At 40.3% G+C, this 144,179-nt stretch overlaps 1 protein-coding gene and 2 long non-coding RNA genes across 5 annotated transcripts in view; 2 read left to right on the forward strand and 1 right to left on the reverse strand.

Moving 5' to 3' along the window:
* Positions 1–12,699: 12,699 nt before the first annotated feature.
* On the reverse strand, positions 12,700–72,936 carry LOC140602465 (uncharacterized). Of its 2 annotated transcripts, XR_012005411.1 has the most exons (5): positions 72,488–72,936; positions 49,259–49,320; positions 47,196–47,388; positions 15,970–16,015; positions 12,700–14,108 (listed from the first exon to the last, which is right to left on the reverse strand). It is a non-coding gene; the product is annotated as an uncharacterized lncRNA (long non-coding RNA). The 2 variants fall into 2 exon arrangements; XR_012005410.1 differs by lacking the exon at positions 47,196–47,388 and having other exon boundaries at positions 72,488–72,898.
* Positions 71,175–112,546, forward strand: LOC140602466 (uncharacterized). Its single transcript, XR_012005413.1, has 3 exons — positions 71,175–71,870; positions 108,389–108,795; positions 112,434–112,546. It is a non-coding gene; the product is annotated as an uncharacterized lncRNA (long non-coding RNA).
* A 15,404-nt stretch (positions 112,547–127,950) lies between these two features.
* Positions 127,951–144,179, forward strand: part of SFPQ (splicing factor proline and glutamine rich) — a 16,307-nt gene continuing 78 nt past the window's right edge. Inside the window, exons 1-13 of one of the 2 annotated variants that reach the window (XM_072771992.1) lie at positions 127,951–128,859; positions 129,388–129,576; positions 130,518–130,819; positions 130,916–131,011; positions 131,896–132,092; positions 132,193–132,277; positions 132,627–132,744; positions 133,076–133,124; positions 133,204–133,325; positions 135,783–138,965; positions 142,142–142,185; positions 143,227–143,313; positions 144,169–144,179. The exon at positions 144,169–144,179 is cut by the window's right edge and continues 78 nt beyond it. In XM_072771992.1, the coding sequence (XP_072628093.1) occupies positions 128,053–128,859; positions 129,388–129,576; positions 130,518–130,819; positions 130,916–131,011; positions 131,896–132,092; positions 132,193–132,277; positions 132,627–132,744; positions 133,076–133,124; positions 133,204–133,325; positions 135,783–135,920 (2,103 nt within the window). In that variant the 5' untranslated portion in view covers positions 127,951–128,052 and the 3' untranslated portion in view covers positions 135,921–138,965; positions 142,142–142,185; positions 143,227–143,313; positions 144,169–144,179. The remainder of the gene's footprint in view (positions 128,860–129,387; positions 129,577–130,517; positions 130,820–130,915; positions 131,012–131,895; positions 132,093–132,192; positions 132,278–132,626; positions 132,745–133,075; positions 133,125–133,203; positions 133,326–135,782; positions 138,966–142,141; positions 142,186–143,226; positions 143,314–144,168) is intronic. The other variant, XM_072771993.1, reaches the window with a different exon arrangement.

Consider the following 144,179-nt stretch of genomic DNA (forward strand, 5'->3'; position numbering starts at 1 on the left):
TGAATGAGTGAAAGGAAGAGTGCTAAAAAATGAGAAGAGAGAAAATGCCAGAGGACAGGTCTATTATTAATTTGCAGACCATAGGAAAAAATGCAATATATTCAAGTATGAAAGGAAGTAATTAAAAGCTCATGGAGAGGGATTAACATGATTTATATTTTACAAGGATCACCTTAGCTTCTGTATTTCTTTAAGGCTGTTAAATATTATAGAGAAAAAAGAATGGAATTAAGAACAGTTAGGAGACTACTGCAATAATCCAAGGAAAAACTGGAGGCTAAGACCACGATAATAATGAATGTGGGGAGAAACAATCACATTTGGGTATGTTTTAAAAGTTAGTGGCATCGCCCGATATATCAGAAATTGGGTATGAAAGAAGCAAAGGATAACACACAGGGTATCATATCTTGAGATGGGAACTCTAAGGGAGGAACACACAGGAAAGGGGTAACTAGGCTCTGAGCCTGTTAATTTTGAGAACCTTATTAAATCTTCAACTGGAGATACATTAAAGAAGAATTAGAAAGCAAAATCTTGCCAAGCAATGACATATATATTTGGGGATCAATGAAGAGATGGTACTTAAAATTTTTTTTTAATATTTTATTTATTTATTCATGAGAGACGGGGGGGGGGGGGGGCAAAGACACAGGCAGAGGGAGAAGCAGGCTCCATGCAGGGAGCCCAACGTGGGACTTGATCCTGGGTCTCCAGGATCACACCCTGGGCTGCAGGCGTCGCTAAACCACTGCGCCACCGGGGCTGCCTGAGATGGCACTTAAAATTTATGGAACTAGATGAGATCACCTAGCCAATTTATTTACCACGGATGGAAGAAAGCTAAATAGTCCTCTTCAACATGTGGAAATCTGGTAGAAAGGAAAGAATCAGGAAAAGGAAGTAAGATGCAACAGCCAATGAGGCAGGAGGAAAACTAGGTGACTGATATCAAATAAGCTAAGTGAAGGAAGTTTTGTTTGGATTTTTTTTTTTTAAGATTTTATTTATTTGAGAGAGAGACAGAGACAGCAAGAGAGAACACAAGCTGGAAGGAGAAGGAGAAGCAGGCTTCCCACTGAGCCAGGGAGCCTGATGCAATGCCCAGCTAGTTCCTAGGACATCAGGATCCTGACCTGAGCCAAAGGCAGATCTTAAACAACTGAGCCAGCCAGGCTACCCAAGCAAGTATTTGAATAAGGAAGGACTGCGGAGTGAAGTAAGTCAGTCAGAGAAGGACAAACATTATATGTTCTCATTCATTTGGGGAATATAAATAATAGTGAAAGGGAATATAAGGGAAGGGAGAAGAAATGTGTGGGAAATATCAGAAAGGGAGACAGAACGTAAAGACTGCTAACTCTGGGAAACGAACTAGGGGTGGTAGAAGGGGAGGAGGGTGGGGGGTGGGAGTGAATGGGTGACAGGCACTGGGGGTTATTCTGTATGTTGGTAAATTGAACACCAATAAAAATAAATAAAATAAAATAAATAAAATAAAACAAAATAAAAATTTTAAAAAATGAATAAGGAAGGACTGATCAACCATAGCAACTGCTGCTCAGATAACACATAAAATGAAGGTTAAGAATGGTATCAATATTGGCAAAGCTGAAATGAACTTCTAACTTGACAAGAGCTTTATCAGTGGAAAGATGAGTGTACAAGCTGGAGTGGGATGATCCGAACAGAGACGGAAAAGACAGAAAGAGGGAACCTTAAGTACTCACAACTCTCTACAAGAACTGTGCCCAAATTAAAGAAAATAAGCAGAAACTGGATTAAAATCTGTAGAAAAAGTTTTTCTATGAATTTATGTTCTGTTTTCCTTGTTACTTTTTTAACTTCCTTGTGAGTTGTTGGTTTTGTTGTTGTTTTTTTAAAATGGAGACTATTACAGCTTGTAGTATGCACACGGGAATGATCCAATAAAGAAGGAACAACTAATGAGATCAGAAGAAAAATCTATGTGCAATAGGGGATGTGATCTGTACATAAACTTCCATTGTAAAAGAATGAAAGGAACACGTGTTAAATGCAAGTAAGTTGTAAGACTTTGTGAAAGTAGAATGGAAGTTATTTTAAGCAATTTAAGGACACTGTGTTTTATAATGAAAGTAAATGTCATGATGCCAAGTCAGCTTTTATTTCTGGTCTTCATGCTTAGACTTTGCTTTAAGAAGCATACTGATATTTCTACACTATACCTAAGAACCATTTCATGTTAAGGTACAAACACCAACTAAGAAATCCAATAAACACATAAATGAACACTGCAAAAGGGCTGTTACTTTCATTGCCAATATATTACTTGATTCCTTCACACATTTTTGCTTTTAATCAAAGCATAATTTTCAGAAATAAATATTATAATTTTAACTTTAAAAATCATGGTTTTCTAACAATTCTGAAGCTGCTTTTCTCTTATATTTAAAAAAAACAATCAAAAGAAAACAAACTGAAGAATGTAAAACAAGTAACAATAAGCAAAAAATGAGGTAATCTTGGTTCATTTTAATTAAAAGGTAAAATTAGTATTTTGTGAGAGACATTTCTAAGAGATGATTTATTGTTACTCAATAAAATAAAATTTCCTTAATAATGAAAGCCTCACTGGAGGGAGAAGATCAGGAATGTAGTTTAATAGTTAAAAATCCAATAAAATCAGGAATCATTAAAAAAATGAAACATTTGCTTTTATTTGGAATATAGAAAGGCACACTGGCCAGTCATTGGATGATCAACCAAGACTTGCAAAAGGTGCATGCTAATCTGAGTTCTTTTTTGAACAAGTCAAACCTATAATGCAAAGTTCATGATTGCAATTTTCATTTCTTTAAAGCAGAATGACAAAATAAAGACACTTGCATCTCCATGTTTTTACTGACTTACTAAGTTTTTCCAAAGCATTCAAATTATTCACAGAAACACCTCACTTTCCAGAGGATATTTCATTAGTGTAAAAATAATTAAAATCACACAATTACATTGACAAGTACTACTAAAAGAAATGGGTTTGGAAACAATGGACATTTGGTAAACATGCAATTCATCAACAGCTGAATTTACATGGCTTTGTCTGAAAGTACTAGCTGCTTTTCGACAGTCATTCCAGCTTCTGCTCTTATTGACAGACCCTGATTCTCATTAGGGCACACTTAGAATAATAGAAAGAATAGTAATTCATATATATGATCCTAAGATGAAAAACAATCCTGGCTACTAATAGGCCAGTAACCAAGAGATAAGTTTTCATGTTTTCTATTTTTTTAAAGATTTTATTTATTCATGAGAGACAGAGAGAGAGAGAGAGGCGCAGAGACACAGGCAGGGGGAGAAGCAGGGTCCATACAGGGAGCCCAATGTGGGACTTGATTCCGGGACTCCAGGATCACACCCCAAGCCGAAGGCAGGCACTAAACCGTTGAGCCACCCAGGGATCCCCAAAATTTTTCACGTTAACAGGATAATAATTAGAATACAACAATCCAGTGTTATTTCAAACTGCAAGTATCACCCATTAATTAGTAAGCAAGGGCCAGGAAAATTGTCTTTTAATAGGCTATAAGAGACACCTGGCTGGATCAGCAAGCACAGAAATATGACTCTTCATTTCAGGGTTGTGAGTTCAAGCCCCATGTTGGGTGTGGAGTTAGGAAAAAAAAAAAGGCTAGAACAGAAAACAAAGTATACCATTCAGAGTGTCAGTAGTACTATGAAAAATGCTTGTACACACATAGGTCTCCAGGTAAAATAAATTTCTAACAGTGTTCCAAAATTAAAATAAGTAACTGGCAATGGATGTTAACTAAACTTATTGTGGTAATCATTTTATAATACATACGTAAAGCAAAGCAATATGTTGTACACATAAAACTAATCCAATGCTACATGTAAATTTCATCTCACTTTAAAATATCTAAAAACAAGCACCCCTGGGATGCCTGGGTGACTCAGCGGCTAAGCGTCTGCCTTTGGCACAGGTCATGATCCTGGGATCGAGTCCCACATCGGGCTCCCTGCATGGAGCCTGCTTTTCCCTCTACCTGTGTCTCTGCCTCTCTCTGTGTCTCTCATGAATAAATAAATAAAATCTTAAAAAAAAAAGCACTCCTAAATAATTTTACTTCTAATGCACAGTAATACTTGAATATCATTGAGTGAAAAGCAATGCTTTCTGAGTGATTACTCTCCATCATAATCTCTTCGTGAACTTGCCAGAAATAGATACCTGAGTTCTACATCATCGCCCAAAGATTCTGGTTCTGTAGGTCAAGGATGAGAGCCAGAATTTGAGCTCTAACATACTCCCAGATGATGCTAATACTACTGATCCACAGACTACACTTTGAGTAGCAGGCTCTAGTTTTTTATGAACCAGTCACAAATAAACTATGCAGATAATAGATCACTGCACCCCGCGGTTGAAAGCAATCTTCAGATGATTAACCAAGTCTAACTTCTTAGCTGGTCCAATTTCTTCCGCAAAGCCCCACCTGAATCTTCTACCAACAAAGATGAACCAATGAATGCCCCACCACACCAGAGATGAACCATTTACTTCAGTCAGATCAATCACTAACAATCTATGTCAAGTCCTAATGAAGATGAATGAGTTTCCTCAGGAAGTCCCAACTAAAGATTACAGCTCTCTTGTCTTCTTTTCATTTGATTATGTGTTATTGTGGAACTATTCAAGTATGCCAATATAACCTCTACACATTCAATAAGGAGAGATGAAACTCACAGGTAAGATTCACAGAACTTACTTTCAATAATTTTTGCTTTTATCTGTTCCCACAAGGGGAAAACACAGTTTGAAACCAGTGGAATATTCAGAACAATTCGATTTTAAAACTCAAAGATTTTATTACTACAAGGTGACCAACAAATGCTGACACTTCAAATACTTCCGACAGAAATTTGTTAAATGCTATCAATTTCAAAAGTCTACTTTGTACACTATTAAAGTAAAAAAAATGATTTTAAAGCACATTCTAAAACACCTTATAAAACAGATAACCATCTGTTCTTCACTGAGGAAAACTAAAGCAATAGACTACTTTTTTGAATGTTCACTGGCATTTATAGTTCTCTAAAAGGAATGATCAAGAAGACAGCAATATCTACTAATTGACACATTCAAGGGCGCCTGGGTGGCTTAGTCCATTGAACAACTGAGTCTTGATTGATTTCAGCTCAGGCCATGATCTCAGGTTAGTGAGACTGAGACCCAAATCAGGCTACCACCACTCAGCAGAGTCTGTTTAAGATTCTTTCTCTCCTTCTGCCCCTCCCCTCCCTTGCACCAAAAAAAAAAAGATTGTGTCATACATTTTAATGAAGTAAAACATTTACAAGTTTTTATATTTCACAACATATTATTTTGTAAGCAGGGTAAATTGAAATATTAACAAAATAAAAGTAATTTATACCATTAATTCCAGAAGAAAAATGCCACAGAGGTATGAGGAAACAGGTCCAACTGTTTCCCAAACTATAGTTACACATTCCTGATATTCCTCCTTCTAATTCCAAAATTTCTAAAACATGGTTATATTATTTTTAAAATGAAACTTTTCATTTTCATCTTCTCTCCCTTCTTGCCACACCAGAATCAGCTGATATCCCTTTCTATACAGATAAACAAGGATCTGTTCAGGCCCTGAACCTAAGCTTTTATCCTACCCCTTATAACCAGAAAATATTGCAATGTTAAAATCATTTTAAGAACTATAAAACTGTACAGAGTAACTTGTAATTTTTACCCTCAATGACATCAGTAAAATAATAATAATTTCACTTTGTTACTCTTAGGAGTTCATTAAACACAAGACACACCAATTCTACTAATTGCAAAGAAAGGAAATTCTGGAACAGGCTACAATATAGATGAACTTTGAGGATGTTAAGTGAAATAAGCCAGTCATAAAAAGTAAACATATTATGATTCCACTTATATGAAGTCCCCGGAGTGGTCAAATTCATAGAAAATAGAAGGGTGGGTGACACAGCTAGAGGAAGGAGGAATAGAGACTTATTATTTAACAGGTATCGTTATAGTTTTATAAGATGGAAAAGTATTATGGAGATTGGTTCTATAACAATGCCAACGTACTTAACATTATGAATTGTAAACTTAAAAGAGCTAAGATGGTAGGAGTGCCTAGGTGGCTCAGTCAGTTAAGCATCCAACTCTTAATTTCGGCTCAGGTGATGATCTCAGGGTTGTGAGATGAGCCCCATGTCGGGCTCACATGCTGGGTGTGGAGCCTACTTAAGATTCTCTCTCTCCTCTCTCTGCCTCTCTCTATTAAAAAAAAAAAAAAAAAAGGCTGAGACCGTGAATTTTAGTTTATGTATTTCACAAGTAAATATTTTAATAAAAATATTAATATAATGAAAGTGAGAAAGAACATAAAATTACTAGTATCAGGAATGAAAGGTACAGTAGTAAAGATTCCATAGAGGCTAAAAATAAAGAAAATATAAACACTCAATTAAGAATAAATTTTAAAATTCTATGAATAGTTTGATGACAACGCATTTTAAAATTTAGAACTTTATGGAAATAGGGGATCCCTGGGTGGCTCAGCGGTTTAGCGCCTGCCTTTGGCCCAGGGCGCGATCCTGGAGTCTCGGGATCGAGTCCCGCGTCGGGCTCCCGCATGGAGCCTGCGTCTCCCTCCTCCTGTGTCTCTGCCTCTCTCTCTCTCTATGTCTATCATAAATAAATAAATAAATCTTAAAAAAAAAAAAAGAACTTTATGGAATTTGACAGTTTAGATCTTCACTGTCCAATACACAAAACCAAAAGCCACCTATAGCTATTTAAAATAAATAAACTTGTAACTTCAGTTCTGCACTAATGACATTTCAAATATTCAACTGACACAAATAGCTAGTGGCTACCATACATTAACAATGTACATACAGAACATTTCCATCATCATGCAAAGTTCTATTCAACTATGCTGACTTAAAGGAAATGCCTTGAACGGTGTGAATTGCCAAATAAGACCAGAAAGAAAAAGAAAATCTGAACAGTACGAGGCCCAAAGACTTTACTAATAAACTAAATAAAACATTTAAAGAAATGTAATACTCATCTTACATGAATTCTTTCAGTAAATATAAGAGAAAGGAATACTTCTAATATTTTTTAAGAATTTATTCATTCATGAGAGACACAGAAAGAGAGGCAGAGACACAGGCAGAGGGAGAAGCAGGCTCCCCATGGGGAGCACAATGTGGACCTCAATCCTAAAACTCTGGGATCACGACCTGAGCTGTAGACAGACACTCAAACAATGAGCAACCCAGGCATCCCTTCCTAATTTTATAAAGCCAGTATTACTCTGCAACCAGAACCAGAGAAACACATTACAAAAGAGAACTTGCAGTGCCTGGTAGCTCAGTCAGTTGAAGATCTGACTCTTGATTTCAGCTCAGGTCATGATTTCAGGGTTGTGGGATCAAGCCCTGGATGGGGCTCTATACTCTATACTCAGGAGTATGTTTGTCCTTCTCCCTCTGCTCCTCCCCAGCTTTGATCTCTCTTTTTCTCTCTCAAATAAATAAATAAAATAATAAAAATTTAAAATAATAAATAATAAAATCTTTGAAACAAAAAACTTTACATCAATATCCTTCATAAACACAGGTGCTTAAAATATTGGCACACTTAAAATATTAGCAAATTGAATGTAAATATATAAAACAAATAATACATCATCACAAAGTAGGATTTATCCCATGAATGCAAAGTGGGTTTAGTATTGAAAAATCAGGGATGCTTGGGTGGCTCAGAGGTTGAGCATTTGCCTTTGGCTTAGGGCATGATCCCGGAACTTTGGGATCTTGTCTCTCATGAATAAATAAATAAAATCTTAAAAAAAAAGTATTGAAAAATCAATTACCACATAATACGATAAAGGAAAAAAACATTAACCATCTCAGTAAAGAGAAATCATGACAAAATTTAATATGCATTCATGAAAAATAATCTTTCAGCAAACAATAAAGACAAAGTCCTCAACCTGAGGGAGGATATCTACAAAGATAATAAAGGTCATTTGGAAACGAGAAAAAAATACTTTTTTCAATCATTACACTGTAATGAAAAATAGGAATACTACATTTCAAGTAAGCAAAGAAAGGATGATTATTCACTTACTTAGGAAGGAATAACTGGCTATCTCTGTGGGGGAAAGCTGTCCATCAATTTATCCACAAATAAAAAATCCAGACGAAATATTGGACAAAAAACAGAGATACTTAGATTTTATAAAATACATACAAAATCTATAGAAGTATAAGATTACTTAAAAACTTAATAATCTAAAAATTATTTAGACATTTAGAGAAAACCTAAATAAGAAAATCCCATATATTTAATATGTCATTTCTCCCCCCAAATTAATCTACAGATATTGCAATTCCAATCAAAGTCCCAGTAGCTTATTTGTATAAATTTATATGGAAATTCTAAAATATATATGTAAATGCAAAGGACTACAGATAAAACATTTAACAATAGAAGTGGAGGGCAGCCCTGGTGGTTTAGCGCTGCCTGCAGCCCGGGGTGTGATCCTGGAGACCCAGGATAGAGTCCCATGTCGGGCTCCCTGCATGGAGCCTGCTTCTCCCTCTGCCTGTGTCTCTGCCTCTCTTTGTCTCTCATGAATAAATAAATAAAATCTAAAAACAAAAAAACAAAAAAACAACAGAGGTGGAATGGGGCACCTGGGTGGCTCAATCAGCCTTCAGCTCAGGTCCTGAGGTCAAGCCCTGCCTCAAGCTCCCTCCTCAAAGGGAGCCTGCTTCTCTCCCTCCTTCTGCCCCTCTCCCTGCTCATGCTCTCTCTCATATAAATAAATAAAATCTTAAAAAACAAAATAATAGAGTTGGAAGACCACATGAACTCATTTTAGAAATCTATAATCATTTCAAAGTGCAAAGTTCAATTAAAAATAATCTTAAAATATGGTAAATTTTTATCTGTACATTGTACCTGAATAATAAATTTAACTTTTCATTATCTCACAATAGCACAAGAAATTAAAAATGTATAGAGATAACAAAATATGTAAAAGACCTGTACACTGAAAACTATAATATATTGCTGGGAGAAATTTAAGAAGTACCTAAATAAATTGAAAGGTATATAATATTCATGAATTGGAAAACATTATTATTTAGATATCAGTTCTCCCCAAACTGATCTACAGACCCAACATAATACCAGTCAAACCCCAATAAGTTTTTTCATAGAAATTGACAAGCTGCTTCTGCAAAATTGCATGAAAATGCAAAATATCTAGAATAGTAAAACAAATTTGATATGTGATTTAGTATAAAATTAATCAAGACAGTGTGGTATCAGCATAAGAATAGACATATAGATCCAAAGAACCTCATGGGACCAAGAAATCGACCCAACATGCAGATGAACTGATTTTCAACAAAAGTACCAAGGTAAATCAATCAGAAAGAATAATTTTTTCCATAAATGGTGCTGACTCAACTAGATATCCACACATAAAAATTATATATTTGACTCCTATATTACACTATATACAAAAACTAACTTGAAGTGGATGATGAACCTAATTATAAAAGCTAAAACTAAAACCATCAAGTGATCCTGGGCCAAAGGCAGACACTCAACCACTGAGCCACCCAAGGGGTCCCTGGGAATATATTTTTTAAATGTAATAAAGCCTAAGCCTATGTGACAGAAACTAACAATAATTAGCCCTAAATAACAAAATATGAGAACTAATTAACTGGACTCATAAATTAATCAAAGATGACAAGTACCTTGATTATCATTTAATTTAATCCTACAGATTTTAACAAAAATAATAAATTATGTAATTTGAGTTGTCACTGGGGAAAAGAAATGAAACATTTTTAGTTGATATGGTCGCATGTATGGATAACCAAAGACTGAAATTTTAAAAGAATAATAGATTTAGGGGAGCCTCGGTGGCACAGCTGGCCAAGTGTTCTGTTCGACTCTTGGTTTCAGCTCAGGTTGTGATCTCAGAGTCATGAGATCAAGCCCCAGTTTGGGATCCGTGATAGACACAGAGCTTGCTTGAGTTTGTCTCTCCCTCTTCCTCTAATACCTCTTTAAAAAATTAAAATAAGAAAAAAAATTAAAATAAGAAAAGATAAGGCGCCTGGGTGGCTGTTGGTTAAGTGTCCCACTCTTAGTCTCAGCTAAGATCTTGATCTCAGGGTCATGAGTTCAGGCTCCACACTGGGCGTGGAGCCTACATTAAAAAAATAATAAAATAACAAGATAAAAGGTAAAGGCTTGGGATCCCTGGGTGGCGCAGCGGTTTGGCGCCTGCCTTTGGCCCAGGGCGCGATCCTGGAGACCCGGGATCGAATCCCACATCGGGCTCCTGGTGCATGGAGCCTGCTTCTCCCTCTGACTGTGTCTCTGCCTCTCTCTCTCTCTCTCTGTGAGACTATCATAAATAAATAAAAATAAAAAAAAAAAAAAAAGGTAAAGGCTTAACATAGCAGATAAATATCAATACCCAAAAGCCAATACATACATAGTAATAACATAATGATAATAAATATTTCTTATAATAGTACAAATAAAACCAATGATACTGGTATAGAAATAAATATTTGGTATTAATATATTTTATAAATATATAAAAATTAACAGAATTTTGTAAATTTTCCAAAAAGAGATTCCCACATATATAGAACTTAAATACATCTCAGTGCCAATTCAGTTCAGTGGCAAAAACATTAACTATTTAGATGAAAAGATGAATTATTTAACATGCAGTAGCACAGTAAGCTACTTATGTGGAAAAAAGAAAGTGAACTCTAATCTTATCCTATCCTACATCTAAAAATAAGTAAGATATAAATGCTAAAACAAAAAAATAATAATAATAAATGCTAAAACAAAAAAAAAGGTTGCAAGGTAATCCTTTATAGATCATAAAAATTTATTGGAAAGCATTAAAGTTTTAAATAAATGGAAAAAGATACCAAGTTCACAGATAGAAGATTCAATACTACATACATACAAATTCTCTCTGTTGATCTACAGACTCAGGAAAATTCCAATCAATTCCCAATAAGATTTTTTTTGTTGTTGTTATCTGATTTTGCTTTGTTAGGAACTCGGCAAAATATTTCTAAAATGAACACTGGCAAGAATAGGCAATTTCTGGGATGTTAAATATCAGATTATCAAGACTTTATTATATATCAAATTAATTAAAACATGGTACTGGCCTAGGAATAAACAAATAGCCTAACTGAAAATGTGGAAAAAAGCCCAGATACACATTATAGAGTAGTTTTCCAGACCACCAGAAAAAGGAAACAGTACTTGATAAATGGTGGTGAGACAATTTGTTAGCATTATGATAAAAACAAAAAAAGTTCCCTAGCCCAAGATATATAAACAATTAAATCTAAGATAAATCAAGACCTACATGTGAGAGAGAAAAACAATGAATATTTCAGGAAATAATATACAAGATCTTCTTGATCTCAGCCTGGTAAGATTTTCATAAAGAAAACATTTTTTTAAGCAAACATAAAGGATAAAACTCACACATTTACTATGATTCAACCACATTAAAATTAACTTTTGCTTATGCAAAAACTTTAAAAAGTCATGGATTTGGAGAAGTTATTTGCAATAGCTATAAGCCACGAAATTTTCTCCAGGTATTTACTGAGCTCCACAATTCAGTTAAGAAAAGACCAACAAGGGATCCCTGGGTGGCGCAGCGGTTTGGCGCCTGCCTTTGGCCCAGGGCGCGATCCTGAAGACCTGGGATCGAATCCCACATCGGGCTCCCAGTGCATGGAGCCTGCTTCTCCCTCTGCCTGTGTCTCTGCCTCTCTCTCTTTCTCTCTCTGTGACTATCATAAATAAATAAAAATTAAAAAAAAAAAAAAAGAAAGAAAAGAAAAGACCAACAACCCAATAGCAACTGGGCAAGAGATTTAATTGAACAGGCATTTTGCCAAAGGAATAAGAAATGGATAATAAACATGAAAAAATTCAACTAAATTATTAATGAAGGAAATGCAAATTTTTAAAAAATATTGATTCCATGTTATATCCACCATACAGACAAAATTTTAAAGTCTGATAATATCAGTGTTTGCCAGATACACAGCAAACAAAACTAACCACAATGGTCTAAGTGTAAATAGATAAAACTACTCAGGAAAATAAATTTTGCATTTCAGGTAAAGTTGAGAATATACATAGCTTAGGCCTCAGCAATCATCTTCCCATATATACACTCTAGACCAAGAGTAGGTAAACTATGCCTACATACCAAATCCAGAAGCCAACTGTTTTTTGGCAGGGAGTTTTTTGGTACAACCTATGAGCTAAGAATGGTTTTCACATTTTTCAAATGGTTGGAGAAAAAAAAAAAAAAACATCAAAGGAAAAGCATTTCCTGACAATGAAAAAATTATGTGAAATTCAAAATTCAGTGTCCAGGGCAGCCCTGGTGGCACAGCGGTTTGGCGCCACCTGCAGCCTGGGGTGTGGTCCTGGAGACCCAGGATCGAGTCCCACATCGGGTTCCCTGCATGGAGCCTGCTTCTCCCTCTGCCTGTGTCTCTGCCTCTCTCTGTGAGTCTATGAATAAATAAATAAAATCTTTAAAAAAAAAACACACACACACAAAATTCAGTGTCCAAAGTTTTACTGGAAACACATTATTCCTTTACAAATACATCCACAAATGTAAAGTTGAATTGCTGCAATACAAACAGTATGACGTATGGCTACACTGAGACAGTTTATTGCAGTGGTGACAATGAGACCTGTAACATTTTCTGCTAGGCTCATGGAGCAGAATGAAAATATTCACGAGAGACACAGAAAGAGATGCAGAGACATAGGCAGAGGGAGAAGCAGGCTCCCTGAATCACGCCCTGAATCCAAGGCAGATGCTCAACCCCTGAGCCACCCAGGCGTCCCAAGACCTTTCAATATTAGAAACAATAGGGGATCCCTGGGTGGCTCAGCGGTTTAGCGCTGCCTTTGGCCCAGGGGAAGATCCTGGAGACCTGGGATCGATTCCCATATCAGGTTCTGGGCATGGAGCCTGCTTCTCCCTCTGCCTGTGTCTCTCTGCCTCTGTCTCTGTCTTTCATGAATGAATAAATAAATAAAACCTTAAAAAAAAAAAGAAAAGAAATAATAGCAATCAATGTACTTCCTACAATCTGACTTCTAGGGGCCCCAAAAAAGAAATTAGATCCCAAAGATTACAGATGGGGAATCTCTGAAGTATGTTCACGTTTGAGTGGAGGTCAAAGAAGCCCAACCAAAAGAACTAGACTGACGTGACAAATGTGGTTTGAACAAAAGTTCTTTTTTAAAAGGACTATTTTGGGACACCTGGGTGGCTCAAGTCAGTTAAGCATCTGCCTTTCAGCTCGGCTCATGATCTCGGGGTCCTGGGATGAAGCCCTGAGCAGGGAGCCTGTTTCTCCCTCGCCCTCTACCCTTCCCCCACTCATGTGTACTCTCTTGCTCTAATAATTAAATAAAATCTTTCAAAAAAAATTCTTTAAAAAGGCTATTTTAAAGGCAACTGGGTGGGGATGCCTGGGTGGCTCAATCAGTTAAGTGTCTCCCTTTGGCTCAGGGGTCAGGAGTCCCTTCATGATCCTCGGGTCCTAGGATCAAGCCCTGCATCAGGCTCAGTGCTGGGCTGGGAGCCTGCTTCTTCCTCTTCCTCTGCTACTCACCCTGCTTGTGCTCTTTCCTTCTCTCTCTCTCAAATAAATGAATAAAAATCTTTAAAATATATATATATTTCTTTCCTTAAAAAAAATAAAAGACAATAAATAAAGGCACCTGGGTGGCTCAGTCTTAAAACACTGAGATTAAAATAATCTTAAAATAATTAAGATGGGGGGCACAGGGATGGCTCAGTCAGTGAATCACCCAATTCTTGGTTTCTGCTGAGTTCATGATCTCTGGGTCCTGGGACTGAGCCCCATCTCGGGTCCTGCTTGAGGCTGCTGTCTTTCCCTCTCTCTCTGTTCCGCCCCCTGCTCACACAGGATCTCTTTCTCTCTCCCCCCTAAAATGCATAAATAAATTTTTAAAGATAGTAATTAAGATGCTAAATTTTAGGATATGTGTTTTGTACCAATTTAAAAAAAAAATAAAAACTATAAAGTATTTAATACATACATATCAGTGATAAATGGACAAGAGCTACATGCAACAGTACAAATCTCAGAAATATATAATTTTTACAAAGTAGCAACGTATACAGTATAATTCAAAAACAACACAAAGTCCATAAACAAAACTAAACAACATCTTGATTAATAATGTAAAGGAAATAAGCAAAATCCAGGATAATAGCTATTTGGAGAGAAGAACAAAATGGCATGATAATGTACATTCTTAAAAAGCTGGGTGATGAAGCCAAGGGTTTTTATTTTTAATATAGCTCACATGTCATAAATATTTATGTTTATTTAATATTTTACAAAAATATTTTCTAAGTACTACAAGAAACTAGGATAGCAAATATTCAAAAGATAAGGAAAACATTTTTAACCAACACTAAAAATCGTGATGGTAAAAAGATGACAATTTTTAATTTTTTTTTTAATTTATTTATGATAGTCACACAGAGAGAGAGAGAGAGAGAGAGAGAGAGAGAGAGAGGCAGAGACACAGGCAGAGGGAGAAGCAGGCTCCATGCACCGGGAGCCCGATGTGGGACTCGATCCCGGTTCTCCAGGATCGCGCCCTGGGCCAAAGGCAGGCGCCAAACCGCTGCACCACCCAGGGATCCCCTCAAAAAATATTAATAAACTAATTCCAAAAAAAAAAATAAATAAAAATAATAAATAAATAAATAAATAAAAATAAAAAACTAAAAAAAATTAAAAATAAAAAAATAAAAGTAATAAAAAATAAAAAAACTAAATTCCAAAGAGAAAAAAACAGCAGTCATAGATCCTAATGGAAGTTACCTTAAAGAAAAAAAAAAAAGAAATGTATATTCTCTTTGACTCTGTAACTCTAGATAACAAAATCCATCCTTCATAAGCACACAAACATCCTTTGATGATTCATCAGTTCTATTCTTAGACTTTATTCTAGAGAAAAGGATATACTCCCTCTGTCTACTTCAACAAGTAGACAAAAATGTATATAGGAATACATACTCAATATTGTTTGTAAATAATGAAAAACTGAAGATAAATACATATATAAAACAGGAAGTTGGTTAAATTATAATACAGCCATATAATAAAATACCAAGTAGCCATCAGAAAGGACGTAATAATTCAAAATCCATTGACACAGAAAGATGTATAAGCAGCTGAACGAAAAATGCAAGAACAGTACCCACATGATCCCTACAGACATACATCCCCATTCACCATATATAGATCTAGAATATTCACAGAAAAAAAGTCTGGAAAGATATATATTTAACTTTTAAAACTGGTATCTTCAGAGAACAGTAAAGACAAAGACTTTCATTTTCTGCTTTTTTCATTTTTGTATCGTAAAATTGAATGTATTACTTTTATAATCCTAAGAAACAAAGCTGGATTTTTTTTAGGAGAATTATGTAACACTGAAAGAATATACACAGAAAACTAAGAGACCCTTAAACAAAGTAGAAAGCTTTACCAAATGGTATGTCTAAACTTCTATATGATTCATACATAAAGTGTGGCAATATTTCAACATTAATAACTGAAAATAAAATATTTACTAAAAAAAACTAAAACTCTTACAAAATTAAGATTAACTTGCTAAAAATACCAACAGGGTGATGAGATCTAAACTGAATCAAATTGTACCATCACGTTAGTAAGCCCTAACCAAAAGCTGTTACAGATAAATGGAGACTCAATTATTATCTATCTAAAGACATGACTGGTTTTTTTTTTTTCTAAAGTGGTACTTACAGTTCTCTACAATTTCATCAAAAACTGCACCAGTTTTCTGCTCAAACTGAAAAAGCAAAAAAGGAAAAAGAAAAGTAACATTATTGTCAGATTCTATCATACCTTCTGGCATCTTTCCTCACTCCCCAAAAGCTGTAATTTTCAACCCAAAGCATACAAATTCACAACATAAAACACGGCCAAATAGAGTAAAATATAATTTAGAAAAAACAAAAGAAATCCTTATGTGAAAAATCCCAAACCAAAAACAAATACATGCCCTCATATAGTTTTTTTCATATAGCTTATTTTTAAATCACTTTTACGTCACAAGATAGATAGTTGTGTATATTTGTAACAGCCAACATTTATTGAGAACTTACTGATAACTATATAAAACTTCTAATAAAAATTAGATCAGCATCAAATAGGGTTTGCTCTTAGCCAGAAATCTGCTGTTCTAATGAAAGTTGGCATGCTATAGGGATAGTTCCTATTTCAATATGTTAGGGCCTAAGACAGAAGCAGGGCCAAGTCTGAGGTGATTTTGGATCTTTAAAACAGAGATGGAGGGGGTGGGGCTCAATCAATGGTGGAGCATGCAACTTGGATCTGTGGGTTGTGAGTTTGAGTCCCATGCTGGGTGTAGAGGATTTTTAAGACAGAATTTGATAATTAATTAATTAATTAAAATAAATAAGTAAATGAATAAATAAATAAATAAATAAATAAATAAATAAATAAATAAATAAATAAATAAATAAATAAAAAAAATAAAAAAAAAACAGAGACTGGAGGGCCGGGGGGCGGGGAGGAGTGGAAGAGGGGAGAAGTAGAGCCAAGGCAACTCTACCCAGGAGCTAAAGACACTCACATGCTCCACTTTAGTCTATAAAAGTCTCATGTTGGCAAGTGTGAGCATTCCAGCCTCTTACTTTCCTACCGACTACTCATCAATGAGGCAAGAACATAAGGCTGCTTCTTGATACGTCTTGCCCACTAAAACCCAGAGTGTCTCCCCATTCAAGGCAGAAACTTAAAAGGAAAAAAGAACTACCCAGATATCTATGTAACTACAGAGGAAACACCATCGCTGGCTGTAGTAAATTAATAGTATCTGATATATATAAATGTAAAGAAACAATCAATGATCCCAGGTTTCTGAAATAAAATAACTACATGAAGGAGAAGGCTCAAGGTGAATAAACAGAATACTCCAGAAGAAAAAAAAAAAAACAAAAAACAAATACTCCAGAAGGAAGCAATTAATTTACAGCAAGGAAACTTATAAAAAGTATTTTAAGTGGTATCTGAAATATCTAAGAGGCTACAGATACAAAAAACTAAAAACAACTGTGGAAAGGAGATGAGAGAATATTTGGAAATAGGAAAATGACTGCAAAATTTAAAATTTTATTGGAAATCCCAGTGATAAAGTTCTGTTTAAAAAAAAAAAAAAAAACAAACAAAAACAGGGCAGCCTGGGTGGCTCAGCAGTTTAGCGCCACGTTCAGCCCCAGGGCCTGATCCCGGAGACCCGGGATCGAGTCCCACGTCAGGCTCCCTGCGTGCAGCCTGCTTCTCCCTCTGCCTGTGTCTTCTGCCTCTCTCTTTCTGTGTCTTTCATGAATAAATAAATAAAATCTCTAAAAAAAAAAAAAAAACATAAAACAAAGTAAAAGAGCTAGAAAAGATAGCCTATATGAAGACATGGAAAGACTGAAGCAGTAGGTTTAAGAACAATCTCAAAGTCTTCCCCAAAGGAGAGAACAATGGAAAACTGAAATAAAAAAAGAAAATTTTCCTAAACAAAAAATACAAATATTTGAGAGTGAATGAGCCCACCAAATACCGAAAAGGAGAAGAAAAAAAGACACATCTTGGTGAAATTTCAGAATTCCAAAAGAAAACAAAGGACAAATAAAAAGAATCATAGTGTAGATGATTTATAAACCACATTCAACATAACTGAACTCAACTATATAAACATGAAAAAGAAATAATAAAGGCCACTCCATTTATCAACCACCCAATAAGTTATGCTCCAGAATAAAAGAGAAATGGAACATGTGACTGCAAGCCAAAAAATGAATACTTGTCTGCACTGAGGGGGATCTAAGTGTTTAAATGTAAGGTACATTTTGTACAATACTGCGTCTGTACACTGCCTGTACAACCAAAGAGACTACAATCTTGCTCAATGATATAAGAAAAGATAAAACACAGTAGTGACATTTCCAATGGTGGCATGTCTATACTTTATGGGTAAGTTAAAGGGATTTTCTAAGGTAATTTGGATTATATACCATTTCATATTGTGAGCTGATTATAAAACCTAAGGGAGAATATATTGTGATTTAGTCTCCCAACTAAGACTGTTCTATAAGAAACAAGAATCAGGCTGATATCAGACTTGTCTGCAAGCTGGAACACAAAAGATCAATGATTTTCATGTTCTAAAAGGGGGAAAAAAAAAACTTAGAATTTAGACCACACCAATTTTATTATTATGAAAAGTATTTAACAAAATGGAAAGGAGATATATTAATTAAAGTTATAAAATAAAAAAATTATACTGGACACGAGAAATAGTAGCAACTATGACTTAGATTAAATGAAAAAACCTAGACGGGAGGAACATCAGAAGACACCTGTTTGAATGGCAAAAATTCTATGATTCAATTTTCTAATCTCTGGCTCAAAACAAAACCTTTGTTTTCTTACTTCCCCTTCTCTCCCTCCCAAACAGAAAACAAAAACAAAGACTAAAAATACAGCCACTGGGCAGACGGGGTGGCTCAGCGCTTTGCCTTCAGCCCAGGGCCTGATCCTGGAGACCAGGGATCAAGTCCCTCGTCAGGCTCCCTGCATGGAGCCTGATTCTCCCTCTGCCTATGTCTCTGTCTCTGCCTCTGTCTCTCTCTCTCTCTCTCTCTCTGTCTCTCATGAATAAATAAATAAAATCTTAAAAAAAAAAAAAATACTGCCACTGATGCCAAACAATTAACAAGTTTATTTACAATATCATCCACCAAGTTCCTTTTTTTTGACACTGGTAAACATTTCAAAACCATAATATGAACAAAATGGATTAGTGCCTGCTTAAAGCCGAAGGGAGGGGATCCCTGGGTGGCTTGGGGATCCCTGGGTGGCTCAGTGGTTTGGCGCCTGCCTTTGGCCCAGGGCGCGATCCTGGAGTCCCGGGATCGAGTCCCACGTCGGGCTCCCGGCATGGAGCCTGCTGCTTCTCTCTCTGCCTCTCTCTCTCTCTCTCTCTCTCTCTGTCTATGTCTATCATAAATGAATAAATAAAAAATCTTTAAAGCCGAAGGGAAAGACAAGAGGACTGCTGATAAGTAAGAATGTTTGTTTTCTTTTTTTTCTTTTTAATTGAAGTAGAGTTGACACACATTGTTATATTAATTTCAGGTATACAACATGATGATTCAACAACTTTATATGTTATACATTATGCTATACTCACCAGAATTGTAGTTACCACGTATCACTAATATGACACTATTACACTACTATTCACTATATTCCCTATGCTATACCTTTCATCCCCATGACTTACTCATTTCATTACTGAAATTCTGCACCTCTCATTCCCCTTGACTACTTTTTGCTAACCACCACCCCCTCTGACAACCACCAGTTTTTTCTTTGTATTTATGGGTCTGGTTCTCCTTTTTTGTTTGTTCATTTGTTTTAGGAGATTCCAAATACAAGTGAAATCATATGGTTTCTTTCTTTCTCTGACTTATGTCATTTAGCATAATACTCTCTAGGTCCAACCATGTTGTCACAAAGGGCAAGATCTCATTCTTTTCTATGGCTGAATAATATTCCACTGTGTATATATACCTTTTTTTTTTTCTCTTTCCTTTTTACACTACATTTTATTTCTCCATTCACCTATCGTTGGGACATTAAGGTTGATCCATATTGGCTAGTGTAAATAATGCTGCAATAAACAAGGGTGCATATTATATCTTCTCAAATTACGGTTTCAGAATTTAAATTTAAAAAAATAATTAAGTAGAGAAGATATAAAAAAATTAATGTTTTCATTTTCCCTGGGTAAAGACTAAGTAGTGGAATTACTGGATCACATGGTATTTCTGTATTTAATTTTTTGAGGTACCTCTACACTGCTTTCCCATGGCTGTATCAATTTACATTCCCAATAGTGCACAAGGGTTCCTTTTTTTCCACATGCTCACCAGTGCTTATTTATTGTGCTCTTTACTTCAGCCATTCGGACAGATGTAAGGTGATATCTCATTGTGATCCTGATTTCTATTTCCCTGATGATTAGTGATGTGGTGATCTTTCATTGGTCTGGTTAGCCAAGTTTGTATGTTTTCTTTTTCTTTTCTTTTTTTTTCTTTTTTTTTTTATTTATGATAGTCACAGAGAGAGAAAGAGAGGCAGAGACACAGGCAGAGGGAGAAGCAGGCTCCATGCACCGGGAGCCCGACGTGGGATTCGATCCCGGGTCTCCAGGATCGTGCCCTGGGCCAAAGGCAGGCGCCAAACCGCTGCGCCACCCAGGGATCCCCAAGTTTGTATGTTTTCTTTGGAAAAATGTATGTTCAGGTCCTCCATTTTTTCATCAAATTATTTGGTTCTTTTTCATGTTGTTGTATAAGTTCATTATATATTTGAGATACTAACCATTTATCAGGTTTATCATTTGCAAATATGTTCTCCCATTCACTAGGTTGCCTTCTCATTTTATTGGTTTGTGCAAAAAGCTTTTTAGTTTGGTGTATTTTATTTTGCTTTTGTTTCCCTTGCCTGAAGAGACACATCTAGAAAAAATGCTAAGGATGAAGTTGAAGAAATTACGGTTTATATTTTCTTCTAGGAGTTTTATGATTTCAGGTCTCACATTTAGGTCTTTAATGTGTTTTGAGTTTATTTTTGTGTATGGTATAAGAAAGTAGGGCAGCTCCAGTGGCGCAGTGGTTTAGCGCTGCCTGCAGCCTGGGGCGTGATCCTGGAGACCCAGGATCGAGTCCCGAGTCCCGAGTCCCGAGTCCCGCGTCGGGCTCTCTGCATGGGGCCTGCTTGTGTCTCTGCCTCTCTCTCTCTCTCTCTCTCTCTCTGTCTCTATGAATAAATAAATAATCTTTAAAAAAAAAAAAAAAAAAGAAAGAAAGTAGCCCAGTTTCATTTTTATGCATGTAGCTATCCACTTTTCTTTTCTTTTTTTTTAATTTTTATTTATTCATGATAGGGACACAGTGATAGAGAGAGAGGCAGAGACACAGGCAGAGGGAAAAGCAGGCTCCACGCACTGGGAGCCCGACGTGGGATTCGATCCCGGATCTCCAGGATCGCGCCCTGGGCCAAAGGCAGGCGCCAAACTGCTGCGCCACCCAGGGATCCCAGCTATCCACTTTTCCTACCACTTACTGAATAGATTGTTTTTCCCCATTCTTACGTCCTTTGTCATATATTAACTGACCATATAACCATGGGCTTATTTCTGGGCTCTCTATTCTGCTCCACTGATCTACGTGTCTATTTCTGTACCAGCACTGTACTTTCTTATTATGGCTTTGTAGTAGATCTGGGTACAGGGCTCCTTTCTCGGTTGATAAAAATGTTCTAAAATGGATTATCATTGCACAACTCAGAAAATATTAAAAACTACTGAATTGTATGACTGTTCAACAATGTGCAAGCAGGTAACACTAACAATGCTCTCAGTTAAATGACAAGTAAGACTCCAGAACACCTGTTTGGTCTATAATCCCACCAACTGAGTGACAAAAATTTATAAGTAACACTCAGTTTTGTGATAATATAATGTTTTACTAAACATGTTTTGAATTTGTCCAACCTGTACATTTATAATTAAGAAATTAGATAAGCAGTTATAAATTTAGCTTTAAAATTAATGTCCAGTAGTCACCCCTCAAGTTTAACTGAATTTAAAAGCCAACCCACTTCAATTTTTAAGAGTCTGTAATAACTATTGTGTATATGCAAGGATTTTCTCAATACTATGAAACCAAAAGTAAAAATTTTGAAAAATAAACAAGTATGGATGCTGATTTAAGACAAAACATACCATTCATTTTTAGTTGTCAAAATAGTCTCCTGGGTTCTACCCATGAACTTCAAAACATGTAACTGTTACATATATAAACTTATAAATGTTTTAACTTTAAGAAATATGACAGCACATTAGTTAAAAGCATGGGCTCCAGTCTCAAATCACCTGAGTTTGAATCAAACTCTCGTCACTTAACAGCTATGCAACTTTTAGCCTTAAGTTTCCTCATCCATAACATATAGAAATAATGATACCAACTTCTCAGAATTATTAGATGATAAATGAAAAGCACTAAGCACGGTGCTTAGCAAACTATAAATCCACAATAAATGCAAGCTATTATTATCACACTACTAAAAGATATCTTCCCCTGCTTTAAAAATCAGGGTTCACTACAACATTTGTAAAAACTTATCCACTGCTTAAAATAAAAGGAAGCTCCAGGGAAATGACTCAGACCCCTATATTCCAAAAATTAAGTACTGGGGATAAAGTACATTTTTAGTTATTAAACAAAATATTCATGTTTCCTAACCCTGGAAGGAGGGAAAAAAATCCAAATATACTGTGAGTTGGTAAGCATTACCACCCACACCAACCTGAAAAGAAAAAAAAAAAATCACAATTAGAAATTTATTGGATCATGGATCAATATTATTTTTTGAATGGTTTATTTATTTGAGAACGAAAATGCGCACACGAGTGTGCATTTAGTGGGGAAGGGGTAGAGGGAGAGGAAGAAAGAAACCCAAGCGGACACCATGCTGAAAACAGGGACTAACATGGGGCTTGATTTCAGGATCCAAAGGTCACGACTTGAGTTGAAACCGATATTCAGATGCTTAACTGACTGCTCCACTTTTAAAGTTATTTTCTTCTATCCTTCATACAAACATAATTGATAGAACGACTGATACCATAAACATTATTCTCAAACTTATTTTAATATTTGTAACATTTTGAGAGTTTATATAAACTTATTCAGTGACATCTAAAGAATAGACCAATACTCTAAAATTGTTTGGGGAACTGAAGTGGGGTTTTTCAATAATTAAGTAGATGCTGTAAACTGTCAAATGTGCTTCATTTTCGTCCTCTTTAAAACTTAATCTTTTCACAAGTGGTCCCTTTTTCATTTTAGTAGCAGCCAACACACAGAAGTCAAACAAGAACTCTCAAAATTAGGAGTTCTCCCCATTCCCTTCAACTGATCAACAGTAAGAACCTTCATTTTTATTTCTAAAACATCTTAAGGGTTTCATATAAATCTCTACCAGGATGAGCTATAACCTATACAAGAGGTCAGGAATTGTTTCTTAATTTAAAATCTGAAAAAAATTAAATTAAATTAAAATTAAATTAAATTAAATCTGAAGGATGACAAAGAATTAAAACAGGTGAAAAAGTGGAAGAAAAGATTCAAGGGAACAAACAACAAATATAAAGGTTCTTAGCAGAAGCAAGAATAGAAAATTCAAGAAACAGAAAGGCTAGGTGAACTAGAATTCTGAGAGTAAAGCAGGCCTGACTGTAAGATAAAGCTAATGATAACTCAAGGGCCAAACCCACAAGACCTTCTTCACAGGTGGGGTGACCACATATTCCAGTTAGCTGAAAACACATCTGTTTATACCTATCATACCCATGTGATTGTTAACGTGTTCCCTTTCACTCAAAACTGTTTCTCAGTCTGGCCACCCTATTAGTCATGTTTAGAGAACGGACTTTACCCTAAGAAAAAACACTGAAAGAGATGTCACAAACCATTCGCCTGGCTGTGGAGTAAAAGTCATTTCTCACTCCTACCTGGAGTTGTAATCATACCATTCTCCTATTGAGTTCTCCCTACAGTAACAATGACACTTCTTCAAAGTGAAGCTCTTCAGGAAGGCCTTGCCTGATAATCCATTTAAAATGCGTGACTCCAAAAAAAAATAAAATAAAATAAAATGCGTGACTCCTTCTCTATAGCACTTACATTTAATTTCATTTATAGTCACTTGTGGCACATTTAATTTATGCATATGTCAGTAGTACTTTCCAGATAAATCGTTTTTCATCCTGGGATACCAAGAGGCCCTAACGTATTGTATTGTGTTGTTGTAATGCGTTAGCTCTATTAACGAAATACTGTAATTTTGCGTTTCTCAATATTCGTTATGCAAAATCTGCAAGATACATTCAGAAAGACTTCTGTGATCAAATAAATAAGGGAAATACAAATCTCCTTTTTCAGTGATTACCATCAGCATCAGAGGTTTGTATGTTTCTACACATTTTAACACAGGGTCATTTTTAAATTGACAAATATACTCCAAAATAATTACTTAGGTTTTATGTAATCTTGCCATTTGGGTGCCTGGGTGTCTCAGTCAGTTAAGCATCTGACTCCTAATTTCAACTCCTAATCTGACTCCTGATTTCAACTCAGGTCATGATCTCAAGGTCAAAAGATCGAGCCCCATGTCCGGCTCTGCACTGGGTAGGGAGCCTGCTTAAGATTCTCTCCTCTTGGGATGCCTGGGTGGCTCAGCAGTTGAGCGTCTGCTTTCAGTTCAGGGCATGATCTCGAGGTCCCGGGATCGAGTCCCACATCAGGCTTCCCGCAGGGAGCCTGTTTATATCCTTCTGCCGATGTCTCTCTCTCTCTGTGTCTCTTACGAATAAATAAAGAAAATCTTTAAAAAAGAAAAAAAGAAAAGAAAGAAAAGAAAAGAAAAGGAACGGAAAGGAAAGAAAAGAAAGAAAAACTTCCTGGAGTCATAAAAAAAGAGAAAAAAGATTCTCTTCTCTCTCTCTCTCCCTTTACCCCTTCCTGGTTCTCTCTCAAGTAAACAAATCTTTAAAAAAATAATAATAATAATCTTGCAATTTGACCATCTGTGTTTTCACACCTATTGTATAAGTAAGGACTTTTCCACTTGATAGTTTAACAAATACATAAAAACAATTTAATTATTTAACATGCTGAAGAAGAGTATTTCTCTCAAATTATCAGCTGAATTTATTTTTAAAGATTTTATTTATTTATTCATGAGAGACACACACACACACAGAGAGGCAGAGACACAGGCAGAGGGAGAAGCAGGCTCCATGCAGGGAGCCTGACGTGGGACTCGATCCCAGGTCTCCAGGATCACACCCTGGACTGAAGGCGGCGCTAAACCACTGAACCACCGGGGCTTCCCATCAGCTGAATTTAATAAGGAAATACTAAAGATAGTAAATACTTGTTTCCTAATACTCCCTTCTAAACCTCTTCTTTCACTAGTGAGCCATAGAGCAATCTTCCCATAAAATATAAATGTTATGAGAATTGTTCTCAACTCAAATTTCAGGTGTCCATTAATAGTCAATTGAAATTGGGAAGGCGGGGATCCCTGGGTGGCGCAGCAGTTTAGCGCCTGCCTTTGGCCCAGGGCGCGATCCTGGAGACCCGGGATCAAATCCCACGTCGGGCTCCCAGTGCATGGAGCCTGCTTCTCCCTCTGCCTGGGTCTCTGCCTCTCTCTCTCTCTCTGTGTGACTATCATAAATAAATAAATAATTTAAAAAAAAAAAAAGAAATTGGGAAGGCAAGATCAAGTATTTACCATTTAATTACCATTCGAGTGATGATGTTATCACTATTATACCTTGTTCTGAAAGCACTAAGTCAATGCAGTATGAAAAAAGAAATATAAAATGTAAAACATTAAAAAGCAAAGTTATTCTTTACAGCTAATATGTCTGTCTACTTGAAAAGCATAACATTGTAAACAAAGTTTTAGGAATTAGAATATAATAAAATAGCTTTTTTTAGAGATTTATGTATTTGAGAGAGAAAGCACATGCACACACAAACACACAAGTAGGAGGAGGGCAGAGGGAGAAAGAGAATCCATAAACAGACTCTCCACTGAGCACGGAGCCCGATGCAGGGTTTCATACCAGGATCCTGAGATCATGACCTGTGCCAAAACCAAGAGTCAGTTGCTAACTGAGCCACCCAGGTGCTTCTCAACACAGTAACTCTTTACAAAACTTAGCATTCAAGAAATCAGTAACATTCCTATGAAACAAATAACTAGTTAAAATATAATGGGGGGGATCCCTGGGTGGCGCAGCGGTTTGGCGCCTGCCTTTGGCCCAGGGCGCGATCCTGGAGACCCGGGATCGAATCCCACATCAGGCTCCCGGTGCATGGAGCCTGCTTCTCCCTCTGCCTATGTCTCTGCCTCTCTCTCTCTCTCTGTGACTATCATAAATAAATAAAAATTAAAAAAAAAAAAAAATTAAAACAAATAAATAAATAAATAAATAAATAATCTTTAAAAAAAAAAAAAAATATAATGGGGAAAAAAAGGATCCAATTTACAATAACAACTACATATAAAATATTCTGAAAATAAAATTAAAAAACTAAAATTAAGAAATATATAAAATAAGAACTTATAAAATTTTTCAAAAAAAATAAATAAAAATTTTCAGACAAAAAAAAATAAAATTTTTCAGACAGTAAACAGGTGATATACCATTTTTACAAAAGAAAAAATATGATGAAAAATATAATTTCCTTACAAAAGAGGGAAGGTGGAGTGAGAGGTAACTAGACAAAAACAATTACAAAGGACATCTAGAAAAATAAAGGTAAAAAAGAGTATCAAATATTGAATTATAATATTATGAGAAAAATATGCCCTACCAAATATCAGAAGTACAATAACTAAAGTTATGTGCTACTGGTATGACAATATACAGATTAATGAAACAATAGAAAACACAAGAGTCCAACATATACTTAAGAACTATAATATGACTAGCAACCACTTAAGATGAGAAAATTTGGATCATCTCACACTTTACACGGAAACAAATTCCAAATAGAGTAAAAACAAATTGAAAAAACAAAAACACTAGAAGATAGGAAAGTCTTCCCACCTCAGGCTCCCTGCAGGGAGCCTGCTTCTCCCTCTGCCTGTGTCTCTGCCTCTCTGTCTCTCATGAATAAATAAAATAAAATCTTAAAAAAAAAAAAAAGCTTAATGAACTTGATCACATTAAAAGCAGAAACTGAACAACCTAGGGTAAAAGTAATCTATTAATAACAGTAAATGTCAATATCCTACTTATAAGGCAGTCTTAGAATCCATTAAAGAGAAGAAAGAAAAAAAAAAAGAATCCATTAAAGAGTAGCAACGCAGCTCTTTCCACCATCTTCCCATGACGCCATAATGCTACACATGAATGTCCTGGCAGATGATCTCAAGTGAATTAACAACAATGGTGAAAAAAGAAGCACCTGTGTGGCTCAGCTGGTTAAGCGTCTGACTCCTGATTTCAGCTCAGGTCATGATCTCAGGGTCGTAATATCAAGCATCCTGTCAGGCTCCACACAGGCCAAGGGACCTGCTCAAGATTCTTTTCCTCTACCCACCCTACCCCCACTTGGGCACATATGTGTGATCTTTCTCTTAAAACAATAAAACACACACACACACACACAAAGCAATGCTGAAAAAAAGAGACAAACACCAGGTTCTTATTAGGCCATACTCTAAAGTCCTCAACTGGTTTATAACTATGAGGATGAAGCTGGTTACACTGGCAAATCTGAAATAACTGATGATCACAGAGCTGGGAAAATTGTTGTGAATCTCAGGTTTAAAAAGGTATAGAGTGGGATCCCTGGGTGGCGCAGCGGTTTGGCGCCTGCCTTTGGCCCAGGGCGCGATCCTGGAGACCCAGGATCGAATCCCACGTCGGGCTCCCGGTGCGTGGAGCCTGCTTCTCCCTCTGCCTGTGTCTCTGCCTCTCTCTCTTTCTCTCTGTGTGACTATCATAAATAAATAAAAATAAAAAAAAAAGGTATAGAGTGATCAGCCCCAGATATGATGTGTAACTCAAAGATCTAGAAAAATAGAATAATCTGCTCCTGTCCCATCAGTTTGGTTTCATTCTACTGACACTTCAGACAGCATCATGGACCAAAGAGAAGATGAAAATACACAGGAGGGAAATCCTGGGATTCTTTTTCTTGGAATATAATGCATGCCTGTAAATAAAATGCCTCGATGAAAAAAAATAGCATCCCAGTAAAAAATGACTGAAGAGAAGAAATAAGCACAAAACATTCAATCTCACCTTAAGTCAAAATTAAAATGAGATACTATTTTCTCTCAGACTAGCAAAAATACAAAGTATAGACAGAGATAAAAATTCTCTGGGCAGCCCAATAAGCTAAGCTAAGCGCTAAGCTCAGCAATTTAGCGCCACCTTCAGCCCAGGGAGTGATCCTGGAGACGGGATGGAGTCCCATGTCGGGCTCTCTGCATGGAGCCTGCTTCTCCCTCTGCTGTGTCTCTACCTCTCTCTCTCTCTCATGAATAAACAAATAAAACTTAAAAAAAATTCCCCTCTTAACTTTTTTTAAACCTAAATACATTTAGAAAATTCCTCATTAAAAAAAAAAAAAAAAGAAAGAAAATTCCTCATTAAACAGAGGTCTAATTCACTCTTTTTAGGTGGCCACATAATCTTTTATTGTATTATACTAATGGACATTTAGGTTGCTTCCAGCCTGTTTTTCAATGCAGTATTATTTATTTACAGTTGTCATACTTGTACATATAAACTGGCTTTACATATGTTAATGTATATATGTTTGTGTGTGTGTGTGTGTGATTTTGACATAAAATCAATTCCTAGAAGTGGAATCATGAGGTTAAAGGGCATAGGCAAGGAAGCTGTTTCCTACCATAGGTCCTATTCCCATGCTTTAATAGAAACACCTTTTTGCACAGAAAAAAAAGAAGGGGGGCACAGGTGAATATAAATTTTTGAAAGATGTTACTAAATTACCCATCAAAGCCTTCCACCAAGAAATATAGATACTGGGGCGGGGGGGGGGGGGGGGGGCTCTGTTTCTTAAGTCCTTCTCCACAACTTGGCAAGTTGTTTTTTTCATCTTCCTCAATTTGGTAGGAAAAAATGTTGCCTCATTGCCTAAACTTGCATTTTGTTATTTTCCATTTAATTATTTCCATTTTCAGGGATCCCTGGGTGGCGCAGCGGTTTGGCGCCTGCCTTTGGCCCAGGGCGCGATCCTGGAGACCCGGGATCGAATCCCACATCAGGCTCCCAGTGCGTGGAGCCTGCTTCTCCCTCTGTTTCTCTGCCTCTCTCTCTCTGTGACTATCATAAATAAATAAAAAAAAAAATTAAAAAAAAAAATTATTTCCATTTTCATTTTTTAAATTTTGAATAAGAATCTTTCTGAATAGTTATTAACCATCTGTGGTTCTTCTTTCTATCCACTGCCTGATTATAGAATTTTTTTTTTAGATCTCAAGATAGAGGTTCCCAAACCATTATAACTAATGGTTAACACTTAGCAGGAACCTCATTCTGTGCCTGGCACTTTTTTCCAAGCAGTTTACATGATTTAATTCAATTTAGCCTCCCCAAAATCTCATCAAGTACTGCTAGCATCTCTATTTTATAGATGAACAAATGCAGTTCTAAGAGTTTAAGGGAACATACAAACATACATACACAAAGAGCTCTGAAAAAGGCCTCCAGAAGAAAGTCCAAACATCTGACTCTCTAAAATCTGGCCCTAACTTCTGCTCTTGCTTTGTGTTTTCCTGCCTTCATATTTCCATTGCATCCCCATCCCCAAAGCAAATGCTCTAGTTATTACAAATGACCAGTAGATTACCCAATCTTTCACGCCTCTGAATCATTATGCACAGTGCTTCAGCTTTTCCAGTCATATTTCAATAGTAAGCACCTATTCAGTTTTCATAACTGAAGTTACAACTCTTAAATGATGCCATAATCTCACACAATGCACATATACTCACTTTCTGAACAAGATAGAGTTCACAACTCTCTTTCCTAGCACTACTACAGCAGATCTGCCTGTGACACCAACTATAAAAAATTTACTCTAGTTGGGGATGCTATAACCAATCAAGTACCCATACACATTTTGAAGCTGTATCATGAAGTGTCCCATCCTTGTTGTAGATCAATCTGCTGACAAATAACAAACCGAGAGTTTTAACTCCATTGAGGAGACTATCTAAAATAGAACACATTTTCAAAAATACTATTTTAATACAAAAGCCTGTAGAATTATACAAAAATTATAAATAATGTACTTTCCTTTAACCTAAATTAAATCAAGATTCTATACAGAATTAGATTCCACATTTCTCAAAGAAGGAAGCAGGTTAAAGTATATCCCAGTCTAGAGAGATTTTTTTTGTTTGATAGTATCAGCCTTGCACCTACAACAATGCCTGGTGTAAAACAAAACCTCAATAAACATTTGCTGAATAAAAGAATTATTTTTATCAGTTAATAAGTAATTTAAAGTTATTTTATAATAAACACTTAAACATCCAAAGAGTACTTTAAAAATTACAAGAATGGGGCGCCTTGGTGGCTCAGCCAGTTGAACAGCCAACTCTCGGTTTCAGCTCAGGTCGTGATCTCAGTCCTTGGATCTAGCCCACATCAGGCTCTGCTCACAGCACAGAGTCAGCTTGTCCCTCTCCCTCCCCCTGTGTGCACACACACAGTCACTCTCTCTCGCAATAAGATGTTCAAAAAAATAAACATTACAAGAAACTCAGAAATTAGGCAGAAGCTTCAAATGCTTAATCATGCCTGCAACAGATCACTCAAAGTTAAATGTCCAATTTCCTTCCTTCAACCCCAAATGGTAATGCTGGTCTTTCCTATTGTATTCCAATTCAAATATCCCTTACTTATGCTTTGAAATTTGTTCATATCAATGAACTTTATAATCATTTTATCAAGTTAGAAAATGTAACAAATTTGTTACGGGAAAAAAGCATTACTTAAAAGCAGTACTCACTTTGAAAGACCTTGCAGGCTGAAAGTGAGCAATCTTATTAATCAAAGGGAAAAAAAGTCACAATTGTTCTGTGAACTTTAAAATTTGTCATGACCTTTTAAAACATTTAAGACTTATACTGATTATAAATACACAGGGAAGTACTGTGTGGCTGATATTTACTATTTTATAACTTAAAACAGAAGAAACATTGAAAATCAGTGTTCTTTTTCTTTCTAAAAATTCGTACCATGAGTAGGCAGTTCTTGCCTTCTCATTTTCCTAATGTAACTTATGACACAGAATAATCCTATTTTCTATGCTTTGGCAAACTGCCTTTAATCTGTTCGAAGTTTGGTTCAGCTTCCAACACTTTACCCTTTGTCCTTTCAATGCTGTCAAATATTTCCAAGAGTTTCTTTAATATGGAATTTTTGCTGGAGTCACTTCCTCTGGGATACCTTCATCCTTTCTATTACAATGACTTTCCTCATTGATGTTGATAAATTAACCTTTACTAAGTTCCTCAGGCTTCATATGTATACTGTTCCCTAATTCTGTAAAATGAAGCAACTGAATTAATTTCAAGTTCAGAAATATATTGAACTCGGTCATTAGAAATCTATTAGATTATATTATTATTATTATTATTATTATTCTTGATTTCAGCTCAGGTCATGATCTCAGGATTGTGAGATCAAGCCCCAACATGGGTTCCATGCTGGGTATGGAGCCTGCTTAGGATTCCCTCTCTCCCTCTGACCCTCCACACCTCTCTTTAAAAAGAAAAAAAGAAAGCATTAATTAGGAGTGCCTGGCTCCGACAGTCAGTAGAGCATGCAACTCCTAATCTCAGGGTCGTGACTTCAAGCCCCATGCTGAGTGCAGAACTTACTTTTAAAAAATCAAAATTAAATTGAAAATAAGTAAAATAGCTTAAAAAAAAAAAAAAAGACATGTGGGCAGCCCAGGTGGCCCAGCAGTTTAGCACCACCTTCAGCCCAGGGCGTGATCCTGGAGACCTGGGGTCGAGTCCTGCATCCAGCTCGCTGCATGGAACCTGCTTCTCCCTCTACCTGTGTCTCTGCCTCTGTGTGTGTGTGTCTCTCATGAATAAATAAAATCTTTACCAATAAATTTTTTTTTATTTTTATTTATTTATGATAGTCACACAGAGAGAGAGAGAGGCAGAGACATAGGCAGAGGGAGAAGCAGGCTCCATGCACCGGGAGCCCGACGTGGGATTCGATCCCAGGTCTCCAGGATGGCGCCCGGGGCCAAAGGCAGGCGCCAAACCGCTGCGCCACCCAGGGATCCCCCAATAAAAGGTATTATAAAAGATTCGCACTTATCAATAAATGGTGGTGGGAAAAATGGACAACTACATGCAAAAGAATTAAACTGGATCACTATTTTATAACCATAAAGAAAAAAAATTCAAAATGCATTAAAGACTTGAATGGAAGACCTAAAACCATGAAACTACTAGAAGAAAAATAGTAAGCTCTTTGACATCAGTCTCAGTAATATTTTTTTTCGGATCAGTTTCCTTAGGCAGAGGCAACAAAAGCTAAAATAAATGGATACACATCACACTAAAACACTTTTGCAAAGCAAAGGAAACCAACAAAATGAAAAGGCAACCTAACAACAAATGGGAGAAGATGTTTGCAAATCCTACATCTGATAAAGGGTTATTATCTAAAATATATATAGGTCTGGGCACCCGGGTGGCTCAGTTAAGCATATGCCTTTGGCTCAGGTCATGATCTCGGGGACCAGGAATCAACCCCACATCAGGCTTTCTGCTTACCAGGGGAGTCTGCTTCTCCCTCTGCACCTCCTCCCACTTATGCCCCCCCCAAAATAAATGAATAAAATCCTTAAAAATAAATATATGTCTTACATAACCTAATATGACAAAAGAAAAAATCAAATTAAAAAATTGGCAGAAGACACGGATAGACATTTTTTGAAAAAACACAGCTGGCCAATAGGCACATGAAAACATGATCAATACCACCAATCATCAAGGAAAGGCAAATCCAAACCACAATATATCATCTCATATCTGTTAGATTTGTTATTATCAAAAATACAGAAAATAACAAGTGTTGGCAAGGACACAGAGAAAAAGTAACCATTGTATGTTTTGTTTTATTTTTTTTACAATTGTACATTTTAAGTAGAAATTTAAATTGGAGGGGAAAAAAGAAACATAAATTGAAAAAAAAACGTTATGGGATCCCTGGGTGGCGCAGCGGTTTGGCGCCTGCCTTTGGCCCAGGGCTAGATCCTGGAGACCCAGGATCGAATCCCACGTCAGGCTCCCGGTGCATGGAGCCTGCTTCTCCCTCTGCCTATGTCTCTGCCTCTCTCTCTCCCTGTGTGACTATCATAAATAAATAAAAATTAAAAAAAAAAAAAAAAAGAAAAGAAAAAAAACGTTATGAAAAAAAAGTACTGGGGCTCTTACAAAAACACAAATTCAAAAGGATACATACACCCCTATGTTTACTGCAGCATTATTTACAATAACCAAATTATGGAGGCAACTTAAGCATCCATCAATAGATGAATAAATAAGATGTGGTATATATATCAATGAAATATTATCCAGCCATAAAAAAGAATGAAATCTTGCCATTTGCAACAACATAAATGGGTCTAGAGAGTATAATGCTAAGCAAAATAAGCTAGTCAGAGAAAGACAAATAGACAAATACTAAATATTTCACTGGTAAGTGGAATTTAAGAAACAAAACATTTTTAAAAAGGGGGGTGAGAGAAGCCAAAAAACAGACTTTAGCTACAGAGAACAAATAGATGGTTACCAGAGGGGAAGTGGGTGGAGGAGGAGTGAAATACGAAAACAGGATTAAGAGTACACTTAATTTGATAAGCACTAACATATGGAATCGTTGAATCACTATATTGTATTTCTGAAATGAACATAACACTGTATGTTAACTACACTGTAATTAAATTTTAAATAAAGTATGGAGGTTCCTCAAAAAATTCAAAGTAGAAATACCATATCATCCAGCAATTCTGAGTATTTACGCAAAAAAAACAAGAATACAACTCCAAAGAAATAATATGCATGCCTATGTTCATTGCAGCATTATTTACAATAGCCAAGACATGGAAGCAACCTAAATGTCCTTCAACAGATGAATGGGTAAAGAAGTTTGTATGTGGGATCCCTGGGTGGCACAGCGGTTTGGCACCTGCCTTTGGCCCAGGGCGCGATCCTGGAGACCCTGGATCGAATCCCACATCGGGCTCCCGGTGCATGGAGCCTGCTTCTCCCTCTGCCTGTGTCTCTGCCTCTCTCTCTCTCTCTGTGTGTGACTATCATAAATAAATAAAAATTAAAAAAAAAAAAAAGTTTGTGTGTGTATGAATACATTATACCATTATACACACACACATATATTCACTGTAGTATTACCCAGTCATAAAAAGAATGAAATTTTGGGGTGCCTGCATGGCTCAATCAGCTAAGAGTCCAGTCCAACTCTTGATTTCAGCTGAGGTCATGATCCCAGGATCAGAAGACAGAGCCTTATACTGGGCTCCCTCAGCACTCAGGGTGGCGTCTACTTGAGATTCTTTCCCCCTTCCTCTCTCTCCCCACTTTCAGGCTCACTCTCTCTCCCTAAAATAAACCGATCGATCGATCGATGATCAATCTTTAACAAAAAAAAAAAAAAAAGAATGAAATCTTGCCATTTGTCATAACATGGATGGACCTAGAGGGTATCACACTAAGTGAATTAAGTCAGACAGAAAAAGACAAATACTTCGTGATATGGAATATAAAAGTCAAGACAAAACAGAAACAACCTCACAGATATAGGAAACTGTTGGTTACTGGAGGGGGTAGGGGCCTGAAGGTAGGCAAAATACCTGAAGAAGATTAAAAGGTACAAACTTCTGTGGAAAAAAAATAAATAAAAGAGAAAATTCAAAGACTGAATCACTTGAGTGTCAAATTTACATTATATATTTTAATAGAATTTATTTGGATAGCTATAAAAACCTAATAAAAATAAAAGACAAGGGATAAATAAATAAATAAATAAATAAATAAATAAATAAATAAATAAATAAATAACAAGGGATGCCTGAGTGGCTCAGTGACTGAGTGTCTGCCTTTGGCTCAGGACGTGATCCCAGGCCCAGGATCAAGTCCCACGTCAGGCTCCCTGTGAGGAGCCTGCTTCTCCCTCTGCCTGTGTCTCTGTCTCTCTCTCTGTGTCTGTCATGAATAAATAAATAAAATCTTTAAAAAAAAATAAAATAGAATAAAAGAATAAAAGTCAAAACTTATCACCAAATACAGAGTATAGATTTTTAGTCACTGCTGTGAAATTTCAAACAAAATCAAATTCAAAGGTGAAAAGCTATCACCTTAAAATGATTTCTTTCATGACTTCTTTTCAGAACAGCTAAGAAGAAAATTAAGCTAACTAGACTTAAAATGGTAAAAGTCATTTGTAATAAGTAGATAATGTCTCCCATTCAATGTAAATATACAGAATGCTGTATTTACCCTTAAACATAAATTGACAAAGGTAGAAAATAAGTGTTCCCATGATTCTTTATAATAAATTTGGAACAAACTACATTTTTTCACAAGTTTAATACTCCAACAAAATGTATAATAAGTTTGGAAAACCAGAAACATTTATAATAAAATTATTTTAAAATAATGAAAAAATAAAAATTTTAAAAATCTATAGCAAATACGAACTTACAAATTACCAAAATCACAAGTTTCTTCAATTGTTTAAGGTAAAAATAAAAACCTCATAACCCTGAGCTTAATCAAATGGCAAACTGCCATAAACCAAAAATCAATCCAAAGAAATCCCCGAAATCATATATTGACAAAAAACTGAAGAGCTAACTGATACCTAACTTCAAAAGATCTATGAAATAAAGACAAAGAGCAAGGATTACTCAACCTGTATATATCTGCAACCATACAAGGAACATTTAAAAAAAGAAGAAAACCCTAGAAATATTCCCTAGGGGTCCCCCAAAGTCAAAACAATTTTCACCCTAATACTAAGACGTTATTTGTATTTTTACTGTGTTGAAATTTGCACTAAGGGCACGAAATCAATTGTGGCCCCTTAGGCAGTAGCACCAAACTATAATAGTCACTGCATCACTGCCCAATGACTGTTGTGAATATATATCGAGAGAAAATATAATTAAAATATTTAAATTTCTTAAAAGAGTGTATCTTGCAGAAGTAACCAGAAATCAAAAAGGATTTTAAATGCAAGCCCAGTCAGTTCAGTCTTAACTGTAATTAAAATATTTATTCTCTTAAAGATACCCCATTAACTTTTTTGATCATGGAAGACAATACCAATATCTAAATTCTGTGGATTTTTTCCCCAAACTACAATTATTGTATAGTAACAATACTGTATGTAACTATATTTTAGTATAACATTTAATACATTAAATAAAATAATACAGGTAGAGACCAGAAAGATCAAACTTAAATTGTCACTAAAAATCAAGAACACCTGGGGGCACCTGGGTGGCTCAGATGGTTAAGTATCCTATTCTTCATTTCAGATTAAGCCATGATCTCAGGGGTATGAAATTGAGCCCCATGTCTGTCACTGTGCTGTGTGGAGCCTGCTTAGATTTCTCTCTCTCCCACTCCCTCTGTCCTCCCTTCTCTCTCCTTAATAAAAATAAAATAAACTTTAAAAAAATAGGGGGAATACACACACAAAAAAAGGGACACTTGGCTGACTCGTCAGTAGAGCATGCCGGAACTCAGGGTTGTTTCAAATCCCACACTGGTTGTAGAGGTTACTTGAAAAAAAATTAAACCTTAGAAAAAGTTGTCGGGGATCCCTGGGTGGCGCAGCGGTTTAGCGCCTGCCTTTGGCCCAGGGCGCGATCCTGAAGACCCGGGATCGAATCCCACGTCGGGCTCCTTGCATTGAGCCTGCTTCTCCCTCTGCCTGTGTCTCTGCCTCTCTCTCTCTCTCTCTCTGTGTGACGATCATAAATAAATAAAAATTTTTTAAAAAGTTGTCACTAAAAAATAATTTCTAACTAAATTTCATTGTTTTTAGTTTTCAACCTAATATATAATGTCATCTTACATTAATCCCAAATAATCTAACAGACCAACAACTAGGAAACCAATAAAAAAAAAATCCAACAAACATGAAAACTTAGTATTCCTGAATCCATCACTTTATACAAAACAAGAGTTATCCATCTTTTTGAATGAACACTTTACTAAATACATACATGCTACCTCTTTCTAAAGGACAAGAAAAGGCATAATACATATAAAATTAGTTATCAGCAATCTAGTAAAGTGCTTTCCTAGCTACAGAAACTGGGTACTCTCAAATATGTATCTCTAAACTCTTAATTGATGAAATGTCTACAAATGCTATTTTAGAATTAAAGATTAGGTGCTCATTTTTGAAAGGATCCACATAGACCTGAAACATATCTCTTGAAACCAAAAATAGATGTGTGTGTGTGTGTATATATATATATTTATATTAATATAAAAATATAAATTGCATATGTATACACGTAAGAACTGATATATACATTTTTCAATCAGTTCTATAAAATTCAAATTTTTAAATAATCATATATCACTTTGATAAGCAGGAAATAAAATTTTAAGCCTTGGTAAGTTATATATATATTTAATATATAATATACATTTTTACTTAAACTTTTTAAAAAGGAAATGGCACTAAGTGAAAATATAGGAAAGGTTTTTTATCTTAGCACACATACACACACATCTTCTTTACAAATCTCCTAATCTCTAAAATTGTTCCTGTGCCTTAAACATAGGATGGGGCATCAAGGTGGCTCAGTCAGTTAAGCATCTGCTTTCAGCTCAGGTCATGACCCGAGCATCCTGGGATTGACTCCCACATCAGGCTCCCTGCTCAATGGGGAGGCTGCTCGTCCCTCTCCTTCTATCCCTCCCCCCTGCTTGTGTGCTCTCCCTCTCACCCTCACTCTGTCACATAAATAAAATCTTTAAATAATAAAAATTTTTTAAAAAACATAGGATGGACATCTGTTGCCACATTATTCTCAACAATGAAATATTAGAAAAAAGTCCCTCTAGAAAGACATGATTAAATAATTTATTAATACACAGTATACTACGGAATTCTACGTAGACTTTACAAAGAATAAAATAGAAAGTTCTGGAGATAGTGGTGATGTTTGTACAATATGAATATACTTAATGCCTCTAAACTATAAACCTAAAAAATTATTAAAATGGCAGATGTTGGGGTGCCTGGGTGGCTCAGTTAAGCATTCAACTCTAGATTTTGGCTCAGGTCATGATCTCAGGGCTGTGAGACTAAGCCCACATGGGGCTCCACGTTCAGCACAGAGTCTGCTTGAGATTTTCTCTCTTCCTCTGCTCCTCCCAATCATGCTCTCTCTCTCAAATAAATAAGTCTTTAAAAAAAAAAAAAAACTAATAGACATTCTCAACAAAGGAATGGAATAAAGAACCAGACTGAAATTTTAGAACTGAAAAATTAAAACACCAAAAAAAGGGGCGGGGAGGCCCTGAGGGCAAGGGATATTGAATAGTTACTTAATAGGTACATACTTCAGTCTGGATGATGAAGTAGTTTTTTGTTTTTTGTTTTAATTTGAGAGAGAGCAAGAGAAAACATACTCAGTCGGGGTCGGGGTGTGGAGGAGCAGATGGAGAAACAGACTCCCCGCTAAGCAGCAGGGAGCCCAATGCAGGGCTTGATACCAGGACCCTGGGATCATGAGCTGAGCCAAAAGCAGACAGTTAACCAATTGACTCACCCAGGTGCCCCTGAAAATAGTCTTTGGATGGACAGTGGCTCAGTAACCATGTGAAAGCTATTAATGCCAAAACTGTGCACTTAAAAATGGTCAAAATGATTAATGTTACCTATATTTTACAATTAAAAAATGGTGGGATCCCTGGGTGGCGCAGCGGTTTAGCGCCTGCCTTTGGCCCAGGGCGTGATCCTGGAGACCCGGGTTTGAATCCCACGTCGGGCTCCCGGTGCATGAAGCCTGCTTCTCCCTCTGCCTATGTCTCTGCCTCTCTCTCTCTCTCTCTGTGTGACTATCAAAAAAAAAAAATTTAAAAATGGTAATAAAGCAAACTCAGTCATGAGTTCAAGAGCAAAATAAATAGGAAAGAATCATGAAAATAAATCCATTGAAACTACATAATCTGAACAAGAGAAAAAAATTTTTTAAGATTTTATTTATTTATTCATGAGAGACACAGAGAGGCAGAGACACAGGCAGAAGGAGAAGCAGGCTTCCCATGAGGAGTTCCATGTGTGACCTGATCACCAGACTCCAGGATCACACCCTGAGCCCAAGGCTAACGCTCAACTACTGAACCACACAGGTGTCCCAAAAAATATTTTCAAAAAAATGAGGGGCATCTGGATGGCACAGTCGGTTGAGCCGTAGCTCCCGGTTTTGGCTCAACATGTGATCTCTGGGTTGTGGATCAAGCCCCACATCAAGCTCCACATTTGGCACAAAGTTGGCTTGAGATTTTCTTTCCCTTTGTCCCTCCTACTTGTGCTCTCTCTCTCTAAAATAAATAAATCTTAAAAAAAGAACAGAATCTGAGAAATCCACATGACAACATCAAAAGGAATAATATTCATATAATCAGATTTCAACAGAAGAAAAAAGCTGTAATGTGGAAAAATTATTTAACAAAACAATGGCTGAAAACTCTCCAAATTTGAAAAAAGATATTTATATCTACAAATTCAAGCTAAGCAAATCCCAAATAAGATCAATGTAAAAATATCCATCCACATCAAGACACTCATAATAAAACTGCTGAAAACTAAAGACAAAGAAAAAATCTTTAAAATATCCAGAAAAAAATGACAAGTACTTATCATTGCAGATTTCTTATCAGAAATCATGGATGCCAAAGGAAAGAAGAAAACACTCAAAAAAAAAAAAAAGGATTTTATTTTTTTGAGAGATAGTGTGCACGAACACATACAAGTGGGTAGATAAGAGAGGGATAAGCAAACTCTCAGCTGAGCACAGAGTCCAACACAAGGCTCAATCCCACAAACCTGAGATCATGACCTGAGCCAGACACCCAACTGACCCACCCAAATGCCCCGGAAGAAAACACTTATAAAGTGCTGAAAGAAATGTCAACGCAGACAGCTACATACAATGAAATTACATTTTAGAAATAAAGGTGAAACATATTCTGTAATAAGGAAAACTAGAAGTCTGCAAATCTCTCCTAAAAGAACCTTAAGAAAGGTTTTTTTTATACAAAAAAAAAAAAGGAAAATTTAGAATATTAGAAATAAACACAGAATTGGTATCAATCTAAGTAAATATAGCTATTTATAAATACAGTCCATTCTTTTACCCTTTAGTTATTTTACATGTCTGACAGCTAAATGTAAAAATTATAATGTTATATGATAGGAATTTGTATGTATGAGAAGAGGACAACTACAACATAAAGGGAAAGGGTAAAACAACATATATGGTGGGATCCAAATTTCCATGAAGTGTTAAAATATTGATTCTAAGAAGCTAGTCTCAAAATGTTAAAAATACTGTCTGAGTCTATTTATGATATTCTCAAAAAGACAAAACTACAGTGACAGAAAACAAAACTGTGGTTGCCAGTGGTTAAGAGGGAATGGAGAATATGACAACAAAGGGATAATAAGCAGGAGCTTCTTGGAGCAACAGAATTATTATTAATCCTGTTTGTAGTGGTGCTTACAGAAATCTATACTTGTGTTTAAAATTTATACAACGACATAACGTACATGAACAAAGGAATTTTAGCTAGCATATGTTGACCTCTAAAATAAAATACATACATGCATGCAAGATAAATGCACACATAATCATAAATACACTGAGTAGTGATATTACAAGAGATTTTTATCTTTATACTTTTTTAAATCTTTCAAATCATCTACAATGAGTATTATCACCAGAATAAAAATAAAATACTCAAAAATAACCACAATATACTTAATTAAGCTAAAAATATGCCACTTCAATATGGTTCTCTAATAGTACTATTTGGAACTGAGTAAATGAGAACATTGCAAAGTATTCTGAGAGCAAGTTTAAAGTTTATCATAACAGCAGGCAGTTGTAATCCCCTTCCCCAACTCTCTCACAACCAATCTCTCTCAAAACTTACTAACAAATACAGATGACCCTTGAAAAATATGGGAGTTGGGGCACCGACCTCCCCCAGGTCAAAAATCCACATATAGGCGTGCCTGAGTTGTTCAGGCTGTTAAGTGCTCAATTCTTGGTTTTCGGACTGGTCATGATCCCATGGGTTGTGGGACTGAGCCTTACATGGGGCTCCTTGCTCAGCAGGCAGTCTACTTGAGAGATTCTCTCCCTCTGCCCCGACCCCACTCTTCAGTGCACTCTCTCTGAAAATAGATTTTTAAAAAATAGACTAAAAATGCATTTTAAAAAGCCACACACACATAACTTTTGAATCCTCAAAAACTTTACTGATAACATACTGTACTGAAAGCCTTACTGATAAAACATTAAATCCAGCTGAGTGAAGTAAGTCAGTCGGAGAAGGACAAACATTATATGTTCTCATTCATTTGGGGAATATAAATAATAGTGAAAGGGAATATAAGGGAAGGGAGAAGAAATGTGTGGGAAATATCAGAAAGGGAGACAACGTAAAGACTGATAACTCTGGGAAACGAACTAGGGGTGGTAGAAGGGGAGGAGGGCAGGGGGGTGGGAGTGAATGGGTGACGGGCACTGGGGGTTATTCTGTATGTTGGTAAATTGAACACCAATAAAAAACAAATTTAAAAAAAAAACATTAAATCCATTAATACATATTTTGTGTATTATATACTGTGTTCTTACAATAAAGCAAGATAAAAGAAAACATTAAGAAAATATGAAGTGAAATTACATTTACAGTATTGTACCATATGTACTGTATTTATCAGATAAAATTTGAGTATAAGTGGACCCATAAAGTTCAAACCCACATTGTTCAAAGATCAATTTTATTGAGATTCTGAGAAGATGGGAGACTAAGGAAGCACCAGAATTCTGTCTCCCCACCTAGACAACAATGATACAGGCATAATCTGTGTGATATAACTGCTTTTATTATTTTAGAGTCCATTGAAAGCTTCCAACTTCCAGGGAGTAGGTTTGGAAGGAAAATTTTGGGTAAATTTCAACTCTTAGTAGCAGCTATCCATCCTCCATCTCCAACGTTAAGGCAGGCAGCTGTACATACCTTCTAGAAGCAGACTATGAGAGCCAGGGTGGGCAAAAATGACCATGTCCTCCATGTATTAGAGATCTGTGCCCTAATTCCTCATTGCTACTTCTGATCACAGAAATGAAGACAAAGAGGCATATGGCCATTTTTGTTGCACCAACCCCCACTGCTACAGATCCCTCCCTTCCTTCCCTTCATTTTTCTATTTTGTCCCCTCTGTGAGCCAGACATTAAAGACTAGGACATTCAAAAGCAACTGCACATACAGAAGAAATTAGAAACTCACTATCTATATCCAGGAAAATGCAGTGACTGAGAAAAAATTTGAGAACTTAAATGGACATCTCAGGTTGATCCTAACCCCAGAGAGTCTACAAGAATAAAATATAAAATAAAAATATTCTGGAAAAGAAGTAAATCTGATTTTCAGAATTACCATGTTATTATATTGCAATGTCCAGTTTTCAGGGCACCTGGGTGGCTCACAGTTGATCATCTGCCTTCAGCCCAGGACATGATCCTGGAGTCCCAGGATCGAGTCCCACATAGGGCTTCCCACAGGGAGCCTGCCTCTCCCTCTGCCTATGTCTCTGCCTCTCTCTCTGTGTCTCTCATGAATAAATAAAACATAAAAAAAAAAAAATGTCCAGTTTTCAACAACACCAAAAAAAAAAAAAAAAAAAAAAACCCCACAAGTGAGGCACCTGGGTGGCTCAGTCAGTTAAGATACTCAGTTCATGATCTCATCAGGGTCCTGTGATTGGGCCCCACATCAGGCTCTCTGCTCAGGGGGGAGTATGCTTCTCCATCTCCCTCTGTCCCTCCCTCCTGCTCTTGCTCTCTGTCAAATAAATGAAATTTTTAAAATTAAAAAAAAAAATCACAAGTAACAGGAAAACACACCCACACAAAGGAAAAGTATAAACAGGAACTGTTCCTGAAAAAGCCCTGATGGTAGACCTACTAAAGAGACATTAGAAGAACTATCATAAAGATTCACAAAGAAGTAAATAAAGGAAGATATGGAAAAAGTCAAGAAAATGTATAAACAAAATAGAAATATCAATAGATATTGATATTTAGAGAGAGTCAAAGACAGACAGAAGCAGGCAGAAGAAATATTCAACATTATGTCCTATCCTGAAGATAGGACAATGAAAATTATCAATTTTAAAGAACAAAAAGAAAAATGACATAAACAAAATGAACACAGTAAGGTATCCGTGGGACACCAACAAGCAGACTAAAATACACACTGTGGGAATCCCAGAAGGAGAAGAGAAAGAGAAAGGGGCAGGGAAATTATTTTTAAAAATATTAAACTGAAAACCTCCCCACACTTGACAAAAGACATGAATATAAATATCCACGAAGCTCAACAAATCTCACACAAGAAGAATTTGAAGAAATTCACACAGACACACTTTAGGAAGCCACAAAGAATCCTCAAAGTAGCAAGAAAGCAGTGAGTGATTCACATACAGTGGATCTTCAAAAAGTGTATGAGCAGACTTCTCATCAAAAAATTTGGAAGCCAAAAAAAAAAAAAAATTTGGAAGCCAGAAGCCAGAGAGCTAATATATTCAAAGTGCTAAAAGAAGAAATAGTCAAACATATTTCCTATATCTGTTAAAACTGTCCTTCAAAAGTTAGGGAGAAATTAAGACATTCTCAGATAAACCAGAAACTCCAGGGTATCCAGCAGTGGGAAATGAAAGCACAGTAAACAGTAATTCAAAGCCATATGAAGAAGGGGATCCCTGGGTGGCGCAGTGGTTTGGCGCCTGCCTTTGGCCCAGGGCGCGATCCTGGAGACCCGGGATCGAATCCCACATCAGGCTCCCGGTGCATGGAGCCTGCTTCTCCCTCTGCCTGTGTCTCTGCCTCTCTCTCTCTCTCTGTGACTATCATAAATAAATAAAATTAAAAAAAAAAAATTCAAAGCCATATGAAGAAATAAGGATCTCAATAAAGGTAAATGCATAGCAATTATAAAAGCTAGCACTGGCCCCCTAAGTGGCTCAGTTGGTTAAGCATCTGCCTTCAGCTCAGGTCGTGATCTCAGGGTCCTGAGATCAAGCCCTACATTGGACTCTTACTCAGCGGGGAGTCTATCTCTCCCTCTGCCCCACTCCTCCACTCAGGCATGCACTCTTGGTCTCTCTCAAATAAATAAAATCTTTAAAATAAAATTAAAAAATAAGAGCTAGTATCATTCTAACTTTGTTTTGTAATTCCAAATGTTTTTTTCTACAGGATTTAAGAGACTAATTCAATTTAAAGAATGTCTACCTCGTGTTTTTGGGCACACAATGTACATAGATTTAAGTCTGTAATACCAATAAACAAAAGAGTGAAGTTGGAGTTATAAAAAAGCAGTTATTCTATGTTATTGATATTAACCTGGTATAAATTCAAATTAGTGTTATAACTTTAGGATATTAAATGCAATCCCCAGGGTAACCACAAAGAATATAGCTCTAGAATATACAGAGTATGAAATGAGAAAAGAGTTTACACATTTCACAAAAAATACCAACTAAACACAAAAAAGTAATGCATGAGATGAGGAACAAAAAGCTATAAAACATAAAGTAAATGACAGAAGTATCGCCTTATTAGTAATTACTTTAAATGTCTTAAACTCTCCAACCAAAATAGAGATCAGCAGAATTAATAAAAACACATAATCCAACTGTATGCTGTCTTCAAGAGAATCAGTTCAGATCCAAAGATACAGATTGGATGAAAGTAAACGAATGGAAAAAATATTTGATGCAAACAGCAATTGAAAGAGAACAGGGGTGGCTACACTAATATTGTACAAAATAGCCTGAATCTAAAAGACTGCAAGTGGTATTACATACTAATAAACAGTCTGATACAGCAAGAAGATAAAGCAATTATAAACATTTATATACCTAATGACAAACCATCAAAATATATTAAGCTAAAACTGACAGAATTAAGGGGAGAAACTGTTTTTACAATAATAGATACTTCAATGCCCCCTTCTCAATACTGGATGGAATAATCATAGAGAAGATAAGAAATGAAGAATTTAACAATACGATAAACCAACTAGACCTAAGAGACATATACAAAACAGTCTACCCACCATCAGCATACACATTCATTTCAAGAGCATATGGGATATTTTCCAGGATAAACCAGATGTTAGGCCACAACAAAGTCTCAATAGACTTAAAACACAGATATCATACAAAATATCCTCTCCAACCACAACAGGATGAAGTTAAAAATCAATACTAAAAATAAAATGGGAAAATTCACAAATTTGTGAAAATTAACACCCTCTGAAGCAAGCAAAGGACCAAAAAAGAAATCACAAGGGAAACATTCAAATTACTAAAATAAAAAATAAAAGTGGAGACATTACTGGTTCTGCAGAAATGAAAAGAACTATGAGAGTACTACGAATAATTTACACCAACAAATTGGATAACCTAGATGAAATGGACAATTTTCTAAAACACAAAACCTACCAAGACTAAATTATGAAGAAATAGTGGCACCTTGGTGGCTCCATCAGATAAGTGTCTGCCTTTGGCTCAGGTCATGATCTTAGGATTCTGAGACTGAGCCCTTCCTGGGGCTTCATGTTCAGTGGACAGTCTGTATGTCCCTCTCCCTCTGCCTCTCCCCTTCCCCCTGCTCATCCTCTCTCTCTTTCTCTCAAATACTTTTAATAAATAAATAAGAACTAGAAAATGTGAATAGACCTATAACTAGTAAGAAGAGTTAATCAGTAAACAAAACTCTCCAGAAAAAGTCCTAGACTCAATGGTTTCACTAGCACTACAAAACATTTGAAGAAAAATACCAATCTTTCTCAAACTTACATCCCATGACCAAGAGAATTATTCCTAGAATTCAAGGATGGTTCAACATATGAAAATGAATCAAAAGAATACACATTAACAGAATGAAGGGAAAAAAATACATGATTATCTCAACTAATGCAGAAAAAGCATGTGACAAAATATAAAACCCTTTCATTATAAAACACCAACATGGAACAACATGAATGCAACCTGGATGCAACCTGAAGACACTATGCTAAATGAAATAAATAGAAACAGAAAATAGAATGGCAGATGCCAAAGGTTAGGGGTAGGTGGGAAAGTGGATTATTGTTTAATGGGTACAGCATTTCAATTTTACAAGAAAAGTGCTGGATGCAGGTGATGACTGTACAATATTACAACATTTATTATCACTGGGACGCCTGGGTGGCTCAGCGGTTGAGCGTCAGCCTTCGGCTCAGGGCGTAATCCCAGGGCCCTGGGATTGAGTCCCACATGGGGCTCCCTGCAGGGAGCCTGCTTCTCCCTTTGCCTGTGTCTCTGCCTCTCTCTGTCTCTCATGAATAAATAAATAAACTATTAAAAAAAAACTTATTATCACTGAACTGCACACTTCAAAATGTACACTTAAAAATGGGTAAGATGGTAAATTTATATTATGTGTGTTCTACCACTATTTTATTTCTTAAAAGATGGGCCCATGCCACCAGAGACCTCGCAGAAGTACCAAAATAATTTTTCAGATGTACATTTTCCAGATGGAAAAATTCATCACCAGGAAACCAGCCCAACAAGAAACATTAAAGGTATATTTTTCAAGAAAAACAATGACACCACATGGAAATCAGGGTCTACCCAAAAGAATGAAGAGTGCTAGAAATGTAAGTACCTGAGTATACCAATTATAAAAACATTGCCTCTCAACTCCAAATCCACTTTTTTCTCTACACGCTGCTTTGCGACAACTGGAGCTGGTACCTCTAAACGTGTCTTCTCTGCCAGCTGACAAAACGTTAACCTTTGTCAGCAGATGGCACTGGAGGAATATTCCAGACAGAAGTGGGTTCTCTCCCCATGAGTGTGCTCTAATGTGCTGGTTCAAGTGGAGGACAGTGGTGCCCAAAACACCCGAAGGCCCTCTCCCCAGGCACCAACTTCCCACCAAGTCTCAGAGAGACCTACCTATACAACCATGGGTAGCTTCCCAGCAAGTTTTGTCAGCACCGCTGAGGGCCGCTGCCCAGCAGGTTTCAGTGGCACTCCTACTGGCCAGATGTTTCCCAGAGAATTATGCCAGTGTCCCAGGTTCTTAGCCGGGTTCAGAAAGGGACTTCCTAGTGACTCTTCTCAGTACCGCAAAAGGGGGTTGGGTTTCCTGTTTGATAGCAAAAATTCATGGCACTTCAAGCTTAACCATCATCCAGTATAACATGCCCCATCGAACAAGATCTGAATCTCAGCCTTGAAGCTGTAAAATGGGGCATCCTCCAAATTTGTTCCAACCTTGCTATTGTGCCTCCGCCTGGAGGTAGTGGCTGCTCTGCTACTGTGTATACCTTCAAGTTCTCCTTCCCCCTTAGGGTTAATTTCCTTTCCCTGTTCAAATTACTGGGTGGTTTCTGACCTCTGAATGGTATAGAATTGATACTGGTAGTGGTCACAGCTAACAGACCTATAAAGATGGGATTTGGAGACTGGCTTGGTTGTGCCCTCTAGCTTACACAGGAAATAGGATGCTAGTAATCCCTGGCATGGAGTGGCATCACAATTCATCAAGCTATCAACTGTGGTTGACTGTGATCAAAGGAAGCAAGTACTCTGGGACCCCAAGTGGTTGTTGTACTTAACTGTTAAGGCAGCAGTGATAACTATAGGGTCTGTTACATAAGATGGGTTCTCTAAGTGTTCTTGAACAGGTACACAGGAAAATAAGTTCAAGTCCATTAAATGTCAGATTAAATCAAAGTCTGAAAAAAATACTCTCATGCAATATTAAAAAAAAAAACTCGGGGATCCCTGGGTGGCGCAGCGGTTTAGCGCCTGCCTTTGGCCCAGGGCGGGATCCTGGAGACCCAGGATCGAATCCCACGTCGGGCTCCTGGTGCATGGAGCCTGCTTCTCCCTCCTCCTGTGTCTCTGCCTCTCTCTCTCTGTGTGTGACTATCATAAATAAATAAAAATTAAAAAAAAAAAACTCTTAATTCTTATAACCACAGGTTGTTATTGCTAAAAATCAAATGCAAAATTTTATTATATATATATAACATTAGATGAATTTGTAGTCTCACCAAGTTTCTCATGTGAAAGTAAGAGCAATGACTAGGAAAAAAAAAAAAATGGGACCCTAAAACTTGAAATGGGAACATGTGGTTGAATGAGAATTAAAAAAAACAATTTCAAACATCCAGGGGCAGTAACTTACCCTTCTGTATCTAAAGAGAACAGCTTTCCTTTGCCTGAAAGTCCTGTGATATCATTAAGCTCAGCAAATGACTTGAAGGAGGATGCTCCTTCTCCTCAAGACCAACTACAATCAACCCTATTGACACTAGACCCATAACTAAGTTCAAACCTCAGCATGTTATAGAGGAACAGGTCCACATATGACCAAGAGGAATCAGCTTAACCACTAAAAAATGCCAACATTTTGTTAACATATAAAGGAAAAAACCTGGGAGATGTGTCTGAAAACAGATACTATTACGGTAGAATTAGACCTAGGAAGTTAGAATTCATTAATACGAGTGAGCTTACCACAGACTCTGAATTTGATGTAATAACTTGTGCAGCTGAAGAGGGCTCTAATAAGCATACTTGTTGACTGAAACTTATACTCAACAATATAGCTGTAATCATTAAGGAAATGCAAATCAAAATCATCCTAACACTGACAACGAACATTTAACGAGGTTGAGATACTAGAGTTTCACTGGCATTATGTGGAAAAAGAAATCCAAAGGCTTAGGGAGACAGGAATACTGAAGTGGATTTATTCTCTGCAATAAATCTATACACCTACTACAACTAAATTCCCTGAGAAGGCCCAGAAGACACTATAATTAGTGACGGAAGCACCACATACTTGAAAAGCTATGTGGCTGCTCTCTTTTATAAGGCAGGTACGACTGCAGGGAATGTCACCACTGAGATGGGCTCCCTGATTTCACTGAGGATGATGGGATCCCAAAATAGCAGAGGCCAAGTGGCAGCACTTAACTCCAAAGATAAGGGCAGCAGGGACGTACCGGTAATCAGAATGCTTTGGCCCGCAGGGATCTTTGGCAGTGGCTAATTGATCACGATGTTCCTAGGAATGAAATAGATGGGCAGTTTAATCTACATAACAGAAAAATGTCTAAATCTGGTGGCCAAAAACTGATTTGAGTCATCACAGTGGAAGTCACAGACACTTGCCCAGTTTCCAGATCTGGTCAATTCACAGACCCACAGCCTCTTGTGGAAAGGCCTCTCCTCTTGAGGAGGACTGGGTCCACCTGAAGGAGAGCTCTGCACCATCACCATAAGTAGACACCGTAAATCTCTCTCCAAGCCTTTCCGAAAGGGACTATCGCCATTAGGTAGGACAGTGGTTTTTCAAGCAGGGACAATTTTCCTCCACAAATCTAGAAAATTTGGCAGTATATGGAGGCATTTTTGGTTATCACAACTGGGGAGCTGTATTGACACCTCGTGGGTAGAGGCCAGGGATGCTGTGAAACATCCAACAACATACACAACAGCTTAAAAGAACTGTATTTCATTAGCTCCCTGATCTTATCTGCTACTACTCCCCACCTTGCTCACCACCTTCACTACCATCTCTGCTGTTCATCAAATATACACAAGCAGGGACACCTGGGTGGCTCAGTCAGTTAAGCATCTGCCTTCAGCTCAGGTCATGATACCAGGGTCCTGGGATCAAGCCCCACATCAGGCTCCCTGCTCAGGGCCTGCTTCTCCTCATCCCTCCGCCTGCCACTCTGTCAAAGTCTTTTTAAAATACACACACATACACACACACACACACACACACACACACACAGAGCATTCACCTGCCTTCACATCTTCAGCCTTGTTGTTCCCTCTACCTGGAGTGTTCCTACTCTTAGGTACCCACATGGCTGGCTTTCCTTCAGATTTTTGCTTAAATGCCCCTATTTAAAGTTGCAATGCCCCTTCCACCACAGCACAATGTATCCCCTTTTTCTGCTTTATGTTTCTCTATGGTAATGTTCCACTTTAAATGCTCTACATTCATTATTTAACAGTTCTCTCTCCCATCAATAGAACATAAACTCTGGAAAAGAGATGTTCTCCATTTTATTCATTACTGTATCCTCAGTTCCTACAATGGTTCCTTGTATATAACAGACACTCAAACATTTGTTAAATGGAAACATGAATGGTGACTGGATGGAAATTAGGGAATGTGGAGCCCTGAGGAATTCTAAGATGACTCCTAAAGTGGTCGACTGCTTTTATCTGCCTAGTACCCCATTCTTCTGAAAGTCATTTCTGATCAATCAGATAGATATTTTAAACTCTTTCCTTTTTTAAAATGTGAGGGATCCCTGGGTGGCGCAGTGGTTTAGCGCCTGCCTCTGGCCCTGGGCGCGATCCTGGAGACCCGGGATCGAATCCCACGTCAGGCTCCCGGTGCATGGAGCCTGCTTCTCCCTCTGCCTGTGTCTCTGCCTGTGTCTCTGCCTCTCTCTCTCTCTCTGTGACTATCATAAATAAATAAAAATTTTTAAAAAAAGTGATAATTTTTTCAATGTAGGCAAATCTATTATTCTTTTGAATTATCTTTTTTTTTGGGGGGGGCTTATGGTAAAAAGGAATTCCCATATCAGGATGTTATATTTACCTATATTTCCTTTGAGAAATAGTTCCATTTTCTTATACCCACATATTCAATCCCTATAAATATGTTTTGGTATCTGGAGGAAAAGATACAACTATTTTTGCCCAATGACCAGCAAACTGTCCAAACAATTTAAAGAATAACTTGTAACTCTAGTCCTATATATAGATATGAATCTCTTTATTTGTAAGTAATTTAAGTGTTTCTATAGCAGTATTCAAGATCCTGTAAAACAAAGTATCCACCATTCCCCTACTCCTCCACTCTCCCATTAGTCTTCTAATTCAAAACTGTTTTGGCTATCTTTCACAGTTATAATTCGTAATGAACTTCATCACAGTTCCCTCGAAGTCTACCCTTCTCATTATCAAAAAGAAAAAGAAAAACAAAATCCTGCTGGGTTACTGACTGATACAATATTTGGCATATCACTTACTTTTTTCCAAGAGCCACCAAAGCATAATGGTTACAGATTCTCTGCAGTTGGAGTCAAACAGCCTGAGTGGGTTCCAATCCCATTATTCCTTACTCTCGCACCTATATAACTTTGACAAGGCACTTTACCTCTCTGTTACTCTCAGGTATAATACTGTATTATAAGGTCATTTTCTGAATTAACTGAGTTACGACATGTACATTAAAACAATGCTCCTAAAAATTAGCTGTTGTTTTGACTATTATTATTACTTATTACCATGTCCTTAGGTAAACTCTTATCATTTTAAGTCTCACATTTATTAGGTTTATCCCAAGGAATTTAGTTTTGTACGACTTTGTGAATCAACTGTTTTTTAATTTTCCAACTAGTTATAGTCAAGGTTATTAAATTTTATGGGATTTTTAAGAATATTTTAATGTTGTAACTAGGCAGTTTACTATTCCCTGTTAAAATCCTAACACATTTTTCTTCTTTTCTTCCAGATTGTTTTCATTTTCAATTTTTACTTCTTAGTCCTAAAATATTTTGATACTCTTGAGATTTCCAGGCAAATAAATTTATCATCAGAAAATAATCATAATTTTGTTCTCCAACTTTCCAAGATTTACACCTCTCATTTCTTTTTTTTTTTTTTTAAGATTTATTTATTTATTTATTTGTGATAGACATAGAGAGAGAGAGAGAGGCAGAGACACAGGAGGAGGGACTACTCCATGCCAGGAGCCCGATGCAGGACTCAATCCCGGGACTCCAGGATCGCGCCCTGGGCCAAAGGCAGGGCTAAACCGCTGAGCCACCCAGGGATCCCCTACACCTCTCATTTCTTTTCATCATCTAACTATATTGCCCTAGAACTTCCAGAACAGTAATAATTATGGTAATAGCAGGCATCATGTTGATTTTGTTCATTGTGATAATGATATCACAATTTTTTTTAAAAAGAGACTGCATTTCTTAGAGATGCATACTTTGTGTATTAATAGGTGAAATATGCCTACAATTGCTTTAAAATATTACAGGAAATGATGTGAGAGGAATAAATAATACAAGAGGTAGAAAGTTGATGACCGTTAAAGAAGATGAATGGCGAACATGTGACCATTAGTTCAACTATTTCCTGTATATTTATATTTTTAAATTTCTGCAACAAAGATTTTTAAAAAGTAATCAGGGGTATCTCGGTGGCTCAGACGGTTAAGCATCAGCCTTCAGCTCAGATCCTGATCTCAGGATCCTGGGATCTAGCCTGCATGGGGCTCCCTGCTCACTGGGGAGTCTGCTTCTCCCTCTCCCTCCACCTCCAGCTCCTGGCTCCCCACTGGAGCTCTCTCTAGCGAGCTCTCTCTAGCATTCTCGCTGGTTCGGTCTCTCTCAAATGAATAAATAAACCTTTAAAAAAAAAAAAAAAGTATGGGACGCCTGAGTGGCTCAGTGGCTAGGCACCTCCCTCTGCCTCAGGGAGTAATCCTGGGATCTGGGATCAAGTCTTGCATCGGGTTCCTTGTGGGGAGCCTGTTTCTCCCTCTGCCTCTGTCTCTGCCTCTGTCTCTCATGAATAAATACATAAAATCTTAAAAAAAAAAAAAAAGTCATAGTCAATTTCAGAGGCACAAAAGGATTGAATGAAAGAATAATCAGAGCAAACGTTTGTTTCTTATTCAATGTCACAGAATGGAAGGCAAGAAAAAAGTAATGTTCACACTCACTTCCAGGCAATGACTTCCAAGACTTCTATGACACTATCCAACTCCTTCCCTTTTGCTTCTAGAAATCACCACCTAGTAAATGCTGCTATTTCTTATGTACTAACCTACTGAAACCTACTAAGAGTTAGATAGATCTTTATTTCTATTTTATCTGTAAGGAAACAAAAATTATGTTAATGGTAAGGACCAAGACTAAATTTTATTATGATAGTGGTTCCTAATCTACAATTCTCCACCTAATCTATTTCAGAAGGTCCGAGACAGATAGGGCCTAGACATTTGTGTATTGTAAAGGAGCAGGGATAGAATTCCCTCAAGGGATTCTAAAGCATATTGCTAATTAAGAACAAATACACCATAATGTTTTCTCCTGGGTCCTCTGCTGTTATCTATCTGCTGATTCCCACAAAATTAAATTTGTGTCTGTATATATCTGTGTGTTCACCAGCCTCAATTTCAATTTCTGCTCTTTTGAAAAACAATGTCAAAAAAATAAAGATGAGCCACAGACTAGGAAAAAATAGTTGCAAAACACTAATAAAGGATTTGTATCCAAAATACATAACTGTACTCAAAACACAACATAAGAAAACTTACCCAGCAATCCCACTATTTACCCAAAAGAAATAGGCATGTTTATACAAAAACCTATAGACGAAAAACCGAGACTTTCTGTTAAAAAAATGTTGCTAAAGACGATGTTCACTACATTACTCAGTGTCATCTACTGAAGATTCACATCGGAAACTTTTAGAATCAGTGCTACAAAGTGATGTTTCTTCATATATGCAGTAATGTTTGTTCTATGTGATAACAGGACATACTTAATCATATTCTCTGATCATCAGAATTATCGTATCTGTATTTTCCTTTACCGTGGTCCTTAATTCTTTTAAACTTTTTTTTTTTTTTTAACTTTTTTTATATACCTTTTAAAACTACCTCAATTTGGGCAGCCCCGGTGGCCCAGCAGTTTAGTGCCGCCTGCAGCCCAGGGCATGATCCTGGAGACCCTGGATCAAGTCCCATGTCAAGCACTCTGTATGATGCCTGCTTCTCCCTCTGTCTGTGTCTCTGCCTCTCTCTCTGTCTCTATGAATAAATAAATAAAATCTTTAAAAGAAAAAAAAAAAAGCTACCTCAAATTCTTTGTGGAAAGTTAAACCTGAACAAATATATATAAAGAAATTATAGGGCAGCCCGGGTGGCTCAGCGGTTTAGGGCCACCTTCAGCCCAGGGCGTGATCCTGGAGTCCCGGGATCGAGTCCCACATCAGGCTCCCACCATGGAGGCTGCTTCTCCCTCTGCCTGTGTCTCTGCCTCTCTCTCTCTCTGTGTCTATCATAAATAAATAAATAAATAAATAAATAAATAAATAAATAAATAAATAAAGATTATAACCAACATAATAAGCTTTCTCTTCTACTCCTTCTTGGGAATGAAGCTTTTAATTTTGCTTGTTGCTTTATTTAAAGTTTTTATTTATTTAAGTAATCTCTACAACTCCACGTGAGGCTCAATCTCACGACCCCAAGATCAAGAGTCACATACTCTTCCTACTGAGCCTCCGAGGCATCTCTTTTAACCTTTAGCATACTTGTTTTATAATTTTGGAAATAGGGACACCTGGGTAGCTCAGTAGTGGAGCGTCTGCCTTAGGCTCAGGGAGTGATCCCTAGAGTCCCGGGATCAAGTCCCATATCGGGCTCCCTAGAGGAGCCTATTTCTCCATCTTTCTACATTTCTGCCTCTCTCTGTGTCTCTCGTGAATAAATAAATAATATTCTTTTTTAATTTTGGAAATAGCTAACTATTAAAGTTAGTACAGTTGACCCCTGAACAACATGGGTATGAACTGCAGAGGTCGCTGACACACTTTCTTTTTTCAATAAATACGGTGCAATGATTTTCTAAAAAAAGGTTTTCTTTTCAAGGCACCTGAGTGGCTCAGTCAGTTAGGTGTCCGACTATTGATTTTTGCTCAGGTCATGATCCCAGGGTCAGAAGATCGAGATCCCCATCAGGCTCTGGGTTCTGCACTGAGCATGGAGCCTGCCTAAGATTCTCTCTCTCCAGACATCGGAGTGGCTCAGTGGTTGAGTATCTGCCTTCAGCCCAGGGCATGATCCTGGAGACCCAGGATCAAGTCCCCCATCGGGCTGCCTGAATGGAGCCTGCTTCTCTCTCTGCCTATGTCTCTGTGTCTCTCTCTCCCTCACTGTGTCTCTCATGAATAAATAAAATCTTAAAAAAAGAAAAAAAAAGATTCTCTCCTTTTCCCTCTGCCCTCCTCCCCCTACTGCTTGCATCTTTCTCTCTCCAAAAAAATACATATATTATTTTCTCTTAGCCTACTGTTAATTAGATAGTACATAATACATAGAACATACAAAATACATCTTAACCTATTGTTTATGTTATCGGTAAGGCTTCCAGTCAACAGTACGATATTAATAATTGAGTTTTAGGGGAGTCAAAAATTACAGGCAGGGGAGCCTGGTTGGTTCATTCAGGGAAGCATGAGACTCTTGATCTTGGGGTTCTTTTTTTTTTTTTTTTTTTATAGTCACACAGAGAGAGAGAGAGGCAGAGACATAGGCAGAGGGAGAAGCAGGCTCCATGTACCGGGAGCCCGATGTGGGATTTGAACCCAAGTCTCCAGGATCGCGCCCTGGGCCAAAGGCAGGCACTAAACCGCTGCGCCACCCAGGGATTCCCCTTCATCTTGGGGTTCTAAGTTCAAGCCCCACACTAGGTGTAGGGAATGAACGAACGAACGAACGAACGAACAAACAAATAAATAAATAAATAAATAAATAAATAAATAAATAAATAAATAAATAAAATACATAAATAAGGCAGCCGGGGCGGCTCATTGGTTTAGTGCTGCCTTCAGCCCAGGGTGTGATCCTAGACACCTGGGATCAAGTCCCACGTCAGGGTCCCTGCATGGAGCCTGCTTCTCCCTTTGCCTGTGTCTCTGCCTCTCTCTCTGTCTCTCATGAATAAATAAAATTTAAGAAATATAAAAAGAAAGAAAGAAAGAAAGAAAGAAAGAAAGAAAGAAAGAAAGAAAGAAAGAAAGAAAGAAAGAAAGAAAGAAAGAAAGAAAGTCTTAAGATTAAGTCTTAAGTCTTAAAGACTTACCAAAGTCTCTGCCTCTCTCTCTGTCTCTCATGAATAAATAAAATTTTAAAAATATAAAAAGAAAGAAAGAAAGAAAGAAAAAGAAAGAAAGAAAGAAAGAAAGAAAAAAAGAAAGAAAGAAAATGATTTTTACAAGCTACAGGCAGATTTTTTACTGTAGGGGGACCAGTGCCCCAACCACATGTTGTTCAAGGACCAATTCTACTTACATATGATAAAGCTGAATGTACAAATTAGGCACAATAAGAGATTAACAACAATAAGAGAACACTTATATCACTATACTGTAATAAAAGTTAATTGACTGTGGTCTCTCTCTCAAAATACAGTACTGTATTCACCCTTCTTGTGTTGACATGATGACAAAAACGCCTATGTGAGGAGATGAAGGTGAACAACCAAGGTAGGCATTGTGACAAAGCGCTAAGTTACTACTGACCTTCCGACAACACATTAGAAGGAGGATCATTTGCTTCCGGATGGACCGTGGTTGACTGTGGGTAACTCAAACCACAGAAAGCAAAACCACAGATTTGGGGCAGGCGTGGACTACTGGTTTTGTAATTCCCTCTTATTATACTCAACTTTTAATAAAATACTGTTTAAAAGCTGCAACCTGGGGGGCACCTGGCTGGCTCAATCAGTAGAGCATGTAACTCTTGATCTCAAGGTTCTAAGTTCTAGCTCCATGTTGGGTGTAGAGATCACTTTAAAAAAAAATCTTTAGAGGGGAGGGGAGGGGGAAAAAAAATCTTTAAAAAAAAAAAGGTCAAAACCTAGTCTCAGCTGTGCTGAGTGAAATTAAGCTAAGATTCTATCTCTATATTTGGGCTACAGGGTCAAGCAGGACCCCTACCAAGGCTAGCATGACAGTAGCAGAGACAATCAGAAGAAAACCTCTCCCACGAAGGAAAAGTACATTTCTACGTGGAGAGTCAGAGCTCTGATGCAACCTACATCTTGCCACAGGAAGAAAATCTGAACAGTACACATCTTAGGGAACTGAATTATTATTAACGGAGCCAAATGGTCACTCGTACGTGGAATATAAGAAATAGTGAAAGAGAGTATTATAAGGGAAAGGAGAACTAAGTGAGAAAAATTAGAGAGGGAGACAAACCATGAGAGACTCCTAACTGGGAAACATACAAAGGGTTGTGGAAGGGGAGGTGGATGGAGGGATGGGGTAACTGAGTGACGGGCACCGAGGAGGGCATTTGATGGGATGAGCACTGGATGTTATACTATATGTTGGCAAATTAAATTTTAATTAAACAAAAAATAAAAAGGGAGCCAAACTGTTACCATATAGATGAACAGATTTTCATTTAAGATAAATAATGAACGGGAGAGGAAACAATAGAGAATGGGGGGGGTTTAAAGGCAAGGAAAGTAAGACAAAGCAAAATGAGTACTATAACTAAGCTAGAAGTAGTAGAAATAGGGGATCCCTGCGTGGCGCAGCGGTTTAGCGCCTGCCTTTGGCCCAGGGCGCGATCCTGGGGACCCGGGATCAAGTCCCACGTCAGGCTCCCGGTGCATGGAGCCTGCTTTTCCCTCTGCCTGTGTCTCTGCCCCTCTCTCTCTCTCTGTGACTATCATAAATAAATAAAAAATTTTTTAAAAAGTTTAGAAGCAGTAGAAATAAAGTCTTAAAAATCATATCTGAGATGATCTCAATTAAGATTCACCAATTAGGGACGCCTCCTGGGTGGCTCAGGGGTTGAGTGTCTGCCTTCTGCTCAGGGTGTGATCCCAGGGTCCTGGGAGGAGTCTCGCATTGGGCTCCCTGCAGGGAGCCTGCTTCTCCTCTGCCTGTGTCTCTGCTTCTCTGTCTCTCATGAATACATACATAAAATCTTTTGAAAAAGAGAGAGAGATTCACCAATTAAAACTGGATTGATAAGGGAAAGAGAAGAAGCAAGATGACTCAGAGGTTTCTAACTTGGGTGACTAGAAGAGAGAACTAAAAGAGAATACAGAAAGAAAAACAGGCAGAAAAAAAAAGAAAAAAAAAAAAAAAAGAAAAACAGGCAGAGAAGGAATGGGGTACTATTTGTGAGAGCAAGTACTTGCAAGAAGACTAAGGAGTCCATTTTAGGCACCCTGAATTAGCAATATTTGTTAGCACAATATAAGTCAAAGTATACATCTGGAAATACAGATTTTGAATTTTAAACATCCACAAAAAGAAGCAAAGAAGTAGAAAAGAAATAACATAATATATATATATAAAGGGTAGTGGCTAAAACTACTGTAGATTACCCAAGGAAAAGAAAAAAAAAAAAAAGATTACCCAAGAAAAACACAGGTCAAGGAAACAGCACTTATTTGGTATGCAAAAAGAGTCAAAGAGGGGCAGGGAATGGGAGTGAATGGGTGACGGGCACTGAGGGGGGCACTTGACGAGATGAGCACTGGGTGTTATTCTGTATGTTGGTAAATTGAACACCAATAAAAAAATTAATTTATTATTAAAAAAAAAAAAAAAGTCAAAGAGGACTGCAAAGAAGCAATTCAAGAAAAGAACCAGGACCAGGGGCACCTGGGTGGCTCAGCAGTTGAGTGTCTGCCTTCAGTTCAGGGTGTGACCCCGGGAGTCCTAGGATCCAGCCGGCTCCCTGCATGGAGCCTGCTTCTCCCTCTGCCCTCAGTTTTTGCCTCTCTCTGTCACTCATGAATAAATAAAATCTTTAAAAAAGAACCATGAGAATTCCATCTTCGGAACAAGGGAGATGTTTCAAGGAGGGAATGGGCAATGGAGTCAGATGTCTAAGAGAAATCAAGTAACAAAAGCTCTGAAAAGCATCCATCAGTCTTGGTAATTATTAGGTCATTTCGATTATCTTAAAGAGAATCCTAAGATCTTAAAGGGGGAAACTGAAGGAAAAGCCAGATGTGAGCTGAGGAATAAATGTGAAAAACAAATGCGATAAAAGTCTCAAAAAAACTCTAATTTCAAAAAGCTTATCTCAGTTCAGACCATACTCTTTAACTACCACTTCCTGCAGAAAGGAAGCCAGAATTCTTGGGAGTTAATTCCAAGTCTGAGATAGTAATGTAAAGCACGAGCCTAGGTACATCTTTTTGAGCAAAAAGGGAATAAACTTTCAAGGACTACTGGAGTTAAATCAAAAGGATTCAGATAATTAAGTATTTTATTCTTTTTGATTCTAATGTAAATGAAATAATTTCCTGATTTTCTTTCAGGAATATTTGTTGCTAGTATGTGGAAATACAACTGATTTTTGTGTGATTTTTTAATCCTGAAACCTGCTGAACCTTTCACAGGGTTGGGGGGAGGGGTGCTTGATGGATTTGTAAGGTTTTCTATATAGACAATTACGTCATCTGCAAATAAAAGATAGTTGTACTTCTTCTTTCTAATTTGGATGCCTTTTCTATCTAGCCTAACTGCTCTGGCTAGAACTTTCAAATACATTGATTAGAAGCACCAAAAGAGAGCATCCTTATCTTATTCCTGATCTTAGGGGTAAGCCTTGTAGTCTTTCACCATCAAATATGATGTTAGCTATGATTTTTCATGTATAGCTTTTATCATATTAGGGAAGTTCCCTTCTATTTCTAATTTATTAAGTGCTTTTATAATGAAAGTCCGATGGAGTTTTTCAAATGTTTTTTTCTACACCATCTGAGATGATCATGTGGGGTTTTTTTCCCTTTCTATTAATACAGTGTATTACACTGATATTTAAGAAAAATTTAACCAAGGAGCTACAAGATTTGTACACCGAGAGACCTATACAAAATGCTGCTGAAAGAAAATTTAAAGGACAGGGGCACCTGGCTGGCTTAGTCAGCAGAGCATGGGCCTCTTGATATCAGGGGGTCATGAGTTTGAGGCCCCACGTTGGGGGTAAAGTTTGTTTTAAAAAAATGTAAAGGATGGGATCCCTGGGTGGCACAGCGGTTTAGCGCCTGCCTTTGGCCTGGGGCACGATCCTGGAGACCTGGGATCGAATCCCACATCGGGCTCCCGGTGCATGGAGCCTGCTTCTCCCTCTGCCTGTGTCTCTGCCTCTCTCTCTCTCTCTCTCTCTCTCTCTTTCTGTGACTATCATAAATAAATTAAAATTAAAAAAAATAAAAAAGAAAGAAAAAGACAGGGGTAAGGACACCTGGGTGGCTCAGGTGGGTTGAGTGTCCAATTCTTGGTTTCAGCTCTTAGATCAAGTCCCATGTCAGGCTCATCACTCAGTACAGAATCTGCTTGAGATTCTCTCCTTCTCCTCCCCCCACCCTCCCTCTCTAAAATAAGTAAAATCTTTTTTAAAAAAAGACAGAAAAAGACAGCGGTAATAGTTGCACAACACTCTTAAAATGTAAGTAATGTCACTGAATTATACACTTTTAGTAATTAAAATCGTAAATTCTATATCATGTATATTTAAACACATTAGAAAAATTTAAGGTAACTTTTATCAAAATCTTTGTAAAGCATTCGGGTGCTAATCTTAAAGACCTTGTTATAGGCTCAATGGTGACCCCAGATATGTCTTCCCAGATACTCAGAATGTGATCTTTTTGAAATGAACTTCTTTGTAAATGTAATTAGAGGAAAGACTTGAAATGAGATGACCTTGGATTCAGGTAGGCCCTAAATCCTTAGAAGAGACAAAGACACAGAGAGAAGGTCATCTGAAAACAGAGGCAAAGATTGGAGTTAATGCTTCCACAATCGAATACCTAAGGACACCAGAGGCTGAAAGACACAAAGGTTCTTTCCTAGAACCTTCAGAAAGAGTATGGCCCTGCTGATCCCTTGATTTTGGAGTTCTAGCCTCCAGAACTGTCAGAGAATAAATTTCTGTTGTTTTTAGCCACCAAATTTGTGGCTATTTCTTACAGCAAACCTAGAAAACTAATATAGATCTTGGTACCTGGAAATGGCATGTTGTTGTAATAAATACCTAAAAATTAGAATTAGATCTGGAATTGAAATTAGGAGATGCGGGATTAATTTTAGGAAGCATAACAGAGGCAATTTGTCAACTATCAAAAAAAAAGGGGCCCCAGGGTGGCTCAGTCAGGTAAGCATCCAGCTCTTGATCTCAGCTCAGGTCTTGATCTCAGGATCATGAGTGAAGCCTACTTTAAAAAAAAAAGGGGGGGGGGGGGGGGCGGACATGCCTATGTGGCTCAGCAGTTGAGCATCTGCCTTTGGCCCAGGACGTGATCCTGGAGTCCTGGGATTGAGTCCCGTACTGGGCTCCCTGCATGGAACCTACTTCTCCCTCTGCCTGTGACTTTGTCTGTGTCTCTCATGTATAAATAAATAAAAATCTTTAAAAGGGGGGGGGGGGGCAGCATGATAAAAAAAAATCTAGATTGCCTTCAAAGGATGGTTGATACAAAAAAAAAAAAAAGGAATGGTTGATACAAATACAGATATTAAAGGAAATTCTAGTGAAGGTTCAGAAGGAAGTGAGGAACAAAGAGAAAACATCTTAAAGAATGACCAAATGTGCTGAGTGAAGTAAGTCAGTCGGAGAAGGACAAACATTATATGTTCTCATTCATTTGGGGAATATAAATAATAGTGAAAGGGAAAATAAGGGAAGGGAGAAGAAATGTGTGGGAAATATCAGAAACGGAGACAGAACGTAAAGACTGCTAACTCTGGGAAACGAACTAGGGGTGGTAGAAGGGGAGGAGGGCGGGGGGTGGGAGTGAATGGGTGACGGGCACTGGGTGTTATTCTGTATGTTAGTAAATTGAACACCAATAAAAAAAAATAATAATAAAAAAAAAAAAAAAAAAAAGGAATGACCAAATGTTAGGGAAAATAGGAACGTTAAAGGTGTTTCTGGTGAGATCTCCAAAGCAAATGAAGAATACGTTATTGGGAACTAAAAGGTGATCGCTGTTATAAAGTAGTAGAAAACTTGACTGAATTGTGTTCTATACTGGGTAGGAAGCAGAACTTGGAAGCAATGAATTCAGACATTTACTAAGATTTCCAAGCAAAGTGTTGAAAGTGCAACCTGATTTCTTCTTGCTGCTAAAAGTAAAAAGTGAGAGGAAATAAAGGAAAATAAGGAAAGATTAAGCAAAAAGGAAACAACTCTTGATTTGGACGGTTCTCAGCCCAACCATATGACAGAGGATGCTTGAAATTATGAAATTCACTATTAGAAAAATGTTATCTAGGGAAAGGGCCAAAGGTATACCTGGTATATCTGCTGAATATATCAGATGTATGACTCATGTGTCCAGTCACCTCAATTTAAGTCAGGAGTAAAGAAGTGGTTATCCAGATCTATGAAGAACCTTCTTGTCTACCTGTGTGGATCCCCTTTACATAGGAGGAGACTGAAAGTTTATGAACATTATCATACCAACAAAAATATTGCCAGCCTAAACTTCAAAGAAGACAAAATGAAAAAGCTGTCTTACTTCTGAATTCTATCAGCAGGAAAGAGGTAATAAAGCTACTCCTGTGTGAACATGTAGTACCCTTCAAGAAAAAGAAAGGTACACAGAAGAAGTCAGAGAAGTAGCCTCAAAGCAGGGGCGTACAGTGTTTCAATGAACATAGAGGGCAGAGGATCATTCTCAGGCCTTAAAACCTAATGAAATTGGTCCTGCTGGGTTATGGACTTGACTAGGACCTGTGGTCCCTTTATTCCTTCCACTTTCTTCCTTTTGGAATGGGAATGTCTATCTTATGCCTGTCCCAGGATTGTACGTTAGAAGCAGAGAATTTGTTTTCTGGTTTCAAAGGGCCACAGATAAAGAGGAATTTTACCCTAGATGGGTCATCCCACTCATATCTCGAGCAGATGATTTAGATGCTAAGATTTGGGGGTTTCTAAGATTTAAGGCTTAAGAATTCACGTTATAATGGGCTGAGACTTTGGGGGATGTTGGGATACAGATGAATGTATTTTGCATATAGGATGGATGTGAAATTCCAGGGACAAGAGGGTGAACTGTAGTGGCTTGAATTGTGGCCCTAAGATATATGTGCACCCAGAAGCTCAGAATGTGAGCAGAATGGGTCTTCACAGATGTAATTAAGGTAAAGATCTTGAGATGAGATCATCCAGGATTAGGATGGACCCTAAATCCAATGAAGAATATCCTTAATAGAGCTAGAAAACACAGAAGGCCTTGTGAAGAGGGAGGCAGACTGGAGTGTCACAAATCAAGGAAAACAAATCAACCCACCAGAAGCTTCTAGAATCCTTGCAAAAGCTGGAAGAAGGAAGAATTCTTCTTTAGAGCCTTTAGGGAGAACATGTCCCTGCTGACACTTTGATATTAGACATCTAGCATCCAGAACTGAGAGAGAATAAATTTCTGCCTTTTAAGCCACCAAATTGGTAATTATTTGTTATGCAGCCTTAGGATACTAATAAAGATAGCCATTAATAAAATATATGACAAATTTAAACATTAAAAAGAATACTGACCACAGTAGATTTAAATACATCAAACATATCAAAATCCATGTGCTCACAATGCTATCACCTCCCAGCCCTCACTTTTACCATCAATTTATTCTCCTCAGAGTTGATAAACAAAAGGGAAAAATTAAGCATTTACTCTCCGCTTTTCCTGACAAATATTACAAGGTAATCAAATAATTGATGAAGAAATTCTTCATGGAAGAATTCCAGTGAATAGAAGAAATGACTTTTTAAAAAAACCACTCCAAAAAAAAAAAAATAATAAAAAACTCCTCTAATGAAATCATAGATCTAGGAAATAATCATCTATGGCTGATAAATTCATTAGGTGAGGGATCCCTGGGTGGCACAGCGGTTTGGCGCCTGCCTTTGGCCCAGGGCGCGATCCTGGAGACCCGGGATCGAATCCCACGTCGGGTTCCGGTGCATGGAGCCTGCTTCTCCCTCTGCTTGTGTCTTTGCCTCTCTCTCTCTCTGTGACTATCATAAATAAATAATTAATTAATTGATTTAAAAATTTAAAAAAATTCATTAGGTGAGAAGTTAAAAAAACTATGTTTAGGGGATCCCTGGGTGGCGCAGCAGTTTGGTGCCTGCCTTTGGCCCAGGGCGCAATCCTGGAGACCCGGGATCGAATCCCACGTCTGGCTCCCAGTGCATGGAGCCTGCTTCTCTCTCTGCCTGTGTCTCTGCCTCTCTGTGTGTGTGACTATCATAAATAAATTTTTTTTAATTTAAAAAAAAACTATGTTTAGATTCCACTGGCAGAATGTAAATTGATCAATTTTAGTATCACTAAAGTGTGACAACCACTTAGACCTCCTAGAATAATGCAACAAGAATTCACCATCTACTAGCATCATCTTAATAGGGTGACTATATACCCTAATTTGTCCATGACACTCCCAGTTTATGGCTATTATGCCACTATAATTATTAAACAGCATACCCTTTCACTCTTTAAGCTGATTGGAAATAAATTACATATCACTTTATTCGTAAATTTTTCTTTCTTAAAGAAAATGAAAAAAAAAAGAAAATGAATCAATCTCATAAAGCTCTACCAATTCAAGTTCTCAATCTTGGCAGAGTGAATCACTTGGGAAATTTTTTAAAATATTGATGCCCAGAATTCACCCACGAATTCTGATTTAATTAATCTGAAATGTAACCTGAGAATCAGGATATTTAAAAGCTCTCCAGGTAATTCTCAAGTTTCAGCCAAAGTTGAGAACCACTGCTCTATACGTAACTACTAATTTGTAGGAAAATACGAAGGGTAATTGAACATGTTAAAACAGCACAAGAATTCAAGTAGCCAAATCCAGAATGTGGGAAATTCTCCTGAACAAATGACCTAGTTTTTTCAACAAAGAAATAGCATGGGGAAAAGTGCAGGGTGTACACGGTAGGGAGGGAGACAGCTGAAGTTAAGAGAAACTTAAGAGGCAGATAAACCAAATAAACTGGTAAATCTTATCTTACTGATTTAAACAAACCAACGGTTAAAAAAAAAAAAAAAAAACTTGGAGAATCAAAGAAATCTGAATATAGACTGAATTAAGAATCTCTCTACTAGGTATAGTAGTATTGGAGTTGTTTAGTTTTAATTCTCATTAGAAATACATGCATAAGTATATATAGATTAAATGATGCAATGCCTAAGAGTTCTTTAAAATTATTTTGACACACACAAAAAAAGTTGGATGAGACAGGAATAGCAAAATGTTGAGAACTGTTTAGCTGTCAAAGCTGGGTAACAGGAATATGGGGTTTCACTATACCAGTCTATATTTTACATTCTATGTTAATATCAAATTATGAAAGAGAATAAAAAGGGTTTTTCAATTTTTGCCTGTAAATGTGCAGTATGCCCGCAAGTATGAGTGTGTATCACATTTAAATTAAGACATGCTGGGAGATGTAAAGAAAGATGAACAAAGGGACACTTGGGTGGCTTGGTGGCTGAGCAATTGCCTTTGGCTCAGGTGGTGATCCAGGGTCTCGGGATCAAGTCCTGCATCAGGCTCCCCACAGGGAGCCAGCTTCTTCCCCAGCCTATGTCTCGGCCACTCTGTCATAGATAGATAAATAAAATCTTTAAAAAAAAAAAAAAAAAAGGTTGGACACATATGGTCCTTAACCTCAAAGAGTAGTAAGAATAGTGGGTAGTCCATGTTGGATAGAAAAGGTTTGCTCAGGTATTATCTTTGGTCAAAAGCAAGAAAGTAGCTAACTCAAGCTTCCAGGAGGCCAGAAAGATGATAAGAATGAAATTAAAATAACATTATACATATTCCCAAGCATAAATGGGCGTGGATGTTATTATCCTAATCTTGCTAAACACTAGGGATTGAAAAGTCCATGCTCGGGCAGCTCAGGTGGCTCAACAGTTTAGTGCCCGCTTCGGCCCAGTTTAGTGTGATCCTGGAGTGTCAGGCTCCCTGTAGGGAGCCTACTTCTCCTCGGCCTGTGTTTCTGCATCTCGTTCTGTGCCTCTCATGAATAAATATATAAAATCTTAAAAAATTAAATTAAATTAAATTAAAATAAAATAAATAAAATAAAATAAAATAAAATAAAACAAAACAAAACAAAACAAAATAAAATGATACTGGCAAGACACCCATGGAAGCAAAGGTAGGGATTCACCGAATTAGAATTAGTCTAACCAACCACAATGTAAAATCTTTGGAGAAGGTAGTATGTGCGGACTTCATCACAGGCGCAAAGGACCAGTTCAGATGCCTACCACAACTCTGAGAATCAATACAAGAAGAAAAACTCCTTGCAGTGAAGGTGCTAAGACTTGGGATGTTTTCAGATGAGGATCCACAAGTGACTCATTGATTTGCACAGTTTTTCTGAGAATGTTAAAGCAGATTACTTCTATCACAATCGAACCAGGAGTTCAGGTTGAAGTCACCAATGCACATGCTTCAATCAACCTTTTTAATAAATTATCACTTGTTAAAAAAAATGCGTTTTTATAAGTCAAATGGTCAAGTATTAGCAATTATATATGTTTCAACCTAATACTATGCCACAATGCTCTCTTTTCTCTTTCCTTTGCTAAAATAATCAGTTAATGCACAGTAAAATAATCAGAATATTTAAAGGAAAGGTCTTCTTTAAAGAGTGGTTGGTCTCCTAATACAGAATTCAAAAATACTCACTAAACATCCATAGAAATTGCAATTTTAGGGGATCCCCGGGTGGCTCAGCAGTTGAGCATCTGCTTTTGGCCCAGGTGTGATGCTGAAGACCCAGAATCAAGTCCCACATGGGGCCCCTTGCATGAAGCCTGCTTCTCCCTCTGCCTGTGCCTCTGCCTCTCTCTCTGTGTCTATCATGAATAAATAAAATCTTAAAAAAAAAATTGTAATTTTACATTTATCTCCTTACATGGTCTTTATCAAATTAGAAAATCATTCCATTTTCAAAGGAAGCACAAACTTTATCTTTAAAATAAATCATACCTTTAAAATACTTACACTTTCTTAAAAATAAACCTGTGAGTTGTGAAGATATGTTTTAAGGTTATCTCAAACTAGAATGTATTTTGATGCTTCCTGAGAAGTAATTTACACATCAATTTAAATATAATTCAATAGGGGCAGCGGAGGTGGCTCAGCGGTTTAGCACAGCCTTTAGCTCAGGGCCTGATCCTGGAGACCTGAAATCAAGTCCCACATTGCGCTTCCTCCATGGAGCCTGCTTCTCCCTCTGCCTGTATCTCTGCCTCTCTCTCTGTCTCTCATGAATAAACAAATCTTAAAAAAAAAAAAAAATAGAATGTCTATTCAAATGATCTCTATAAAGAGGCAATGCATTCTTTAAGCAGATGCTTTACATTGTGTACATGCGACTTACAAATATTTAGTATGTACCATCATGCTTTTAAATAACACATTTAGCAAAAAGAAAAAAAGATTAAAAGTTCATCAAGACGTGGATCCCTGGGTGGCTCAGCGGTTTAGCGCCTGCTTTAGGCCCAGGCCATGATCCTGGGGTCACGGGATCGAGTCCCACATCAGTCTCCTTGAGTGGAGCCAACTTCTCCCTCTGTCTACGTCTCTGCCTCTCTCTGTCTCTCATGAATAAATGAAAAAATAATAATAAATAAATAAAAGTTCATTAAGAAATTAAAAAAGATCATCAACCTTTTGATGATAAAATAAAATAAAATAAAAACCTTTTATTTTATTATAAAGTACTAAAATCCAAAACAGAAGTTCTCCATAATCCCATCACATGATAAAATCAACTCATTATTTTGTATTCCTTTCTACATGCATATTCAGTATTTACATATTTACAATAATGGTAACATTTTATAGTCTACATTTGCACTTAATATTATACCATGAGTATTTTTCCATTTTCCCAAAACTTCCCCTCTTCTCTCTTTCCTTCCTTATCCCTACCCACTGAAGGTAATCAATAAAACACGTAACCTAACAGACATGTCGCCTCCACAACTTTCTTCAAGCTCACACATACACACAAGTATAGGGATCCCTGGGTGGCACAGTGGTTTGGCGCCTGCCTTTGGCCCAGGGCGCGATCCTGGAAACCCGGGATCGAATCCCACGTCGGGCTCCCTGCATGGAGCCTGCTTCTCCCTCTGCCTGTGTCTCTGCCTCTCTCTCTCTCTCTCTGTGTGACTATCATAAATAAATAAAGAAAAAAAAAAAAAAACATACACACAAGTATAGACACATATGTGGGAAAGCAAAAACAGTCAGTTTTTACAAAAAGGTAAGCATACTACTTATACATATGCTTATCTTTCTCTTCAGCATACCAAACACCTATGCTTCAAATTTAATATACAAATTTAAATATGAGAATGGATACAACTTACTAGACCATGTAGTAACATACATTTACAAAAGTCATCATTCTGTATGCAAACTTTGAAAAGATATAGGGATTTCACCAAAAAATATGGCCACCAGATTTAGTGAGATCTTGTGCTTTGTAAGTGTATTATTATAGCATTATAACATAATTGCACTATTTACAACAAGCCTAATGAATTTTAAAACTTATGTTAGAAAATAAAAATTCTACAATCTAAAAAAAATGCATAAATAAGATCTCAAAAATATCCTAACAACTTTTTTTTTTTTTTAAGATTTATTTATTCATGAGAATACACAGAGAAGAGAGAGAGAGAGGCAGAGACACAGGCAGAGGGAGAAGCAGGCTCCATGCAAGGGGCCCGATGTGGGACTCGATCCTGGGTCTTCAGCATCACACCTGGGCCAAAAGCAGATGCTCAACTGCTGAGCCACCCGGGCTACCCCCAAAATATCCTAACTTTATTATTTATTTTATTTATTTATTCATAGAGACAGAGAGAGAGGCAGAGACACAGGCAGAGGGAGAAGCAGGCTCCATGCAGGGAACCCGACGTGGGACTCGATCCCGGGTCTCCAGGATCACACCCCGGGCTGCAGGCAGCGCTAAACCACTGAGCCACCGGGGCTTCTCCTAACTTTAAAGTAAGAAAGAATGTATATGTGTATGAACTTCATATGAACCTGGCAATGATTGATGGATATAATGCTGACCCACCCACATACTTAGCTTCCCCAGGTTTGCAAAATGAAAGACTGGCATTCCAATATAGTCAGAATACAATCAAATCAACCTTATCTAATGAATACCTATTGTTCTAATTGCCCACAAGCATAAAAATAAGACACCAGGCAGGCCTCCACAGAATTTAAGGTTATTAACCCAAGGGTCTTAAAAAACACTCTCCCATCTAACCATAATCCAGAACAATCAGAAGATCCCTAAATCTGGATCCATAGGAGACAATTTGCAGTATAAAGAATGCTATAAAAGATTTACTAAAGCTCCCAAAATTACAAAGCAGATAACTTGGTACCCAAGCCCTTCCAGCCTGTACTGTAACAGGTGAACATTCCACCAAAAATCAATGGTACGTCTTTTTGAGTTCCTATTACGTGGAAGTCACAGGCACTGGAGACCGCAAAAATGCAATGAAATGAACCCTATCCTAAAAGAATTCACAACGTAGCGAGAGCCAGAATATATTGTCCCAGATGATCATAAATACCACAGCATTATATCTAGCTTACAGTCCAACAACCAGCATAGGTGCTGAACAACTTTTTGTGACTTATGATTATTATAAAGGTCAAAGCAGTGAAGCATCATAAATACAATACCATGTCATCAATGCAAATTTCAGATTAAATACCCAAAACTTACTACCTAGGCCTAGACAAATTTTTTAGCTGCCTCAAAGCAGTCAAATTACTTAAAAAGATATTGCACTTTAACACATAATCCCCACTAATCTGTTTAGAATACACATACGGAACCCACATGGAGTTTAGTACACATCAAAAAAATGAGAAAAAAAAGCACATGTATCATGTGTACAGTTCAAGATAACCCTACTGAATATTCTAACCAGGTATCAAAAATAAAATGAAGGCACACTCCTCTGGCTCAGTCAGAGCATGCGGCTCCTAACCAAGGGTGGTGAGTTCAAGTCCCGCTTTGGATAGAGCCGTAACTTAAAAAAACAAATGAAGTAAAATAACTTTAGAAAATGGATCATGGAGCCTAAAAGGGAATGACTGTAACCTTCCTCCACAATGAAAATGGTAAAGTAACGGGTGAAACCTGTAAAAGTGCTATAAATATTACATGATATTAAAATATAATACTTTAGATTACTATACATGTGGCACCTTTAAAGTGTATTAAAAGAGGAAAAAAGTATGTGAAATCTAGTTGAATTTGTTACCAAAGTGCATAGATGTTTTCCAGAACATTCTGTCTCATAAGGTGAATGACAAAAGCACTAGTAGCAACTGGATTCAGAGATCTCCTTGAATGAACATTACACATCTAAAGTAATTTACCCCGTGTATTTTAATTAGTGGACCACATGCCATGTGAGTTGACTCAAATATAAGGGGGATCCAGGTTAAACTGACTCACTGCTTGAAGTGTAATTTAAAATTTCAAAATACGTGCATTCCATACCCAACACTTAAACTAAATAAACTATCTGATCTACTATTTTCCAGCCTCACTTGTTCTAGGTGTGACCAATTATTGCATGAAGAAGATCTAAACTTCTATAAACCTAAGACTAGCAACATTAAATTTTAATTGCTCCCAATACTACAATGAAATGCATTAAAATAACGGATAAATAGATAAAGGGGCTAGATAATACAAATAAATACGTGATAAAACCAGAATCTAAGTAATGGGTATACGAACGTTCCCTGTAAATTTTTCCAATTTGGCTGTGTGACGGAAAATATTTCCTAATAAACTGTCGTAGGGGAAAAAAGAAAAACGATTGGACATTTCTTCGGTTATTTATGATTTGTTTTTAGATAGGCTCCGCACCTATCATGGAGCCCAAGGCAGGGCTTGAACTCGAGACCCTGGCTGGGATCAAGACCTGAGCGGAGACCAAGAATCCTACAATCAACCAGCTGAACTACCCAGGAGCCGCTATAATTTAAATTGCTTTTTAAAAGGAAAGAAACGTTAAGCCTGGCGTCGACACAAGCATTGTAGTCGGGACCAACCTGAATCCAACTCCCAGAGCTCTCTGATCTGAAGTATAATTACTTAACCTACCTAGGCCTCTTATTTCTTCATCTGCAGAATGGGTTTCACGTAGCTAACGTGAAGTTACATTCTTCCTACAAAGCACAGCGCCAGGCGCATCGTGAGCGCTGCAAAACACTAGCCGCGATTCCTTACAAAAGAGCTCGCTAATTGTACACCACGTCCAACAGGCACCATCAATGAAAAAAAAAAAGTAAGTTAGATTTTTGTTACGTGCTTTGGCTGCACGCTAATTTGATCACTGGGTGACCATTCCCGAATGGAAGATTCCCCGATAGGAAACTTTAACCTCCCCATGCTCAAAGTAGGGGGAAGTTTAAAAAAAAAAAAAAAAAAACTGAAAAATATGGCTCAATCGAGAGTATTGTTCTCCATCTGGAAATGAAATTAAAAAGAAAAAAAAACTATTGAAAATTAAGAAAAGTTTCAGGACGAACTTTGAAAGGCACTCGGCGGCTCGCATGGACCACCGGCCTCACCTCTGCAGGTTGGGTGGGGGCCCATCGTTAGGGCAAAACTTGTCCCACTCTGCTCCTCGTCGGGAAGGAAGGAAGCTAAGCCTACAACATGACGTTTAGGGAGGCCGGGATCGCTACGGCAGGACACGCCAAGGACCGCACCGCACGCAGGTAAGAGCACCACCTCCGCTTCGGTCTTGATAACGGTTACGGGGGGGGGGGGCGGGAGGTAGGAAAGAGGAGGGGTAGGGGAGAGGAGGGACGGGAGGGGGGCAGCAAGATATATTCGCGATGGGGAGGTGGGGGGCACCCAAGGACCCCCCCCAGGTCCCACCTCTAGAGCCCCGTCCACCCCTCATTCCCGCCACTGCCACCCCTACCTGACCTCCCCGCCACCCCCCCCCCCGGGGTTAAACTTCCAGACTCTGATTTTACTAAAGATGCCACTTAAGAACCTGACACCTTCCCTCCCTGGCTCCACGTAACATAACCCACGCCCCCACCCCACAGCGCTGGCAAAATAAAAAAATTTAATAAATCATTTAAAAGAAAAAGGAAAAAAAAAAAAAAGAGCAAACAACAACCCCCGCCCCTCCCCCTCCGGCCCAGCGGCCAATCTTTGTCCCACCTGCCGAAGGAGCACGGAGCAGCGCGCCCCTCGCGGCCCCCCCTCCGCCCCCCCCCGCCGCGCCGGCCGGGCCCCCAGCGACCCCCGCGCGCCCCGGGTCGCGGCCGCCGCCCCGCCCCCCCCGCCGCCCGCCGCCCGACTTCGGCCTCACCTCACCTACCCTCTTTCGGGGGCCGGACTCCACCTCTCTCTCCGCCATGTTGGGCCCCGCTCGGAACCGCGGCGGCGGCGGCGGCTCCTCCGGGCCCCCGGCCCCCGCCCACACTGCAGGCACGGCCGCTCGCGGCGGCTTCCCGGGCCCCAGCCGGGCCCCGGCGCTCCGAGCGGGGAGGGGGCGGATGCCGCGCGCCGGGCCGGAGAGCCGCGGATCCCACGGGCGCGCGCGAGGGCGGTCGGGCCTGCCCGGGAGACGGGGGCGACGCGGGGCGGGGGAGGGGGCCGGGACTCGGGGGGTTAATGGCCTCCGAGGGGCCCCGGGAGCAGGATTATTTTCTCTCACAGAAATTCCTCCGCCTGCGGTTTCTTAAAGGGATCACCAAACCAGCCCCTTGCGCGCGCCGAGGGTGCGCATGCGCGCCGCAGGCCCCGCCCACCTTTCCCACCAAGCCCCCGGTCCTGAGCGTGCGCGGTGAGTGGCCGAGGGTAGGCCGAGTCCTGCGGGCCTCTCTGCTGCCAGCAGCTGCTCCCACCACTCAACTATGGCCGCTGCCTTAAAGGGACCATGACGCGCTGATGGGGGGGCGGGGGGCGTGCAAGCAATCCATGGAATGACAGCCTGGAGGACTGGGTGCGATGCCAATGAGGGGTGCACGTCCCCCTCTTGCGCCTGGCTGCGGAGGCAACCCTTGGAAAGGCAAAGTGACGACGAGCTGGAGTTCTCAGTGGACCTCTGAACGTGAAGCATCCCAACCCAAGAAGGGACAGGCCCGTCACCTCCGGGAGACCCGCACTGACTTCCCATACACAGCCCCACTGCGAAGGGGCCGCCCTCCAGCAGCCCGACCTCCACATCAGACCCCGCGGGGATTTGTGAAGCCCAAACCGACACCCGGAGATGATGATCTCCATGGTTCGTCCTCAGAGTGTGTGCGTGGACTTGGAGCTCAGGACGCCCAATGGGGACATTGGTCCAGGAAAGCAATTTATTTGCCCCAAGGCACCGAAACGCCCGTGTGAAATCAGGATCAGCCTTCCAAGGCTCTCCAGTGTGCCAACCTGCCTTCCAAACAACCAAACAAAAAAGATAAGTCAGTCTCCATGCAGAAGATCAGAAATGGAAGTTCCATGATGCTTCAAGGATGTTGCGACTCTTGGAAGACGTGGTTTGCAGATGTTGTGTGTCCTCATGCACCTGCATTCAAGGAACTTCGACACTTTGACTTAATTCGGGATGATCATCTTAGTTCCAAGCAGAAAACCGAGACCTAGATTTTGGGGCCTATCTTGCCCTAAAATGGAAGCAGAGGAAGACTGAAGACAATGTGGGCTTGATTTAATTCCCTCGCCTGTATTGGAGAAAAATTGCTCTCATGGAATTCATGATGATGGCTTAAAGACTATTGAGTAAGAAATACAAAAAAAAAACTGCTTCTTGAAGGTCATTCCCCTCCCAAAGCAAGAAACATTCAAATGCAAATGAGTGACGCCTGAAATCGCAGGATGAGAGATCATTTATGACTTTGCTGTGTCACTTGGTAGCTGTTTTGAAACTGAAAAGTTTCCCAATCCATCACACCTTGCTGGAAACTCACCTGGAAGTTAAGGCTATTGCTGGAAGTAGCGATGCTAGTCCTTGCTTAGGCCTCTTCATTCTTTTTTTTTTTTTTTTTTTTTAGGCCTCTTCATTCTTAATTTCACTTCTTGGTAGGAAAGAGGAAAGGACAAAAGAATGTATATGTCTAAGCTGGAATTCTTAAAACTAGACCCTTTAGTTCCAGGTTTAGGGCAAAAGAGGAAATTAAAAAGAGAAACCAAAAAAAAGATAGTTTTAGAGAATGTGGGGATGCGTGAAAGGTCTAGGGTTTTCCACCTGTTTTATGGGCAGTGGGATGCTCCGTTCTAATAGAATCTGACAGTTTAAAATGGAGTTGCTTAATTTGAAGTGGAGATGGGAACCGGTAAACTGCTCACTCATCTTTCCCCTTGTCCCCTCTCCTCCCCCATGCTCCCTCCCACCATCAGGGAAATGTAGCATTTCTCAAAACACAGTTGAAAGCCATTGATTGAGTCCAACTTCACATCATAAAGGTAGAGCCACCGAGGCTCAGAAACTTGTGTGCATTCACACAAAGGATTAATGACTGCACCAGGACCGGAACAGGCATCTTGATCCCAAGCCTAGCACTGTCTACTATAGCACACTATTTCTAGACACATTAGGAATACGTTGGGTCTTGAACAATAGGCAAAATCTGTACATTCCAGATGATGAGCATATCACGAATGTTTAGTGTAATCATCCATATAAGAAGGAGAAAAAAGAGAAACAACACTCAGCATTGCAAAGTTAATCATATTATCCTGATTTTATAGGATAGACTTCTAGAGCTTAAGTGACTAGTACAAGGTCATTCATCAAAGAAGCCAAGTCAGAATTCAAAGGCTTTTTCTTTCTAGCTTATTCAGATATATCATAAACTAGAGGTTTCTGACTAGCTGCCTTGCAGATAAATCTTCCCCACAGATATGTGTTGTGTTGGCACCATGTATATCTACGTGATCTTGGTCAAGTTACTTTATGCCTCAGTTTCCTCATCTATAAAATGGGTTGTTGGGAGGATTAGTATTTCTAAATCGCTTAGAACTCCTTTGATTCCTAGCATCATAGGAGTATAACATTTTATAAATTCTAGATTTTTTACTTTTTTTAATTAAATGCCAGCGTTTAAAATAGGATTATGTCATGCACAAATCCAATTTTCTGACTTCTTTAAAAAAAAAGGGGGAGAGAGTATAATGGTATAATACTTTGCAAATATCAAGCTGATTCATTTTAATTTTCTTCTTTAGATCATGTTCCATCATAGACTCTTGACTGAAGTGGAGCTCTGAGACTTATTTCCCTGATCAGGAGAGAGTAGAATGGGCTTAGTAGAGAGAAAAAGAAATTTGCTAAATTTCCTTAATTCTATTTGACTTATAAAATTCAGCACATAGTGAGAATCTCATTTCTCCCAGACTCCAGAGGAGATGTTCCTTTCATCTGAGACAGATAAACCATGAAGCTGTGACATAGGGAAGTAAAAGAAAAGCCTGAGTCTTAGTTAAAGGGTAGAGGAAAGAAGAAGGAAAGAGGCAAGTGATGGAGAGACAAATAAGTCTATCTTCCTACTCTAGCTCTTCAAAAAGAAAGCTCTCTTGCTTGGTTTCTGTTAGGGATTCCAGGGAGAGATGATCTGCAGGCAATATCCATACCAACAGGCAAACAGGCACCTAAAAGTAAAAGTAATGGCCTTGTGTAGTTGAGAAGAGAGAGCAGGCCCGCAGTTGGTCCCTCAGAGTGTCACTTAGGGGTGAATCCAATTTTCATGGGTCTTGAAGCTTATGTGATGGGGACAGGGAGAAACAAAACGAACTTCCATATACAAAATTAGATAGCAGGTGTTGAAAGAAGTTCTGCAGGTGAGTGGCCTTTCACCCCACTGTGATTTAGACTGTATCCAGAAGTTTCCACACACCCTGCGGAGGCATTGGGAAGGTAGCTGTGAGATTAACTGGCAAGAATTAGGGGCAAGAAAAAAAAAAAAATAGGGGCAAGTAGCTCTGTAGATCTCACCAGACCTAGAACAAAAAGTAGTAACATCCAGACCTCAGGAAGCCCTGAGGTTTGCCTCCAGGCTCTTAACAAGCTTAGAGAGGCCAGGCTACAAGATAGAGGACTCACCGGCCAACAGGTTGCTGTGAGCATCCAGAGAAGTCAAAGTAGAGTACAAAGGACATCAAATGGATCCAAGGTCTCAGGCTTCCTGAGATGCAGATGCCCTCTGAGGGACGTGTGCAGAGGTAGAGAGCAGCCATCAAAGACTTGGAGTTTCTTCCCAAAAGAGGTTATTACCTAGAGGAATTCTATCCGTCAGATTCAAATATGTTTTAAACAAAGCAACATTTAGATATATTAGACAAAATCTGAGGATGTCGAAAAGAAAGTAAAAAGGGCATTAGGATAAAAAGTGACTGGAGGAGGGCTACTTTAGTTGGCTAGTTAGTTGATTAGTTTCTCAAGAACTTCTAAACTCTGATGGTGAAAACCTGAACAAATAGAGAGGGGGTTGGGTATCCCCTCTTGTGGAAGGCTGCTTGTAAAGAGACAGCATTCTTCTCTCCCTGCTACCTGGGAGGATAGTTTCAAGAACTCCACAATTATAAGGAAGGATCTTCATTTTCCTCCTCTTTAACCCCTGCCTTCTCCCTAGGATAGGAGGAGGAGGAGCAGTGTTCTGCTATCTGTCCCTTGTTGCTCTCTTGGGTTTCTTGATGCCGTAGGAACCCATTTATCTTCCTTGATAGAAATGGAAGGAAGGAACCCATTTATCTTCCTTGGTATCACTCTATATAGATTTTCATGTGCCCTTGATAGGTTCTATCATCAACTGACTCAACTGACTCGTCAACAGACTCAAATCTCAAAAGAGGACAGATTTTTACATAATATAGAATAGGGGTCTCTGTCAGCCACTGAGTGACCTTGAGCTAGTCCCCTTCCTTTATCAGCCTCAGTGTTCTCATAATGTGAAATAATTAGAATACCTTAGGTTGGGCCTCATTGTCAGCTCCAATTGCTTGGTGATGGCTGCTGGGGCCATGGTGTACAAAAACATCTGTTGGGCTACATTCAGGTTCAATAATTGATTAGTGATGTATTCCTCAGATGAGGGATGGAAATGACATCACCCATCACATATGCCATCCCTTGGCTAACTGAGCTATTAATTATTTCCAATTCTAGATTTCTTTGATCTTGTCATTTTTATGGCTGCTATTGAGATCTATCCCAATTTAATCGCACTGTTTTGACTATTTGCCTTTGTGCCAATTGGAATGGAGAGGAGAAGGAACAGGAAAAAAATTGATATTCCAACTTGACATTGCCCTTTGAGGAATGAAGACCCAGAAATCTGGTCTACTGCTTCTCTTCGAACCAAACCCAAGTCAGCAGAAACTGGAGAAGATGGATTCTTTAGTTAAGAGATAGCCCTTGTTTTTCTTGTCCTAAATGGAGAAATCATGCTTATCTCCTTTTCAGAACACCAGGCCATTATGTACAAAATTCTGACTTAAAGAATGACTTTCAAATATTATTTAATAAAAAATTAAATTAACAAACAGTATAGAGATTCTCATTCTGAAATGAGGACAATGGAAAAACTGAAATTAAAACCAGTAATAAAATATATTTCTACATCTATTTGAAAGAATAAAAAATAAAAGTAAGAAGAACCATGGAAACTTTTCAGCTTCCATGACATGTGGGTCTGAGAAGAATGGTTTGGAGGGCTGAACACCTAAATGCAAATAAAATAAAAACCTGCCTACCAAAAATGTTAAGAAAAGGGGAGAATATTTCATTTAATATGATAATATTTTCATTTAATTGATTCATGTCATAAAAAAATTCTAAAATTTGGAGTGTGATTATACAATTCAAATAAAAACTATTCAAAATGGAATTTTTAAGTGTGGGGCACCTGGGTGGCTCAGTTGGTTAAGCATCTGCCCCGTATCAGGCTCCTTGTTCAGCAGGGGATCTGCTTCTCCTGCTCCCTTTGTCCCTCCTCCCTGCTTGTGTTTTTTTTCTCTCTCTCTCTCTCTCTCTCATATGAATGAATAAATAAATAAGATCTTTAACATAAAAAGAATTTTGTTATTTGTTATTTTGTTATTTATTTAATTTATTTATTATTATTCAGACATAATTAACACTCAATGTTACATTAGTTTCAGATGTACAGCATAGTGATTTGACACAGAACAGAATTTATTTTTTTTATTTTATTTTAAAGATTTTGTTTATTTATTCATGAGAGACACAGAGAGAGAGAGGCAGAGACATAGGCAGAGGGAGAAGCAGGCTCCATGCCGGGAGCCTGATGTGGGACTCGATCCCAGGACTCCAGGATCACACCCTGGGCCACTCAACCGCTGAGCCACCCAGGGATCCCCCCAGAACAGAATTTAATCTTGATTTGGTGAAGACTTCCCTCTAACAGAAAGTGTAGGAATTTGGGCAAAATCTTTCCTGATTTTGACATACATTGGAGAAATAAGGGACATTCTGTTTGTCATTTTTCAAGAGTAGTATTCAGGAATCAGACAAAAAAAACACTCCTGATTTGAAGTTATTTAGATTCTTTATGACAAGTTTACTGTACCTTTTATTACTGGATTGTCCACATTTTTATATTTTTATATTTTTTAAAGATTTTATTTATTTATCCACATTTTTTTAAAGTTTACTTACTTATTTCAGAGGTAGAGACAGAGAGAGAGAAAGATCATGAGCATGAGGAGGGGCAGAGGGAGAAGCAGACTCCCCACTGAGCAGGGAGCCTGATGCAGGACTCCATCCCAGGTCCCCGGGATCATGACAAACAGTTATGCAGCTGAGCCACCCAGGAGCGTTGGGTCAGAGCTTCCAAAACCATTGGAATTTCCTAAAGGTTGAGTGTGATAAAGATGTCTTTTGTCATGTTAATGAGGTGACTCTTTCAAAGCTCCCAAAGGTGGGATCTGGTTCCCTGAGGACCAACTCTGCAATTAGAGGATTGAAACATTCAGTGCCACCCCCTGACCTCCAGGGGAGTGAGAGGGACTAAGGGTTGAATCAGCCAATGGCCAATAACTTAGTCAATCATGATTATTTAATGAAGCCTCCAGAAAAGCCTAGGAGGTCACCTCTGTGGTTGTTTTTGGAGAGCTTCCATGCTTGGGGGATCAGAATACCTCAGTGTATCATCAAGCTACACCCCAGGCTCCCGAAGGACAGAGGCTACTTTGTTGGGAACCTCACCCTATGTATCTCTTCATCTGGCTGTTGACTCATAACCTTTATCATATCCTTTAATAAAAATGGTAAATGTGAATGTTTCCCTAAGTTCTGTACGCCCTTCTAGCAAATTAGTTGAACCTAAAGAGAAGGTTGTTGGAACCTCCAATCTGTAGCCTTGTCAGTCAAAAGCCTAGGTAACAGGCTGTATCTTGTGACTAGTGTCTGAAGTGGAGAGTAGAGGGAAATCTTGTAGGACTAAACCCTTAACCTGTGGCATCAGATTCTACCTCTGGATAGATAGTGTCAGAATTGAGTTGAGTTTTCAAATCACCTTGCTGGTATCTCTGAATTGCTGGGTGTTGTGAGGGGAAGGGAGAGAACGTACCCCCCAAGATTGGAATTGGGTCCAGGCACTCTAAAAGACCCACTAATGCATGAATGTTTACTGAGTGTATAAGACATGCTCAGAGATGGGAGTGGACTTGGCTTTACAGGGCCTGAAAAATGGGAACTTTCCCAAATGGGAGCTCATCCATCACATAAGTCATTAGCTGTTTCTGTTAACATCAATCCATACCCTTCGCTGAACTCTAGAACCTCATATCCTCTGCATGATGATTTAACATAATTAACTTATTTATAAACCTGGCACATGCCAGAAATTAGAGGTGACAAGATAAACAAGATACCATCTAAGATGGACATATAATAGACAAACTGGTTCTTAGGAGAAAGATAAATATGCAGCATAGTGGGGAGCCCAGAGGAGAGGTACCCAATTTGTGTAGACTCCAATTACTGCAAATATGTCACAACTTGAACTCATTAAGTCTGTCCCCACTCAGACTGCCACATGGAGAAGCTAAAACCCAACTATGGGACCTGACATGACTTGTGAGAACCTAAGTTCCTTCATGGCAACTCTATGCTATAAAGTCCCTGGAGATCCCCCAGAAGGTCTGGTGAGCTGAGAAAGCCCTAGAATTAATTTCAGAAAAACTGTAGTTTTTGTTCTGATTCCATCTGTAATTGTGAAACCTAAGATAGGTCGTTTCATCTTTTGGGGGCTTTTTTTCTTATGCCAAGGAGTTAAAAACAACTATTTTGACCTTCAATATATGATAACTCTGTTATTTTATAGTAGAAACCTGAAAAAGCTGACATTCATTGCTTAGGGAAAAAAGCTCCTATCACAAAAAGTAGGCAGGGCACTTGTCTGGCTCAGTTGGTGGAGTGAGTGACTCTTGAACTCAGGGTGGTGAGTTCGAGCCTGACATTGGGTGTTAAGATTCCTTAAACATAAAATCTTTTTTAAAAAAATATGGAAGCGATGCCTGGGTGGCTTAGCGGTTTAGTGCCTGCCTTTGGCCCAGGGCATGATCCTGGAGTCCCGAGATCAAGTCCCACATCAGGTTCCCTGCATGGAGCCTGCTTCTCCCTCTGCCTGTGTCTCTGCCTCTCTCTGTGTCTCTCATGAATAAATAAATGAAATCGTTTAAAAAAATAAAATAAATTTAAAAATATGGAAGAAGGATCATCTTCACTAGTATATTTACTGCATTTGAAATGTTTTCTCTGCATTTATTTTTTAACAAATCCATGTTAATTTCTAATACACTACAGAAAAGGTTTATATTTGGGTCTCTCTGCCTTACAGTCTAGAAAGGGCTACTTTAGATATAGTAGTCAGAGAATTTTTTGCTGAGGAGGGAACATTTTAGCTGAGACTTAAAAAATGACGAAAAGCCAGCTGTGCGAAAATGTGTAGACAGAGCATTCCAGGAAGAGAGATCGGCAAGCGTAAATCTGCGCAGCAAGAACAACTCAAAGTGTTCAAGAACAGCAAGGTGCCAACGTTACTAGAACCAATGAGAGAAAGTCAGGAGGTTAAGTCAGACAAGTAGAGACCATTGTGAGAACTTTTCATTTTATTTTGTGTATGAGAGAAGGACATTGGAAACTTTAAAAAAGTGTGCTGTGACCCTGGGGATACCATGTGCAGAATGAGCCATAAGGGAGCAAGAGTGGGACATAAATTGAGAAGTCCAGATGAGAAATAGCAGTGGTTTGATTGAGGGTGTTGGCAGCGGAGATAGTGAAAACTGGTCAAATTCAGGACATGTTTTGGAGATTTGTAGGATTGCTGCTAATGAATTGAATGCTGGAGATGACAGGGGGGAAAAGGTGATGAAAGGGTGACTCTTGGCTTTTCAGCCTAAACAACTAGATGAATGGTGTTGCTCATTATTTGAAATAGAGAATGGAGCAAAATGTTATAGAGAGCAGGACAAAGAAGGAAGCAAAAGTAATGTCTTGAGATCACAACTTAGCCAAAACCAAGAGTCAAACACTTAGCCAACTGCGCCACTCAAGCACCCCAAAAGTCATGTCTTAGACGTGAGATGACTCTTAGACTTCCAAGTGGAAACATCAAATGGGCAGTTGGATATTAGAGTCTGGAGTTCAGGAGAGATAACAGGCTAGAGATAGAAATGTGAAAGTCATCAGTACATGCCATAAAACTGGATAGGATTACCCAAAGAAAGTAAATTATTATTATTATTTTTTTTTTTTTAAGAGAGAGCGAGTCTTTTTTTTTTTTTTTTTTTTTATTTATTTATGATAGTCACAGAAAGAGAGAGAGAGAGAGGCAGAGACATAGGCAGAGGGAGAAGCAGGCTCCATGCACCGGGAGCCTGATGTGGGATTCAATCCCGGGTCTCCAGGATCGCGCCCTGGGCCAAAGGCAGGCGCCAAACCGCTGCGCCACCCAGGGATCCCAAGAAAGTAAATTAAACTAAGCCCTAAAGCACTCCAACATTTATAACTCAGGAAGAGAAAGAGGATCAGATAAAGTAGCAGGAAAGCCAGGAGAGAATGCAATCTCAGAAACCAAGAGTATTTCAAGAGGATCAATTACTAACTCGTCAAATGTCACTGAGAAGACAAGTAAGATAAGGCCCAAGGATTGACTATAGAATTGGAAGATCATTGGTGATCTGGACCAGGGCTATTTCAGAAAATTGATTTACAAATACTTAACTAAAGCAGATTTAAAGAGTTTGTGGTATGCTGGCTTCCATGTGGGAAGTCCATGTAACCTGGAAACACTCAAATGGCCCAGAGATCTATCTTTTGTCTTTTTCCTCTACCATTCATCAGGAGCCCATAGTCAAGCCCTACAGAATAGTAATGTGATGATAAATTTTATGTGTTGTCTTGGCCAGGCCATGGTGTCCACATGTTTGGTCTAACACTGTTCTGCATATTTCTATGTTTTTTGGATGAAGTGAACAATTCAATGGAGAGGTGCTTGGGTAGCTCAGTCAGTTGGGTATCTGACTCTTGATTTTGGCTCAGGTCATGATCTCAAGGTCATGAGATAGAGCTCTGTGTTCAGCTCTGCATTTGGCTCTGCACTCAGCATGGAGTCTTCTTGAGATTCTTTTTTTCTCCCTCTGCCTTGCCTCCAACTCACACCATAGGGTTTTCTGTCTCTCTCTCTCTCTCTCTCTCAAAACAAATACATAAATAAAATCTTAAAAAAAGAAAAACAGGGGCACCTGGGTAGCTCAGTTGGATAAGTGTCTTCCTTTGGCTCAGGTCATGATCTCAGGGTCCTGGGATCCAGCCCCACATCAGGCTGCTTGCTCAGCAGGGAGTCTTCTCCCTCTCCCACAGCCCCTCCCCCCTACTCATGTTCTCTATCTCTCTCTCTCTCTCTCAAATAAAGAAATAAAATCTTAAAAAAAAAAAAACATTCAGTGGACTATGAATAAATAGATAATGCTCCATGATGTGGGTGGGTCCCATCCAATCAGTTGAAGGTCCTGCAGGCAAGAGGGAATTTTGCCAGTTGACAGCTTGAGATTTGAACTGTAACATTGGCTCTTGGGTCTCTAGTCTGCCAACCTACCCTGCATATTTCAAACTTGCCAACCTCCATAATCACATGAGCGAATTCCTTAAAATGAAGCTTTCTGGGGCACCTGGGTGCTTCAGTTGGTTGGGCATCTGCCTTCAGCTCAGGTCATGATCTCAGGGTTCTACGACTGAGCCCACATCAGGCTCCCTGCTCAGCGGGAAGTCTGCTTCTCCCTCTCTCTGCTCATGTTTTCTCTCTGTCTCTCTCTTGAAAGAAAGAAAGAAAGAAAGAAAGAAAGAAAGAAAGAAAGAAAGAAAAGAAAAAAAGAAACTCTCTCTCTATATATACATATATATATACATATATATATATATGTATATATATACAAACACATTCTATTCTATTTCTTTGGAGACAGAACTCTAACACAAGCAATGAGCAGTGAGTGATTATTTTTCAAATGAAAGGAGCAGGCACTGTCATTATTGAGCCAAACACCAGTTTTTCTATGTTCTGATAACTTGAAGACTTGTTTTCCTATTAGAAAGTCAATAATATGTTCCTTAAAGAAATTTTTTTTAAAAGAAGAAAGTAAATTAAAGACCAATACACTAAAAAAAAAAAAAAAAAAAAAAAAAAAGACCAATATACTTGTATTGCCCAAAACAGAGGAGCACTGGGTTTTTTTTTTTTAATTAATTATTTATTTATTTGTTTATTTATGATAGTCACAGAGAGAGAGAGAGGCAGAGACATAGGCAGAGGGAGAAGCAGGCTCTATGCACCAGGAGCCCGATGTGGGATTCGATCCAGGGTCTCCAGGATCGCGCCCTGGGCCAAAGGCAGGCGCCAAACCGCTGCGCCACCCAGGGATCCCTTGCTGTTTTTTTTAATATCCTTTTATATCCTAATTTTTTTTACTTAATATAACATAAATATGTTACCATGGTGATTAAGATTAATCTATAGCATTTTTAATTTTTTTTAAATATTTTATTTATTTATTCACGAGAGACACACACACACAGAGAGAGGCAGAGACACAGGCAGAGGGAGAAGCAGGCTCCATGCAGGGAGCCTGATGTGGAACTCTATTCGGTCTCCAGGATCAGGCCCTGGGCTGAAGGCGATGCTAAACCGCTGAGCCACCCGGGCTGCCCAATCTACAGCATTTTTGATGGCTTTATATATTCTGTTGTGTGGCTCTAACATTTAACCAGTCCCCTTTTATAGGACATGTAAATGGTTTCCAGTTTTTTTGCTGTTATAGGAGTAAATTAGGGTAAATATCCTTTTATGTATTGCTTTGCAAACATCTTAAATATTTTCCTGGGATAAATTCCTAGATGTGGAATTGCAGAGACAAAGGTTAATAGCTTTTGATACATACTCCTAGATTGCCTTCTAGAAAGCTATTAGTTACACTTTCGCCAATAGTGATTCCTTACTGCAGATTTCCATCCTAAGTACTATTTTTTTAATAATTAAAATATAATTTATACACATAAAATTCCACAAACTATAAGTTTATAGCTCATTAAACTTTTAAAATTGTGGTAAAACACACATAATACAAAATTTACCATCTTACCATTTTTAAGTGTACAATTCTTTGACATTAAGTACATTCATATTGTTCTGAAACCATCACCACCATCCAATTCAGGAATTCTTTTCATCTTGCAAAAGAGAAAGGCTGTACCCAGTAGACAATAACTCCTCATGGCTTGATGAATTTTTAAAACATGAAACCAGCTCCCAGATCAATAAATAAAATATTACCAATGTCTTGGAATTCCCCCAAAGGATTTCCTTTTAGTAACTAAACCCATTCACAAGCGATTGACTTCTAGTTGGGTTCTGTTTCTAACTATGCTGATTTGATAAAATGATATCTTACTGTTAACCTAATTTCTTTGAATTCTTTCAGGAGGCTGAACTCTTTAAAATATAACTCTTGACCCTTTGTATTTCTTATTTAGGAATTAATATCACATCATCTTATTTAATGCTCACAAGAACCTTGTGAGAGAAAGTCAACAAAACCAAGAGTTAGTTCTTGCAAAAGATCAACAAACTTGACAAATCTTTATCTAGATTGACTAAGAAAGGAGATAAGTTTCTTTTTTAAATTTTTTTTTTAATTTATTAATGAGAGACACAGAGAGAGGCAGAGACACAGGCAGAGGGAGAAGCAGGCTCGACGCAGGGAGCCTGATGCAGGACTCGTCCAGAGACTCCAGGATCACGCCCTGGGCCGAAGGCAGGTACCAAACGGCTGAGCCACCCAGGGATCCCCGAGGTAAGTTTCAAATAACTAAAATCAGAAATGAAAATGAATAATCATCTGCCAATAAATTTGATAACCTAGATGAAATGGACAAATTCCTAAAGCAATAACTACCAAGACTAAATAATGAGTAGAAAATTTTATGGGGCATGTGGCTGACTCAGTGGAGTGTATGACTCCTGATCTTTGGTTTCTGGGTTCAAGCCCCACTTTGGGTGTGGAGATTACTTAAAAATGAAACCTTCAGGGGATCCCTGGGTGGCGCAGCGGTTTGGCGCCTGCCTTTGACCCAGGGTGCGATCCTGGAGACCCTGGATCGAATCCCACATCGGGCTCCCGGTGCATGGAGCCTGCTTCTCCCTCTCCCTCTGCCTATGTCTCTGCCTCTTTCTCTCTGTGTGACTATCATAAATAAATTTTTAAAAAATTGAAAAAAATTTTTAAAAAAATAATAAAACCTTCAAAAAAACAAAGAGAATAAGAAAATCTGAAAAGTTGAATTAATGATTGCAAACATAGAAAAAAAGAACAGTCTAGGACCAGCTGCCATCCCTGGTGAATTCCATCAAACATTTACAGAATTAACATCAGTCCTGCTCAAACTCTTCAAAAAATTAAAAAAGAATGAACACTTCCTAACTGATTCTATTAGGTCAACATTACCCTGATATCTAAACCAGACACTACAATAAAAGAAAATTATAGACCAATATCCTTTATGAACACTAAAGCAAAAGTCTTCAACAAAATACAAGTAAACTGAATTCAACACCATATTAAAAGGATTATGCGCATGACCAAGTGGAATTTATTCCTGAAATGCAAGGATGGTTCAACATATGAAATTGAGCAATGTAATACACCACTTAAATAGAATGAAGGAGGAGAAAACCACGTGATCACCTCAATTAATACAGAAAAGGCATTTGACAAATAAAATACTGTTTTATGAAGAAAACACTCAACAAACTAGAATAGAAGGATACTATCTCAACATAATAAAGGCTACCTATGAAAACCAACAACAAACATCATACTCAATGGTAAAAAGACTAAAACCTTTTCCTTGAAGATCAGAAACCTGGCAAGCATGCCCACTTTTACTATTATATGCAATGTAGTAATAGAAATCCTAGATAGAAAAAAAAAAAAAAAAAAGAAATCCTAGATAGAGCAATTAGGCAAGAAAAATAAATCAAAAGCATCCAAATCGGAAATGAAGTTCTTTGTTCACAGATAATATGATCTTACTTGTAAAAACCCTAAAGATTCCACAAAAAGAATTGTTATAAGTGAATTCAGCAAAGTAGCAGGATTTAAAGTCAACACACAAAAATCTGTTGCATTTCTATATACTAACATTGAACAATCCGAAAAGGGAGTTACAAAAATAATTCCATTTATAATAGAATCAGGGATCCCTGGGTGGCGCAGCAGTTTGGCGCCTGCCTTTGGCCCAGGGCGCGATCCTGGAGACCCGGGATCGAATCCCACGTCGGGCTCCCGGTGCATGGAGCCTGCTTCTCCCTCTGCCTGTGTCTCTGCCTCTCTCTCTCTGTGTGTGTGACTATCATAAATAAATAAAAAATTTAAAAAAAAAAGTTGATTATAATAGAATCAAAAAGAATACAACACCTAAAACTTAACCAAGGAAGTTAAAGACTTATATAATAAACACTACAAAATATTTCTGAAAGAAATTAAATAAGACATAAATAAGTGGAAACAACTCCCATGTTCATGAATTAAAAGACTTAATATTTTTAAGATGACAATATTATCCAAAGTGATCTATTAGATTCAGTGCAATCTCTGTCAAAATCCCAGTGACTTTTTATTTTATTTTATTTTAAGATTTTATTTATTTATTCATGAAAGACACACACACACAGAGAGGCAGAGACATAGGCAGAGAGAGAAGCAGGCTCCATGCAGGGAGCCTGATGTGGGACTCAATCCCAGCACTCCAGGACCATGCCCTGGGCCGAAGGCAGGCACTAAGCTGCTGAGCCATCCAGGGATCCCCTCCCAGTGACTCTTTTTTTTAATAGAGAAAGTTTATTTATTTATTTATTTATTTATTTATTTATTTATTTATTTATTCATTCAAGGAGACACACACACACACACACACACACACACACACACACAGAGGCAGAGGGAGAAGCAGGCTCCATGCAGGAAGCCCGACGTGGGACCCCATTCCTGGTCTCCAGGATCAGGCCCTGGGCTGAAGGTGGTGCTAAACTGCTGAGCCACCGGGGCTGCCCCCCAGTGACTTTTTAATGCAGAACTGGAACACAGCCTAAAATTCATATATAATCTCAAGGGACCCCAAATAGCCAAAATAGTCTTGAAGAAGAAAAACAAACCTGGAGGACTCATACTCTCTGATTTTAAAACTTATTACAACGCTACAGTGATTAGAATAGTGTAGTACTGGCATAAATCAGAGATATACAACAATGGAATCGATTGGAGAGCTCAGGAAGAAATCCTTGCATATAGGGCAGCCTGGGTGGCTCATCGGTTCAGTGCCTGCCTTCAGTCCAGGGCGTGATCCTGGAGACCTGGGGTCCAGTCCCGTGTCGGGCTCCCTGCATGGAGCCTGCTTCTCCCTCTGCCTGTGTCTCCCTCACTCTCTGTGTGTCTCTCATAAATAAATAAATAAATAAATAAATAAATAAATAAATAAATAAATAAATAAATATCTTTTAAAAAAATGAACAAAGGACTTGAACAGACAATTGTCCAAAAAAGATATACAAATGGCCAATAAATTTAGGAACAGATGCTCGGCATCACTCGTCATTGAAATATGTAAATCAAAAATACAGTTAGATACCACTTCACACCCATGAGGGTAGCTATTATAAAAAAACAACAACATGCAAACACAATGAATACTAGTGAGGATGTAGAGAAACTGGAATCCATGTACATTACTGGTGAGAATGTAAATGATGTGGAAAACGGTATGGCAATTACTCAAAAAATTAAACATAGAATTACTATATGGTCCAGTGTATCTACTTCTGGCTATATGCCCCAAAGAAGTGAAAGCAGGGCCTTCAACAAATATTTGTATACCTACGTTCATAGCAGCATTATTCATAATAGTCAAAAAGTAGAAGCAACCCAACCCATCCACCAATGGATGAATTTTTTTTTTAATTTTATTTATTTATGATAGTCACACACAGAGAGAGAGAGAGAGGCAGAGACACAGGCAGAGGGAGAAGCAGGCTCCATGCACCGGGAGCCTGACGTGGGATTCGATCCCGGGTCTCCAGGATCGCGCCCTGGGCCAAAGGCAGGCGCCAAACTGCTGCGCCACCCAGGGATCCCGAATATTTTTTTTTTAAATGTAGTACATCTATATAATGGAATGTTATTCAGCCTTTAAAAGGAAGGAACTTTTGACACACATTGCAACATAAATGAGCACTGAAGAACTATACTGTGAAAAAAAGCCATTTGCAAAATGACAAATATTATAAGATTCCACTTACGTGAGGTATCTGGAACAGTCCAATCCATATATACAAGAAATAGAAGTTTAGATGCCGGGGCTGAGGGGAGAGGGTAGTGGATACTTAGTGTTTAATGGGAACATGGTTTGGTTGGTGAAGGAAAAAAGCTATCGGGTAGACAACGTTAATGGTTGCAGAACAACATGAATGTATTTAATACTACGGAACTGGACACTTTAAAATCATTAAAACAAGGGGCACCTGGCTGGCTCAGTTAGTGGAACATGCAACTCTTGATCCTGGGGTTGTGAGTTCAAGCCTCATGTTGGATATAGAGATTACTTAAAAATAAAAACTTTAGGGATCCCTGGGTGGCGCAGCAGTTTGGTGCCTGCCTTTGGCCCAGGGCGCGATCCTGGAGACCGGGGATCGAATCCCATGTCGGGCTCCCGGTGCATGGAGCCTGCTTCTCCCTCTGCCTGTGTCTCTGCCTCCCTCTCTCTCTCTCTCTGTAACTATCATAAAATAATTAAATAAATAAATAAATAAATAAATAAATAAATAAATAAATAAATAATAAAAAATAAAAATAAAAACTTTAGGGACGCCTGGGTGGCTTGGTGGTTGAGCGTCTGCCTCTGCTCAGGTCGTGATCCCGGGGGTTCTGGGATCAGGTCCCACATCAGGCTCACCACAGGGAGCCTGCTTCTCCCTCTGCCTGGGTCTCTGCCTCTCTCTGTGTGTCTTTCATGAATAAATAAAATCTTAAGAAAAAAAGAATAAATAAAAGATTTAAAATCGTTAAAATGATACATTTATGTCATGTATATTTTGTCATAATAAAAAAAACACTGAAGTATACAATTTTCTCATTTCTAGATGATTAAAATTAAGACCTATCAAGGGATCCCTGGATGGCGCAGCGGTTTAGTGCCTGCCTTTGGCCTGGGGTGCGATCCTGGAGACCGGGGATCGAATCCCATGTCGGGCTCCCGGTGCATGGAGCCTGCTTCTCCCTCTGCCTATGTCTCTGCCTCTCTCTCTCTCTCTCTCTCTGTGACTATCATAAATAAAAAACAACAACAACAACAAAAAAGACCTATCAAGTTTTTTTTTTTTTTAAAGATTTATTTATTTATGATAGACATGGAGAGAGAAGAAGCAGGCTCCACGCACTGGGAGCCCGACGTGGGATTCGATCCCGGGTCTCCAGGATCGCGCCCTGGGCCAAAGGCAGGCGCCAAACCGCTGCGCCACCCAGGGATCCCAGACCTATCAAGATTAAGTGACTTGGCACAGGTAGGAAGTAAAAATGCAGATACTAAGTAAAAATTCAAGGCTTTCTACCCCTGAAACTAATAATACATTATATGTCAATTAACTGAATTTAAATAAAATAAAATTTTAAAAAATTCAAGGCTTTTTAAAACCAACACTTACAAAAAAAAAAAAACCAACACTTACATTCTTTCCACTAAATCATTGTTTTTTTGTTTTTTAAGGTAATGTTTAGCTATAGTGAACACATAGATCTAAAGTGTACAATTTAATGTACTTTGATAAATTCATATACCTATGTAACCACCCCTCTGATCCAGATAAAGCACATTTCCGCCAGAGAGTGACCTCTTGCCCCCTTTCACTGAATCCCTATCCCCCTCAGACAACTGTTACCTTGATTTCTATCACCAGGGATTAGTTTTACCGGTTTTCCAACTTCGTATCAATGGAATTATTCATATGTACTCATTCGTGTCTCACTTTTTTGGGTCCACATAATGGTTTTTTGATGTTCTACTGTTGCTTACTAGTAATTCATTCTTTTATTGCTGACTAATATTCCATTTTGTGAGTGTGCCACAATTTGTTTATTCTTTCCATTTTTTATTATTTTTATTATTTTTTAAAGATTTTATTTATTTATTCATGAGAGAGAGAGAGAGAGTCAGAGACACAGCCAGAGGGAAAAGCAGGCTCCATGCAAGGAGCCCGATGTGGGACTCGATCCGGGACTCCAGGATCACTCCTGGAGCCAAAGGCAGACGCTCAACCACTGGGCCACCCAGGCGTCCCTCTTTCCATTTTTTTTATAAAGAATGTATTTATTTATTTATTCATGAGAGACACAGAGAGAGGCAGAGACACAGACAGAGGGAGAAGCAGGCTCCATGCAGGGAGCCCGATGGGGGACTGGATCCCGGGACTCCAGGATCATGCCCTGGGCCGAAGGCAGACACTCAACTGCTGAGCCACCAAGGCATCCCTATTCTTTCTATTTTTGACAAACATTTCAATTGTTCCCAGTTGTTGATTTTTATGAGTAAAGCTACTATAAACACTTTTTACAAGTCTTTGTGTGGACATATTTCCATTTCTCATCTCATATAACCTGCTTCAGTCAATGAAACAGTAACAAACGTCGCAAGCAATTGAAAAATTGCTCATATGTCTTCTCTTCCTCTCTTTAACCTTGCCACTATCATTGAAAACAAACACAGCTAGCCTGCTGGAAGATGAGAGACCATGTGGAGTGGAGCCAAGTCATCTCATCCAAGGTCATTCTAGACCAACCAACCCCCAGCACACCCAATAGGTGTTTATAGATTCATGAACAAGTTCAAGTGAGATTAGTCTAGCCTCGCCCCAGTCAAAAGAACTGACCGAAAAAAAAACAAAAAAAAAAAAACTGACCAGGTGACCCACGAGTCATGAGAAATAAATGGTGGTTCCTTTAGGCCACTGAGTTTTGGAATGGTGTGTTATATAGAATTATTGTGACAGTAACTAATTTATGTACATTGGAACCGATTTCCTACCGCTTCATAACAATTATCGGAAACCTAGTGGATTAAAACAACAGAAATTTATTATCTCATAGTTTCTGAGGGTCAGAAATTTGGGAGTGGGTTAGCTGGGTCCTCTGCTCTGTTCTTTTTTTTTTTTTTTTTTTTTGCTCTGTTCTTATTAAGCTGAAATCAAGATGCTAGCCAGGACTTCAATCTCATCTGAGGTTTGGGGTCCTCTTACAAGCTTATTGGTTATTGGATGAATTCCATTCCTTTCACATAGGACTGAGGCCTTCAGTGCCTAGAGGCTGCCTACCGTTCTAGAGGCTGCCTATCGTTTCCTGCCACCCGGGTCCCTCTGAGACTTGGTAGTTTACTTCTTCAAGGCCAACAGATGAGCATCTGATGTTTCAAATCTCTATGACTTCTTCCATCTCTGCTATCTAGGCCCCTTCATAAAAATCCAAGCTGAGTAGGTCACGCCCATCCAGGGTTCTCTCCCTTTTGATTACCTTAAAGTCAACTGATTAAAGTCGACTCCTTACTTCTACTGTGTAAAATAACTTCATCACAAAATCACATCCCATTATATTTACAGGTCCTATCCAAAACTTATGGGGAAGGGACTTCATAGAGTGTGTGCACTGGGAGATGGAAATCTTAGGAGTCAATTTAGAACCCAAGATTATACAAATAATTTTTAAAGGTAAAGAAATGAATTTATTAAGCAATGAAAATAAATATTAAGCAATGAAAATTCATGTGATATAACATAACTTACATAATATTTTTTTATTTTTTTATTTATTTTTTTAAAGATTTTATTTATTTATTCACGAGAGACACAGAGAGAGAGGCAGAGACCCAGGCAGAGGGAGAAGTAGGCTCCATGCAGGGAGCCTGATGTGGGACTCGATCCCGAGGTCACGCCCTGGGCCAAGGGCAGGTGCTAAACCGCTGAGCCACCTGGGCTGCCCCCATATTAACTTTCAAATTAACAGCTCTTTGAAGGTTAATATCTTTTGTCCATAAAATGTAATTCAGTTAGTTTCATTAAATTCATCAAAGGAAGAAGAGAAGACTTGATGCCCCCAGAGCTGGAATTCTTTTTTTTTTTTTTAATTTTTATTTATTTATGATAGTCACACAGAGAGAGAGAGAGGCAGAGACACAGGCAGAGGGAGAAGCAGGCTCCATGCACCGGGAGCCCAACATGGGATTCGATCCCGGGTCTCCAGGATGGCGCCCTGGGCTAAAGGCAGGCGCCAAACCGCTGCGCCACCCAGGGATCCCCAGAGCTGGAATTCTTATTGTCAATTTGCTGACTGGTATGTTCCACGTCCAACCAATATGACAGTTGAGCTGCTGTATAGTAAGCAACCGTGGATCTGCCGAAGGCTGTAAATATATCATCTAATTTAAATCTCAGGGGCGCCTGGGTGGCTCAGTCGGTTGAGCATCTGCCTTTGGCTGGGGTTGTGATCCTGGGGTCCTGGGATGGGGCCCAGCATCAGGCTTCCTGCTCAGAGCCTGCTTCTCTCTCTCCCTCTGCCTGCCACTCTGCCTACTTGTGCTCTCTCTCTTCTCTGTCAAATAAATAAATAAATAAATAAATAAATAAATAAATAAATAAAACTTTAGAAATAATAATAATTTAAGTCCCATTACTAGGGGCACTTGGGTAGCTAAATCAGTTTGGCATCTGACTCCTGATTTCTCTGGGGTTGTGATGTATGGGTGATCTTGGGGTCTTGGGATGGGGCCCCAGGCGGGCTCTGTGTTGGACATGGAACCTGCTTGGGATTCAGTCCACTCACTCTCCCGCCCCATGCACCTGCTCAGGTGTGCTTTCGCTCTGTCTCAAATACATACATACCTACATACATACCTATATACATACCTCATTCCTAGATACTGAGGGTGAAAGTGACCTTTGAAAGGTGAAGTAACTTGCTCAAGGTCATAGAGCTAAGAATTAGCAGAGTTGGCATTTGATTCCAAATTTAAGTCCAAAGCCTGTTCTCTCAGCTTCTGCTTCTGCCTGTCAAGGCCCCGTCTTTGGGATACAGGGGGAGGGGGAAGGGGTGGGAACGACGTCTTGGAGGACAAGACCAGCTTTCATTCAAGTCCAGCCTCTGTCATTTAATAGCCGTTGGGGCTTGTGCAAGATTCTTAACATCAATGAGGCTATTTTGTTACTGTAAAATAGCAATAATAATTCCTACCTCTTATGGTTTTGTTTGTTTTTATTTGAATTCAGGAAACTATGTTTGTGAAAATAAATTTAGCAGCATTTAGTAAATTATAGGTGCACCTCCCATAAACACTACCCCTGACACTCTCACCCATGTCCCTACTCCCACCCATAAACCTCTCCTCATTTTGTGTTTCTTTCAGAATTATGGCGCCACCAGTCACTCTGGCCAGTAAACCAAATCCTCTTTAATTCTTCTTTCTCTTTCCTTTTAGCCCCATCACCACCCGTTCCTTCAAGATCAAATCAGTTATCGAGACCAATCAATTCTACTTTGGCGATACCCATCAATGTGTCCAGTTCAGTGCATCCACCATAGATAAGACGCTTCCCAACAATGGTTGGAACTATTTTATTTTTCTTAAATATTTATGTAAAAAATTCGACTAATAGGGGATCCCTGGGTGGCGCAGCGGTTTGGCGCCTGCCTTTGGCCCAGGGCGTGATCCTGGAGACCCGGGATCGAGTCCCACGTCGGGCTCCCGGTGCATGGAGCCTGCTTCTCCCTCTGCCTGTGTCTCTGCCTCTCTCTCTATCTGTGTGTGACTATCATAAATAAATAAAAATTAAAAAAAAAATTCGACTAATAAAACACACTTAAAAAAAAGATTTTATTTATTTATTTATTTGAGAGAGAGAGCACGAGCAGGGGGAGAGGGAGAAGGAGACCCCCAACTAAGCAGGGAACTGGACATGGGGCTCAATCCCAGGACCCCGGGATCATGACCTGAGCTAAAGGCAGACGCTTTACCAACTGAGCCCCCCAAATGCCCCTCAAGAATACTCCATATGAAAAAAAAAAAAAAAAAAGAATACTCCATATAGGGCAGCCTGGGAGGCTCAGCGGTTTAGCACCTGCCTTTGGCCCAGGGCGTGATCCTGGAGTCCCGGCATGGAGCCTGCTTCTCCCTCTACCTCTCTCTCTCTCTCTCAGTGTATCTCATGAATAAATAAATAAATAAATAATCTTAAAAAGAATACTCCATATGTAAATTTTTTCAAAGACATAAAAGAAAAAGAAAAAAGAGACATAAAAGCTCATATAGTGAAAAGCAAATCTCCCTTCTGTGATTGTCTTCCGGGCCCATAATTCTCCACCCCAGAGGTAGCCACTGATACAAGTGTCTTTTTTTTTCTTTATTTTTAAATTTTTCTCCATTTTTAAAATTTGTTCCTATTTTGTTGTTGTTCAAACATCACTCATGCTCCTTTATCATATTTTTTATTTAAGTATAGTTGACACACAGTGTCACACAGTGCTACATTAGTTTCAGGCCTACAACAGAGTGATCTGACAAGTTTATAGAAGTCTCTTGTATATTTTTTCAGAGGCTACAGGTCCACAACACACACACACACACACACACACACACACACACACATTTTTCATAGATGTCAGCATCCTATGTACGTTGTTCTCAACCTTGTTTTTCATTAACAATATATTTTGGAGACAATTCTGCACTAATACCCATAAATCTATTCATTCTTTTCAATGACTTCCTACTATGCCATTGTATGGATAGCTTAATTTTTTTAAGGATTTTATTTATTTATTTGAAAAAGAGAGAGAGTGAGAGAGCATGAACAGAGGGGAGAGCTGAGCAAGGAGCCCAATGTGGGGCTCCATCCTACGACCCTGGGATCATGACCTGAGCTGAAGGCAGATGCTAAACCGATTGAGCCACCTAGGCGCCCCATGGATAGCTTAATTTATTTAACCATCCTCGGGATCCCTGGGTGGCGCAGCGGTTTGGTGCCTGCCTTTGGCCCAGGGCGCGATCCTGGAGACCCGGGATCGAATCCCACATCGGGCTCCCGGTGCATGGAGCCTGCTTCTCCCTCTGCCTGTGTCTCTGCCTCTCTCTCTCTCTCTCTCTCTCTGTGACTATCATAAATAAATAAAAATTTAAAAAAATTTTTTTATTTAACCATCCTCCATGGACATGTGGAGTCTTGGAGTCTTTCTACTCCCTATATATATATATATTTATACAAATATGAATATATTTGTCGTATAAAGTCCTAAAGTGGAATTTCTGGGTCAACATACACATACATTTTATTTTTTAAAACTTAAAAAAAAAACTTTCCTTCTTTTATTATTATTAGTTTTTAAGTAATCTCTACACCCAACATGGGCCTTAAACTCACGACACTGAGATCAAGCTTGGCATCCTCTACAAGCCAGGCTTCCCACGCATATATATTTTATTTATTTATTTATTTATTATTTATTTATTTATTTATTTGTTTATTTGTTTTTATTTTTTTCATATATATTTTTTTTTTGTTTTTTTTTTCATATATATTTTAAATATTGATAGATATTAGTGTTTTGTAGAAGTCTGTTCACCCACCAGCTATCTATGAAAGTGACTGTCTCCCTGTACTTTCACTGACTAAGCCTCTTTCCTGACTTCTTAAGCATCTTCATTAGATGAAGATAAACAGTAGCTTACCGTTTTAAGTATTCTTAAATTTTCTACTGCGTTGAAAACTTTTGTCTATATTTTTGTTACTTCTTTGCATTGAGATTATAGAATGCTCCTTACAACTATTTTTTTCTAATTCATTAATTAGTTTTTTTTAGCTACCAGTATAGTTAACATATATACTTCACCTATTTTAATAGCTTCCTCAGTGGTTATCCTACCTCTGATTTTTTACCTTTTCAGGCTTTCTATTTACCACTTTCAGAATTATATTCTTAAAAATAGCTCTAGGGAGGGTGCCTGGTGGCTCAGTCTGTTAATCCTCTGACTCCTGCTTTGTTTCAGCTCAGGTCAGGATCTCAGGGCTGTGAGATCCAGCCCTGCATCAGGCTCCACCCTGGGAAGTGATGGAGCCTGCTTAAGATTCTCTCTCCCTCAGCCTCTGACCCTTCACTTCCCTACCCACACGTGTGTGTCTCTCAAAAAAAAAAAAAAAAAAAAAAAAAAAGGACCTCTCATTATGTTGCACTCAACCCCTTAATCACCAGTTCTCAAGTTCTTCCTATTAGGACCCCTTTACACTCTTAAAAAAAACCCATTGTGGCTCAATGGTTGAGCCTCTGCCTTCAGCTCAGGTCCTGGGATGGAGTCCTGCATGGGGCTCCCTGCATGGAGCCTGCTTCTCCCTCTGCCTGTGTCTCTGCCTCTCTCTGTGTGTCTCTCATGAATAAGTAAATAAAATCTTAAAAAAAAAAAAAAGAGCCTTTTTTTTCTGTCAACTATACTAAAATTAAAAAGTAATACATAGTGCTCGCTTTGGCAGCACATATACTAAAAAGTAATACATGATAAATAATAAATTAGTGAGCTTTTGTCTATGTATATTAACCATATTTTAAATTAAAATTGGGATCCCTGGGTGGTGCAGCGGTTTGGCGCCTGCCTTTGGCCCAGGGCGCGATCCTGGAGACCCGGGATCGAATCCCACGTCGGGCTCCCGGTGCATGGAGCCTGCTTCTCCCTCTGCCTGTGTCTCTGCCTCTCTCTCTCTCTCTGTGTGTGACTATCATAAATAAATTTAAAAAAATAAATAAAACTGAGAAAGTTTTTAAGTATTTGTTTACTTAAAATTATAGTAATAAACCCATTGTGTGTTAAAATAAACAATATATTTTATGACAAACAACTATATTTTCCAAAACAAAAATTGATGAGAAAAGTGGAATGTTTTACATTTTGCCAACTTCTTTCATGTCTGGCCTAATAGAAAACAGCTGGATTCTAATATTTTCTGCATTCAGTCTACTATGGTATGTAGTTTTGGTTGAAGTCTATGAAGAAAATCCGGCTTCGCACAGTTATATTGAAAAGGAAAGTATTTTATTTTTTTTAAGATTTTATTTATTTATTCATGAGAGACACAGAGAGAGGCAGAGACACAGGCAGAGAGAGAAGCAAACTCCATGCAGGGAACCCGACGGGGGACTGGTCCCGGGACCCCGGGATCATGCCCTGAGCTAAAGGCAGATGCTCCACCGCTGAGCCTCCCAGGTGCTCCAAAGGGAGAAGTATTTTAAAAGCCTTTCTGGATATGGATATTTTTCTTTGTTTTATATAAATAATCAACATATAGGAGTTTATTAAAAGCTAGTTTCAGTGTGGAATCTGAAATGTAAAATGGTGCAGGCCCCATGGAAAACAGTGTGACAGCTCATCAGAAAATTAATGGAATTAAAACATGATCTATCGGGCAGCCCTGGTGGCTTAGTGGTTTAGCACCACCTTCAGGCAAGGGCACGATCCTGGAGACCCAGGATCGAGTCCCATGTCAGGCTCCTTGCGTGGAGCCTGCTTCTCCCTCTGCCTGTGTCTCTCTCTCTCCCTCTCTGTATCTCTCATGAATAAATAAATAAAATCTTTTAAAAAAAAATAAAATATGATCTATCAACACCACTTTTATTTGCACACCCATGTTCATAAGATCATTCACAATAGCTATAAGGTAGGGACGCCAGGGTGGCTCAATGGTGGAGCATCTGCCTTCCGCTCCTTGCTCAGCAGAGTCTGCTTCTCCCTCTCCCTTTGCCTGCTGCTTCCCTTGCTTGTTCTCTCTCCGTGTCAAATAAATGAATAAAATCTTTAAAAAATTTTTTAAAAATAAAATCTTAAAAAAGCTACCGGTTCAATGGATAATTTGCTTCTCCCTCTACCCCTCCTCCCACTGGCGTGCACAATTTCTCTTTCTTTCTCTCAAATAAATAAAATCTTCTAAAATGTTTTTAAAAATCTTTTTTAAAAAAGAAATATGTATATTTAACGGGCTGTGCTTTCACTTTCCACTTGAATTAATAAGTCACTGATACATTAAGTTTAAAGAGGGTTCAGTATGTGTGTGGCCATTCGTAATCTCAGTAGGTATCTCCCTTTCTGGTCTGCATCTTGTAACTCTGAGGAATTTGAGAATTTAATATAGAGAAGTTCAAGAGAACCAAACTATATTATTATAATTTGTGTGTTAAGAAGGAATCCATATACGATTGATATTTTATATATTTTTATATTAAGAGAAATCATCTTCAGATTCAAAAAGCTGACCAAAGTGCCCAGCACAATGAATAAAAAGAATGAGGGATCCCTGGGTGGCGCAGCAGTTTGGCGCCTGCCTTTGGCCCAGGGCGCAATCCTGGAGACCTGGGATCGAATCCCACGTCGGGCTCCCAGTGCATGGAGCCTGCTTCTCCCTCTGCCTATGTCTCTGCCTCTCTCTCTCTCTGTGACTATCATAAATAAATAAAAAAAATTTTTTTTAAAAAGAGTGAAATTATCCTAAAATTTCAGATTACAAGCTACTAAAAGAAATTCTTATAAGTTTCTAGAAAGGGGGAAACAGATGACATTCTGAAATTAGAACGTAGCACTAGAAGCTAGAATACGATGGAGCAAGAACTTTCTAAATTCTGAGGAGAAAAATCTAGTTTTCTTCACTTTAGCACGCTATTGAGTGTAAGCATTGAATTAACACTTTTCCAATCTACAAGGATTCAGTAGATGTAACTTACCTGCCCCTTTCCTAGAGAAACACCTGGAGGATGTTCTCCAGTAAAACAAGGGGATAAACCTAGAAAGAGAAAGAAAGAAGATCTAGAAATCCAGCTCTTACTCCAGAATGGAGCAACAGAAGGCTCTGGAACAGAGATGTCTAGGGGGAAAAATGAAATTGATAGAATATCAATTGAGTCATAAAATTCAATTTTATGTTTGAACAGCAGGAAAATAAAATTGACAGACACTGGAGTTCCTGGGTGACCCAGTCGAATAAGGGTCTGACTTGGGTGCAGGTTGTGAACTGGGGATGGAGGCCCTGGGGACCCTGCTTCTCCCTGCCCCAGCTCCTCCCTCTGCCTGTGTGCACATGCTCACTCTCTCTGTCTCTCTTTCTCCCTCAAATAAATAAATAATTTTTTAAGAAGAAAAATAATACTGACAGGCATATAGCAGACCCCAGAGAACACACAAGGACAGTTGGTTCTAGTTTTAGGAATACCGAGAACTAAACAAATGTAAAGGTGAGGGATCAGCTGTAGGAAAAGGGACCACTCAACAGAAGGACAGAAACTAAATTGCATTCGGAGCCCTGTGTGGGGCAGGGAAGGGATTAATGCTTGTGAAACCTTAATAATGCAAATAGTGATTAGTGATCCAGCAAAGGATTGTGCTCCAGGGAGAGTGGGAGGGAAGGTGGGAGAGGTAGTGAGAGGAGCTAACTCCTCCCTTACACATAATAAGGAATCAATGAATAATATCTGAATTGGGAAAGCAAGAGATAGCAGCGGGAGTAGACACGGTTGAGACATGAAGAAAGACACCAGAAAAAAATACAGGTGACTCAGTCCACAGTCTGACCAGTGGAACAAGTGGGTGGGGACTGGTAGGAAAATTTCACGATAAGATTGCTCTTACTGGAATTTTATTCTGTTATCTATAAAATTCTATATTAATTTTTTTAAGTTCTAAACGATACTGCAGGGAACATTATTTATGTCTTTGCACTCACTTCGGATTATGCCCAAGGAATTCTGAGAGCTAGAATTCCAGGCTGGGGGGAAACGGCAGGCCTACGTTCAAGGCTTTTGACACCAGCTGCCAAATAACCCTGCAGCGGTGCCAGGCTGCTTAGTGCTCATCAGAGGAGGAGCCTGGCCCCCCATCTCCTCACCAGGTTCTCAGCAGCTCCAAACCCAATTTAACAGGTTCTTCTTATTTGCCTCCTGGGTCATTCCTCTGCCTCTTGTTAGAAACAGAGATTTTTGAACTGGGTTGTTTAGTCAAAGAGAAGTCAGAACTGGAAATTCTATTCTGGCTCTGCTATTGCCTGACTATGGTTTTCAACACATCTCTTCCTCCCTCTGGACTCAGTTTTATTTATTTATTTATTTTTTTTTTTTAAGATTTTATTTATTTATGAGAGACAGAGAGAGAGAGAGGCAGATAGAGGCAGAGGGAGAAGCAGGCTCCATGCAGGGAGCCCTATGTGGGACTTGATCCCAGGACCCCAGGATCATACCTGGGCCTGAAGGCAGGCGCCAAACCACTGAGCCACCCAGGGATCCCCTGGACTCAGTTTTAGCATCTGTAAAGTGAGGAGCTTGGCCCAGAACAGTATTCCTCAACATTTTTACTGGGAAAGCTCTTCCCTTGAACACCATGTTTTTATCCACCAAACAAATTGCATTTGCTAAGAAGTTATTGATTCTCTTTCTTGGTGTGTATTTCTCAGACCAGTTGAGAGTCAGTGAGGATTTCTGAGTAGCAGGAGAGAGATACTTCTTGCAACCTTAAGGGAATTAAATTCAAGCCCAAATAATTTTGTCATCCTGATTGCCCAGCCTGGCTGAAGCAAATAGTTAAACTCTGTAGGAATGCTCCCAGGTCTTCTTTGCTGTTCTCAGAACTCCTAGGAAGAATGAAGTGAGGTTAACTCTCATAGATTGTTGAATCTTCAACAATCCATTTTCTCTACCTGTACCCCCCCACTCATCAGTTTATTGTGTCTAGATTACCCCGGAGCTAAATAAGTTTAACTGGCCTTGTGCATATTTGCTGGAGTTAGCCTACAGCAAAGGCCACGGGAGCAAAGATTAGCACTTTGCCTAATAAGGAAAGAAGGAAGGAAGAAGGGATTTATTGTGAAGTCAGTGAAGCTTACATCTCAGGGCCCCTCACTTGCATGGGCCCTTGGGAGAGCGGGGGTTGCTGGGAATTGTAGTCTGGGTGTTGAAGAGAGGAAGCAGATTGCAATCAAGGAACATTTCTGGAAAACCGCCTAAAGATCTCAGAAAAAGAGGGATGGGTATCCGACTCTTCAATAATTTTTCTAGATTTCTTTTCTCCTTCTACACAAATATTTACATTCATGCTTAATGTCGCACTCATAATTTTGTATTCTTTTTGTTGAAGAGGGCCTCCAAGAATTGCAAAAGCCAAGGTCCTGCAAAATCTGGATCTGCTGCATACATGGAAATGAATTCCTCCCCAGCCCGATAAAAGCTAGCAATCTGGCTTCTCCACTAGAAACAGAGGAGAAATGGTTCTCTCACCTTTCATTCTCCCCCCAGCAGATCCGGACAGGCATGCTCCTCTCCTGTCACACTAGAGCGCACAGGTGACCGGCAACTCCATGTGGTCCTGGATTGCTGCAGGCACCTCTCTGGAGACCCTGCAAGTCTCTGGGAGATGATCAACCAGTCGGATAATTTCTTGATTTCCTCTCGACCATTGCTCTCAAATCCCCTTCCCCAACCCCACCCCGGTTTTTTGTCCTCCTTTCTAATACATTTCACAAGCAATGCGTTTGCTTTCCTATGCCTGGCATATTTGAAGGCATGCAATAAATAATTGTTAAATGAATAATTTAGAAGAATGAATCCCAGCCTTTCTGGTTCCCAGCCTCCCAAGAGTGCTAACAAGCTCTAAAATTACAAAAATATGAGCAGTCTCGGAAGGAGGATGACAGCTCTTCTTTTCTGTTTAGTCACTAGACCAGTGATTTACAAACTTAGGGGACTTTAGGGAATCTTATTTAAAATGCAGATTCCAGAGCTCTGTCCCTGGAGGCTGGAATCAGTAGTTCTGGAAGGGATTCAGGAGACCACATTCTCATAGGGTCCCTGGTGATTCTGCTGTAGGCCACTTTTTGGGAAACACCACAAAAGGGAGTGCGTCTGGGTTGGGTAGAGAATTTACTCATCTCTTACAGCTTCTCCCTGTGTTGCTAATCCTGGCCCAAGATCTGTCTGGGGGCCAAATCTGCTCTGGAAGATTGGGCAATCCTTCATTTCAGCCACAACTGCTGGAATGGAAATAATGCAGATTTGGGAAATTGGAGAGATCTGGATTCAAATGACTACATGTCTGTGAACCTCAATATATCTGAGAAATAGGGATGATATCACTCATCATTAAAGGGTGGATCGCATACACTGGCCCTCGTGAAGGTGTTGTACGCAACGTCTAGTACATACTAGCTGTTAAAGTTTGTTTTCATATCATCCTTTTTGCCCAAATGACAGCAAGGAAAAAGAGTTTCCTCCAAAAACTGAGAGATCCTAGAAATTCTATCCTTTAGATATTTGCTTCAGGGGCTTCAACCTTTAGTCCCTATTCAAATGTAAATGGCCCTAAAAAATGTAAATAGCCCTGAAATTAGTGATAGATGCCTCACTGTTATTTATACCTTAGCCAAAGGTGGGTCATGAATTATTTTGCAAAATCAAAAGCAGGAGGAAGGCTTGCCAGTACCATGAAGGAAAAGGAAGAAGAGGAAAGCTAAGGGAAAGGGGAAGAATGTAGGGAAAAACTGAAGTCATCGAACTTTTTCAACATTACAGTCCCGCACGGGGCCGGGAAGTATGCTGCCAACAGCGGTTTTCAGCAGACATTCCTGGTTGCCATATGAAGAAATGTCCAGGTAGTGGCACATGCAAGGGAATTGTACCTCACTTGTTGGTGGGAAAGATGTCTTGGTGTGAAGGTGGTGACATTTTAAGGTTTTCTAAGAGTAGATCTTGGGAAGATACCTTGATAATCCTCTTGAAGTAGAAGGAGAAACCCTGTGGTCCTGACTGTGGCTGAGTAAACCACTTCAAGTGAATCAAGGAACTTGGTTTTGCCTCTGAGAGGGAGAGGAAAGAGAATGGGATGGGACGGAGAAATGTGGAAGTAGCATGAGGTTGGGGACTCTGTGGAGCGAAAGTAGCTAAATGACATCAGAAAAAGAAATGTCTGTGTAGCCTGGGGGGCTCAGCGGTTTAGCACCCCCTTCAGCCCAGGACGTGATCCTGGAGATCCGGGATGGAGTCCCACATCGGGCTCCCTGCATGGAGCCTGCTTCTCCCTCTGCCTGTGTCTCTGCCTCTTTCTCTCCTCTCTGTGTTTCTCATGAATAAATAAATAAAATCTTTTTAAAAATTGCTTATAAAAAAAGAAAAAAATGTCTTGTGTTCACGTTGAAATTTTGGGGGGTGATGTGAAAAGGTGATGATTAATAGCCACTTAAGTGTTAGATTTTCTGTGTCCTATTATCCCTTAGTATGCTTGCATTCCAGTTTGACAGACTGTCGATTGCCTCCTCCACACCCAGCCTTCCCTTCTTTAATCATCATAGAAATTTTAGCTGAACCCAGAGCTGTCTACCCAGTCCCCTTGCAGCTACATATGGCTATGTGATATGTTCTGGCCGATGAAATAGGAGCAAAGTGAATGAAATGTGCATCTTCCAGATGTGTCTTTAAAAGAAAAGAACAGGGATCCCTGGGTGGCGCAGCGGTTTGGTGCCTGCCTTTGGCCCAGGGCGCGATCCTGGAGACCCGGGATCGAATCCCACGTCGGGCTCCCGGTGCATGGAGCCTGCTTCTCCTTCTGCCTATGTCTCTGCCTCTCTCTCTCTGTGTGTGTGACTATCATAAATAAATAAAAATAAAAAATAAAAAAAATAAAAGAAAAGAACATAGGGACACCCAGGGGGGCTCTGTGGTGGAGCACCTGCCTTCCGCCCAGGGCATGACCCCTGGGTCTTGGGATTGAGTCCCATATCGGGCTCCCTGGGTGGAGCCTGCTTCTCCCTCTGCCTGTGTCTCTGCCTCTCTCTCTGTGTCTCTCATGAATAAATAAATAAAATATTTTTTAAAAATAAAAATAAAAAATAAAAAGAAATAATTTCATAAAATTTGAGATACAAATTGAAATTTAAAAAATCATTCGAAATGTCATAAATCAGCCTTTTGCTGTATCTGTGTGTGTGTGTGTGTGTTTAAGTAGGCTGCCCGCTGGAGATCAAGACCGAGCTGAGATCAAGAGTCAGACGCCTAACCGACTGAGCCACTCAGGCACCTTTGACTGTTGGTTTTTTTTTTTTTTTTTTTTTAATTTTTTTATTTATTTATGATAGTCACAGAGAGAGAGAGAGAGAGGCAGAGACATAGGCAGAGGGAGAAGCAGGCTCCATGCACCGGGAGCCCGATGTGGGATTCGATCCTGGGTCTCCAGAATCGCGCCCTGGGCCAAAGGCAGGCGCCAAACCGCTGCGCCACCCAGGGATCCCTTGACTGTTGTTTTTAAAGAAAACCACCATACGGTATGTACAACTTTCCATCTTTATTATTTTACTTAATATTCATCATTATACATTTTTACATGCATTTTCTAGCCTTTCAAGAGGACCTAAAGGCAACGACAGTTAATATATGTACATATTATATTATTGATCAATTACATTGATATTATTAATAACATTAGTAATATGATCAATAAAATGAATAAATAATACAGTATATACATGTATAATAATATATGATAACATTGAATACACTTGGTTTCTACAAGGAACCAGGATCCCTTAGAGAAATACCGATTACAGGGCTGGGTTAGAATGAACCTGCAAATATTTTGCTGGGCCAGAAAGTAGGTAGCACTCAATGAAGGATGGAACATGTCAACAGGGCACATGTGCCATCTTGAAGGGGCTCCCACTGGTCAAACCTGGGACAGCCTAAAATTTAACACTCATTGATTAGCCAAATGCTATTGATTAGTCAATCATTCATGAGAATGATGAAAAATAATCCATTAAATAAAACAAGAAAGCAGCTTAACTGTTTTTTTTTTTTTAAGATTTTATTTATTTATTTATGAAAGACTCAGATAGAGAGGCAGAGACCCAGGCAGAGGGAGAAGCTCCATGCAGGGAGCCTGACGTGGGACTCGATTCTGGGACCTGGGGATCATGACTTGAGCTGAACACAGACGCTCAACCACTGAGCCACCCAGGCGTCCCAATTGGGTTATTCTTTATATTTCTCCACATCCTTGCCAATCCTGGATACTTGCAATATTTTACTTTTTTCCTAGCTAAAGAGTAAAAAGTAGCAGCTCACTACACTTACAGCTTTAAGAATCACTACTTACTAGTGAGGAATTTATTGACTGTATTTATTTCTTCAGTCAACTTTTGATTCATAATCTTTGCCAATATTTCAACTGGATTATCTGCATTTTCCTTTTTTTGTTGTAAAAGATTTTATTCATTTATTTGACAGAAAGAGAAAGCACAAGTGGCGGGAGCAACAGAGGAAGAGGGAGAAGCAGGCTCCCTCCTGAGCAGGGAGCCCCATGTGGCCTCCATCCCAGGACCCTGGGATCATGACCTGAAACAAAGGCAGACGCTTAACCCACTGAGCCACCCAGGTGCCTCATCTGTATTTTTCTTACTGACTTTTAGAAACTCATATGACTAATTATTAAGCCCTTATCTATACTATATGTGTTGCAAAATTTTTCTCCCAGTCTTTTGCTTCTTTTAAAATCTTGCTATCATTTCTTCCAGGAGCAACTGCAACATAATGGTTGAGAGCAAGGAGCTTTTATGTGTATACTATACACATAGAGTATAGACAAGGGCTTAATAATTAGTTATATGAGTTTCTAAAGGAGCTTGGAACTGGATTGCATGAGTTCACATCTGGATTCCACCATTTAGTAGCTCATCTTAAGCAAAGTATTTAATCCCATTGTGCCTCCGTTCCCTCATCTGTAAAAGGAGATGATAATAAGATTATTAGGATCCTTAAATGAGTTAAGATGTATAAAATGCTTAGATGAGAAACTGGCACATATAAAAGGACAAATAGTTTCTAGCTATTATTCTTCAGGGAGAATTTTTTTAAAAGATTTATTATCTATTTATGATAGAGAGAGAGAGAGAGGCAGAGACACAGGAGGAGGAAGAAGCAGGCTCCATGCAGGGAGCCCAACATGGGACTCGATCCCGGGACTCCAGGATCATGCGCTGGGCCAAAGGCAGGCGCTAAACCGCTGAGCCACCCAGGGATCCCCTGAGGATTTTTTAAAATATAGTTAGAGCTATTTATCTTTTTCTTCATGGCTTCTTGATTTTCTCTCTGGTTTTGGAAGGCTTTATGTACCCCAAGAATATAAAAATAAATGTTTTCCAATATCTCCTTCTAGTATTCTTATAGCTTGTTTTCTATCTTAGAATCTGTGACAATATGCCAGGCATTGTGTTGGTTGCTGGGGATATAAGGATAAGCAAGACTGTGGGTCTGTTTCTTGACCTTCTGGAGCTTACCTTGCAGAAAAAGCCAAGGAACTGGGGCTCCTGGATGGATGACTCAGTCGGTTCAGCTTCCAACTCATGATGTCAGCTCAGGTCACAACCTCAGGGTTGTGTGATCGAGCCCTGTGTCGCCCTGTGTTGGGCTCTGCACTCAGCAAGGAGTCTGCTTGAGATCCTCTCTCCCTCAGCCCCTCCGCCACCTTTCTCTCTCTCCCTCTCTTAAAACAAAAACAAAAACAAAACAAAAAAAAAAGAAAAGAAAAGAGAAAGGAAAGGAAAGGAAAAGAAAGGAAAAGAAAAAAAAAGAAAAGAAGGAAAGGAAAAGAAAAAAGAAAAGAAAAAAAGAAAAGAAAAAAGAAAGAAAAGAAAAGAAAAGAAGAAAAGAAAAGAAAAGAAAGGAAAAGAAAAGAAAAGAAAAGAAAAGAAAAGAAAAAAGAAAAGAAAGAAAAGAAAAGAAAAGAAAAGAAAAGAAAAGAAAAGAAAAGAAAAGAAAAGAAAAGAAAAGAAAAGAGGGACGCCTGGGTGGCTCAGTGGTTGAGCATCTGCCTTTGGCTCAGATCGTGACCCCGGGGTCCAGAGATCGAGTCCCACATCAGGCTTCTCGCAGGGAGCCTACTTCTCCCTCTGCCTGTGTCTCTGCCTCTCTCTTTGTGTCTCCCATGAATAAATAAATAAAATATTTTGAGAAAAGGGCAAGAGACCTATTAATAAAAAGATAATGGTAGGGATCCCTGGGTGGTGCAGCGGTTTGGCGCCTGCCTTTGGCCCAGGGCGCGATCCTGGAGAACCGGGATCGAATCCCACATCGGGCTCCCGGTGCATGGAGCCTGCTTCTCCCTCTGCCTGTGTCTCTGCCTCTCTCTCTCTCTGTAACTATCATAAATAAATAAAAATTAAAAAAAAATTAAAAAGATAATGGTAAAGCTATGAAAGAAAGACATTGTTAACTTGTCTACATATTCGTATCCTGTTATCTCCTCCCAGGAAAGATCTCTCCTCTCCTCATTGTAATGTTAGGAAAGCAAATAGAAGAGAAAAATGGAGAAGGTTTTAAGTCTGTCCCCGTGGCATCTGGTGCAGCTGCATCCCTAGCTTCCATCTTTTCTGGCTAATGTATTATCTCCGCCATTCTGTTTTAGTGGAGGCTCCTTGTAATCTTTTTTTTTCTCTTTAATTTTTCACCGAGATGTAATTAATATATAATACATTACGTTTCAGGTGTACAACATGATGATTTGATTTTTGTATACATTGTGAAATGATCACCACAATAAGTCTAGGTAATCACCATACAGTTCAATCACATCACCATACAGTTACAATCTTTTTATTTTTTCTGACAGTGGGAGTATATAATCTTTTGACAGTGTCCTTGCCACTATCCCCCCTGAACCTTCCTCTGAGGAGCCTGCAGGCTTTGGTGCACAGCCAAGAAGGAATTACAAAGACTTAACAAGGATGAGAACCGAGGAGAGGCCTGGATTGGCTCAAAAGGGACACTGGTGACCTTTCAAAGTACGACTGCGGTCCTGTGGTTGTGACAGGAGCTGAATTTCATGCATTGAAGCTCATCCTTTGTTGTCTATAACTATGGATTCTGTGGAGCCCATTTTAACTCATTCAGCCCTGAGTCTCGTCTCCCTTCCGTCCAACTCTACAGTCTCATTTCCATGAGTTGACATCTCTTCAAACTTCAAACCAACAAGGAATGGAGCCGCTCACAGTTCACCAAAGCAGAAGTTCTGACCAGGTGGGTTCCTTCTCTCCTTTCAAGGATGGGAGTTACTTTATTCCTGTAAGAAGCAGCATTCAGGGGGCCACCCAGGAGAAAGGTAAGAGGTTGGAGCAGAGTTTAGATGGGAACCACCATGGTGGTTTGTCAGCACCCACCAGAGTAGCTAGTAAAGACCTGAGATGTAAATTCCAGTTGCTAAAAAAAAAAAATTCCAGTTGCTTACTTACATACTGGAGTTCAAATCTACATTGTAGTAAAGCAATAGTATATATATATATATATACTATATACTATATATATACTATATATAACATATATATTCTTTAAATTGTTTATTTTTTAAGTTTATTTATTTTTCATAATCTCTGTACCTGATGTGGGGCTCAAACCCATGATCCCAAAATCAAGAGTCACATGTTCTACTTACTGATGCAGCCAGTGCCCCAGTAGTGTGTTTTTTTATAGCGTGTCTCATGTGCTAAATGCCCCTCTATGGGCTTTAAATAGTCATTTGATCCTCCTAATGCTACCAGTAAGTACTATTATTATTATCATCCCCATATTCCAGGTGAGGAAACCTCTCTGGAGTCCCAGAGAGGTTCCCAGACTTGACAAAGCCACATAACTAGTAAATGGTGGGGCCCAGGATTGGAACCCAGCCAGTCAGGCTGGACCCACCGCCTAGGTGCTTTTTAACAGCTACGCTTACAGCCTCTCAGGAATGAGTTTTGTTTCTATATCCTGAAGCTTTTTGGGTTTTATTGTTGTTGTTGTTCTTCTATAAAACAGTTAAGACATCTAAGGGTGAATTTTGAGAACATGAGAAACATAGCATCGGGCGATTCTCTTGCAGAGTTGGATAAAATATCCCAAGAAAAGAGGTTGGAGGTGTTGATGTTCAGAAGGAAGGCTTTTGAGGTTTTGTTTTGTTTTGTTTTTAATTCAAAATCATGGGTTCAAGCTTGTGTGATTGAAAAAAAGAAAAAAAAAATTTTTTTCAACTCAGGGAAGAAGCGGGGGCTGAAGATGCCGTTCAGCCTCTAGTGGGCCCGGGCGGGAAGGCAGGTGAGGGAGGAAGGAGGCGGCGGGCAGTGGTGGACAGCTGGTGAGATGATAACTCAAAGGGGTTGCAGGCAGATGGGTTTCGTTCAGTTTTGTGAATATGCTGTTCAGGATTTTAGACCATTGACTCCTGGAGCCCTCTATTGTGTGATGGCATCTCTTCCTCCCAAATGACTGGTGCCAACCGTGGAGAACAGAAGACTCAGGCTGTTTGACTTTGTGCGGGGGTCACGGGGCGGCCTCAGAGCATCGGATTCCCGCTCCCAGGAAGGCTTGAAAGGCAGCAGGCACGTGGTCTGTGCCCTAAATGCAGCGGCAGCCGGGTGCCGGAGGGGGGGGGGGATGGAAGGTGGGCCCCGGGGGCCCTGCGGGAGGAGCTGGGCCGACCTCACTACCGGCCTTATGGGGCTAGGGGAGCAGAGCTCACCTCCCCCATGCTCATCCCTTGCCTCTGTGCACCCGGATCTGCCTTTATCTACCCCCCCTGGGGCCCTGCTGTCAGCCCCCGCCCGACCCACTGAGTCCCGCCTGCAGCTCTGGGCCGGCTGGGGTGGTTCTGGGCAGCCCCAGAGGAGGAGGCGCCCCCAACCAGGCCCGACATGTCCGCGGGGCCTGTGCCGCGGCTTGGGAAGAGGCGCTGCCGCTTGGGGTGGGGAGTGAGCTGCCCCTGCACCCTCGGCCCCTGCACCCTCGGTCCCTGCCCCAGCCGCCCCTCGCGCCCCTACTGCTCCTCGGGTCCCTCAGGGAGAGGGCCATTTCCTTCATTGGGGGAGACTACCGAGGAAGGCCTGACGACCCAGTAAGGACCCAGGGGACTGCCCCTCGGGCTTCCTGGGCGCAGGCGCCGGTGCTTAGCCGAAGCCGGCAGATCCTATCCACGCAGCCGGGCGCTCTTCCTGCGGGAGCATCGGCCGGGAAGGAGGCCCGGAGTCCCGGAGATCGGTGCTTGCTTTTATTTTTTAAGTTACTGGGGCAAGTTCGCAAAGAGGGAAGGGAGCTCCTTTACAGGGGGCCCCGAGCTGGCCCGGCTGGGCGGGGAGCGGGGTGGGGGGGGAGCGCGGCAGGGGGGTGCCGGGGCGCAGGGGGCGGGGCCGGAGCCAGACCCGGAACCCAAAGGGGAGGGGAGGTGGCCGGCGCTGCCCGAGGGAGTCCGGGACGAGGGCCTTGCGCTGGCCGGGGCCGGGGCCACCAGGGACAGGGACTGGGGGACAACCCGCGGTGCACGGTGCCAAGTAGCACGGGCTCCTTTGACCCCCACGACCCGCATCCCCGTCGGACTGCCATGGCAGAGGGATGTGGAGGCACGCTCCCTGGGGGTGCCCAGGGGTTCCCAGAGGTGCCCAGGGATGCCTGGGGGTTCCCAGGGGTGCCCTGGGGATTCCCAGAGGTGCCCGGGGGTTCCCAAGGGTGCCCAGGGGTTCCTAGGGGTGCCCGGGGCTCCCCAGGGGTGCCTGGGGGTTCCCAGGGGTGCTCAGTTGTTCTCAGCGGTTCCCAGGGGTGCCCGGAGGTGTCCAGGGGTGCGCGGGTGTTCCCAGGAGTTCCCAGAGGTGCCCGGGTGTTCCAAGGGGTGCCTGGAAGTGCCCAGGGGTTCCCAGAGGTGCCCGGGTGTTCCTAGGGGTGCCCGGGGGTTCCCAGGGGTTCCCGGGTGTTCCCAGGGGTGCCCGGGTGTTCTCAGGGGTTCCCAGGGGTGCGCGGGTGTTCCCAGGGGTTCCCGGGGGTGCGCGGGGGCTCCCAGGGGTGCCCGGGTGTTCCCAGGGGTGCCCGGGGGTGCGCGGGTGTTCCCAGGGGTTCCCGGGGGTGCGCAGGGGCTCCCAGGGGTGCCCGGGTGTTCCCAGGGGTGCCCGGGGGTGCGCGGGTGTTCCCAGGGGTTCCCAGGGGTGCGCGGGGTCTCCCAGGGGTGCCCGGGGGTTCCCAGGGGTGCCCGGCCCGCGTGTGCAGCAGGCTCCGGGCCCGTGGGGCCGCGATGGCGAGAGCCCGGGGCTAGCTCCTGACCGCGTCCTGGGCTGGTCCGAGGCCGCGCACACGGAGGCTCTTGGCTGCCGCCGCCGCCCCGCTGCGGGCGCTCCGTGCGGTGTGAGCAGGGCGGGAGCCCGACCCCTGTGTGGCCTGCAGGGTGTGGGAATTCAATCCTGCCCGCCCCAGACACCCCCGCTGACTTGCCAAAAACCAGTCTCCACGATCTTACCGGCTTTGCCCTGCCCTTCCAGATCGTTCCCTTACGTTCTCTCGGGAAATGTCACTCAGGCTGGGCTTCTGTTGTGTCCTTCCTTGCCCGAGCCAGTCAAGTTATTTTCAAAGAGCTTCATCCAACCAGGGCCACCACACAGGAGTCCCAGCTGGCTTCCCAAACTCGGTTGTCATAGTGATCACAACAACTGAATTTAATTGAGAACTTACTAGAAGCCAGAGCCTGTGTTAGATGCTTAGTGTGACTCACCTCGCTTGACCCTCAAGCCAACACAGGAGGTATTACTAGCTTTACCATTTTACCAATGAGGAAGCTGAAGCTCAGAGGGGTTCAGGAACTTGCCCAAGGACAAACAGCCTGAGGTAGAGGTGCGATGGGAACCCGAACCTGTTTCCTTCCATAGCCAACCTATGCTGCTTCCAGGTCTGAGAACGACACTCGGAGATGACAGCACATAGTGGATGAGACATCCACAGCCGACCTGCAGGTGATCTGTGTATCTAGCCAACTCAAGCCCATTAAATGGAATTTAATTTAAAAAAAATAAAGGGAATTTTAATTGACTGGTACCAGCTAGTACGATTCCGATGGGTGACGTGATACTTAAATAACTAGTATCTCTTTTAGGGAAATAATTTAAATTTTGCCCTTCTTTAATATGTAATAACAAAGTGATTTCTTTTTTTTTATTTTTTTTGTAAATTTTTAAAAATTTATTTATGATAGTCACATAGAGAGAGAGAGAGAGAGAGGCAGAGACACAGGCAGAGGGAGAAGCAGGCTCCATGCACCGGGAGCCCGACGTGGGACTCGATCCCGGGTCTCCAGGATCGTGCCCTTCATGCCCTGGGCCAAAGGCAGGCGCTAAACCGCTGCGCCACCCAGGGATCCCAACAAAGTGATTTCTAAGGTTTCTTTTTTCTTTTTTTAAGATTTTATTTATTTATCTATTTATTTATTTGAGAGAGGGTGAGCAAAAGAGAGAGTACATACAGTGGGAGGCAGAAGGAGAGGGAGAAGCAGACTCCCCACTAGTGAGGGAGCTCCATGCAGGGCTGGATCAGAGGACTCTTGGATCATGAACTGAGTTCAAGGCCAGATGCTTAACCAACTGAGCTACTCAGTGAAAGTGATTCTTTTTTTTTTTTTTTAATTTTTATTTATTTATGATAGTCACACATTGAGAGAGAGAGAGAGAGAGAGAGAGAGGCGGAGACATAGGCAGAGAGAGAAGCAGGCTCCATGCACCGGGAGCCCGACGTGGGATTCGATTCCGGGTCTCCAGGATCGCGCCCTGGGCCAAAGGCAGGCTCTAAACCGCTGCACCACCCAGGGATCCCAAAGTGATTCTTTTTTTTTAAAAGATTTTATTTATTTATTAATGAGAGACACAGAGAGAGAGAGAGAAAGCCAGAGACACAGGCAGAGCGAGAAGCAGGCTCCATGCAGGGAGCCTGATGTGGGAATCGATCCCGGGACTCCAGAATCAGGCCCTGAGCCAAAGGCAGGCGCTCAACCACTGAGCCACCCAGGGATCCCCTGAAAGTGATTTTTAAGTTAAATAATTTATTTTAGATTAACATAAAAAGGTGGACATTTACAGTTATTCTTACCAATCTTTAATAACATTCAAAATATATATAATTTTTTACATTTCCTCACTTAAGTAGTAAGGCATATTGCTTAATTCACTTTAATGATATAAGAAAAAATATTTGTTCACCAATACGTTTTTTAAAAGATTTTATGTATTTATTTGAAAGAGAGACAGAGAGAGAGAGAAACGAGTGTGGGGGAAAGGGCAGAGGGAAAGAGAGAAGCAGACTCCCCACGAGGATGAGCCCAATACAGGGTGACCTTGGGCAACTTGGGGTTCAGTCCAGGACCCTGAGATCATGTCATAACCTGAGCCAAAGGCAGACGCTTAACTGACTGAGCCACCCACGCACCCCCCACCAATACATTCAAAACAGATATTTTTAATATTTTTTAAAGTAATCTCTACACCCAACATTGGGCTTGAACTCACAACCCTGAGATCAAAAGTCACATGCTTGGGGCAGCCCGGGTGGCTCAGCGGTTTAGCACCACCTTCGGCCTAGAGCCTGATCCTGGAGACGTAGGATCGAGTCCCACATCGGGCTCCCTGCATGGAGCCTGCTTCTCCCTCTGCCTGTGTCTCTGCCTCTCTCTCTCTCTCTGTCTCTCTCATGAATAAATAAATAAAATCTATTTTAAAAAAAAGAGTCACATGCTTTTCTGGCTGAGCCAGCCAGGCAACCCTAAAACAGATATTTTTATTGTATTTAATGTATGCTGAAATTTAAACAGACATATAAACATCTATTAAAAAGAGACATTCATAGCATGGTGTTTGGGATTCCTACAGTTTACTTTTTTTTTTTTAATTTTTATTTATTTATGATAGTCACACACAGAGAGAGAGGCAGAGACATAGGCAGAGGGAGAAGCAGGCTCCATGCACCAGGAGCCCGACGTGGGATTCGATCCCGGGTCTCCAGGATCGGGCCCTGGGCCAAAGGCAGGCGCTAAACCGCTGCGCCACCCAGGGTTCCCCTACAGTTTACTTATTTATGAACTTTTCCCTCTTATGTTTCTTAAAAATCAATTATTTATATTTATAATATGCTTCTATTTGGTGGATTTAAGAGAAAATATTTTGTTTCTATGAAATAAAAGGAGACCTCTTTGGTACTTTTCAAATAACATTTATAAGCATAGGTAGGTCTTTATTCTCCCATAAATGAATGACAAGCCCAACTGGATATAGGTTATCACTCTTAGTGTTTAAAGGTATGAAGACAGACTGTCTCTCTGTAATTTTTTTTTCTGTCTGTAATTTCTGTAATTCTTAATGACTGTGAGACTCTAGGTAAGTAACTTAATCTCTCGGTACTCCAATTGCCTTATCTTAAAAAAAAGCAGTGAAATAACAAAAAAGAGTAATTATAGGGTTATGAAGAGTAAATGAATTAATGTGTATAAAGCCCATATGCATATAAAGTCCATTTTAGAAAATCTGGAAATTATAGAAAAAGAGAGACAAAACCAGAAATCACCCAACCTCCGTAGCTCAACGAACAGCAGCTAATCTCAGTGGTGCTTTTGTACAAATTAGAAAACTTGGCCCTGCCTCAAGATACTTAACTGCCGTCAAGCCAGAAAGTTGTCTTAATAGGGGGCACCATTTATTAATTACGTGGGGACATCAGGCATGAACCAAGATTGTCCCAAGCAAAACAGGACATTTTGTCACCTTGTCTGTGGATGACAATGTAGGATGTTTTCAATTTGAGGCTATTACTGATCATGTTGAGATGAGCAAATTTGTACATAAAGTTTTTCCTGTATTTAGAATTTAGGCTGGATTCCAGCACCTAGCAAGCACACAGAGAGTATTTGTTGAATAAAAATGAATGAATGAAAGGGGGGCCGGAGGCAGCTGGAAGGAGAGGAAGGGGGAGGGAGTAGAGAGAGAGAATGGGTTTGCTGAAGGACATGCTAAATTATTTTCCAAAAGTGCCCTATCAGTAGTGGCTGTTTCAACTGGTGTTAAGCTAGATGAAAAATGGTATCTCAACTTAATTTGCATTTCTGTATCAGCGAAGTCAAATATTTTCCATATGTTTGTTCATTTATTTTGGCTGTTTATTGGGATCTTGGATTATAAAATTGTATAAATTCTTTATATTTTACAGGTACTAACAACTTAAAATTTTTCTCTGCAGCTATTTTGTTCAGTTTAACTTCTAGCTGTTGTTATTTTCTTGGTTTGTTTGTGTTTTTTCACATGGTGATTTCCAATCTTCGTGCAGGAAAATGTATTGATATTTTGTTTTGTGATTTATATTATCACATTAAATCTTAGAGATTTCCTGACAAAGATCTGATAACCATTTGTATTTTTTTTCTCATTCTTTCACGATCTGATTTTATAATACCTCTAACTCCCTAATCCATCTGGAATCAGTTTTGGTAATTTGTGTGTGTGCACTAGTTATTCCAACATCATTGTCGAATATTTCTTTCACTGTTCATCCATTGGTGATGTCACCTTCAGGTGAGAATTCACATCTATGGGATCTTTCTCTGTGCTACGTCCCTCCATTTGGTGATCCTTTACATTCTTTTGTCCATCTTTAAAATCAGTGCAAGAGGGCAGCCCTGTGGCTCAGCGGTTTAGCGCCACCTTCAGCCCAGGGCATGATCCTGAAGACCCAGGATCGAGTCCCATGTCAGGCTCCCTGCATGGAGCCTGCTTCTCCCTCTGCCTGTGTTTCTGCCTCTCTCTCTCTGTGTGTGTGTGTCTCTCATTAATAAATAAATATAATCTTTAAAAAAAAAAATAAAATAAAATAAAATCAGTGCAAGGGGCCAAGTCAGCTGCAAAGAGTGATGAACACTCTTCAAGGCTGTGTAGTGTCTGCGTGAAGGAAGTCTAGAAGGACAGTTAGCTCACTGTGGGGGTGAGAGGTCATCAAGGTCAAGTAGAACATCACAATCACTGCAGGCTGAGACTCCTCCCTGCACAAATAAATAAAGAGGAAAAATAATTAAATAAATACATGTACTACCAACACAGCATGTCACCCCTAAACAAAGGAAAGCAGGAAGAGTGAAACACTGCGATTGATCCAACGTTCCTATTATTGAGAGAGGCCGTCCAGCTCCTCATGAGATCTGCTGGCAAATTTACCCAGGGTTGAAATCAATCCTTCGAAAGTGTTCTTTGCTTGGAGGCTCAGTAACAATAGAGGAATGGAGGGTGTGCAGCCAGCTGCCTTCCCAGGAGGTGGGGCCGGGCTTGGCCACTGAGACACCTGCTGGTGAGGAGCTTTACTGCACCGTTAGACTTGGCCAGTTGGGCCTGTCTGGGAGCCACTGGTTCAGGGGAGTGTGCATTTGGGGACCCTCGGTGCCCTCGTTTCTCCTCCACGACAACCTAATCTGATGCGTGTGCGTGAAGCTACAGAAACAAGTGCCAAAAGATCCAGAAACGGAGTAGCCCCTGCCAAGTTGGAACCAAGAAGCGAGATGGCCCCACCTTAAGGCCTCAAGCCCTGGTAAGAGGCCAACGTAGTCAGTTCAATTAACATTCATAGGGAGCAGCAATGTGCTTCAGCAAACGGATCATCTCCATCCCACACGCGTCTAGACTCACAGAAAGTTGAACCAGGGGATAATCATACTTTTTATTTATTGTAATTATAATCTTGAATGGTGGGTTCACCCACATTCAGAGTTTCCCAAGGCGCAGATTGTTCCCCGGGCCATCCAGGATCATTTGCCACACATCTGAACCCCAGGGGTGTGCTCAGTATTTGAAATTAGTCATTTATGATCGAGGGCCTTCTTCAACGGCCCAGAAAAGGAAAGATTAAGGGATTCATTCATTCGCTACTCTCTTCATTCATCCACTTCTATATTGAGTGTCCCAGCACCGCACTCGGGGGCAATGGTGGTGAGTAGACAAGCGCACTCATTGCCCCCTCGTGATTGCATATCCTAGAGGTGCAATTGAGAAAGTCTCCGAGATCACTGAGATGACGTTAGGGTGACAATCAAGTGAAGCAGCTTGGTCTCTGGGGTCACAGAAAACCTTCAGAGAAGGGCAGGTACAAGTTAAGTCCTGAAAGACAGATGGGAGGTAACAAAACGTGGGAAGAGTGGCCAGAGGGAGACTCAGGTGAGAGCACTGTGCCTTACAATCACTCAGTTACAATCACTCAAATGTAGTCAGTGTGACTCAGCAAAGGATGCTAGAGGGAGGGCAGCCCCGGGGGCTCAGCGGTTTAGCACTGCCTTCGGCCCAGGGCCTGATTCTGGAGACCTGAGATAGAGTTCCACATCGGGCTCCCTGCATGGAACCTGCTTCTCCCTCTGCCTCTCTCTCTGTGTCTCTCATGAATAAATAAATAAAATGTAAAAAAAAAAAAGATGCAAGAAAGAGGCATTAGTGGGGACATCCCGGGACTTTGTGGGCTTCTCCTAAGCACAATGCAAAGACAATGAGGAGTGTTTCATTTTGTTCTGTTAAAAAATTTATTTATTTAATAAATATAACATATTTATTTTATAAAAACAAGAAGAGGACCAGAGAAAGAAAAAGAGAATCTCAGATAGACTCCCTGGTGAGCCCAGAGCCTGATGTAAGACTCAATGTCAGAACCTGAGCTGAAATCAAGAGTTTGAGGCTTAACTGAGTGAGCCACCTGGAGCCCCAAATAGGAGTTTTATTTATTTTTATCTTTTTATTTTATTTTTTTTAAAGATTTTATTTATTTATTCATGATAGTCACACAGAGGGAGACAGAGAGGCAGAGACACAGGCAGAGGGAGAAGCAGGCTCCATGCACCGGGAGCCCGACGTGGGACTCGATCCCGGGTCTCCAGGATCACGCCCCGGGCCAAAGGCAGGCGCCAAACCGCTGCGCCACCCAGGGATCCCTTTTATCTTTTTATTTTAAAAAATTATTTATTTATTTATTCATTCATTCATTCATTCATTCATTCATGAGAGCCTAGGCAGAGAGAGAAGCAGGCTCCATGCAGGGAGCCCGATGTGGGACTCAATCCTAGGACCCGGGGATCACAATCTGAGTCAAAGGCAGACTCTCAACTGCTGAGCCACCCAGGTGTCCCCAGATAGTAAGAAGCATCAGATTTGCTTTTTATTATTACTTTTTATTTATTTTTTATTTATTTAAAGATTTTATTTATTTATTCATGAGAGGCACAGAGAGAGAGAGGCAGAGGCACAGGCAGAGGGAGAAGCAGGCTCCATGCAGGGAGCCCAACTTGGGATTCAATCCTGGGACTGCAGGATCACGCCCTGAGCTGAAGACAGATGCTCAACCGCTGAGCCACCCAGGTGTCCCAGATTTGCTTTTTTTTTTTAAAGATAATTTTGGAAAAAAGAAAAAAAAAAGATAATTTTGGTTGCTGCCTGGAAAACAGGAAGGAGGAGGGCAACTGTGGCACCATTTAAGAAGCTTTTGCAAAGGTCTAGGTGAGAAATCTTGTTACTGTATTCACTGGCATTACAATAGTGGTGTTTTAATCTGTAACATGAGGGAAACAATACTATTATCCTCATGGGTGTAACCAGAGTTCAATATTAAGTATTTACAAAAGTGTCTAGCATGTGGTAAATGATCAATTAATTTTGGCTACTGTTATGATATTGGCTATTATTTGAGGCAGCTGTTTCTTACTAGATTAAAGAATTTTCCTTTTGGTACACACATCAAACTTTTAACAATAGAGTGGGAATGAGTGAATGAAGGTCAGATTTTGTTCTAGAAATGTATTAATTACCTGAATCTTTTACAGTTAACATGTGTGCAGTGTACTATTTGTGTAATTTTTATTTTATTTTTATTTTTTATTTTTATTTTTTTAAGATTTTACTTCTACATGAGAGACACACAGAGAGAGAGGCAGAGAGAGAGACAGAGCGAGAAGCAGACTCCACGCAGGGAGCCCGACGTGGGACTCGATTCCGGGTCTCCAGGGCCACACCCTGGGCCAAAGGCAGGCGCTAAACCGCTGAGTCACCCAGGGATCCCTATTTGTGTAAAAATAGGGAATTTTCAAAAAAAATAATAACTAACCCTAGGCATCAACCCCTGGAATGAGAGAGGAAGAAGGGGATCCCTGGGTGGCGCAGTGGTTTAGCGCCTGCCTTTGGCCCAGGGCGCGATCCTGGAGACGCGGGATCGAATCCCACATCGGGCTCCTGGTGCATGGAGCCTGCTTCTCCCTCCGCCTATGTCTCTGCCTCTCTCTCTCTGTGTGACTATCATAAATAAAAATTAAAAAAAAAAAAAAAAGAAAAGAAAGAGGAAGAAGTATAACAGAAGGTGAAGAACTTGAAATGCCAAGTGAGACGGATCCGGATTCAAATCTCAGCTCGTGGGACCCCCAGGTGGCTCAGCGGTTGAGCAGCTGCCTTGGGCCCAGGGTGTGACCCTGGGGTCCTGGGATCGAGTCCCACATTGTGCTCCCAGCGAGGAGGCTACTTCTCCCTCTGCCTGTGTCTCTGCCTCTCTCTCTCCCTATGTCTCTTATGAATAAATAAATAAAATCTTAAAAAAACAAAACAAGGGCAGTCCCGGTGGCGCAGCGGTTTAGCGCCGCCTGCAGCCTGGGGCGTGGTCCTGGAGACCTGGGATCGAGTCCCACGTCAGGTTCTCTGCATGGAGCCTGCTTCTCCCTCTGCCTGTGTCTCTGCCTCTCTCTCTCTGTCTCTATGAATAAATAAAATAAAATCTTTTAAGAAAAAACAAAAACAAAAACAAACTAACAAACAAAAAACAAAACAAAAACACCAAATCCCAGCTCAATGGTGGGAAAGTGACAAAACTTCTGTAAGCCCCAATTTCCTCATCTGTAAATTAGAAATAATCACAATATCTAGTTCATAACTGTTGTTAAGATGAATGGAGATAATAAAATGCCTGGTACAGAGCAAATGACCACGAAGTGGCAGCTATTCCCAATATGTAGAATGGAGGAAATGACCACTTTTCAATTTCCAAATGTGGTTGGTATAATATAAATTCACTCAATATAATATAATAAAGACTTTCTACGAAAAATATCCTTCTGGAGATCCCTGGGTGGCTCAGCGGTTGAGCATCTATCTTCAGCTCAGGACACGGGATCCCAGGATCAGGGATTGAGTCCCACGTCGGGCTCCCTGCATGGAGCCTGCTTCTCCCTTTGCCTGTGTCTCTGCCTCTCTCTCTGACTCTCATGAGTGAATAAATAAAGTCTTTAAAAATAAAATAAAATAATAAAATAAAATAAAATAAAATAAAATAAAATAAAATAAAATAGGGGTGTGAGGTGGCTCAGTTAAAGTGTTTGCCTTTGACTCAGGTCATATTGAGCCCTGCATAGGCCTCCCTGAGCAGGGAGTCTCCTTCTCCCTCTCCCCCTTGCCCTGCTCATGCTTCTTTTGCTCTCTCTCTCAAATGAAATTTAAAAAAATCTTTAAAAATTAAATAAAATAGGGATGCTGGGTTGTTTAGCCAGCACATCCAACTCTTGATCTCAGCTGGGGTCTTCATCTTAGGGTAATGAGGTCAAGCCTTGGGTTGAGCTCTGCACTGAGTATAGAGTCTAAGAAAGGGCAGCCCAGCTGGCTCAGCGGTTTAGTGCTGCCTTCAGCCCAGGGTCTGATCCTGGAGGCCTGGGATTGAGTCCCATGTCAGGCTCCCTGCATGGAGACTGCTTCTCCCTCTGGCTGTGTCTCTGCCTCTCTCTCTCTCTCTCTGTCTGCCATGAATAAATAAATAAAATATTTTAAAAAATAAAAATAAATAGATGAATAAACTAGAACTCATTTTTATTTTATTTATTTATATTTAAGAGGGTGGGGAGGAGCCAAGGAAGAGGAGAGTGAGAGAATCTTAATTAAGCAGGCCCCAGTCAGTCCAGCACAGAGCTCAGCGTCGGGCTCGATCCCATGATCCTAAGATCATGACCTGAGCCAAAATGAAGAGTCAGATGTTTAGCAGACTCAGCAACCCAGGTGCCCCCCCACCATAAATAAATAAAGCTCAAATTCTTTATTTTTTATTTTTTTTAATTTTTATTTATTTGTGATAGTCACAGAGAGAGAGAGAGAATGAGGCAGAGACACAGGCAGAGGGAGAAGCAGGCTCCAGGCACCGGGAGCCCGACGTGGGATTCGATCCCGGGTCTCCAGGATCGCGCCCTGGGCCAAAGGCAGGCGCCAAACCGCTGCGCCACCCAGGGATCCCTCAAATTCTTAAAAAAAAAAAAAAAAAAAAAAGTGTTACGAACTTCCTTGTCTTTTCTTTTTTTTTTTTCCTTGTCTTTTCAAAAATACACTAACCAGACCTTTTTACTGAGCTCCATTTGTCTTCAATACTCAAGAGCCTCTGGAAGTCTCTGATTTTTCCCCTAACAAAAGCTAGTATTTACTGAGCACCTAGAAACTGCTAAACACTGCATAATCCTCACAAGCTCCTTAAGGAGTGTGTACTGCTTGGAGAGTGTGTAAGAGAACTCATTTTTATTTTATTTATTTATATTTAAGAGGGTGGGGAGGAGCCAAGGAAGAGGAGAGTGAGAGAATCTTAATTAAGCAGGCCCCAGTCAGTCCAGCACAGAGCTCAGCGTCGGGCTCGATCCCATGATCCTAAGATCATGACCTGAGCCAAAATGAAGAGTCAGATGTTTAGCAGACTCAGCAACCCAGGTGCCCCCCCACCATAAATAAATAAAGCTCAAATTCTTTATTTTTTATTTTTTTTAATTTTTATTTATTTGTGATAGTCACAGAGAGAGAGAGAGAATGAGGCAGAGACACAGGCAGAGGGAGAAGCAGGCTCCAGGCACCGGGAGCCCGACGTGGGATTCGATCCCGGGTCTCCAGGATCGCGCCCTGGGCCAAAGGCAGGCGCCAAACCGCTGCGCCACCCAGGGATCCCTCAAATTCTTAAAAAAAAAAAAAAAAAAAAAGTGTTACGAACTTCCTTGTCTTTTCTTTTTTTTTTTTCCTTGTCTTTTCAAAAATACACTAACCAGACCTTTTTACTGAGCTCCATTTGTCTTCAATACTCAAGAGCCTCTGGAAGTCTCTGATTTTTCCCCTAACAAAAGCTAGTATTTACTGAGCACCTAGAAACTGCTAAACACTGCATAATCCTCACAAGCTCCTTAAGGAGTGTGTACTGCTTGGAGAGTGTGTAAGAGAAGTGCAGCATCTTGGGACCAGGCGCTGCAGATGGGCCAGAGCCTGATTTTCCGTGTTATGCTTTCATTCATTCATTTCACACATGTTTATGAAGCATCCCCGGGCTGGTGTCTGTTAGCTACCAGTGGTACAGCCTTCAAGAACCCAGACTCGGAACCCCAGTCTAACAGGGGCACCGGGGTGGCCAGTGGTTAAGCATCTGTGTTTGGCTCAGGTCTGGATCCCAGGACTGAGCCCCGAGGTGGGCTCCCTCCCGGTTTGGTGGGGAGTGTGCTTCTCTCTCTCCCTCTGCCCCTCCCCTTGCTTGTGCTGCCTCTTGCTCACTCTCTCTATCAAATAAAAACAACAAGAACAACAAAAACTCAAGCTCAGAATCCCAGCCTAACCAGAGGAGATCAACAATAAACAAGTGAGGAAACACCCAAGATAAATACAACCTGTGAAGAGAGTTCTTTCATGCACTACCCTGGGTCCAGGATGGTGGAACAGAGGCCTGTTTAGATGTGGTGACCGGCAGGGAAGTCTTTTTTGAGGTGACATTCAAGCTGAGACAAAAGAATGAAGAAGCTATAGAATCTGCAGAAACTTGCTGGGGGGCGGGGGGGGGGGCACTTCAGGCCGAGTAAACAGCAAATCCAAGTACCCTGGAGCAAAAAGTGTCCAGATAAAGTAACTTGATAAGTCCTAAGATCAAGTGGATGTTGTCAGGCACTAGACAGATAAGACTGGGTTGGGGCACCTGGCTGGCTTAGTCAGGAGAGCATGCAACTCTTGATCTCTGGTTGTAAGTTCAAGACCCACGTTGCCGGTAGAGTTTTACTTAATTTTTAAAAAGTAAGAAAAGAGAGACAGAGAGAGGGGTGGGGGAGAGAGAGAGAGACTGGGAAAGCACACAGGGCTCAGATCAAGTCAGGCCTTATAAACCTTGGTAAGGTGCTTGAAATTTTCTTTTTTTTTTTTAGATTTTATTTAGGGACACCTGGGTGGCTCAGTGGTTGAATTTATTTATTTATTTATTTATTATTTGAGAGAGAAAGAGAGTAGGAGGTAGGAGTGGGGGCGGGGAGGGGGGGCAAAGGGAGAGGGAGAAGCAGGCTCTCTGCTGAGCAGGGAACCTGATGCTGAGCTCAATCCCAGGACCTTGAGATCATGACCCCAGCAGAAGGTAGACACTTAACTGACTGAGCCACCCAGGAGCCCCAGGGTGTTTGAATTTTATTCTTGGAGCAATGGGAAGCCACTGTAGGGCCTTTAAATAAATGAGGAAAATTACATCTGAATTATGGGGTTTTTTTTTAGAAGATTTATTTATATACAGGGTGCCTGGGTGGCTCCCTGCTCAGCGTGGAGTCTGCTGCTCCTTCTCCCTCTGCCCCCCACCCTGCTTGCACTGTCTCACTTAGGCTCCCTCTCTCAAATTAATTTTTCTTCCAAGATTTTATTTATTTGAAAGAGAGAAAGCAAGAGACAAAGCATAAACTGAGGGGAGGGCCAAGGGAGAAGGAGAAGCAGACTCCACGCTGAGCAGAAGCTGGATGGGGACTGGATCCCAGGACTCTGGGATCATAACCTGAGCCAAAGGCAGATGACAGAGCCACCTGGATGCCCCAATAAATAAAATATTTTTTTAAAGATTTATTTATTTATTTATTGGGGGGGAGGGGCAGAGAGAGATGGAGAGACAAAATTTTGAGCAGACTCACCACTGAGTGCAGAGCCCTATGAGGGGCTGATCCTGTGACCCTGAGATCATGGACCAGAGCCAAAATCGAGTTGGAAATTATCTTTTTAAAAGATTTTATTTATTTATTCATGAGAGACACAGACAGAGAAAGAGAGAGGCAGAGACAGGCAGAGGGAGAAGCAGGCTCCATGCAGGGAGCCTGACCTGGGACTCAATCCCGGGTCTCCAGGATCACGCCCTGGGCTGAAGGTGGTGCTAGACCACTGAGCCACCTGGGCTGCCCTCGAGTTGGAAATTAAAAAGTGGTTGCATTAATTTAGGTGAAAGATGGAGATGAAAACAATTAGGTGATAGTGGTAGAGCTGGAGAGAGGTAAATGGATTCACAACACTTTGTAGACAAAACTGAGTTTGGGATTTTATGAAGAGGATGAATCCTTGTTGTTTTTTAACAACTAGGTGATGCTAATTCATATGTTGGATAAGATTGTGGGGGAGGAACAGGTTCGGTTGATAAAATCAAGAGCTCCAGTTTATATTTTATATATACTATTCTGATATGCCAGTGAGACCACCAAGTGGTGAGGTCTACTAAGTAGTTGAATTTATGAGATGGGAACTTAGAGGATAGACCTACCCTACTGTGGAAATCCAAATTTAAAGATGATTAGTAGTTAGATAATATTTGGTGTTGAATAGATTATCTATATTAGGAGAGAACAGAAATTAAAGAGTTTCTAGAAATGAGCTCTGAAATATCTCAGCATTTAGAAGGCCTATGAAGGAGGAGTCAGCAACGGAGAGGGATCCCTGATACAGGAGAAAAATCATCAGTGTGGTGTCACAGAGGCCAGTGAGAAAAGTGTTTTTCAAAAAAAAAAGAAAAGTGTTTTTCGTGAAAGAGGACCATCCATGTGGAAGGTTGCTAACAGGTAAGAAGAGATGATTATAGAGAAGCAGTTGAGGCAGCCCCGGTGGCGCAGCGGTTTAGCGCCGCCTGCAGCCCAGGGCGTGATCCTGGAGACCTGGGATCCAGTCCCATGTCAGGCTCCCTGCGTGGGGCCTGCTTCTCCCTCTGCCTGTGTCTCTGCCTCTCTCTTCTCTCTCTGTGTATCTCATGAATAAATAAATAAAATATTAAAAAAAAAAGAGAGAAGCAGTTATGGGATTTTGCAACACGTGGATCACTGGCATCCTTGGCAAGGCATCCTTTAAGGGGAGAAGAGTAGACAGATTGGGGTGGATTTAAGAGGAAATTGAAGTGAGGAAATGGAGACCTCTAGTGTAGACAACTTGCTTTGGTTTTGTAAAGAGGACTGGAGAAATGAGATCAAAGGATGAGGGAAAGTTTTGTTTATTTTTAAGATGACAGTGTTCAAAAAAAAAAAATAAGATGACAGTGTTCCAGTAGAAGTCATTGATGATACACCAAGGCAAAATCCTTGAGAAGGTGGGTGGGGGGGTTGGGGGGGTAGGATCCACAGCACTAGGGGAGGGGTCTGCCCTTTGACAAGAACAAAGACACATTTTCATGGTATCAGGAAGGAAGACAGATAGGACAGGTACAAATACAAGGAGGCTGGAGGCTTCCAGTTGGATGAAAATGTTCCCCTCTGATGATTTTTATTTTCTCAAAGAAATAGAAGAATTAGTTATGGTGAAGTGAGAGAAGGTTCAGGAGTTAGAAGAGACAAAGCATGAAATACACTATTTCTGGAAGTGAGGAAGTGGGAAAGTGACTTTAGTGAGATTCACTAAGATTGCCAAAAAAAAAAAGTCAGAAAGAAAAGAAAATCTGATGCCCTTTGAGACTTGTGGTCAAGACTTTATTTATTTTTTTTTTATTTATTTATTTATTTATTTATTTATTTATTTATTTATTTAAAGACTTTAAAGTGAAAGCCTCTGCTCTCCCCTTAAGCAGGTGAATAGTAGGGTCCAACTGGAACTGGGGTTTTACCAAGTGAGTATGATGGAGAAAGAGAGAAACAAGAATCGTATGTGTAAGCAATCATAACATCTAAACCTGGTGACAGAGGATATGAATATAAGAATGGGGGAGGTGGTGAAAGAGTAGTATGTTGACCAATTTGGAGGTTTTGGGGGGGGGAGTCAAAGAATCGGAGTTACTATTGATCGGACAGTTGAGATTCTCGAAAGGAAATTCTAGGGACGCTGTAGCTCCCGGCAGTGACAAGGACAAGAGGACTGTGATGCGGGTTGGCCGCCCACTAGGGACAGGAGGGAAGGGAAGGCTGTGGGGGTGAAGAACTGGCGGCGTATTGGGTAGTCGTTCAAACAGGTGTTGAACGATGAGAAGTCGAGATGGAAAAAAAAAAAAAAAAAAAAGAGAAGTCGAGATGGGAAGGAGGACTGTGCGCCCCGAGCTAGGATGCAAGGAGGACGGATCCATCAGGACGGTAACCAAGACGAGTATTACAGGATTTGGCCAAGGTACTTCAGAGTTAAGAGTTTGAAGTATGGCATCCAGATACTTCTCATTGTTGGATTCCAAAGAAATATATATATTTAGGATTTTATGTATTTATTCATCAGAGATACAGAGAGAGAGGCATAGACACAGGCAGAGGGAGATGCAGGCTCCACGCAGGGAGCCCGACGTGGGCCTCGATCCCGTGACCCCGGGGTCACGCCCTGGGCCGCAGGCAGGTGCTCAACCGCTGAGCCACCCAGGGATCCCCTTATTTTATGTTTTAAAAGATTTTATTTATTTATTCATAGAGACATAGGGAGAGACAGAGGCAGAGACACAGGCGGAGGGAGAAGCAGGCCCCACACAGGGAGCCGTACGCGGGACTGGATCCGTGACCCGGGGTCACGCCCTGGGCCGCAGGCAGGTGCTCAACCGCCGCCCCGGGCGGCCCCGGAAGACCTATTGCAACATTGTAACCTTAAAGTATCTTCCGAGGTCAGAAGGTGTCGAGCATTGGTGGAATCAGGGAAAATGTTACAGTCCTCGGGCAACTTGCGTTAGAGAGCTGCAGGCGCGGCAGCACGGGTCCTTCCGAGCGCAGGCCGCCCCCCGCGGGGCCTCTGCCCAGGCGCCATCTCGCGTGCGCGCGGAGCCCGAGGACCCCACGCCCCATTCCGAGGGCGCCGCGCGGGGCGGGTTGCACGCTGAGCGGCCGGCGGCGCTGGGGGTCCGCCGGGAGGGCAGGGTGGGCGGCCTCCCTCCGCGGGAGCGGTCGGGCCCTGCTGAGCACGCTACGTTGGTCTGCGGACCCCTTTCAAATTTCTGGCAGCAAATCGCAGCGGCCTTCGGCCAACTCCTCTCCTGTTCATTGGCCACCTGGAAACTCCAGCCCCTCCGCGCTGCCCTCCGCTCCGCCGGAAGCCAATCGGCAGCAGCGGCGCTCCGTCACCAGGCGTCATCGCCGACCGCGCGTGCCATTGGCCCAGGGAGCTGCCGATCGAAGGGTAGGCGGGGCCGCGCCGGCCGGCCTATATAAGCGGAGGACAAAGGCGGCGCGCCGCCTGTGTCATCCGCCATCTTGTGCGAAGCAAGGTGGCCTCCACGTTCCCCGAGCGTCTTCTCCGCTTCTGCCTCGACCGCCCCTTGATCACAGACATGTCTCGGGACCGGTTCCGGAGCCGCGGCGGCGGCGGCGGCGGCTTCCACCGGCGCGGAGGCGGCGGCGGCCGCGGTGGCCTCCACGACTTCCGCTCCCCGCCGCCCGGCATGGGCCTCAATCAGAACCGGGGACCCATGGGGCCCGGCCCGGGCCAGGGCGGCCCCAAGCCCCCGATCCCGCCACCACCTCCGCACCAGCAACAGCAGCAGCCGCCGCCGCAGCAGCCGCCGCCGCAGCAACCGCCGCCGCTTCAGCCGCCGCCGCATCAGCCGCCGCATCAGCAGCCGCCGCCGCCGCAGGACTCGTCCAAGCCTGTGGGTCCTCAGGGGCCCGGCCCGGCGCCGGGAGTGGGCAGCGCGCCGCCGGCCTCCGGCTCGGCACCGCCCGCGACTCCTCCGACCTCGGGGGCCCCTGCGGGCCCGGGGCCCACCCCGACTCCGCCGCCCGCCGTCACCTCGGCGCCGCCTGGGGCGCCCCCGCCCGCGCCGCCGAGCAGCGGGGTCCCCACCACCCCGCCCCAGGCCGGGGGCCCGCCGCCTCCGCCCGCAGGGGGCCCGGGCCCGGGGCCTAAACAGGGCCCAGGCCCCGGAGGCCCGAAAGGCGGCAAAATGCCGGGCGGGCCGAAGCCCGGCGGCGGCCCGGGCCTGAGTACCCCCGGCGGCCACCCCAAGCCGCCGCATCGGGGCGGCGGGGAGCCGCGCGGAGGGCGGCAGCACCACCCGCCCTACCACCAGCAGCACCACCAGGGGCCCCCGCCCGGCGGGCCCGTCGGCCGCAGCGAGGAGAAGATCTCCGACTCGGAGGTGAGTGTCCCCACACCCCTGCCCGCCCCGGGCTTCGCGGCGGTGTCCCTAAGATGGCGGCGACCCCCGCCTCCTTCTCTTCCCGGCCTCCATTTTGTCGGGGACCGGAAGAGGCGCGTGCGCGTGCGCGGCGGCGGGGGGCGGGGCCCGGGAGCCAGAGGAGGGCTGCGAGGCCGGGGGCGTTGCGGCCTGCAGGGCGCAGGCGCCGGTCAGGTGGGGGTCGGCGCGGCGTCGAGGACTCGACTTTCTCATCTGGCGCTTGACCGACGAGCGCTGTGACCTAAGCGCCGCAGCGGTTGCGGTTGGTGAGGGCCTCGCCGTCGGCGGCTGAGCGGGTGGCTCGTGTGGAGTGGAGCCTGGAGCGGCCAGCCGTCGGTGCTGTTGGCCTGGGCGCCCCGCCGGTGCAGGGAAATGGCGAGCTTGACCCCGGATGGGGTCACGGGTCCGAGAGGAGTGAGCCTTGTCGCCGGGGTTTTTCCTACCCGCGGAGGTCACCGGTGTCTGAACGGCTCCTTCCTGTTCCGTTAGGGGTTCAAAGCCAACTTGTCGCTCCTGAGGAGGCCCGGAGAGAAAACCTATACGCAGCGCTGCCGGTTGTTTGTCGGGAATCTACCTGCTGACATCACGGAGGATGAATTCAAAAGACTCTTTGCTAAATACGGAGAACCAGGAGAAGTTTTTATCAACAAAGGCAAAGGATTTGGGTTTATTAAACTTGTGAGTTGTTTTGTTTTTGTTTTGTTTTTTAAGCTTTCGTTCATTCATGAGAGGCAGAGGCAGAGGGCTCCATGCGGGGAGCCTGACGTGGGTGGGACTCCATCCGCGTCTCCAGGATCACGCCCTGGGCGGAAGGCGGTGCTAAACCGCTGGGCCACCCGGGCTTCCCAGTAATTCTATTTTTTTTACTTTTTTTTTTTAATTTTTTTTCTTTTTAAATTTATTTATTCATGATAGTCACACGGAGAGAAAGAGAGAGGCAGAGACACAGGCAGAGGGAGAAGCAGGCTCCAAGCACCGGGAGCCCGATGGGGGACTCGATCCCAGGTCTCCAGGATCGCGCCCTGGGCCAAAGGCAGGCGCCAAACCGCTGCGCCACCCAGGGATCCCAGTAATTCTATTTTTAAAGTTGTTTTTTTTTTTTTTTTAACTTTGTTTACTTATTTATTCATGAGAGAGAGGGTGGGGGCAGAGACACAGGCAGAGGGAGAAGCAGGCTCCATGCAGGGAGCCCGACGTGGGACTCGATCCCGGGTCTCCAGGATCGCGCCCTGGGCGCAAGGCAGCGCCAAACCCCTGAGCCACCTGGGCTGCCCTGGTTTGGGGGGATTTTCTTTGATGTGGATTTGGAAGGTTTTCCTTGTTTATTAGCTATTACAAACTCTAATGTTCAAACCAACAATAATAAGTTGGTTTTTAAATTTTTTATCATTTTTCTGGAAAAGATGCATCTACTGCGTGGTGAATGTTGATATCTAAATGAAGAGGTTAGTGAGAGCTCTAACTACCCACGGGTGGGGGGGCGGTGTTCGGCAGTTCGGGGGGAGGGCTCCCTGAAGATGCTTGAACTGAGCTGGAGGAAGGAGTGGGAGTTAGGTTTTTGACAGTTGAATGGGCCTTAGCCAGCCTTGAGGTCATTAACTTGAGTCTGGTATTTTCAGGAATCTAGGGCATTGGCTGAAATTGCCAAAGCTGAACTGGATGATACACCCATGAGGGGTAGGCAGCTTCGGGTTCGCTTTGCCACACATGCTGCTGCCTTGTCCGTGCGAAACCTTTCACCTTATGTTTCCAATGAACTGTTGGAAGAAGCCTTTAGCCAATTTGGTCCTATTGAGAGGGCTGTTGTAATTGTGGATGATCGTGGGAGATCTACAGGGAAAGGCATTGTTGAATTTGCTTCTAAACCAGCGGCAAGAAAAGCATTTGAAAGATGCAGCGAAGGTGTTTTCTTACTGACAACGTAAGTTCTTATGTTCTTCTACTTTTTATTAACTTGGATGGAGAAATTGAGATAAAAACTGAAACCATTTAAGACGGGAACCATTTTTGTTGTTAGAACGCCTCGTCCAGTCATTGTGGAACCACTTGAACAATTAGATGATGAAGATGGCCTTCCTGAAAAACTTGCACAGAAGAATCCAATGTATCAAAAGTAAGATTGGTTTATTATTTTTTTAAAAGATTTTCTCTATTCACGAGAGGCAAAGAGAGAGGCAGAGACACAGGCAGAGGGAGAAGCAAGCTCCATGCCAGGAGCCCAATGCGGGACTCAATCCCAGGACCCCAAGATCACGCCCTGGGCCAAAGGCAGACACTCAACCACTGAGCCACCCAGGCGTCCCAAATTGGTTTATTCTAAGGGGTTTTTTTTTGTTTTTTTTTTTTTTGTTTTTTTTTTTTTTTTTTCATTGCAAACGGAACTCTAGTAATTTTTCAGTTTTGTATAGAGAATACAAAATTCTTTGGAATATATGTGCTTGGTAGAACTTTTAAGGCTCAGGAAGTAGATGTTCAAATGCTTAGTGTTTGTTGGCTAAGATAGATATATTTTATATGCAGTTTTGTTTTGTCTTTTAAACGACTGCGTGATGAATAGGTGTTTCCCTTTTTAAGGATGGAAAATAACGTTCTTGATTAAGAATTTGCTAAGAAAAAAAAAAAAAAAGAATTTGCTAAGTAAACAATTTTAAAATTTTTATATTTGTAGACTTATTTGAGACCATGAGCCAAGTGTGCTTTGGGGTGGGGGTGGAGGGTAGAGGGAAAGAATATCAAGGGTGCTCTGCAGGGCTCAGTCTCATGGCTCAGATGCTCCACTGACTGAGCCACCCAGGTGGAACACTTCAATTTGGATGTAATGCTATGTTACATGAACCAAGGTGGTCTTTGCCTTTTGGCCTTTTTTTTTTTTTTTTTTTTGCCTTTTGGCATTTCTTACAAGTGATAGACTAGGGAGGGAAGTCCGCATTTTGGGGGCAAATCAGGTAGTATTTCTTGTGGGCAACCACAAATTGGTTAATGTTTAAATATTGTTAGGGAGAGAGAAACACCTCCTCGTTTTGCCCAGCATGGCACATTTGAGTATGAATATTCTCAGCGATGGAAGTCCCTGGATGAAATGGAAAAACAGCAAAGGGAACAAGTTGAAAAAAACATGAAAGATGCGAAAGACAAATTGGAAAGTGAAATGGAAGATGCCTATCATGAGCATCAGGCAAATCTTTTGCGTCAAGGTAAAAGATTTTTTTGTGTAAATGTCACTGATAGGATCAGTTGCCTTTTGAACTTTAGAACTCCATTAATGTGAATTCAAAACAATTTTTTAATGTTCAGATCTGATGAGACGCCAGGAAGAATTAAGACGCATGGAAGAACTTCACAATCAAGAAATGCAGAAACGTAAAGAAATGCAACTGAGGTAAAATTTTGTTAGGCTATTAAGTCTTTTTTTCTGTGTTAACGTTTAGAGGAAAAGATAACTGAAATTTTGCAAGTGAGTCTGATGGGGTTAGGGAGAGGTTAAATGCTATTATGTCAGTATTGGCTTAACACTAAGTTGGAGTAGATGTAGGGTTTCCGTTGTTGTTGATGCCTGTTTTCTTTGCCAGCAGTTTCTAAGGCTACTCTCCATTCTCCAGGCCTTCATGTGTGTTTGCTCTAATCTAGACTTTGTTAAAGCTCTGAGGCAAATTTCTAGCTTTCTTCAAATTGACTTTTTAAAAGCTGTGGATGACGCTTCAGTTTACATGCTTGATGAATATTTCCAGGCAAGAAGAAGAACGGCGTAGAAGGGAAGAAGAGATGATGATTCGGCAGCGTGAGATGGAAGAACAAATGCGACGCCAAAGAGAGGAAAGTTATAGCCGGATGGGCTACATGGATCCAGTAAGTAAAATCCTATTGAAATGTAATTGGAGTTGTCTACAAAACTTGGAGGTACCTAAAATCACATTTTTCTCAATTTATTATGGCACTTCACATTTCTGCTGTTCTTTTTATAAATGTATTATCATGCTTAATATGCCTTGAGTTTTATCTTTTTGGCTGGGCCTAAAGATTTCATTGGTTTAGGAAGAAGCTTTATGGCTTGTATGATAAATCTTCTAAATATAGTCATAACTTTTTTTAAAAGAGTCTTGGAAATTTTTTTTGTCTTTTCAAGAATTATTGGTATGGATAGAGTACAGGTGTATGAAAGGATTTTATTTTCTTGTAGAGAGAAAGAGACATGAGAATGGGTGGTGGAGGAGCAATGAACATGGGAGGTAAGCATGAAAATCGAATTAGCGATACATTTGAGAGCAGTATTCTGGTTGCTTTATAACCAGCATTTTTGTTTCATAGATCCCTATGGTTCAGGAGGCCAGAAATTTCCACCTCTAGGTGGTGGTGGTGGCATAGGTTATGAAGCTAATCCTGGAGTCCCACCAGCAACCATGAGTGGTTCCATGATGGGAAGCGACATGGTAATGTATCCTGTGTGACGTAGTACAAAGGAAATTCTCATTTTTCACAACTTACGTGTGTGTGTTTTGTTTTTTGTTTTTTGTTTTTTTTTTTTTGTTTTTGTTTTTTAAGTAGGTAACTGGACCTCTTTTTTAGTTCCCTTATCATGTAAATCATAATCTCGAGGAGTATTTTGGCAACAAAGAAGATCTCAGTGTGTGGTAACCTAAACTGAAACGGTTGCCAACAAGAAGTCAATGCTGTCAGTAGTATGTTGGAATTCTCTTTGGCAATAAGTAGACATAGGGGCTTTCCATTATATTGCTTGTGTACTTTTGCACTCTAACACATGGCAAATCCAAATTCTAAATGTTAGATGACGTACCTGATTATTCTACATCCAAGTGAGAGTAATCACATGGCAAACTGTCATTCATTAAGTTGGTATTTGCCATAAGTATGAATCAGACTTGTAGTTTATAGCTTTAGGCATGTTCTAGTGATGTGTAGGACTTTGACCTATATTTGGTGTGGTTTCTACCCATGAAAAGGGAGTTGTTTACTGTTTTGACTCGTCGTTTCCCACTTGTTGGGCCTGTCAATAGGTGCACCTTCTAAAATAAACTGACATCTCTATTTTGCTACAGGATAGTAAAAACCAATGACAATTTTAAGCATACTAATTGTGTGCATTTGATCTGAACCTTCTTGATGCTTTCATATTATAACTGTACAGATAGCCTGTCAGGATGCTTTAGAACCACCAAGTGAATTGGTTGGAGTGGCTGTGTTAGGGCCTTAACAAATCCGTAGGAAAATTGAATATTGGATTTAGAGGTGGGCTTAGAGAAGAGTGCATTTTCACAAGTGAACTGAATCTTGATTGGTTCACCTGCAGGCTTTTGGCAAAGGAGGGAAGCTGCAGCACCTAGCTCGTTAGATTCATCTTTAACATAGGAATATAAAGAAATAGTATGGGGCCTCATCTGCTTAAAATCTATTTAAGGTTTTTTGAGAATTGGAATTGTAAGTAGCTGTTTGGGTTAAACATAGTGTTACTAGCTTTCTTTTAAATTTAGAAAATAAATGTGGGCAACATTTGGTTTATATGCTTCCTAAAAGGTAGATTGTAGGTCTGTATCAAATTTGTAAAATCTAATTTGACGTGATGTTCCCACAATTAAGGTTCTTTCTATGTCCCGTGTAATGGGTAGGGTTCTAAAATGTTGCAATAACGTAATTGTGAAACCCCAAAATTTTCTCACCGCTTTTGAGATAACGTAGCACAATGCGCTAAAACCTTGAAATTTTTAGAATTTTGAGAAATAGTTTAAGGGATTGAGTTTCAGATTTTTAAGTAGCCATGTATAGTATTTAGTAGGAAACATGTTGGAACTATGTATAGGAACAGTTAAACTCTGATGCTCCCTCCCCTCCCCCCCCAATTTTTGGAGTGTTGCTCTTAGTAACTGATTTATTTTGAATGAGATTTGAAAGATAGTTGAGGCTTCTGTGGTTTGCATATGTATAAGGTTTTTTCTGTTTGAGGAACATAGGTTTCTCAGATTAGAAGTACTTAAAACTAGATGGAATAATAAAATCCTGCTTTATTGCAGTCATTTAAGATTGGTGTTTAGGCTCTTGGGGAGATAGCCAAAACGTGGCATCATAGCTAAGTGCCAGTGGGCTTTCAAAGACCCGAAGGAAAAGCTGGGACAGTGTGGGGGTGGGCTGTGTATTCAGTCAGTTTGCAACAATACAGACTACTACTGTGAACATAATTGTCTCTGGTTATATAGTGATGTTTCTGAAGGTGGTATATTTGTGAGAATATGGCAACACTTTAAATGAAGTTACTGTGCCGGTTAAGTGACTAAATCTATTAGTCTTTTATGCTTTTTCTTTTTGTAGTCTGGTAGCATTTTATTAAAACTGAACTTTTTAAGATTTCTGCAACTTAGCAGATGTGTCTTAAGATCTTGAAAAGCACAAGGTTTCTTAAGCAGCTCATGCCACTAACTGGTGAGTAGGTCTTTGTCACTTCATTGAGTGCATTGAATCTGTCTGGTTGGGCTTGTTAGGCTTACTTGGAAATTAAATTTCCTGTTGAGACCTTGAAAGTGAGAAGTTTGCAAGCTTTTCCAGTGGGTTAATCTGATGTGAAATTTCTTAAAACTCATTTTGGAATGGGTTTTCACATCTGCACTAATTTCTTAAATTTTTTAGCACTACAGGGAAGACCTATTCTTTGAAACAGGTGTATGAGAATGGCTCAAGTGGGAACATACCACAAGGCATGTATTATCGTAAACTAATTTTCAAATTACCCTTTTTTCCTTTCTATGTTCCCGGTACCTGTGGATCGACTCATTGGTGATTGTATCGACGAACGTTGACTACGGAACCTTCTAAAATATTTACTTAACACACATGGACATCAACTACATATAATGAACTGTTAATTACTGTTCCAATAGCGTACTGAGCGCTTTGGGCAGGGAGGTGCGGGACCTGTGGGTGGACAGGGTCCTAGAGGAATGGGGCCTGGAACTCCAGCAGGATATGGTAGAGGGAGAGAAGAGTATGAAGGCCCAAACAAAAAGCCCCGATTTTAGATGTGATATCTAGGTTTTCATTCCAGTTTGTTTTTGTCTTTTCTTGTTTAGATACCAATCTTTTAAATTCTTGCATTTTAGTAAGAAAGCTACCTTTTTATGGATGTTAGCAGTTTATTGACCTAATATTTGTAAATGGTCTGTTTGGGCAGGTAAAATTATGTAATGCAGTGTTTCAAACAGGGGAATTTTTTTCCTTTTTATTTCCTTTTTTTTTTTTTTAACTGTATAATGTCCCTCAAGTTATGGCAGTGTACCTTGTGCCACTGAATTTCCAAAGTGTACCAATTTTTTTTTACTGTGCTTCAAATAAATAGAAAAAATAGTTATAATATGGATCTTCAACTTTGCCATTCATGCTTCTATGCACATTAGGCTAGGTATTCCACTTTGAAAGCATGAGCGTGTCTAGGCCTTTGAATGGCACATGCCATTTCTGGGAAATGTATCTGTAGGCTAAGTATTGCTTTCTAAAAATAAGTACCCCCTTGTTTTAAAAAGAAGAAATGCATATTGAAGTAGTTTCATGATTTGATTTGTTTGGCATTATAGGAAGCAAGCTGGTGCTAAGTATTTTTAAATGGTTATGTAAGCAAGCTGAACTGTAAATCTTCCTTCAGGAATGTGTATTAAGATTATGGAATGGGTGAAAGACTATGGATAGGGGAGAAAGTGGGTATGACTAAATGGATCTTTATGGCCCTATGATCTATCCTTTCCTTGAAAGTTTCTGAAGAAAAGTGGAAAGATCATTCTGTTGCATTCCTCCATTCTTGTTTTTAAAAGAACAAGTCCCAAGCCCTACAAATGGCTTGTACTGAACTTTCACATTTGAATTAAAGATTGTTAAACATGAAGCCTTTTCATGTATTACTTCAAGCGATTTATGAAGATGGGGATTTAGTCTGAAAAAAGCAACTTGAAAGTAAGAAGCGTAGTAACCATAAAGTAGGTGTAGCTATATATACATTTGTATTCTGTAACTTTTACATCTCCTTGTGCTACTGCTGGTGGGCAAAATCTGTAGGACTAAAAATCTTATTCTCTTGTCTAAGAACTAGTGGTGACTGTAAATGACAAATAGGGTTGCAGATAACGATTCTTACTGTAAAATATTTGTTAACCTGTTTTTCCATAGTTTACTTTCGATGTAGCACTAAATCTGGAGAGAGTTGCTCATGTTACACAGTACAAATAGCCCTTTCTCCCACCATAAAGTTTTGGAGTGTTTCGATGGTGTTGTCAGTTGTCAACTTCATTGAATCTCCTTCCATTAGGATAAGACATTCTGACTTACTACTACAGTAGATTGTTACTGTTGACTGTTAGTACGACCGGGAACCTGTTGTCCCAGTGCATATATGTTAGCAGAGGAACGACTTCCTAAAAGTAGGTAAAGTAACTGAACGGTTTGGCTTTGTTCTTAGATGTGTCCATTCAAATTTGTACATTACAGAACTCTTCCTATGGAATGTGTCTTCCTCCTTTTCACCTCTGTTGTTGGTGCTAATTGGCAAAAGTAAAATTCTAAATCAAATCTTGGTTAAAATGCTGAAGGTCAGTATTGTGCCTGAGTACAAAGGGAGACCTATCGTTGAAACAATTGAACACTTTGTGCATAGGAAACTGGATAATACTAAAAGTAAAACACTAGTGGAGTATAAAGGCATGTCACTCAATTCTGGTTGTGTGACTGACAGGTACATTGTGTGCTAATTAAGGAAGAGAATCTCCTTAGAAAATGCTCATTATTTCTTCACCAAGAAAGACACTTGGAAATGGGTAGTAGTTCTACCATAATTCTATCAATGAGGAAGTTTTGTCCTAAGTCATTAATTGGTGATATGTATGAGGTTTTCTGTATGGAAACAAGGGTCTGGATTGGAAAGGAATCCATTACAATTTGATTGAATTGTATGGTAGGGACTCCACTAATGATAAAATAAGGGGTGTTCATGGGACACCCATAGAGGGTGAACTTGAATGTGTGTGTGGGGGGGGCTGGTGGGGAAGTGGGAAAATCTGCCTATAAAATTAATGTTTCAGTTTATTTTTCAGATTACATGCCTTTCTTTATAAGGGATGCTGGCACAGACCCCTAAAATAAGATTTTGTTAGTACTATACCTTTGAAGAGTGGTGAAGGATGCTAATGGATAATCTCCTGAAAGTTGTGGTTTTGATAGCCTTACTGTGGGCTGTAGAATTGCTAAACCTTGTTTAGCAAATAATGTTGCTTAGTTTCCACTAAGTTTTGCCTTTCATCCCTGAAGCAGCAGTGTACCAAGGGTTGTAAGCTACTCAAATAGACTTTTCAATAAGTCTTGCAATGCATATGATAGTTTTTAGACTAATGTGAATTTAAATCATCTTAAAAAGGAATTTCCTAAAAACTGATAAGAACATGGGGTGGGAAAGGGAATGTAGTACTTTTGGAGTATTTTAGCCATTTTTCTCATTTAAAGAAACCACCTGCCCCCATTTCCTCTTCTCTACTTTCTCTCATAATTATGTTTTAAGAGGAACACTGATCCGTTTTAAGCTTATTACTCCTAATCTTTAAAAATTGCATTCTCTAAGAGACCCCAGTGTATTTAATAGGTACCTTATAAGATGAACCCAGTGGCTCACATTCAGTGAAACCATAATCCTCTTGGCTTAGAACACTAATTAAACTCCTAAGAAGTACTGTAAACCCCACCACTCTATATATAGATGTATTATAACACTAATATAAACAGATAATCTGGGAAATTGTAACGTTACGCCTGTGCAATTTTTTTATAAGTGGCATATCATGGCAGACAAAAATTTAGATACTTGGCTTTTCTTGGGCAAGCCACTATGTTGTGGCGGAATGTTTTCTGGTGTTCTTGGACTGCAATTATGCACTATTAAAGTAGTGGCCTGCTACATAACTGCATTTAGCCAGCATTTCTGCAGTGCGTAACTGTGAGGAACGTAGTACCGCAAATGGCAATGGACATTAGGACCCGGATGTAGTATTCCTGCTTGCTCCAAGATTCTCATTGCCGACTGCATACAGGTAGGTAACAAGCAATATAATCTAACTTGGTGACTTGCTATGTACTTTTATTCCGTGGGCATTCTGACATCACACTTCTGACGATGAAATTACAGTGCAGCACCTAACACTTGTATGGTAAAGCTAGTTTCTATCCAAACTGCGTGGGTTTGGGTTTAGAGCTGTAATTTGTCAGGCAGACTTCAGTGCTGTTGCAGTTCTCAGATAAAAAGTGCAAACTTGATTCTTTGGTATGTCTGAGTTGCGTGGTTTCCTTTAGTTGCATTGTAACTGAAGAGAACCTGGAGCACATCAGTGGTGTGGGGGAGAGGGAAGCAAACCATACTGGGGAAGTAGAGCGCTGTTAGCACCTTGACATGGACTGTATATAGCCTGTGATACTGAGTCTCTGTTGTAGCAAACTGACCTCCTGCCCACAGGTCAGCACTATTGATTTCAGCATTCAATCTTGGTAATTATTCTGCAGGTTGAGTGAATTAAGAGTAAAAGTACAGTTTTTTTTTTGTAATGTGAACTAAATTTTTTTTTTTTAATGGGCTTCACGGGAATACCTTTGTTACTAACGTGGGCTTAGGTGGGAATCTAATGTGAATAGTTCAAGTTATGTGACTTGTCTAAATATGTCTATGCTCTAAACCTGGGGAAAGTGGTGTGGCATGTTGACTTGCCTGCAGTTGAAGACATGTTGGGAATCATTTCCCAATCCTAAGACTTTTCGTCGTATTCTGTAGGATAACTGCAAATGTTCAGAGTAGCTTTTCGAATTTGGTTCCCTTAGCTTTAGGGATGTGATGTTATAATCCAAAGTGTTCACCAAAAGAAACAAAAAAGAGTCTTCAAAAGCACCTTCTTTTGTTGCTTAGGGCTTAATAAGCTTTTTGTAAGCTTTGCATCGACTGTTGTTCCAGACCTCAATTCCACTTAACTTTGGTCTCCGAGCTGGTTTTTAGCTAGCATGCATGAGAAGAAACAGCTTTCACGTATAATGCTTTCTGCTCTGTAACTGGAAAGTTTGGTTTACTTTGCATAAATGCCGGTGAAAACTCTTCCTGACTATGAGAATTTTCTTTCATTGTATCAAGAAAAATGCCTTGCTCCTTGGCAAGCAATTCACAAGGTGGGGACAAATTGGTACTTTAATATGTAGTCTATTCAAGCAAATACCTTGACTCTCCTGTTAGGTGAAAAAGCAAACGGTGACTAGTTTAGCTGTATATTAATAATACAATGCAGTGCAAACATAATGCTCAGTATTAGTGACAAGAGTGTCACTAAATTGACATACAACCCTGATCGGGTTTTCCTGTGGCATAATCATTAAATCGGTGGCCAACACTTGCTACCGTGATTAGTGATTCAAGTGCTTAGAAATAAAAGCTCAGGTTTATTTCTTAATAGTCAATAACAATTTTGCAGAGAATGTACTCCTTATATAATCTATGGACTTGAGGAAAATCATTGGGGAGGGGGGTTAATTTTGCTTCATTTCTGCTTACTTCAAGGTGACTAGGTTTTTGCACTTTCAAATGAGAAACTTGTGACTTAAGTCATTCTTACTAGTTTCGATTTGTATGTAGCTATAATTTGTGAATTTTAGTGTAGAGGCTCTTAAAAACATTCACTCAAAAAGCTGGGAATAAATGGGTTTCAGTAACACTATACCGAGGTGCTTGCATTGTATTTCATAGTCTTTTCTTGTTACAAACCAAAATTAATTATTTTTAATGAGAATTCTCCGAGGTTCAGAAGTGTGATGCCAGAATGCGTTTTCGTACTGTTAGGCCCTTGGAACAGATACCGGTGCTTTCTGAAAGATGAAAGAAATGGAATGGGTACTCCTCACACAAGGTTGCAAAACCTACAAAGAATGCCTAAGAGTCTCATTTTTCCCCAAGAAAAGAGATGCGTGTGACTAGTTTTGGACTTTTAACCTTAATGGGGGTTGCATGTCTCCTATTGTTAATCATTGTCAGCTGCAGTGACATGATCCACAGTCCTGCATTTACTGCCTTTCCCTTAATGATTTTGGACAGGTTTGAGAGAGCCAGGATGTTTGTTCTGGGCCCTTTATTTGGTTTTGGCTTTAGCTGATAATGCTTCAGTGTTCTGTCAGCTAGTGCAGTTCTCAAATGGCTGCCTATTAGGGAAAGAATTCTGAGGATTTGACTGCTCCTAATCATCTGTCATTGCTGCTAGATAATGATTGGCAATTTTTAAGACTCAACTGTGGAAATCTCACAGTTGGTAAACCATCAACCATAAAAATGTTGCTTTTGAACACCAGTGCTGAAAAGATTTTATTTGGAGGGTGAGAAGGGGGCAGGATGCAGAATAGGACAATCTGGAGAATGGGGGAGAATGCAAAACGATATAGTATCCCTTATGGATGGTACATGTGCAACAGGGAACTTTTTTTTTTTTTTTTTTAAATCCCTTGGCAGTAACTGATAATCAGGGAGGAAGAAAAACCTGGAACTTGAATTAAGGCTGATCTTTCTGGTTTTTGTGCACCGTGGCCCTGCCAGGCATATATAGTGAAGGTGAATGTCTTCTCCCTCAGAAAAACTCAGGTTCCTTGCTGTCCCGAAGAAGGCATAGCTTCCCTGCCCTAACTTAAAACTCAGTGAGGACTTGGAGGGAAAGAACGAGGCAAATACCTAGGACTGCAGGGTAACAACTGCATTGTTGTGTACTGTGGAATGGGGAGGGCACTCTTGGAGGACTCCTGCTGACGGTGGTCAATCCACCTGACAATGGAAGACCTACTTGAATGGGGGCAGGGTATGTGCTTTTATCTAAAAAGAGAGCTGATGTTAAAACTCCTTTGGTAAGGTGAACGTTGTCACATACCTTCTCATAAGGGATAGTATATTTTGGGTTGCAGTCAAACTTGATTGTGCTCAGACTGGTGAAAATAGCAGATACAGGCTTTTGTATTTTAAATAAGATACAGTTTTTATTTGAATTCAGCTGTCTACTTTATTACTTTACATAAGAGTAATTTTAGATTTTTTCCCCCCATCAAGTTTCTTCCTGTTTTTTTTTTTTTAAATGCTGTAACTTGCCCCCCCAATCTTTGTCTCTGGAATTTTACTCTTTAAATTTTGAAGTTAACTAGCATTTTCAAGCCTTTATACCCTTGTCTTTTATATTAAGTTTCTCTTATTATTCTTTAGGTAAGAATGATTGATGTTGGCTGATACTGGAGTACTTACTCCAAGTAAGTTTCCTTAGAAGTCCTAACCTATAGAAGACTTTTTAATTGAATGTGATTTGCTTATAACAGCTAAAAAATGTGATTTAGCATATGGGGTGAAACATGTTTGATTTTTTAAGATGTTTACTTCTAATACTCATGTGTTTTGTTTGAAAACAACGTGGGTATGTGAGTTAGAGAAAAAGTGGAGACTACTTTTTTTTTTTTTTTTTTTAATTTTATTTATACATTCATGAGAGGCAGAGACACAGGCAGAGGGAGAAGCAGACTCCCTGTGGGGGAGCCTGATGTGGGGCTTGATCCCAGGACCCTGGGATCAGGACCAGAGCCAAAGGCAGAGGCTCAACCACTGAGCTACCCATGTGCTCCAGGGCTACTCTTTTGTTTGTAAAGTTTTGAGCAATAGAATTGACCAAAGGTACATGCTTGAAGGAAGCTCTGTTGTGCACCTGAAACTAATAAACATTGTATGTTAATTATAGTTCTATTATTTTTTTTTTAAGATCTTTATTAGCATGGTCAGGGTGAGGTGCAGAGGAAGGAGACTCCCCGCTGAGCAGGGAGCCCAATGCAGAGCTTGATCCTGGAACTCCAGGATTGTGACCTGAGCCAAAGGCGGCAGGCACTTAACCAACTGAGCCACTGAGGTGCCCTTATGTTTCAATTGAAAAAGAAGATACAGGGGTTATGTAGAGAAAAGTCAAAGAAGGCTCGAATTAGTGGAGAGATGTTATTTTTTTTTAGAACTCTAAATTCCACTTTTGACACATTCAAAATCTCCCTTAAGAGATCACCCTCTCTTGTACTTATCCAGTAAATATTAGAGAACAGTCCAGTCCAAAATTCCGAAAGTGTGAGGAAAATTGAGAATGTAACTGTAGTGTGTACCAGGTCTTTCTAAGCAATAAGAAGAGCAGAATAAAAAAACCTGGGCCCGCGAATATGCCTCTCGTTGATGTAAGAATAAGACGAAAAGTCAGTAAAAATGTAATATGCTATATGTGTTACTTTAATAAAATTCTAAAATTATATTTTTAATGATAGGTGGATAAGCTATTAGTCTCAAGACGACATCACACATCGTGAGCCAAGAAGGAAAGCCACGACTTGTTAGGCTGAGGAAGTGTCTAGGTAAGCTGAGTGATTGTTCTGCTTTAAGCTGCCTTCATTTCAGAACTCTTGGGTGCTACCACCATGACTACTCGCATGTGAATATTTCTTTTTAACTTACTCTACCTTAAAATTTCCTATGTAGAAAATAAGTTGTTTATATAGTATTTGAGTACTTAGAGTCATTTTAACAGCCTTGAGGTTTGTGGGCCTTTGTTTTGGTTGGCTCAAGCCTAGGAATGACCAGGAGTTTAGTTTTCAGTAAGTGTATGTACATCCATTCACCTCCCCTTCGTCCTTAGAACTGTGCAGAAGAGAGTTTGGAAAATTAGACGTTGCCTGTTTTTAACCAACTTGTTACGTGATGAGGTCACCTAGAGTTGGTGATGTACTAGAAGGGTTGGCAGTTTTAAAGGGCAACTCAACTGCTGTCGGAGCTGGGAAAGCAGTCCTAGACCGTACGTAAACAAGAGGCCGCGGCTGTGCCAGTAGTTCAGACAGATTGTAGGTGAACGGTGGCTTACTGTCTCATCTGATAAAAGTGACATAAATAGCTTATCACTCAGGTTTAAAGGGCTATTACAATCATTAAAGAGTAAGGTAGAAATAGTGATAAGAAGTAATGACTAGATCTTAAACCTAGGGAAGGCGACAATTGAATCTCTAAGTGGTTGCTGCTAAAGTTCTGGTGAATGGAAGTAAACTTGAATCAAGTAGCTGGTGGCAAAGTAATCACCTCAGTCCATTAAATACTGCTATTACCACATTCCTTGATTAGTATTACTTTGGCGTTAGGAAGCTTACTTGATGCTAAATGGTAAATGACAATTCTGATTCTTAACATCTTTTGGAGTAATTGTTTCTTTTAATTGGCAGGATCAGGTGAA

The sequence above is a fragment of the Canis lupus genome, chromosome 13 (assembly GCF_048164855.1).
Source record: "Canis lupus baileyi chromosome 13, mCanLup2.hap1, whole genome shotgun sequence".
Lineage (NCBI taxonomy): Eukaryota > Metazoa > Chordata > Mammalia > Carnivora > Canidae > Canis > Canis lupus.